The sequence below is a fragment of the Coturnix japonica genome, chromosome 3 (genome assembly GCF_001577835.2).
Source record: "Coturnix japonica isolate 7356 chromosome 3, Coturnix japonica 2.1, whole genome shotgun sequence".
Lineage (NCBI taxonomy): Eukaryota > Metazoa > Chordata > Aves > Galliformes > Phasianidae > Coturnix > Coturnix japonica.
Window position 1 is genome coordinate 78265075 of NC_029518.1, and position 144179 is coordinate 78409253.

General features: G+C 35.4%; 3 long non-coding RNA genes across 3 annotated transcripts; all 3 read left to right on the forward strand.

Moving 5' to 3' along the window:
- The first annotated feature begins 20400 nt into the window (after positions 1–20400).
- LOC116653202 lies at positions 20401–30498 on the forward strand. The gene is made up of 3 exons (XR_004306697.1): positions 20401–20590; positions 28509–28719; positions 30173–30498. It is a non-coding gene; the product is annotated as an uncharacterized LOC116653202 (long non-coding RNA).
- A 36419-nt stretch (positions 30499–66917) lies between these two features.
- Positions 66918–77859, forward strand: LOC116653264. The gene is made up of 3 exons (XR_004306830.1): positions 66918–67073; positions 75459–75641; positions 77072–77859. It is a non-coding gene; the product is annotated as an uncharacterized LOC116653264 (long non-coding RNA).
- Positions 77860–82104: 4245 nt separating this feature from the next.
- Positions 82105–121344, forward strand: LOC116653247. The gene is made up of 3 exons (XR_004306792.1): positions 82105–82239; positions 119054–119118; positions 121213–121344. It is a non-coding gene; the product is annotated as an uncharacterized LOC116653247 (long non-coding RNA).
- Positions 121345–144179: the final 22835 nt, after the last annotated feature.

The following is a 144179-nucleotide window of genomic DNA, read 5'->3' on the forward strand; positions in this document are numbered from 1 at the left end:
TAGATTTCATGTTCAGGAAATTTCTGGCTCCACTTCAGTTTATTCTGTAAATCAATGTAGTCTATTTTGATCCCCTCCATTTACAAGAGAAATGGTATTAAAACAAACAAACAAACAAACAAACAAAAACAAAAAACAAACCAAACCAAAACAAACAAACAAAAAACAACAACAACAAAAACATATAAAACAGACACATATCTGACACAAAATCTTCAGGACTATTAGTCACTTTCAAGTATTTGATCACCTGTCTTTGTGTAATAACAGTAATCTATGCTCTTAACAGCTCTCAATATTTTAGCAAGGAGAAAGAATGCACCATTCTGTTCACTGAATGCTAAGTCTATAAATTCCTTAGGTTTGAACTGCTATAAGCAAAGTAGTAACAAAACACTAAATTCTATTTGGACATTGCAGCAATTTAGATTAGAATTCTTCTGATAATATTTCACACACCCCACAGCCATCTATATGCTAATATTTCTAGCAAATTATCAGATGTTATTCTACACAAACTTTTTTTCCATGAATGACCTGTCGTATTCATAATGGCATCTGCATTTGGTGACAGTTTTTATTTTATCTAGCAAAAATTGTAGCTCCATAAAGAAACCAATTATATAGTTTCATGGTTGATAATGTGGTTTCTTGTTTTACAAATAGCTTTATGCAAACTGATTCAGTACCAAAAAATTATTCTTAAACTCAAGGGATTTTGAGAAAGCTGGACCAGTTTTACAAATGATAGGAAGGTTTTCAAAGGTTTTATTCTAAGGCATCACTTTTTAATCTTTTTCAGAGGTGGTCACCTCTGAATAATATTTGTACTTGTTTCCCATATATTTCTCTGGTATTTTTAATTCACAACGCATTTAGTTTCTAAGTTCTTACTGCAAAAACAAAAAATGACAAGACACAGAAGCCCTCTCTTCTCATTATATCCATAACAAAGATGTGCATTTCAAGGTTTCCAAAATGCATGCAAGAATTAAATCTAACAATAAATAAATAAATAAATAAATAAATAAATAAATAAATAAAAAGGACCATTCTGTTCTGGAAAGGAACAAGAAGCAATACCACCACTGTAAGACGAGCATGAGTTGAAAGGTTCCTCTGACCTTTCTAACTCTCAGTCACTCTCAGTTTCAATTCAAATATGGCAGCCCATGGCCAAGTAACTTATTTTCTCAAAGACACCGTGATACAATGATAAAATTCAAGATGTGCAGCTTGGGTCACAGTTTCTCTGCATTCTAAACAAATTAGCATGGTAAGCCTCTTTGAGAAATTCCTGTTACCAGACTCTAATCTTAACTCCTTCAAACTCATAATCCAATGCTGGCACATGTGATTGAAAGAGACAGTCAGCGTTTCCATTGGAGGAGGGACAGTGGTGAAATCCCCTCAGGATATACATAATAACCTGTCCTTTTGTGTTGTTAGAAAATAGGCTGGAAAACATTATTGATGGTGTGAAACTAGCCAGCATAATAAAAGTCAGCAGAGTCTTAGAAAAGTTGCAGAGGCTTAACATCAATTTAACATCAATAAACAAAGTATGAAGATGGGAAAAATAACCTGAATGTTGCACAAAAAGGATTCTGAATTAACTCTATCAACCAGGAATGAAATACTGGATTTAAATTAGTTTTTTGGAACTGTTACCTTAGCTTACAGGAATACTTAAAGATAATAAATAGAAGGGCTTAAATCCCAGACACTCTCAATCCCTTCCATTGGTTTAATGAGAATTCTGAAATACTTTGTTTAACTTCTAGAACTTCAAATCTCCACATGTTATCCAAGATTTATTGAAAGATAAGTGTCCCTATTTTGACATCAAGTGCCTCTTAGGAAGTCTTCATTTCTGTTGATCAATTTCTTAATATTGTCTGAAATTTTCTCCCAAAAGATTGAACAAGGGAATTTTCCCTTCCTGGTAGTCCTCCTGTACTTAAAAGGGATTAAGCTGGTTGTGTCAAGACCTAATAAGGTACGTAGCTCCTTGAAGACCTTCTAAGCCCAAATATTAAGACAAACAAGCATGGACTGTTGACTGTAATACAACAGCATCAGCATGCAACTGTTAGACAAGAATGTCAGTTCATGTGTCCAAAGAGGACTGCAATATGAACCATCAACATAAAGTTCAGAATAGACTTTCTGACTGTTGCAGGGTGAGAAGAAACCCTACACGGAAGCTGAGGGAGAGATTGTAATAGCTTGGTTCATCACTTTTACTAGGGTGATTAGAAGTTTTACTTATTCAGGAGAAATAGGATCTGGATTCCAAAAATGTCTTGCTGCACTTATGATTTCTATGTGTATGTATGTAACATTTACAATTTCTGTTCTATCTTTATCTCTGACATTAGTCTTAAATTCTTTTTCGTGCATTATATGCACATAGTGATTCTATTGTTATTGGCTCTCTGTGTCTATTGTATGACAACATCAAATAATGCATGTTTTAAGGTATTATTGATTTGATATGTGAGTCTTCAGACTCCCCGGAAGCCTTTCATATAAATCCTACCTGCTTCACCGAATTAACATGAATATTGTCTTGTAATATGACTTCTATGTGTTGCATGATAAAATACTCTTCAGAAATTACCTTTGTCTTGTCTTTTTATTCTTTGAAATGTACAAGGAGTAAAATTGAAGTTAGCCATTTAAGTTACTCCAAGTACTACCTTAACCCCCACTGTAGAACTCCTTTACAAGCTTTTTTAACTTTTTAAGTTAGAGAATATTCAGAATATCACATAAAGAGCCTCATTTTGCATTCTTACACAGGCAATAGTCCCACTGAAATCACTTGTCAGTTTGCATACATTCACTTGTCAGATACAGCTAACAGTCTGTGAAGGCTGTCAGTATGCATGCTATGCTCACTGCAAAGCAACTCATTTTGCTTAAATTCTACTTATATTGTTATAGATGAAGACTGAAATGTAATATAGGAATTAAAGATAAATTCAGTCTAATCAGTATTCACATTATGTTCACAAAATGATCTTTTCTGAAAAGCAGAATGTTTAAAATATCTTATATACTTTCCTATTCAAAGCCTGCAGAGTCTGTGCTGAACTGAAGCCAAAGAAAGCTTTTCAATAGCCAAAGATGCTACAAAAAGCAAATATATACACATATTCCCAAACAGATGCTTGAGACCTATTTTTTTCCTACCCTCTGGCTCAGAAGAAAATTATTTTAAAGTTCGTTTCTCAATACTAGCAGGTAAAAATTTTCTGTGGCTGGACATTCAATGACTGGGTTTATTCCTGAAAGAAAGAGAAGATCCACAAGTTTAAAGTATTTATAGGTTCAGACAAATTTTCTTTACAGAAATAAGTGAAAATACAATTTTCTTCTTACACATAATTTGAAGAAGTCTTCTGATCTTGGAGCAATCACCTGTCACGCTGAAGTCTAACAGCATATTCATAAAATTGTAAACTAATTCTGATGGAAAATTCTCTGTATATTATATGTAGAATAGGCTCCAGCTCACATAGGTGTTAATTCTTTTTTATATTAACAATAGAGTCCGGAAAAAGCAAACAACAAGAATTTGGCTGGAAAAAATCTCACATAAATAGGAACTTTGAAATTCTTCCATCATGCTTCAGATACCTTTCAAGCATTGGATTAATGTTTATTCTTGTGATAAAGAACTAAAGAAAACATATTCCTGTTGAAATGACTTCTTGCTGAAAAGCTTGACTAAAGTACCAAATCTATTCAGGGAAAATATGTGGAACAGAAAATATAACTAGCGAGGTTATAAAAGAAATCATGGCTTTCAAAGTAGACTCAACTGTCTCCTGTAGATGCCAGTAATTAAATTTCTTTTATCTGTTGGAAAAAGCACTGCCAGCTTCCCATAATGAACTCAACATCACCTCAAGGCTTTTAAATCTTAGCACTTTTACAGTCATGCATCAAAGCTGAAATTACAGATCTCACATAATTTATGATTGAAGAGAACATTGTGCATACAAGATTGGACATCAGAGGAGCCCTATTTGCAAGGCAGCTGCCAAGAAGAAAACATTCTTAAAAGAAAATTTACTTGATGTATTAGCTATTGTGAATTAAATCCTAGCAAAAGAAGTTGTACAAAAGTGTGTAATGAAGAAATAATTGAAGGTTTTTTCTTTTTCATTTTCTTTAAAGATGAGTCTCTCAACAAAACTTTATTTATTCATTCATGAGATTAAAATTTTAACATACTTGCTTCTCTAATCACCAACAAGTCACCCAGGCAAGGCATGATGGTAGAACTCTTGCCATATTCATAGTAAGAAGCCTGGAAATTATTTGTCCTGGTATCAAACTGGGATTCTCATGACTAGCATACTCTCATGCTTTCATCTGGATAGTGGACAGTCTCTAGTGTTTCAGGGGGGTAGGTTCAATCTTCAGCATTTTCATCAATGATTTGAATGCAAGACTAGAATTTATCCTCAGCAGCTTTGCTGACACTACTAAACTGAGAGGTGCTTCTGACTGGAAAGATGAAAGGCCTTGCAAAGGGGTCTAGATATATTGGGAACTGGGATGTCAGAAATGCCAGTAATGGTAGGAAGGTCAAGAAAGGCAAATACTGGTTTCTGCATCTGGGTTAGAGTAACACCGTACACAAGCACAGGCTCGGAGAAGAGTGGTTGGAGTGCAGCCCTGCTGACAGGGATCTGGGGTTGCTGATGGTTCAGCAGTGTGCCCTGGCAGCCAAGAGGGCAAATTGCATTTTGGGGTGCATTAAGCACAGCACAGCCAGCTGGTCTAAATAGGTGATTCTCCCACTATACTTGCCTTCAATGCCACCTCCAGCATACTCTGGAATTTCTTTCCCAGAATTCTATTACATGGATAAATAGAATCCTTGTCCACTGAATGAGAAGTAATAACATTTCTCACCTCACCTTAACAGATTCTCATTTTTCAAGCTAAAAGCCTCTTTGGAAAGCATCTGAAAGGCAGGAAGCCACACAGCTGTAGATACTGTCCTGGTGGAGGCGGGATAACAATAAAGAAGAATTTGTGCACCAGGGCAACCATAACACTACAATTGTTATGAACTCCAGTAAACTTGCTTGTGCTTCTGCTTAACCTCTCTTCTTGCTCTTCTAAATGCTGATGAGATTGTAACAAGAGTATTTACAATTATGGTCCATAATGAAACAGTGTGCTTGTTGAATAGCTTGATTCTTTTCCTCTATACCACATATTATCTTTCATTTGTACCATCTTTGTCAATTCTGTTCAGATCAATTATACTTTGTTGGTGGAACTGAGAGGCACATAGCCCAGCTACAGGAAATATATCCCTCAGAACCTTATCTGGAGTGGCCCACTGAAATACTCAACAACTTTGCTTAGTAACCTGTTTCTTTTGTCTAGGTATCCATTGCTGATCTTCTGACAGTTCGTATTGAACTCTTCTGTGTGTAATTATCTTGGACAAAAGTCACATATTGCAATTTGTAGTTCAGCATCATATATTTACTCTGCATCCCCACTGAGGAAATTCTCTTTTGCACACATTAAATCATTAACCCATTTCTTTGCCCAATTGGATCTCTGCATTTCTGTGTGCTGTCCTTGCCAGCTCATTGCTTCTTTTTAAAAATGTAGGTTTTTTGTTTGTTTGTTTGTTTGTTTGTTTTGTTTTTTGTTTTGTGTGTGTGTGTGTATCTAGTTCAACATGTCAGTTACACTGACTTTTAGACCAAGACCTGTTCAATCACATGGAGTATTTTGTTCTAGTGCTGTAATAAATGAAGCCAAATATAATCTGTTTCGGATGGGTTAGGCTGCTTATTGTTCAAAGCTTTGTGAGGTCTTCAGTTAGAAGAAGTGTTAGCAATTATATTCTGTGGTAGCAGTGGTAATGGGAGGACAGTTGGACTAGATGATCTTGTAGGTCCTTTCCAACCTTGAAAACAAACAGTTCTTATCAGTTGGTTGATCCTTCTGAGTTTAATTCCCACCTTGTTTGTGCTAACTATTGGGTTGTTTGTTTTGTATGGTTTTTCTTTGTTTGTTTTTGTTTTCTTGTGGGGGGGAGGGGTGCGAGGAGGGCAGGCCGTAGAGGGAGTGGATTTGGTTCTGTTTTGGCAATATTGTCCTTTAAATGACAGATCAACAGGTCAATTATTTTTAAGCGTCTGTCATTGGAATATCCAAATAAAAAGGATTTTTGTCTCCTTAACTGATTTCCTGAGAAATTCTGCTTTTGCAATGACTTCATTTATTACAGTATTTCTCAAACCTTTGTTTAATGTTGTCTTATTCTACCAACAATAATGAAGGTTGTGACTCAATTTTTGCATTTTTCTTTTACATATAAGCGTTTGTAAGAAAGAGAGAGAGAATACAGTATATGTCTGCCCCCTGAAGCAAAACATTCTTATGCATCAATAACATGGCATTACTTTGCTATTTATTTGGTTCTGAGTATAGCTGATCTTTGCAAGTAGGATTCCAAGCAATGAGATAATATAAATTAAAGAAGTGATTGTTATTTCCAAATAATTGAAGAACTCACCTAAATGCACATAAGAAGTTGAAGCCTGTATCATTATGATCACAGTGAGTGCTCAGTTTTTTACTTTTTGCTTTCACCTTTGCTTTGTGTCTTCAGGTTACACAATCATTCTTTGGACTCTGTTTAGCTAGAAAATACCTTAATATTCCATACTTTACTGCAGTCAGGTGGTCTGCTGGCCTAAGAGATCTGAGCACGGCTCAATAAGAAAGTCTCTGGCTGCTCTTTTCAGTTTAACTCTCGTAATGGGAATACATATTTTTTAAGGTGCTGCTCAAGCACCTAAAATTGCACAGAAGTTTTTGTTCCGCTGGTTAAAGCTGTTGAGACACAGATGCAGATTGAAGTTTCAACTAGGTTCTGGACCTTCAGCAATTTGACAGAGGAAGAAAAATGGTCTCAAAAATTAAATATTCCAGGCTGTATGCTGATTAGTGTGAAAAATCTGCAGACATATTAGAGACAAACATCTCTCAGTTTGCTTTAAACTATGCAGTATTTACAGTTCCCCTCTAAAACCGGATTTCTTTTCATTGACTTTCAAGTTTATAGATCTGAAAAATTTAGCAAACTGCATTTTTTGAACACTTTCATGCTCTGACACATATATACAATTTTGACAACGACAGGCGCTATGCACACCCTGTTGGCAAGTTCACAGTACTCTACCATTTGTAACAACTACCAGCATGTGGATTTAAAATAAGAATAAAAGTCACACTTTTAGTCTGACTGCTTCCCTGTCACATTAATTGCTTCGCTGTAGTTTTACCATTCTCCCTCTCATAGAGGGAGTGATGAGACTCTCTTGGATTTTTCATTTCTTCTTTTCTTTTGATTGCAATTTTCTATTGTTGCTACCAAAGGAAGTTCACAAAACTGGTATAATTACTGTTTCCAATTTGAGGTTGTTAACCCTAATGAGGTTTTAAATTTCCAAGTTAATATGGTGCATGAAACATTTCCTAGGTATGGGTTGCACTTCACAGATAGAAATAAAGTTTGCACTTTGTACAATAAGTCATTACAGCAAGGTAGAACATTCAGAACATTCAGTGCTCCTTTTGTTCTTTTTTTGTTTGTTTGTTTGTTCTCTTCCCCACCCTCCCCCCATTTTCTGCAGTGAGACATGCAGTGTTGGAAATTATTTTCTTTACCTTTGCAGAAATGAGTGATTCATACACACTTGAATATGTGCTTTCAAGGCTAGCCTGGATTTGTCCTCTTTGTCCTTAGGAAAGACCTCTACTTGTCTCTGAATTTCAGTTCTGCCAGCCAGGGAAAAATTTCCAGATGACAGATCTTTACAACTTTTAGAGACCTAGGGTAAAAGATTTTGTTTTAAATGTAGATGGCTTTCCACATTTAAGTGTGTGAACAAAAGGTTCATTCTGTTTCCTTTTAAGAGTACAAAAAACGTGCTCTCTGTTCTCCACCTTCCTCTAAATGCATCATATTGCGCAGAAGTTCTCCAGTGATTTGCTGGAGGCATCTGATACTTTTATTTGCTGAGATAAAAACAAACAAACAAAAAATTTCCATATTGTGAGCATCTTCTGTTAGATACATACTAATTTTGGGGTATTCAGGAGTAATGGAAGATATTTGGCAGTACTGCTGAGAAGTACATATAAAGGCAACATGTATCACTCTGCATCAAACCTAACTGGTATTAGTTAGATTTATTGGCAACCTAATGGTTAATTTTTTCCGTGGAACACATAAAACTCAGTTTGTATGGGAAGTGTCTGTTCTGCAAAACAAAGGGGAACTGGCAGGTTGGAAGAGAAATGTATAGAATTCTTGATGGTTTTATCCTTCCATCAAGCATATTGCCATACCAAGGAAATTGTCTGCAGTCTGCACATGTGAATCATGCTTTAGTAAAGGGAATAACTCTGTTTTCTATTAGCAGCAAGAAAAGGGAACATGGGTAACAAGCTAGATATCCCTTAGGATGAAGACTGATTGAATTCCTGTATGAAAGTCAAAAAGGACGTTTCATTTCCTCCTAAGCCTCATACTGAGACACAGCTACACTGCCAGCAGAATTCTTTTACTAGGGTGCACAAGATGAATGACAATGTATGCAAGCTGAGCCTGGCAGCAGGCACAAACACCATAATACTTCCTAACACATAAGGTGTTCTGGTGTCTCTACATATAAGATGTCGGCACATCTCTGGGAAATTTTTGTATTTTTTTTTTTTTTTTTAAATTTAATTTCAGCATTCTGTTGAGCCTGACCTTCTTCTTTTTTCTTCTGACTATATTTTCTGCATTTCCAAGAGAATTGCAGTTTTATCCTGTTTTCAAAGAGCTGATGTACAAAAGTAGTAAGTAAATACAATGCAAAGTCCAGCAGGTAGGGAAGTCTGTACAATACAATTAAAATTAGCAATAGACACTAACAGAGTGTGTAGTCTGAGGAAAGATTTATCAGGGTCATTCATATCTCTTAACTAGGTTGCATTTACTGTTTACAGAATAAAAGTAAATGAACTAAAAATAAGAGAGCTATGATAGTTACCTTGCTATCCCACAACTCTATTTCATTTCTTAGGGATCTGAAAGTTTAGGTTTGAATTGCTTTAACACATTCTCTTTGGGTTTCCTATCAGCGAGAACATGGATCAGCATATTATGCCAGCTGATACAGGTTGGATTAAAATTCATGTTCTGGAATGTCAGTTTTCCACATTTGTTGGATGAACATTCATAAAATGACATTGAGTAGCTATTCCTTTACAAATAGATAATCTCATTAGGAAAAATGCAAAAACATGCAAATGAACAGGACTAAGTTAAATTACAAAACATTAATTTTATATGGAAAGTTTATCAATGAAATTCAACAATTTAGTTCTTTACAAGTAGCCAGTAAAGAAGGAAATGTATTAAATTTGCAGAATAATTCATTGCCAGTGAAGTACATGCCTCATCTGGTTATTCACTACAGGCACGTTCAATTATGTCATATGCATACTTAGTTGAATACCTGCAGTTTGCTCATCATCTGGCATTAGTGCAGTAATGGGTGTTCATTTGTCTGTCTCAGCAGATTTATACCTTGGTTTTGACATCCCTATATCTTCTACTGACAGCTTTACAGGATACATAGGTAGGTGGGCAGGTGGAAGGAGTGGAATCTATGTGCATGGCTGGACATGAGTAAGTTTGTCTTCAATCTTCCTCTAAACAGGTGCTCGAGTATCCAGGAAAAACCTCCAATATTTCATTAATATACAAGCTATCACAAAAATATTTTAAAATATTACAGACACAGTTTGCTAGGGATATCTGGGAATATATCTTGCCACAACTCAGAGTCAGGTTTCAATGAGTTTCATAAAACCTGAATATTAGCACTTCAGATGTGAAATGCTATTTAGCATTGATTTTTTTATCTTATGTAATACTATAAGCGATGAGATCTCAACTGTGCTCTATTATTAAAGAAAACCTGCTTATTATAACTCTAAATGCAGAAGCTTAAAATATTGTGTGGGGTATACTGTTACGTTTCAGTGAAAACACCGTTATTATTATACTGACAGCTAAAAGTACACAGAAGGAGACTGTTGAGTTAGCTGAATCTGTACAGAGAACTCTATTGAGTGAATTGGATAAATATTCCAAAACCCTTTTAGTATACCTTTTTCAAGACTAGAATTTGAATACCTGATGACAAATAATTCTAAAAATAAATCAATTTCTCACTTTATCAGTGATGCAAGAGACAGTAACACATTGCTTTCATGTATTCATTACTGTCTTCTTTATTTCAGACACCTGCAGATGTTTCAGAATTATTAACTTAGCATTTTATCATTTGGTTTTGGAAGTCGACATTAAAGCAAATCCTGACTTGAAACAGTTTTCCATTTAATCAAAACTAAGTGAGCACCATTTCAGAATGTATATATCTTCTCATAAGAACTGTTTTCTATTCATTATTAATTCTTTTTATTTCATACATTAAAACATTTCTTTCAAGTGTCATTAGTGTTTTTCTAATTTTTCCTAGGGCTTCTAAGGGTTTCTTTTTAATGTACATTTACATTTGTTCTTTCCCTTTTAAAGCTGCTGTTCACTTGTCCCTAGTTTTACTGAGCCACAAAATTGTCATGCATATATCACCAAAACACAAAGACATCAGTGTTTATCACACTGGTTAATCTACAATCCTCAAGTTCAATATACAATAGTGTGACAAGAGGAAATGTTACAAGCTGAGATTATATCTGAAACACAGGCTTGGAAAATACTGAATACATACATGCCAGTCCAGTAAGTACCAGTCATGGGACAATGTTTGTAATTCAGATGGGTCCATATAAAATTAAAAAATACACATTAAAATCAGTTTGCAAGTGAAATATTGACTTTGTGTATGAACCTTTCCCATAGCATGGCTGAATTTCACATCATAAGTCAAATGGACATATCCGATATCTCTCTCATTATACTTGCTATATATCTATGATGCCAACCACCCCAAGGAATCCAGAATTTGGCTCAACAGCATAAAAATTATCAAGAATTTGAATGATTTTTTTCTGCGAATTTAATCTTCACCAAATTCTAGGAAGCTTTTGTGATTAGAAAATGAAGATTAAAAGGTTTAATGTTTGTTACTTCTTAACCATAGAATTTTGGAATAACCAAGGTTGGAAAAGACCTCCTCATCCAGTCCAACCATGCCCCTACCAGCAATATTGCCCACTAATTCATATCCCTCAGTATGACATTTAAATGTTTCTTGAGCACTTTCTGGGACAGTAACTCCATCACCCCCCTAGGCAGCCCATCCCAGTGCTTGATAACTCTGAGAACATTTTTTTCCTAATATCCAACCTGAAAGTAATGTTGAATAGTTAACAGTAAACATTTAAGAGGTTCTGAAGGCTTTATGATCGTTAATGGCTTTACGATCTCTCGCCTCCAACTGAAGCAGTAGTTAGACCAATTACCAAGTGACACCAAGGTGGTGGCGTGGTAAAATGGCGATTTATTGAAGCACACACGACCTTATATAACCTTTGTCCACTTCGTCTACGCCTACTGTATTACACGTAGCAAGATTCTTCCAGAATATGGGGAAGGGCCTGTCACGTCACAGCCCGATAACATCCCCGTATTTCGCCTAATACAACAAGGTTCATACAAATTTTTTTTAGAACTTGGGAAGTTTGATATAGTTTAATATTTCTCAGGTTTTTTCAGTGTTGTTTTTGACTCTCAAGTGCTGCTCAGATTGTTTTTAGAGGAAGAATAGCAAATCAGAATACTGATGAATTCAACAAAATGACAAGATAAAACAGCAATATAAATTTTTAAAGATCTTTCTAGCAAATTTCTTTACAAATGATTTTTAGCTAAGTGATAAAATAAAGGCAAAGTCTTGAATACATGCATAATTGTCACAACGATTTGCAAATGCTGTGTTGTCAGAAACTATTATTGCTACCTTAATGTTGGAATTATACTAGTTACATCTGAAAGATTTGACCGACTCAGAAAAGTATTTTATGACTTGGATTTACTGTTTTATGATAGGCCAAAATAGAAGTTCACCTTTTCTTCTTATTAAGTATATTTTACTTATATATACTTATATATATACTTATAAGTATATTTTACTACTGCTTTCTCACAGGAAATTAAAGGCTATATCTGAATTACATATATCTCCAATGGGCGAGATAAGATATTCTAAGCACATTTTAGAAATGCATGACTGCTAAACTAAACCATTCAACTTTGTTTGAACAGCTAGTTAAGGTTCTGCATTTTAATATGTTTCTGGAATTTACAAAAAATAGACAAATCACAGTTACATATAAGTATTTCTGAAGCTAATACAGACTGCACCTATCATAGAGAAAGGATTATATATTTTTAATTTATTGTATTTAAAGTATTGTATTTATTGTTTTTTGTTATTTATTGGAAAATTAATGAGTGCCTTCAAGCTGTAGGTCAGTGTTATCAAATATAACAATGCAGAATGATATTAATATAAAAGATTTACATACAGGAATTGTATACATTCTTATATTGACATAAGAGAATTTCAGAAGCAATGTAGTTTATGTTTCAATAATCACAGAGCTGGCATGGTCTGCAGATGCTGTCTGTCACTTTCTGAAAACATTATGAGATTACCTTAGATATTTCTAAACAAAACTGAGCAACACAGCATCCAAAAAACACAAAATTTGTGGTGATGGTGAAACGACAACTTTTCCTTGCAAGGCTTTTCAATTGACATAATACATGACCTGCAGTTTTATTATTAATTTATTTATTATTAAATATATTAATTAAATATTAATTAATAAAATTAAAAATTAATTAAATATTATTAATTATATTAATCTGAATGTCCCCTTTACTTTTCTTATTTCTTTCCTTTTGGTCTTGACTAGGAAAATAATTTGTCCTAGTTCACTTTTTAATATCACTTTATGTGTTTGTAGACAGTCCTGTCTTATTTCATCTCCCTCCTCCCACCCCCCACCCTCCCCAAGTAATCCTTTTCTGTTAACCTTACTTATTTTCTGAGCTTTAATGATTTTTATTGCTCACCTAAAATTAATTTCTCCTAATTGTCAATGTTTGATTTAAAATGTTGCTTTCATGCTAAATGTCATACTTCAAAAGAGAAATATGGCTGTATGCCAATGTGAATTTCTATATAAAACTATATAGGGAAAGACTTAGAAGCTAATGTATTCATTGATGTAAGCTTCTTTTTGATCTTACTGGCTGTGTACAGGCAAACTGAACATTATATAATCTTGTCTTGTTCTCAGGTTATTCTTTGTTTCTTGATGTACAGTAATGTGGAAGCCATGCACTGCTTTTTTGAGGTACATTCTATATATAGGAAAATGTACACTGGGACTGGTTCAGTTGTAGGAATGTAAATGCATAGAACTGTTTTTTCCAACTTAAATACTGTTTCTAGTCATTAATTTCTATATTAACATACATATTATAGATTTGCAATAATTTCTACCATTTGTAAGGAAAGGAATTTGTAACAACTCATTCAAATGGAATCTATGTTTTGACATAGGTTTAGTTAGATGTGCAGTAATGGAAATGGTAGATTGATAGCAAAAAATATTAAGCACAGAAATGTACCTGCAAAAATGATACTGAACTTATTATTTCTTCATCTAAATCCTATTCTGTACTTGCTATTTTCAGTGGAAAATAAAGTACATTATTATTAGAATTATCAAATAGAAGAAAAAAAATTCTTTTCTTGTAATTATCACTTTAACAATGACATGATTCTACTTGCTTTTATCTTTGAACTGCTCACATCCTATTGCTTTATACAAGTCAGTTGTTCATATGAGCAAGAGCTGAACAGCTTTCTGATATGCAAGCACAATAAGCAACCACCGTTCCTGAGTTTCTTTGCATTCTTAAATAATTCTTTAATTTTTTTTTACAGAATAATCTGTATGCTTATGAACAGCATCCTGACATTTTGTTGTCATATGATCAATTTAAACATCAAGTAACTGTTCAAGCTGCAAAGTGTATATATTATTGCAGAAGTGTCAGTTTGTTTACTCGGCTAGATGCTTTGAAGTGGTGTCTCTCTTCCCATCAAAGGTCAGGCTGAAATTTCTTTCATTTTCTGCAAAAAATCTATGGGCTTTTCATAAAGTTGTGATCTTCTTTCTATCTTCCCTTCTCAGATCAACAGAAAATGTCATACATAATATTGCCAGAGGAACATCAATCTATACTCACCCCAGATACATCACCTTTAAATCTAGTTCAAGAAAACTGTCAGGTCCCATTGGGAAAATTAAGATTTCTATTACAAGAATGAATCATATACGACAAATATTGAATGATAGCTTGGAAGAAGCTATTGTTCATGTACTGCATCACAAATTCTTGTTGCTTCTCAATTTACAATTATAGTAGGTAGTTCATGTTCCTCCTCTAATTTTTATATATATAACAAAATATATGTAATAAAATATATAATTTAAGGATAATAATATATATAAAAATATATATACACACACAAAAATCTACTGCATTATTCCACAGATTTAGGATATGTCACAGATTATTCAAGATAATAATGTTATTTAGATCAGAGGAAGAAAAGTTATAGTTTTCAACCATTCATTTGACAAAAAACAAAGAAGTTTAATAACTGACCATTTATTTGGTTGGGGTCTACTGTTTTTCTTGTGCTGTACCTGTTTGTGAAGACATTTCTTATGACAGAGATGTCTAACTTCTCACAAATTGAGATTGAGGAAATGGTAATGTGAAATCTTGGAAAAACCTGGAAAAAGTTTAAAGCTGAAAAAATTTAATATCCCATAGTTGTTTGGTTTTTTTTTGGTTTTTTTTTTTAAATTACTGTTCTTTAAATATTTAAAACATTTTTGTATAAATGTATTTCCTGTATAGTTTAATTTTCTTTTTATAAATAGGGGGAGTGAATATGTTTTATTAGAAAATAATAACAAATTTGAAAATTGTACCTGTAGTGTAGCTGATCTTAGCTTGGCTCTAAGAAACTTATTCTATTTCATGAGTTTATACAGACCTTTAAGGTTATAGCTAGATAATGTTTAATCCTTATACCTATGCATATTTTAGAGTTCGTATTCATCTTGACACACTGATTCTGGCACTCTGTCCTACAAAGAATGTACTAACCATTGCCTTGCATTATGATGCGCATGCACTCTGAGTTCCTCTAAATATCTCAGATATCTCCTATAGAAGCTGTAATGAACAGGTTGTTGTACCAATTACTAGAGAATTAAGCATTATGTGTTTCAAAAGTGTTCTTTTTATACTTGGCAACCAATAGACTCTGAATACTCCAAAAGTGCATTCATTTAAAATCTGACATTATAAAAGATGCTGTTGCCGTAAAAACAAGCTGTGAATTAGATTTTGATTTAGAGAAATGATTTCAACTGACAACTACCTTTTTTCATTTAATGTTTCCATAACTAAAGTAAAATACTTACTACAACATTGATGTGGTGGAAATGTGATAAACTGTATCTGTGCTCACAAATAGAAATTTTATTCTAAACAGTTTTAAAAGACATAAACTACAAAAGGAAATAGCCCAGACAGAATGTGAGAAAAAACAAACAAACTTGGAGCTAAATTACAGAACAGTGAAAGAGCTAATGTCATCTAGGTATAAGATAGCTAGTGAGGCTAAGACAAAAACAGCCCGAAGTAACAGTCACTTCAGAACTGATTGTCCAAAGTGTTAAAATTAATTACTACAGAAATGCTTCCTTTGCCATAAGGATGAGATTAGAGAACAACCTCTAAAGTGTTTTGCCTGAACTACAAACGTATTCTGCCTGCAAGTATTTTTAGATTTCTCCGAGTAACACTCAGCTGACTGGTTGCAAAAAAAAAATACAGATTAATTCTACCCCAGTATACAGACGTATCACTAAAGTCATGAAGCTATCTTTGGGAATCCAAGGCATGTTAAATTATATTTGACTATCTCATAAGCTCTCAGTAAGATATGTATTTATTTTCCAAATACCTGGAAATGTACAAAGTTCCTTAAAAACTAAGCTGCCAAAGCAGTGCCTGCTTCATTACAGATATTGAAAATTTACCACAAAAATCTTTTAATACATTTTTTCTGGTGTAGTAGGATATTAAGGATTTGAATAACATGTAAATATTTAAGAATGGCAGCATTATAAGCATTTGTCTTAGAAAATTGAGAAATAGAATTCTTTTCACATATGTGTACAAAAATATCTTAAACTTTAAAATAATCTTACAGACATAATTATGACTGTTCATTAACAATACTTTCCTGTTTAAGATTCTGATTTGATGAAAAAAAAATTCATGATTGTGTTTCAGTTTTTCCACCAATGACTCTTTTAGTTGATAGGGAATGATTAATAGTTGGTTTTTGGTTTGGTTTTTTTTTGGTTTTTTTTTTGTTGTTTGGTTTTTTCTTTTTCTCCTCTCAGCTGAGGTATATCTTTCAGCTGTTCCATGACAAAATGAACATCTCAATCTGCTCATTTGCACAAATTGGCAGATTACAACCAGAGAACTATGTACAGATCAGGATATGGGCTTATGTGAGTTGGAAACAATGATGGAGATATTAGAATAGAAAAAGATTTGTACCAGGTGGGTTCCATAAGTACTCACAAACAAACAGAAAGAATAGAACACACAAGTTTTTCAGGATCTATTGAACAGTATGAGGATGAAAGTAGCAATGTTTCCTGGATCATAACAGATAACAAGATGCATTGCTGATATGAGCTGGTATTAAAACAGCAATCCACAGAGCAGTGATATTTGAGTTTCCCATCAAAGAAAGATTTCAAGATGCAGACCCAATTGGGTAAAGTGAAGCATATGACCATTTGGGATAGTGGAGAATTGATCCTTCTGGATTTCCTGGAACCCAGACAGAGTGTAAACTCTGAATGCTACATCATGATGCTAACTAAGGTGAAGGCTCAAACCTCCACAGTAAGTCCAGAGAAGACAACCTTTCTCTTGAAACATGATAATGCAAGGCTCCATGGTGGACTGAAGACTGCGAAGCACATCGCCAGTCTTGCATGACCTGTCCTACTGCACCCACCATGTGGTCTAAATTTGACACCTTCTGGTTTCCATCTGTTTGGACTAATGAAAGAAGCATTGGTAACATTTTCCTAACAATGACACCATCATTGCAGCTGTGTAACAGCAAGTCACCTCCACAGGTGGTGATTTTTTTTATGAGCATGGCATGCAGGCTCTTGTTCACTACAGCAGTGGTAACAGTGACGGTGGTTCTCTTCTCTTAGTGCACATTTTTCATTGCTGGCAAAAATGCATAGATAATTGTGGTTACTGTTGAAAAATAGTGTTTTGTAGTAGAGAACTTTCACTATCAGATAGTATTATTGTCCTCTTTGTATCTGTTGGAGTTTCCATGGAAATAAGTAGGATTAATTGCTTTCAGATCCACTAATGTAAAATAGTTATACTGAGAAACACAGTTAATAGTTAACACCGTTAAGCTACATCTACCCATATCTCTTTTCTAGGCTTAATTTCACTTCTGCACTCCTGACTCCACCTCCTCCCTCACCATGACGTGGGGGACTGATGGTCATGGTCAGTTCTTTCTCTCTTTGCCACTCCTCTCCCCCCACATTTCTCCCTTGATTCAAAGTAATTTTTCTCCAAGAGCTGCAGTCCTTCAGGACAAACCTCTCCCATATTGTGTCATCCACTGGCTGCAGAAGAAACTGCTCCAGTGGCAGGATCACCTCCATTCTGCCTTCTTCTTCACTGATCTTGATGTCTGCAGGGCTGTTTACATACCCCAGCACGTGGGCAGCTGCACCCCATACTGCATAAAATATAGAGTTCTTAACTACTCAAATAATCTCTGTGGTGTTATAAGAATAATGCAACTTTCTGCCAAAGGAAATATACTTTTATAGATTCTTCCTTAATAACTGATAAATTTAAATAAAGTACAACATAGAGACCTTTGAGTGAAACATCAAAAATCTCATTTATTTAATCCAAAACAAAACAAACTAGCAGAAATCTTACATAAGGCCTCTAGGGAAGAATGTGGATGGCGACAGTTACCAACCATTAGTTTCAATGCAGCTTTGACTTAGCATATATATCATATGTTACAAAAAATAACTTGATAGATGGATGTCACTTTTATGTACAGCTAGATTTTTATTTTTATTTTTTCCCTGGGAGAAACAAAGTCTTCTATGACAGATAGATCTAAGTGATCATGTTGAAATTGTGCAGGAAACAGAATAGCTATAATAACCCTTAAGATTTTGCTGAGGTAACATTAGGATCAGATATAGAGAAGCATAGAAGGCTCAAAAACTTTTCAGCAGTCCTAAAAAAATATTTGGAAAGTGCAAGATGTTTTTTTTTAATACCCATATTAGTGAAAAAATAATAACAACAACAACAAAACAAGTGTTAAAGACTTAGATTTAGCTACCAGCTGTGTCAATGTAATCTTATCAGTAAAGGTTATGTTTTTGTGATGTCCAGAACAGGGAACAGGGAGAGATAATATTGCAAGCTACAAAGGTTAGAATAATTGATTAAAAATTCTCTTTCACTGATAATTTCTTTTGTTACAGACTCTGTCTGAAGACACAAAATTGTTTTTAGAAAAAAAAATATGTCAATGAGTTTTAGGATATTTTTACAGCTATGTACAGGGCACTTGTACTGACATCAGTATGGGTCTCTTAAGTTTATTGTAACTCAAAAAGAGATATAGTCGGGCTGTAATTTCTGTAAGTAACACAATTCAGTCCCAGGAAATCATTTTTATAGCAGTTCAAGAGATCACATTCACCGTTCTACACAACAGTCCAGTGGATAAAGCAGCCACGCATTTTGTAAAGAACCTCTGTTTCTTACCAAGAAAAACAAAGCTACTGCACGTCTTGCAGCCAGAACTCTGTGTGAAGGAAGAAATTGTGTTCCTCATGAGGAATTTCACTGCTGACCAAGACATTCCCATGGAATAAAAAAAAAAAGAAGTCTGATCTCCCCTCTTTGCCTCGGTCAGCATTTCTACCTAGTATTATGTCCTAACTTATTTATATCCAAAGCTTTTAGGCAGATAGTTTGAGACTGTGATGGAAAACTAACCACAAGAAAGCACTCAGAATGCTTCATTTAGCCCTTTCACTCTCTTCCTGGCCAAAATAATCTTTGAGCTTTTCACACAAAATTTGAGAAGGATGGAGAAATCTATGACAGTATAAAAGAAACTGGGATCATGATGCCAACCTTAAAGTTTTAGAGCTCCCTAGAAACATGTGATTGCTTTGAATGAAGGTAAGAACTTCCAGGCTCCAAAATAAGAATTTATACCAAAGCAAAGTTCTGAATCTTTTTGCAGTGGACTAGCTAGGCTTAAAAGCAAATATAGTTTTAAGATGTTTAAAATTAAATGTGTGTGAGGAAGTAAGCCATCTTGATAATAAAAAGGGTTTTAAAATGACTGACATGGGAAAGATGGGAATTTAATCCTCTTAGTACCACAAATAACTACCTTATTTAACTGATACTTTAAATGATGACAATTAATTGCTACTAGAAAAATGTAAGATGTACATTTAAAAAGGCTGTGTACACTTTTACTCAATACTTGTATTATTTCTTAGCAGTTTGGTGCAAACGATAATAATCAGAAGACTCCAATGAAGGATCTCATTTTAGTTTAAACCATAATATACATTCTTGGTCCTTTATCTTGGTGGTCTAAGAGCTAATATCAGTTTCACCTGTTTAAATGATCTGTATTAATCCACCCAACTGCTGAATTTAGCTTTACCCTTTTAGAAGTGAATTGATGCAATTTTAAGAGTATTTTCCAAACCTGACTGCTAGTTATCAATAACTTCTGCTTTTTAGGTTGATGGGAGAAATAAAAAAAAAAAAAAAAAGAAAGAAAGAATGAAAACCATAGGATACAACTACTAGATATTTTATACCCACATAAACAACTCTACTGAACACTGATATCAGCTTTCAAAAGATCTGGAACATTGCAAAATTTGCACAAAAGAAGAAGAATAAAGGCAACACTGTGTCAGCATTCAAAATGAAAAAGCAACACAATACAACTGGTTTACTGTTCCAGAAGGCATGTCACAAAATCTACATTGTTACATCTCCTAAAGAAATGGGCCCTTTGCTAGTCACAAATTACGATTTTTATTTTTATTTTTATTTTATTTATTTATTTATTTATTTTGTCAGCAGATTAGAAGAGACAACTTCCTTCAACTTGAAGCAAAATACTTTCAGATACAGAGGAAGACACATACTCAGGAAGTGTTAAATGAGTTTGTTTCATGTTTGGGAGTAGAATGATTGCTGCTGAAAGGCAGAGCTCAGTATCTACAGTTCAGAAAGAATGGTGAGAAACTGGAGAGGGTCCAGAGAAGAACCTTGAGAATAATAAAGGTATGAAAAACAGAGCTTTCCCTGAAATACATAGACCAAACATTTTGTCTTATACTTTTTAAGTTTATGGGGGTGACCCTAACTAAATCAATATGTAATTTCCAGGAAATATAAATCTATTAACAGAGCACTAGCAAAGAAGGAACATAATTGCCTATAGTAAGCATTTAGTTACTGGATACACCATTTCAAGGGAATATTTATAAATCTATACCATATTGTTAGGAAATATAGTTGAGATCAAGTAGGAACTAATTCAAAGGATTCTGAACTCTGTATTTTGTTGGAGGACAGGCTAGATAATCATGGACCGTAATGGAATCCAATAATCTGTATCTTATTAAATAATTGAAGTAAAAGAAAAAACAAGAATCAATAAATTTCTGTGTAAGCAGAAAGATCCTTCTACAATATTATTTCTTTGATTCTTTTCTTTTCTGATGATAAATACATTCTGTAAAACAATATTTCTAATGACTAAAGTAAATTTTATATTTCATATATTGTTGCTCTTGCCTTCTAGAAAGTCTACTGGGGAATAATTAATAAAATTTTGCTAGCAGCAATAACAGCAGAGAAGAAAGCCCAGATCAGAATCACAGTAAAGCTTTATTCTTTGTGAGGAGAGCCCTATTCTGGTTGATACAGAGCTACATGATGTTTTTGTTCTTAGCAGCTGTAGTTATCGGTTTTAAAGAGTTAGAGTACAAATTAACTGTATTTCAGAAAGCGTCCCTTACAAGAGTGCATCCTAAGGAATTATTAATAAAGGAAGAGAAAGAGTACTGAATCCTCACAATTTTATTTTATTTTATTTTAGTTGAGTAGTTATTTTTATCCACAGAACACTGAAGTATATAATACCAATATCTCTGAATACTAATACATAAAATTTCTCAAAATGAGGTAATGGAGCTAGAGGACACATACAGGGAAAAGTAGGTATTTTTCAATTTTTTATTCTATGTTAAGAAAGAAAGAGTAAAGGAAGAGATTTTTAAATACACGTTGTATGCCATAAAATGAAATCCCTGAATAGCATCGGAGAGGCTTTCTACCCTCATTATATCATTTGGAATAAACAACACTTCTAGCTGTTATATATTTCTTCTTATTTTGTTCTTTGGAGCTTTTCCTTTTATCATTGAAAGGCATCAATTTCCACGGACTGCAAAAGCGACTGTGAAGAATATGCTTTGCCACTGTGACAATAATATGCATGTCTATCCCCTTTTCTATTTAGGTAGGTTTCAGAATTAGAAATACACTTGTAGTTGTGGAGAAATCCACTGATATGAGTGAAGATGTGCGTAAGTGCAAAGAGTTATACAGATTTGATGGTAGATACATTAGATGAACCATTATTTCATATATATATCAAAATCACACATGCGGTCTCAAGATACAAAAAACAGATTCTCTTTCCTTGTATCTACTGAATACAGTTTTGGCAGATATTCACAGTTGTATTTTGTCGTAAAAAATATATCTTATCTTAAGGGTTTGTTGAACAAATGAGAACATCTTAAGCATTGCGGGCTATAAGTAAACACTGATTCTGGATTACATCCTGTAGTAGAGTTCTAAGGTCACAGCCTGAACCAATACACAAGCGTGAGAGTCTATTTTTGTGTGAGTTACTTTTCTTTCTGTGGACAGTCTAAAAAAAACAAAACCAAAAACAAACACACACAAAAAAAACCCGAAACTAAATAAAAAAACCAAAACAAACAAATTCTCTGAAATACTAAAGACACAAAATCATGACAACTGAAAGCTTCTCACATCATTTGGTAAAAAATTTGGAATGAGTTCTGTGTTACATCTCTAGGACACAATGCTTCCTAACATGGAGATTCAAAGAATGGAGAAAACAAAGGCCAATGACGGAGGACTGATGGAGGAAAAAGAGGAAAAATCTACAAAATGATCATTTGTTCACATACCTAAGGCTGTCATGAAGGTGCAGCAAGTAGTAGGAGAGGGGAACTAGGACTTTTGCATGGGGCTTACAGAAAATATCATTTATCTTCAGTTTCTTTCATGTTCATGGAATCATAGAATCAGAATGGCATGGGTTTTAAGGGACCCCAAGAATCACTAAGTTTTAACACCCCTGCCACAGGGGGTGGCACCAGCCTCCAGAAATGGTACAGATCCTATCCAGGACCCCATCCAATCTGATCTTGAATGCCTCTAGGAACGGAGCATCCACAACCTCTCTGGGCAGTCTGTTCCAGCACTCATCACTCTGTTTATAACTTGAGATCTGAATGACAGCCTTTTAGGGAAGAGAGTATGGGTTATCAAATATAAAATGTTGAACAATGCATCCTTTTGGAGGATTGTAATTTCCCCCACCCCCCATCATTTTATTATTTGATAATTTCACATTAGCTTTTTCAGGTCTGTCACTCAGGTTTCCATTAAGCACTGAAGGCATGTGCTAATGATATGCTGTAGTATAAATATTAAAATTGGAATGTCATGTTAGACTACTCATAGAAATCAAAATATCTACTTTTTTCTTAATCACGCTGAATAATGTTATTAAAACTGATTGAATCATTTTGTCTAGATATGCCTTCAATAAAATGGCAAATAAATGTGGTTTTGCATCTCATAAGTAACATTTGTAATTAGATTTCCACATTTTTTCCTATATTACTCCTGAAACTCTGACTAATAATTGCATATTTCATTTTTAAAATCCTCAGCTGTGAGAAAATTTATTCTGTTTGCCATCATAATTAGAAATTGTAACAAGATATTTAATCAAGTATTCAAGCAAGTGTTCAAGGGAACATGGCTTAAACTGATGAAGATTACACTGATGAAGAAACAGACAATTTATCTTTTCCTGGAAGGTACTGGTGAACCACTTCTACTGTTGTTCTCAGTTTATGGTTAGGTATGTTAAACCAAATATATGTTAATATATTAACATATATGTTAAAAACCAAAGAAAGAAAAGATCACAAGGTGCCAAAAAACAAACAAACAAAAAAAACAGCCCACAATAAACAACAATCAAAAACAAAACAACAAAACAAAGCAAAACAAACAACAACAAAAAAAAGATTCTTATACAGTGTTTTGATCTGATTAGTCTAGTACAAATTAGTTAGACCAATAAAAGAATGTGCAATTAGAAAGCAGAATAGACTAAAGAGTATAAAACAGATAAATGTAATGACTCATATGTAAGCATTGTTTCTAATAGGATCTGTGAAATTCTTTGAAGATTTTTCACTGCACATTTACACATTACAGTGGCATTTCATGTGCTTAAAACATTCATTTAAAGGTGGTATTCAGCCTGGGTATAGCAAATATCCTAGCGTAAAATGATATGCATTTTAAAATCAGAGCTGCTATAGTTTGCAGTTTTCTGCCTTCTGGTGATAAAAAACATCTCAGTAAGTTTCCCCCGTTTCTACTGTGGTAACACTAGTCTTTCCATCTCTAGTACAAGCCTAGAAAAGGATGAAAAACTCAGTACAGTTTCCCAGTATCACACACTGTCAGTTTCAATCAACCATGTTTGTACCTGGACGCACCTTAACATAGGGTGTAACTGACACTTATGTAATTTGTTGATTCTCACAGACCTCAGCAAACAAAAACTCAATTAGTCTCAGTAAACCTAAATATCTTAGGATTTCAGATCCTAAATAGCTTCGGAAATCTATGCCTTAGTTGTTTTTTTTTACTTACCTCTCAAGTCTGAAAGTTTGATATCAAACTGAGCAGTTCTCAGTACTGTGGTACAAAATTTGTCCGCATCAATGCAGCAATATGTAAATGTCTGAGGATATGACTTGACATAGAGTTTGGTCAAATAGGTTCTCTTTGTAGACTAGGCTCATCAAGACAGTTAAAGAAATTACATCAAAGTAAGAAAGATGCTTTCTTTCATAACTGACCTACAAGAATAACCAAAAAGTGTATGTTGATGCTTAGAGTAGTGTTCATGATTTCTGTATATTCTCTGACTACTTTGGACCTCTTGGGCTGTTTCCAAAGAGATGTTTATGCTGGAATCTGTTTGGGAAATGTGTACTGAATTCTTTTATTTTCCATTCTATAGGTTACTACAAAACTTTAAAACCTTCATAAGGATAATAAAAAGGATAACATTTTATATTTGCAACAGTATATGGCCAATAACAAAATAGCATGCCATTCTGGAGTCATGGAGGCAGGATAACAAAAGCCACAAATGCTACCTTTCTTCATTGAACCTATATTTTTGATAGCATAAGCAAAAAGGGGGGAAAGAGTGTCTTTTAAATAGATTGACTTTTTGCTTCCCTTGAGTTGGATTTGTTTTAATATCACTTCCCAAGTATTAGCTTACACAGTATAATAGCTGCTTCCAAGGTCAGAAAGATCTACACGTGTTACTAAGGAGTACTCACTGTGAATGTGCTCAGTGGAAGTGGCATACTTATTTATGTTTCCAGAAGTGTACAGTTATAACCATTTGTTTTCTAATATGCGTCTGAAGTAGCAGAGAGAGAAATTAAAAGCATCACTCATGTGGTATACAAAGTGGTCGTTTTGGTCACTGTGGGAAAGGCTTTCATTTAGAGTGTTGGAGCAAAATGCAGGGATCAGCAGAAGGCAGAACAGATTGGTTGAAGTGTGGATGAATCCTGTTGACACAAAAAGGAATTCTGAGTTATTGTTTGAACACCTTCACAGTTTCTAAGATAAAAAAAAAGAAAAAATTTCAAAAGTCCTCTTCTTACAGCACTTAAAATGTAATCTGAAACCATATGGACCACATAAAACTGTGATCTTTTTCTGACACAACGAAGAAAATGCAGATCTTTTCTATATACAAATTAGAAGATGTTGCATATATAAATTCTGAAGAAAAAAAAAACAACAAAAAAACAAAAAAACCCCAAAACAATATTTGAAGTATATGGGTATTCTTTTTGGATGGAAGAAGTTCTATACTGAAAACTTGTAAGAAAATATTTAGTAGAAAGTTCTGATGTTGTAGTACTACATTTTAAAAGAACTGAAAAACAAAAGCCTCATTCAACACTACTTCATGCTAATCTAAGGAGTAATTCTGCTACATGCATACATACATGATGAGGAAAACTATGAAGCAGACTTCTAAAGGCCACAAATTCAAAATTTTAGCAGATAGGAAATGACGGAATCATATTTGTCATTGCAAATATATGCTCTGATACATATATAATTCAGAAGAATATGATGTACTTTATTTTTCCTCAATCCTTACTTCATCGAATACAGAGGAAGTTCAGCACTTTAAAAATTAATAACAGTTTAAACTCTTGCTTTATTCTGCTGTGTTGGTGGATGACTTTAGACATTAGTTGCTGTATATTATTTAATGTTGTTTAATGTTGCAATTAAAAAGATTTGTTTGGTGTTCTGAATTTTATTTTCTTTATTTATTTATTTTCCTGCAGTGTCACTACAGAAATTTGTTGTTATGTAAAACAATGAATCCATTTTGTTAGATGTCTTCTCTAACTGGGGAGGCATTATTATCCTGGCATTATTATAAAATATCATAACAAAATATGATATTTTATACATCGGTAGGTGCAAAAAGAGCTCACAAGCACAAGCAAGTGCTGAATCTCAGGTGGGCCATTTGGGATGTTTTAAACCATGATTTTATATATTCAAGTAAAATTCCAGCTAACTTACAAAACATGCAATCACACAATCAGCTCTAGAAAATCTGGACTTGGCAATGTGTATATTTATACAGGTCTACAGGTATATACCAGATAATACTAATTTTTTTCCAGAGCTAGAGTTGAATGGGATGGTGCACAGATCACTTGTTAATCAGATAGAAATAAAAACAACATTCTACTATATCATTTCCCGTACACCGCTATGACAAATTCATATAGAGAACAATTCTATATCATTTATTTGTCCCTTTCCTGCCTCAGGGCTTTTGCACATCAGGGCTTTGGTATGCTTCACACTTGTATCTCAGTAATTTGTACCTGGGTGCCATATCTGCTGCAGGAACACTCCTGCTCCAGTGCTTGGGTAAAGATGTAAGTTTAAATGACTTGTCTTGTGCTACTGAAGTCACTGGGAGGTATACTGTACATATACATTATATGTTTATTATTATAAGTTATTGGAAATGATTTGGTGATGAAATGGTGTGTAAAAACTCAAGATATCATTTATATCTGTAGAACAGTGTATGAAGCTGTTCTTTTACCTCCTGTAAATCTTAAAGGCTAGCTACCCAGCCTGAGTTTTGCTGTGATTCTACCTGTGAGACTCAGATTTCCCCTGTGTTTCTCAGAGAGTTTCAGGCTGCAAGCCACGAGGTGACAACCTGCACTTTACATTTAGCAGTGTGGATAATTAACTACTAAAGGCAAAAATTTCAGCTTTCTCAGGGGTTTTGCCTGTGGTTCAGTCATATGATGAATACAGAATATGTCTGGGGAGGAAGTAATGAAGGGCAATTTCTAAATGAGAAGGTACAAATTCTGCACACAATAGAATTGAATTAAAATGAAGAGAACAATAGTATTTCCTGATTGAGTGTGATTTGAAAAGGAGATACTAAAATTGGATGTACAGACTTCTGTATGCCATTTTACAAATTTAAAAAACTGTATATTAACCACTCGATTTAGACTCTGTGCCCTATTATTGACAAGCATGGTCTCTGTGGGAAATATATTTGACTTATCACTAGATCTGCTCTTGGAACTGAGAGATGGAATAGGTGATTTTTCTCTCTCTGTGGACTGGGGGAAGGTGGGAGACTCACACATTTTCACAACAATCTGTCGAAGGAGAGTGAAGAGCTTCAAGGATCTTCATTTTGTTACTAGAAACTGGCAGGAGCCTGTTTTAAGTCATTCTACTGTACTTTTCTCCAAGGTCTGCCCTATTCAATGATTTTCTCCAAGCTGTCTCTGTTTAACACTTTCTTCACCGTACTGCTCTACTCATTCCCTGTAATAGATCTGTTTTAAACAGATCCAGATGTTTCTTTTCAGGTCAGTGAGGGTATGCTGCAGGAGTGACCTCTGTGAGCAGATCTAGCAGTGCCCCATGTCATGTCAGAACCAGCTCTAGCTGCTCCCACAGGGACCTGCTGCTGCCAGAGCTGGGCTGTGAGCAACACGGTGTGCTCTGGGAGAACAGATTTAAGGGAGGAAAAAACAGCTGCACAACAGCAGATGAGAGGAATAAGAAACGCAAGAGAAGCAGCCCTGCAGGCACCAAGATCAGTGCAGAATGAGGGCAGGAGGTGCTCCAGGCATGGAGCAGAAGCTCCCTGCAGCCCAGGAGAGGCCCATGGAGGAGCAGGCTGTCCCCCTGCAGCCCATGGGCAACCTGTGGAGGAGAGTTCTGTGTGAAGTCCGTGTCATTCTCTTCTCAGAGTTCATACTTTGAGTAAAAGATTTTGATTTAAGAGATGTGCATTTTTTAAAATTTATTTTTATTTATTTTTTTTTATTTTTTATTTTTATTTTTTTTTATTTTTTATTTTTATTTTTTTTCCCCAGAAGTATTTTATATATAAGTAATACCTGTCACTACTAGAATAAATCCCTGTGGTGCAAGTGGTAGAAGTGCCGCTCTGCTACACAGAGGCTCGAATCCCGGGGGGTTGGACTCGATGATCTCTAAGGTCCCTTCCAACCCGCACAAAACTATGAAACTATGAAACTATGAAACTATGAAACTATGAAATACTGAATCTTTTTAATCTGATTGGGCTTGAAACATCATGGATGCTGTAAATACATTTAGGAAAAAGAGAATATTATGCTTAAATACTCCAGACTGACACTAAGAAAAACTTCAGCGATTCATACGTATGATTTTCGATAAAAGTATGAATTATGCTAACACTTAGACATATGTTTCTTCTTAGGTCAACTTTTATTCTGCAAAATGCCACTTTTGAAGTTTATCCACTTTTGATATTGAATCTTCAATCAAAGAAAAACAGACCCAAAACAGGAGGCAAATTGTGTTTCAGTCTCCCAGGTATTTCAACAGCAGTATAGACTTGTTACAGCTCTTTCAAGGAGATCTACAAGTGACTCCAAAATGAGAAAGTGTCAGACCACGGGGGACAGCATGTAAGAAAAAAAATAAATTCATATTTCTTTTAATTTCTGATGTAGATCAGGATGTACTATGGAGTCTGTGAGCTACTTGACTGTCCATTGCATCACGTTGTCTGGAAAGATAGAACTTTCCTAATGATTACATTGATCACATTGCTGCCCTACCTCAATACATCTTACATTTCTCTTCCTCACTTCATATCAATGTTGCAAACTGATGTCAGAAGCTCAAAGATAAACAAAGTAGCAAAGTCTGATCAGTCAGCTATGAAAAAACTCACTTTTGACCTGATGAATAAAACACTTTGAAGTAATTTGGAGGATGATGCCCAAAGTAAGACAAGCCTAATCTGAAAATGATAATGTCTGTAAAAAAAGCACTCTAGAGAAAAACATGCAATGATTATCTCTGAAGCAACTACTTTTACTGCTTGCTTATACACAGTTCTTTTCCCTTTATTTTTTCTTACTTATGAATAATCATTCCTTAATAGAAACTTTGAGCCCAGCTTTAATTTTTTTCCTGGAAGAAGAGAGAGTACTTTCCCGTGAATCAGGCAGTAATTATTAGATTATTGGACTTATATTAAGAAAAAAACAATTAAAATGGCCAAGACTGATACAATTACTTCTTTCTAGAGACCTGAGATGTTTAATGATTTGAAAAATATAATTAGCTGGCAATCAACACCATAAAATAACCTTTATTAAAATTCTGGCCCAAGTTATGTTTTAGCTTGTGAAAATGTAAGTTCTCCACAGTCAGAAATTCTGTATACTATTCAAGAAGTCTTCTCAGATATCTTAAAAGAAGAAATGCTGGAAATTAGAGTAAAAGATACTTTTACAACTATCTTGTCAAACACTCATCATACAAACCTTTCCTATATGAAAAAATTATATGTTTAGTTTCTACCTTGTGTGCCCCGGTAGCACAGTGGTAGGAATGCTGTGTTGCAACACTGGAGGCACGGGTTCGAATCCCCCCTGTGGCGCAAATTGTAGAAGTGCCACTCTGCTACACAGGGGCTTGAATCCCGGGGGTTGGACTCGATGATGTCTAAGGTCCCTTCCATCCTGCATGAGACTTTAAGATTGTGATACCTTGACATTTTTATCACTGATACTAAATGTATGGACAAGACTAACAAAGTAAAAAGGTACTACTGCATTCAGTTAAATGGAGATTCTTCAGTCATTGTGAGGTTTAGTAATTCAGAATAAAATTACAGCTGCATCAAGAAAGTTTTTTTTTTCTCATGTCATATAGCAAATATTCCAGAGAGAACTAATGGCAGTTCAGCCCTGGGGGCTGGGGGAGAGGGGGGGGGGGGGGGGGGAAATCCCCTTTTTAAGTAATGAACCATTTTTAAAGCAAAACAATACATCAGAGGACCCAAATGTTTTCCCTAGAACTGCCTTGTTCATGAAATGGAAAATAAAATTAAAATTAAATATTTTCCAGGAGGGAATACATGTAACATATAAAAAGTCTCGTTTTGGAACACAGTCTGGATGCTCATTTCTGTGCTGTATGTTCACTATAACTGCTGAAGTAGGTTTTGCCCCAGGTAAGTTCTTGCAGCTGCATTACTTTCTGTAATTTTAGAAGATACTTATTTTTTGACTTGCAGCTCAGGTTTGTATCATCTTTTTCTGTACTAGTTGATGACAACTCTGGCATGCTTCCTTGGTACTGACATTACCTTCAGGTGCTTTAGAAATTGAATCTGTGTTCAGCATGATGTCTTGAAGCAGGTTACAATAGCAACAACTGAAAATAACTAGAACAATGCACAGAATGTCAAGATAATATTCATTTTCTGTAACTGGATGAATTGACTAAAAAGAACACTATTAGACAGTTTTTGCTCTCAGGAGGGTTGTTAGGACATATTTGCAGTGAAATTTGGAAAGTAAAAAGCCTCTGCAATGCCTTCTGTAAAGTCTATTTTTAGGACTTACCTGACATTAACAACATCAGTTTCACTTCTGATTGCCCAAGGGTTTTGCCCTTGTATAAAAATCTACAGACTTAGTTTTTACTGTGAAGGGTAAAAGGATGATCAAACTGCTATTTTTGTCACCAAAGCTGAGTACAGATAAATAAAACTTAGGAACTATGGCAAAAAAATATAGAAGTCATGAAAAAGCAGGAAAAAAAGTTGTCTTGCTTTATGAACTTTACTCCTTTCCCCAGATAGTATTTAAGGATTTATTGGCTTTTCTGGATCTCAACATAAATGGAAAAAAAAAAAAAAAAAAAGATGATTTGGGGAATATTCAAGCTATTTAACTTTAAAGACATCATTTTAGTGCTTAAAGTTTCTACATTTTAAAATTTGAAGTAGGTGTCTTCACTGGAAATTTTGCATTAAAGCTATAGAGTTTAATACTTAGCATTTCTAAATTCCCTCTTGAGGTTCATTCTGTTCTCTGGTAAGCATTGAAAAAGCAGAGAATCCCATCTTGGAATATTTACTTTGGTGCTAAAGTTAGGGACATGAAAATCTGCTTCCATCTCTATTATTGTTCCACGGGTTTTCCTGTCTTTGGTTTAAATGCATGTTAAGGGTTGCCACCGTTAGCAAGCCAGTAGGAGCTCACTCCAGAGCTGATCCTTATACAACAATTCTGATCTGCAAGTCAAACCTGCCTCCACTTTTTACATGTCCCTGGCATGCCCTCACAAAGAGCTGTTTTGCCAACAGTCTTCTGTCAAAATGATTGCCCGAGTTTGATCAACTGTCTAAAGGCAATTTTCAGAAACTTTATGTACAAGTGGCTGAAGTGAGAACCATGTCTGTGGGAAGCAGGTGGAAAAGTGAATCACATTGCAATTGTTTGTGCAGCATGCCATCTCAGTAATGACCTTTAAAAGAATGAATGGAATGACAAATCAATTTTTCTGACAGATTATTAAAAACACTGCTTGATTTTACATGCTACAAAACAAATAACAGCTAAAAATGCATATTCTTATTTCACACTAAAAAAGACACAATCAGCATTACACAGTTTTTTGAGACCAAGTGCCAGGAATTCACTCTCACATGCCAGTGTAGTGGGCCATGACCCTGTAAGAAAATCTGAAGATGATGTCATGGACATGAAAGCAAGCCTATTTTTAATCTACTACTTTGGTTGGTCTAACTGATAATATTACTTGTCATTTGGTTCCTCATCACTCAGATATAACATTATAAGAAATATAGCGTGGAGTCTATAAAAAACGGTACCAGGTGCACCTGTAGTGTATATCAGCAAGGCACAATTGTAGCACAGCACCATTTTATCCCAACTATGGTCATGGTCACAACATTTTTTAAACCGGATAACTAATTTTTCTTCTGCCTCCTGCAATATTCTTCACTTCCTGTGGTTACAAATTAATTTATATTCCTTTCTTTCTTTCATTACAAAGTCTGCATTACACATTGAAGTGTCCTGTGTTGTCTTATAACATCTTATTTTATTTAACTTTGGATTAATTTATCTTCATCGATGTTCATGTTTTACTTATTCACTTCTGTTCAATATTCTCAGTAAGGTGCTGGATCTTCAAAAGAAATCCTCATTCACCACAGAGTTCAATCAAAATGCAGTTCTGAAAGTTGTCTGCTTGGATTAAAATTGAAACATTACACTTACCAGCTGTGTTTGCAAAATGGAAAAAGGATGACAATGAAATTCCTTTTAAAAGTTGAAAACAGAATGTTGATAAATTTTCTACATATATTTTTGCTATGAAATCACGGCAACGCAAAACTATCTGCCAAATACCTATCTAAATTCATTTCTTAACATGATTCATGTCTGTATTTCATGTGCACCTGAGTGCAAACCCAGAAGAAAATGCAAGAGAGACCACACTATGAGGACGCTAAAAAAAACTACATTAATGTTTATTTCTGGCTGAGTTTTTTGTTGACATGTTCCTCTCTTGTCCTGAAATACGTCTTAAAAAAGATTACGATTGCCTTACTTCATTGTCTATGGATCTTCAGTATTGGATATGGTAGTAGTCTAAGCATTTTCATAATGCATAGCGGCTAAATTCTTCAGTGATTCCATGCCACAGTCTAACAGTGGGTGGATCACATGCTTATTTGTGAATTTACATGGAAACTGAGACCTACTTCTATGTTAGAAAGCCTAGTTTTGGTTTGGTTGAGTTCCAGTTTCAAGGGTCAGCAGAGTTAAGACAGGAAACTCTGGAAATCAATTAATTAGATCATGTTTTAGGGTACATGTGACATCAGGAAATCATTTGAGGGAGTATATTGGGTAGAAGTTGAATTTCTCACTATTTTACAGGTGGAATTTTTTTGTCTTGGAACTGTTGCTTCTGTACATTTTGGTAATATTCTTGAATGCAGACAACTTTTAATAACACAAAGGTAAGAATTTAGTCAACCATGTTTTCATTATAAATGCTCACAAAAAAAAACCCAAACCAAAACAAAACAAAAAAACAACACAAAACAAAGCAACAAAACAAAAGCTATTGACGTAAAAAATAGCTCACTATGAAAAAATCAAATTAAGTATGTGGAAGCTTAACATTTTTTTATGCTGGTACAATGCAGACATCTTCCCTGCAGTCTCCAGGTGTGTCATTTTTTTGTATATAAACCCTTCCATGAGGACAGTAACATTAGCTTCAGGAAGACATGAACTTAAGGGTAGGACTTTTCCAGGCAGCTGACCTTGACAGATTGTAGAAATGGGTTGATGAGAACTTCACGTAATTCAGCAGGGACAAATACAATGTTCTGCACCTGTGATGGAATAACACCATGCCACCATACAGGAAAATAGCATTAAAGAAAAGGACTATAAATCAGCAGTGTGCTTGTGGTTATGAACTAACTCTGAGCTGTGTTAGTTAAAGCAGTCATTTAGCTAATGGAAAATAATATTCAGCTCTGTGATAACACAGCTGGAGTCCCATGACCAGTTCTGAGATCCCTGGAACATAAAGGCACAGATAGCCTGGAAATTACCCACCATGATGATTATAGTGTTGTTACACCTAATGAAAGAAGAAAGTGAGAGTTTGGTTTGTTCAGCAAAAAGAAGAACCTGAGGGTGAAACTAATTTCTGTCTTTTACTACATAACAGTCTTATAGAAGACAAATGCTTCCTGGAATGGGATAGCAAACACCTACAAAAGAACAGTCACAAGATGCAGCAACAGAAATTCTGACAAGTAGTAAGAAAAATATTTTTCACAGTGAATTCGATCAAACACTGATAACACTGGAATAAGTTCCCTAGGGAGGCTGTAAAAAATTTACTCTTGAATAAATTCAGGACATAGCTGGAGAGGGCTCTGAACAATCCAATACAACTGAAGTTGGTTTTGAACAAAGGATTCTGCTCCAGAGGTCTCTTGTAACCTAAATTTTTCTGTGGCTCTATGAGTTTCTGGGTGTGCACAGGCAGCCGATAGATATCTGATATGTACTTCCAGTATTTTTGGGTCTGGGACAGATTATTATCTGGTCCAAGCCCTGCATGGACATAACCATGCTGTTATAAATTAAACACAGAAAAAAATATATATTAAAAAAAAAAAAAAAGAAAAAAAAAAGAAAAAAAAAAGTTGATTTTCTTTGATTTTATGGCATAGATATCAAATGATCAGTCTGAGTGGAATTTGTTGTTCTCTGATGGGTATTCTCCAGACAGTAAAAAAAAAAACAGCTTCTATTCTGAAATCAATATTCACAATTTTCTGCTTCTCTTCCAAGTACAAGGAACACATTCTTTTAATTCTCAAAGCCAATTACTAGATTTTCCTTCAATTTTGTTCTTTCTCTGGTGCTTGCAAATAGCACTTTATTAGTGTTTTGTTTGAAGACATTACATTAAGTAGTAGGTTATTTTTTGCAGAATAGTTAAATAGTTAAATCGTCATGTCAAGATCTTTTACATAAGCAGCTCTGCTGGTGAAAGGCCATCTGACACTAAGAGAATTACACTAGCTCTTGAATTCATTTGATGAGGCTCATCCTCAGGTAACACAAACTGGTTGCCTAAATGTATTTCTTCTAATTTACAATAGCTGAAAAACTCTAGTAACATTTTTTCCACATTTCAGCATTTTTTAAACCAATGAGAGACATTTATCAGTTCTTTAAAACTGTAAATATATTTTCCACTTGTCTATATCACATGACTCACATTATGCACTGTTTGAAAAGTTCACAGATCTGCACAAATATCTAAGGTAATATAGCTGAAATTCATAAGGATATCCAAAGCAGAAATAACTTAGGAGAACCAATCTCCTTCAGAGTTTTAAAAGGAGAATCAGAGGGATCTTTTTATGCCTTTCAATTTAGTTTCATGCTCCTCTTCAAATTCTCTCTGATTGTCTAACTATTTCACTCAATGTTTCCAATGACTTACTTTGTTTCTCCTGCCTCGAGAAATTGTCATTTATCCCCTGTGCATTGCTGAAATTTCCTATTCAATTTGAAGTACATTAAAGGGGAATAAAAACATGGATGCTTTCCTTTCAACAAAATCCCTTTGTATTTCTCATTTGCAGTGTGCTGATGTTCAGATGAAGTCTCCTTTCAAATTTCTGCAGTGATAGAAGAAAAAAGGATCAAATCTTCTGATAGTCTGACTAGATTAACAGATATAAAATTAGACATTATTGGTCTTTGGCAGAGAAAAATGCCTTTTTAAGGAAATAAATAAACTTGCTGGACAAAAAGGTGTGTGGAGTAGCTGAGAAAGTCTATGATGGTCATCAACACTAAGAATATTTTGATAAACCATTTAAGAGGGTATACACTTTTGATATCAAAGATTTTAATAACAGATTTCTAAAATCACGATGACAATAATAAAGTTTTCTTTAAGAGTGATGTAAATGAAGTGATTAATTATGGAGTATATGTTTGTATATATATATGTATACAGGACCAGAGGGAATGGTTTCAAACTACGGCAGGGGAGATTCAAGCTGGACATTAGGAAATATTATTTCTCAGAAAGGGTGGTCAGGCACCGGAATGGACTGCCCAGGGAGGTGGTGGAGTCACCGACCCTGGGGTGTACAAGGAAAGACTGGATGTTGTGTTGAGGGACATGGTTTAGTGGGAGCTATTGGTAACAGGTGAACAGTTGGACTGGATGATCTTTTAGGTCTTTTCCAGCCTTAGTGATTCTATGATTCTATTTATATATGTAGATATATATGTATAGCCTATGTATGTATATATAGCCTTAAATAAATAGGATAATGAAATAGTTTGGGTTTTAAAAATGAACGTGTGTTTCCTCAAAACTTTCCAGCAGATAAGACCTTCAACAATGTGATTTCTAAAGCTGTAGCTGTCTGGGGATCTGACCTGATCAGACTGTTTGCTATCCTGAAGGGAGATTTCATCCTGCCCTTCCTCCTCCTTGGAACTCTTCATTCCCATTCCACCTGAAAGAAAAAGGATATGAGAGTAGGATCTCTTGTTTCTGCTTATGAAAAGGTAGAAAATCTGCTGATGCTTTTTAGTATAATTATACATAAATATACACATTTATCTTTACCTTGTATTTTTATTTCTACTGAAGAATGCCCTGGGTTTTTTAAATTAATTTTTGTATAAATGATCACAAACAGATCTAGGAGAAATAGCTAGAATTAAGTTGGTCTTACTATCTTGATCCAGTGTTAGACTTACTACAATGTTATATTGTTGACTGACAAGGACTAGGTTAAATTCTCTCACTAAGCAGTTGTTGGACTCAGTGAGAAACTGATGGGTTTGATTTGAAATCCTGGGTTCATGAAATCAAGCAACAAAACTCACATTGATTCCAAATATTCACCCTGGCTGAGAGACTTCTAATTTTGCTTAGTTATACAGTAAAACATTCTGCTTTAGGATTCAGATTGAGGCAACAGCCAATACCAATACAAACTGGGGGATGAAAGGACTGAGCACAGCCCTGCTGAAAAAGACCCAGGGTTACTGGTGGATGGGAAGCTGCAGATGAGCCAACAATGTGCTCATTGTAGATGCTCAATATAGGGTAGATTTAGGTTAGATATAATGACAAAGACTTTTACAGTGAGGATGGTGAGGCACTGGAACAGGTTGCCCAGAGAGATGCTGGATACCACATCCCTGGACACTGTCAAGGTGAGTCTGGATCAGGCCCTGGGCAATCTGATCTAGCTGTGAATGTCCCCGATCATTGCAGGGAAGTTGGACTAGATGACCTTTAAAGGTCTCTTCCAACTCTAAGGATCCCATGATTCTGTCACTTGATATTCTGTTAACTTCAACACGTTGATGCAGACAGTGCCAGAAATAATCTCACCAACTTGTATTTCAGTGTAGATAAAATTTTCTAGGCTCAGAGGGAAAACTTCTAGGACCAGAGGTGAGATAAGGCTGGCATTTTTGAATTTCCGAGCACTTCATATCATCATGCAGCATAGTAACATAAATGTTGAGATCAATGAATTAAGTGTAACCTTTCGAAAACTCTGCAATTCTATCAGTATCACTATGATGAAATCAAGACTAACATCTAGCTCACAGTAAGCAAAGGAGTGGTTTTGTGACTTTTATAGCATAGGACAGTGGCAGTCTTTTGTCAGCTAGCTATAGTTTTGCACCTCCAGTGAAAAAATTTACATGTAAAAAAATAATTTGTTCAGCTTTCTCATACCACAATGTTTTATGAAACACTGGTATAATTCTAAGATTTATAGAATAAAAATCTTTGGAAATAAGACCAGTAAAATAGCTTTTCAAATTAAAAATTAAAAAAAAAAATCTCATACAGAGTAACATTTCTCTTGAACTCTTGTGACAGCCAGCATTTCCCTTTATCCCTTATCACTTGACTCACTGTAAAGCCACTTTGGATGTGGCTGTGTCAGGAGCTACACTAAATGACTTGACTTATGTCAAGAGAGAGGTTGTTTCATTTCCTGCTTGTCATGGACAAATGATTTTTTTAATGGTCTTTCCACCTCATGCTTTTTGAGATACTGCTTGGAACACTGCATAGAGGAAATACAACCAAGAGCAAGACCTTGGCATACTTTAATATAACTTCTGATCTGGAGCCTGGAAGATGTGGTTTTAAGCCACAAGTTTTCTCCTAAAGCTTATAAAGTGTAGCAAGGACTTTCTACCTTGGGAAAGTAAGAAGTTTTATATTTTTACACATTTCTGTTTAAAATTGAAAAGATTTAAGGTTTTTTTTCAAAGGTAACTTAATTATTCAAAATTGTAGATACTTTAAAATTCTAACTGTGCCATAGTTAATGTGAACTCAGAGCTTCTAGGATTATAAAACTTACTGTTGTGTTTACAGTCATTATTCCTGATAATGATATCAGCTTGATTTCCCTTGTTGTTGCTGTTGTTGTTTTTCCCTGAAAATTGGAATCCTGCAACAGTCAACAGCAGACACGGAGGCTGCTCTTTCTTTTTGAAGAATAAAACAAATTCACTAGGGGTCTTTCTTTTGTAATCAATATCTTAAAAACTTAAAAGTGCAACAGAAAGCTGACTTTTATTTCAGCATAGGAAAAGTTAATAGATGTGCTCCACTAAGGATAAGCTAGCAAAAGATGTTACTTCTCTTTTTTTTTTTTCTTTTTGCCTTCTTTCCTTCTTGTTCTAGGTTGACAAGACTATAAACAAAAGTTGTAATAAATACAAATCACCTCTTCTTCAGTGCTGGCTCATCTTGCCAGCCAAGGCCGTGCTCTTTCCCATTGCAGGGAATCTGTTATTTCTCATCCCTGCAGAATAATCACTTTGGGAGGCAACGCAAGCACACTACAGACATGCTATTTGGGGACTTGCAGTCCTCTTGCCACGGGCAGATTTATAAGACATTACAGACATGCCTGTAAGGTCTTAAGAGCTGTAAATCCAGTGTAAATTCATCAGTCACTTAAGTGGAGACAGAATTTAGCTATTGCTGTGTATAGGCTGTGCTGTCTCTTCGAAGAGCAGCACAAAACTGCCTGGGAAGTATCTTTGCACCCTTTCAGTTCAGCAGCATTTCACTGTTTGCTGCACTGAAAGATCGAAGGAGTCTGCTGAATCTACAACAGGCTCACAGTCCTGCCTTGTGCCTTGCTTATAATCTACCGTGTTATGTGCAGCAACTGACCTTGGGCTATGCTCACATCTACGTTTTGCACTGAGATCTTCTTCACCACATCAGAGCACTACCCCATGCCACTGCTATGGCTTATATAGCTCCTTTCAGCCATTCAGCACTTTATCTCAGTATGTAACTATTAGGATATAGCTGAGGAACCAAATGCCTCCATAGCAGTAGAGAGAGGTGTACTTCTGTTGTATTTCTTTGTGTCAGTAAGAGAAAACTCTTAAAATACTTGGCAGTCATTGCAATCATAGGGATCAATCTAGAAAAAAGTTGGTTCGTTACCATAAATATTTATTTTTTATCTGTTATACTAGAAACAATTGCCAGCAAATATAATAGAAGCTGAAACACGTACAATATAATGAGATGGAGGGAAAAAATGGGAGTGATGCACAGACAGAAACCTTCTAAAACCGTGTCTTATCTTCCTGAATAGAAATGTGCACTTTATGCACTTGTTTACCTGGTTCCTAACTAGTAACCATAGTAAGGCAAAGGCATTTCAGAACACCAATGGAGCACTGAGAGACTTTGTTCATACTTCAGGGATGTGCATTTAGCAATAAGCATTCTGATCAGTATCTATAACCAGACAGAGTCTCTGGACTTACTGGAGGTATGAATTGTTATTCTGACATGAAGAAAAGATAAAGCTTTAAAGAAAGGGTATATTCTCACAATTTGTGAGACTGTATTCTCTCTAGTATCGATTAGAACATGCATGTATACTTTTAGTTGGTACAAATTCTAAAGTTCAGGATTTTAGAAAAGTTTTGATAGTTTGTCCTTTGCTTCCCCAAAATTAGAAACAAACTTAAGTATATCAGTTCATTTACTCTGCTCTCCAGAATCTGCAGAATATGAATGTTGTTATTTTTTGTTTGGGCTATCAAAAACTGACAAGAAAAATCCATTAGTTGAATTATATCAAACAAATTCTACATTTAATATTTGATAAGAGGTGCAAAAATTTTATTTTATGTCCAAATAAGTTCCTTTAGTCCCACTCTGCATCTTATATTTCCTTCAATATAATGTTAATTTCTTTTTTTTTCTTTTAAACATGTCTTATTTTTCAGTATCAAAAGATTTGATCTTCAGAGAGTCATAGAATCAAAGATGTCCCTGAGGTTAGTTACGTCTTCTGGACTTGTACCTTCTACTATAAAGCAAAGACAGTCAGGGGCATCCCTATTTTACATAATGCATTTCCAAAAGCAGTCTGAAAATGAGATGTTTGTTTTGTGCATTAATCTCCTAATCACAGAACAATGAAATGCATTTGATAAAAAGGCTCAGAGCACAAACACAAATTTGCCCAGGAAAAAAATGTGCAAACATATCTGCAAAGAGAAAGCATGTGATGTGTACACTGAAATCACCTTCGGTCATCTTAGTTCTTTGACTGACACTAGAATTAGGACGCTACTATGAATCATTCAGAGATCAACAGTGACAAAGTGAGAAACTACATCACAAACATACAGTCTAGCAGTTTAAATAATAGAGAGCAAGGAAGAAGATTAAGATCATAATAATAATAATATCATGTAATAAGCTCCAGAAACTGGAAGGAAACACTTACAAACACTGCCATTCTATTGTTAAAGATGACTATGAATGTTAGTGGGTACAGTTTTTTTCCTCAGGGAGGAATTCAGTGACACTCCTTTGCTTCATACACTTCCATTTCAGACGCCATTCTGTCAAACTGCCCCTCTGCTGCCACCTGTCGGACAAAAAGAAGATGTAATGGTTGGAAACGTATATTAAAAATAAATGGAAAATAATCAACATCAAAACAACACCAGATTTGTTAACTGAAAAGGAGAAGTGAAACTGAAGAAGAAGAAACTGAAAAGTGGTCCCATACTACCACCAATAAACTATTGTGAGCTTAAGTGCTAAAACACAATGGTTGTTTAATTTGGTCAAATGAGACCCAGAGTAGTGAATGCCAGACAAGAGTGAATTTCTAGTTTCTCTCTCTTTTTTTTTTTTTTTTCCTTCTGAGCAAAATGCATGATATATCTGTCATAAGAAATAAGGTAGATATTAAAAAAAAAAATCAGCCCTTCCCTGAATTTCTAAAATTTTTATCATAGGCATACAGGCTTGTTACTGAAATAAACATTTAATTCCCTCTCTATTAGAAAGTAATGAGAAATAATCTGATAATCTGATGAGAGATGAAAAAAGACACAAAGTAAATTAATATTTTTGTGTTAACATTACCAAGTGCATTTCATTAGACAAATCAATTCATGTAGATGAATATTGTTGTAAAACAGGTCAGCTACTATTAAACATCTAGATTATTTGCTTCCTTTTTTTTTTTTTTTTTTAACTGCATTTTAATGCCATGCAAAGTGATATACAATATTCTTATAAATAAAATACAATAACATGCTAATATGAAAACTATGCTCATTCTTTGTATTCTAGATTCTGTTGCATCTGGTTCTTCAAGCCTGTGTGTTAACCCTTGCGTGTCTGACCAACTGCTTGGTCAGGGCCAATAACTGCAGGCGTACACCAATCTGGTGAGCAGCAAAGGCGTTTATTGTAGCAACACGTCTATTCTTATAGTCCCCTAGTACATTTGTCAATCCCTGATTGGTCTGAAATACAATCTCCTATATACTGATTGGGGGGCTCAAGCAACACGCCACATCAGCAATCTCCTTAACGATCCATTGTTCTATTTCTTGATCAACTCCCCAAAACTTGTTTACTACTTCTTCAAGGTCATACTGACCTTGTTCTAAGCATAGCTCCATATTCAAGCAAGCATATGCATATAGGGGCAATAGGGAGAACTATCCCGTACAACCGGGTCCCCGCAATTGCCTACTGCAACAAGACTCTTCTGGATCTTCTCTCTGCTCCCTTCAATAGAAACTCATCAGACTCACACAGGATTAGCCTCTTTATGAAAAAGAATTTTTAACCTATATGCCATGGGACTGAACAAGAAGAGAGCTGGGAACTTAGTTCAATTAATGTTTTCCTGCTTTTATTCCTGGCATGGTTCACAGTAGAATAATACCTTTTCCTCTCTTCAGCCTCAGGTTTCCAATAAACTTTGTAAAAGCATTATATCTTATCAACACTGTTTTGTCCTCTGGTCTGTGTGATGTTTCATTCTTGCCAATCTCTATGTCCTTGGACACTAAGTTTTGCTATGTCCAAGAGCAGATCACAGTACACTGGATCCAGTGATCCAAGAATAGTAAGGACACAATATATGTGAGGCCTTCAACCACATTTGCAATGTGGTAACATTTCCTATACTGGAGAGAGTGGGGTTCCAACCATAGCATTACAAATTTTCAACCTTTTCTCAGTATTATGCTCTGTCCCACACTAAAGGCAAGCAGCATACATAACAATATTTGGCCATATCACCTCAAATACAAAGCATGTGTTAGAACAGAAGGGCTCAACTGATGCATGTTCCATGTCAGAAAGGAGTGAGGTCACCAAGTACAAATCAGTGAGACTACCACTGTCACATAATATCAACATAGATACTACACTTCTCTTGCCTTTTCCTGGTCCCAGTGGAAAAGACACAAGCAGAAGGGAGGATTTGAACAGTAAGGATATGGTCAAATATCCTATTCAGGATTAAATATGAAAAAGGAGAATATCTGCAGTGCATAGGTCTATCACACAATGACAGTTCTTGTCAAAAGTTCTCAGGGCAGTGCTGCTAAATGTACAGTAGCATCTTGAGTGCATTTTAATGCTACATAATCTTTCACTTGACAGAAAAAATTAAAAGAATATTTTTATTTTTTTTAATGCAGTTTACAAAAGTTTTGTGTTGCTCTAAATTCAAACAATTTATTACAGACACCTCAGCCGGGAAACAGGCCTTCAAAATGCTGCTGTATCCTGTGTTGATATTCACACTGAAAATTTTTCATATTTGATGATCAGTTTTAAATCTTACAACAAAACTATTTTACTTATTTCTGGGATTTGGGAGTCTGGGATTTGATCTAGCCCTTGCTCACACTAAGTTGCTTCCATTGCCTTCAGATCTATAGACTGAAATGCCAAGGACCTGCCTTACTTCATGGTTTAAGTTAACTATTGACTAAAGCAAATATTTGATCCAATTAAGCAGAGAATACAGGGTGTTTTATTGAAATCTTAAATGAAATTGATATATTAAATGTAATGAATTTTGAAAAGGTATTTGTTGGTCCTGGAAAATTGTTTTAGTTCAAGAAATTGAACTGTAGCCTCTTTTCCAATAGAGCTGTCATCTCAGTGGTATTGAATTATATTTCTTACAGATAAAGTAAGAGTGCCAAAATCAAGTCTCATAGAATTTTCAAGTCCCATTAGAAATCAGTGACAAACAATTTTAAAGTAAAATCCACAGCAAATAAATATATTGAATATTTTATTTTGATCTTGAAATAAAAGGAATTCCACTTAATCACGAACAGTTTAAATCAACACTCTCTCCTTGCTAAAAGAAAACCCCGTAGTCCCTAGATGATGAATCTCATAAGATAATGCTGAATGAAAAAGAAATTATATAGTTTTTCTTCTTTTCCCCCTTTCTGGTCTTCTTAACAGGTGTTACTGTAAAGCTGTATTTTCACACACATTCAAATTTCACTCAACAATTAATGCATGACAATATCATATTTCTGACAATATGAATGAAAAGTAGTGAACAATATGCAAAAGTAAAAACAGTTAGTTTTTTATGCCTCCTATTTTTATTCCCCTTTTTTGCATCCATCCTGCAGAAGTTTTATTCTTTACTACAGATAAACATGTAACAGTGAAAACAAATATTCAATTGACTGTATGAAAGTGACTTTTAGTTTCTTGTGCAGTTGTCTAAGAGCATAAATTGGAAACAGAATTGCATTATGTTTTTTAAGGGAAATCAGCAGATTTTTTATTTTTTCTAAAGAAAAAAAGAAAGAAAAGATAGAAGTGGTTGTATTGATTTTCTTGATTTTTTTCTGTTCTTTAGCTTATAACACACATACTGGTATTCAGTGAAACCAAAGATGTGAAATAAACAAGCAAAATACTCTCTTAAGGACTTTTCACTAATCGTAAAGGTCAATATAGGCAAATTAAATTTCTTGCTCAATACAAAAAAAATTGAAATAGTATTTTATTTTTACTGTATCCTAGGGGTATAGAGATATTACATTTTTTCTTCCAGAAATCCATAGGCAGAAATTAACAGTCACTGTTGATAATTTTCTCAATATATATTATGTGTACAGTATGAGAAAGAATTTTTTTGGGGGGAGGAAATATTTCACCTTCAGAATCCTTAATTTTTCCCTTTTTATTTATTAGAAGATCTTTAAATTAATACAATTGAAGAAATTGTGAATAAAAAGGACTCTGAACACATTTTGCAGTTGCTTATTCTTTCAGTGGTATTCTCAAAGTGTAGTACTCTTGTATTGGAGTCAGTCCCTAGAGTACAATGCATTACTTTGGATTAGTCAGTGCAGTTTTGTAATGGCTGGAGTGAGTCACACATTGACATACTCACACATCCACACTTTTTTTTTTTTTTTTTTTTTTTAACGCACCATCTGAGGAAGAACTGAAGTTTGTGCACTGAGGGAAGAAAATGTCTTTGGAATTCTGCTGGAATAATTGTGACTGCAAGCCAATATTCTCATTACAGGTCCTCATTTCACCTAACTCAGAAGAGCAAAGTGGGAACAGTATGCTTTGGGTCAGATGAGCACTGATGAGGAACAGCCACAATGTCCATATGTCCATAACTGGAGTCAGGATCAAGCCTAATAAAGAGAGCCAAGGATCATCATCAGAAATTTCTCATGTATCCATGCCCTTGCCTTCCTTCATCCTGAGGACTGCTAAGCAGACAATAAATTTTTGATTTTCTGAACAAAGAGGACATTAATTTTTCGAAGTTGTATCACATGAAAGTGTTGTGTAGTCACTGACTGCATGGATGGGCTCTTGCTTAATGCCAGGATACTGTTTCAAGGGCAGTATGCCTCAAGGATTTTCAACCTGGGGAAAAAAACAATGCCCAAATGGGACCATTAAAAATTGCTACATTATTTCTCACTGAAGTGTTAAGTTATTGAGGCAGGCATTCATCGCTTGACAAAATTCATCAGAAATGTTATAGTTTGGAAAGCACGCATTTCACATCCTACACTTACTTTTCAAACATAAAATGAGGCACAGAACCATTATTTCTCCTAGGTAAAGGAAGGGCAGAGGGCTGCTTTCATGAGATTGCAATTATGCTCTTACATTAAAACTAAAGCTTTCTCCTGCTTACAGCTCTGTGAACCAGAAAGTTGGGGCATAGAAGCGTGAAATCATTGAACTACACTTGTCTATTTGCAATTAGTTTAGATCACTGGAAGAACAAAAGAGATTCATTTTCTTAACTGCAACACTGTGAATCTGTAGGAACCAATGTTTTATCAATTTCCCATAACCCTTCTTAATGAAAGTTGAGAGGATCAAGGCTTTTTCCTGCACAGCTAGTATGAAGATTAAGGTAAGCAAATTTTGAATTCCTAGTGGAGTTTGAGCTGGTTAATATTTTCACATAATTATCCTTCCTGTTATTAAAGGTGGAAGATTTTTTTCTATTAGTATAATAGTATGCTCTGAGATTTGTGACTCAGCTGAAAGCTTAAGAAATTAGTTGCCATATGACAGACTTAATTTAATGCTGCCTGTAGTTTTGTTGTTTAAAGTTATCAAGTTAAAATATTCTTTTATTCTTTTATACATTCCTTTAAACTAATGTCTTTGGAGGTTCTGAGTTTAAGCTGTTCTATATTCATTTTTACTATATTTTTCTATGAAGAACTGACAGATGCCTTAATAAAGAAGAGCCAGCTGGTTTATAGACAAAGACACATGATCAGTTTAGTTTGCAGTTTAAAAGTACATAAAACATCTGTACCCTACTAATGAGTTTTAACAGTTTTGCATCTTGTACATCATACCATTTGAAATATCCATAATAAAATGTACATTTTGTTAATGAAATGTACATTTTGTTAATGAAATCTTCCTACTGAATCATAAAAAAAAGCAATTTGTACTTTTCCATTTGGATAACTCTTTTTTTCATGGCTTTATTTTATTTTATTTTTAAATGTTAATTCAGCTTTCAAAATACAATCATTCTGTATTGATTTGCGTGATATACAAAATGAATGATTTCTTTTCAATTCTATCACCACAGTAGCAGTTGTCATCTGTCTTCCATACTACTGTTGCCTCTGATTTTCAGAGAAGCAGTGATTTTGCAAATCATAAATAAATAAATGTAATTGTAAAAATACAAGGAAAACATAGAGGGAAGCAGGGATGTTTCAAAACTCCATTTTGTGTTTACACTTATAAAAATGTTATTATATGAAATGAATATACATAACAATATCTGCTAATCAAACACAGGGAAATTTGATTGAATACTTAACTAAAGAGAATATTTATAAATGCACACTGAAAACTCTTTTGTAGTGAACACATGCTCAAAAATTTCATATTACAGATAGCACGACTGAATTTGATACTGACAGAAAGCAACACAACTACACTACATCTGGATTGTATGTAATAATCAGTATGATTTCAGCAAGAGGTGTATTAATTGGTATCAGACAGCAATAAAAGTTGTGATCTAGAAGCAATGACCCTTTAGCAGTGTTAGTTCAGGCTGTCAAAATACTTCAGTTATTTGCTTGAAGGCTGAAAGCCGTTCATCAAAATTAATGTCTCTATCATGGGTGTCACAGCTAAAAATACTTGCTACTCAGCAGAAATAAACTCAGAAGCAATTATCGTTTCACCACAATGTATAGATGGTTCAAAAAATGGAGCACAACAGTTATTACTACTTGCACTTCCTAACTGTAGGCATTCCAGCCTGTAGGGGAAAGTTGAGTACCTGCTGATCTGAATGCCCACTCCTTTTGTAGTTCCATTTGGAAAATGTGTAGCTTTTAGTCATCCCTTTTCCACTTTTCCCCCAGACTTGCTCTTCATATTGTCCATATCTTTTCCTCATGCATATATGTTAGTCCCCTTCTGGAATGATTTAAGACGCACACCTCTGCTCTGTTCTCTTTAGACCCTTCTGGAGAGACCTTTTTCTGGTAGATATTGATTTTTCTCTGCAGATAACTACATGATGTGTTTCAAAGTTATAGGATTGATTTAATTTAATATGAAAAGCTTTGTTCATACATGCAATTTGCTATCAAAATCCCTCAAGGATATTTCATACAAGTTATGATATGAACTTGTCAAGATGTGATTACAAAAGTAACATTAATTCTTAGTTTCCTATTGCATATTAACATACATATTATTCGATAAAATTTTAGCAGTGCTGAAATCATTGGTTAAATTGTTACTGATTTTGTTAGCATACTACATTTTCTTTATATTTAATATTTCATTCAGCTATCAGGAATAAAATGCACTATATCATATGTGATATTTAATAAGAAAAAATTTGAAATTCAACATCGGTTGAAAACTAAATGAAATAATTATTATAATTGAAACTCATGAAATAATGAAGTTCAAATAGTCTTAGATCAAATGTGAAAAACTCAACTACTGGTTAAACAAGAACATAAATATTCAATTTTTACATTTTCTAGTTTACTACTCTTAATTCAAACCGTTTTCAACATTTTTTTTCCCTTGTACATGTAAATTATCATTTATTCAGTTTTTCTTATTATTTTGTGTTCAAAAATAATTTTTGTTAGTATTTAAATAATTTTGTTTCAGTTCTTCAATATAAGATAAGCAGAAATGGGTTATCTTTGTACTAGATGGTTTTCCCATACAGATTTTCAGGAACATACAGAAGATGTTTAGAGATATTCACATAAGAAGCTGTGCTGGAAGACCAAGTCTGCATTATCTACCAAATTCTGAAGTTCCATTTTCAAGAAAATGAGAGAGGTTCAGTGACATTTTTGACATCCTAACATCAGGCTAATATTAGAAACAGAAATGTATTTGTCAAGTGTATTTCAACCTGCATTTCTCTGCCTTCTCCTCTCTTAGGAGGCATTTTTACAACAGTAAGACTGTTTTCTTCCTTCAATAAGCCATTCTGAGAAGCAGAAAAAGAGTGCAGAAAGAGCTTATAACAAGGAAAAAGAGATGAAAACTCAAGTGTATTTTCCCAAAAGTTTTTTTTTGGTCCGATTTTATGTACCACAGGAAACAGTAAAACATATGAGAATCTCTCTGTTTCCTTGAAGTAAGAAAAGTGTTAATTGATGGGTCCATGGGCCAGTACATCTCAGAATGAAAATATTCGTCCGAAATATAACTTCCATTTTCTCTTTTACAAGTTTCATCCTTTCTGGTTTAGTCATGCCATGTTATGGCTATCTAAAATACCTCATAGGAACAATATCCCTGAGAGATTTTAAAACTTTCTGTTCCTTCCACTTAAGAATAGATAGTATGTCGCCTTAAGAGCAGTACAACAAAGAACATATGATAAGGCCTAATAGTGAATGTGCAAGTCAGTCCATCTTAATGCACATTTGCATTTTTAAAGCTATTAATCTAATCCTTAACCATTTTGCCATAGTTAACATAATTATTGTTACTTAAAATGTTTTCAAACTATATCTTTTAGGTAGTGTTGCACTCAGAAGTGGTCATACCAGGTGTAGTGAAAACAGAGTTATATGCACATATTACTTCCCCAAGTACACTTTTCAGTCATCTTTAAATACGTTCCAACACTACTATAAAGGATTTTCATTTTGATATACTATTTCTTGATTGCTTTTTTTGGAAATTCTTTGTGTTTTCAACTAATGGTCTACCTAACTAGCAGTTTGTAGGGAATTTTGATTGTTCTGTCTATGAAAATGCTCTTAATCAGTAATTTTCAGCACTCAGTTTCCTGTCTAGATATCCCACAGGAAAATTAAATCAGTCATTTGTGCATCAAATGCAAGTGTTATTTGTCATCAGGACATTCAAAAGTTGTAAGATATTAAAAAGTAGCCTACAGTTTAACTAAAAGAAAAGCCATATCATTTCTGAGAAGTCTAAAAAATTAAGATTTTCAACTCCATCTACTTCGAAGAAGGCACATTTAAATCCTTAATTTGTTCCAAGAAAACTCTCCTGACCTAGTATATAATCCTAAATTTATGAAGTTTTACTTCAAGATATTGGTGAAACTTTTGAGCTTTGTGACACTGTGGTTAACTGGTGTATTTCTGAATTTCTACTTGAGAAACTTGGTTTCTGTTTTTGAAAGAGAGTGATAAAATATTCAAAGAAAGACTATAAGATCTATGGTCTTTTGTTTTCAAAGTGAGAAAGCTTAGATGTTTTGGATATATTTTCAGACTCCTGGGTTTTTCTCTTCATAGAACAGTATTAAGCTTCTGAACACTTTGAAATCTGCCCATCAATAGTTTATCTTCTCTAAAAACCTCAACTTTTGACTTGTTTTCTATAATTCAGTTGAACTGGAGCCCATCATGGCTCAACAATCAGTGAGCTGTAAATCTGATGAAGAATAATTTAGTTGCTATTCTCAGAAAGCTTGTGGAAGGTCAAAGGGGAACACATAGCTTTGTCTCAGAATTATACAATAAGCATTCAGATGAATATTTGTGTCTCTGTTTAAAAACATTTGCAAAAATGATTAATGTTTCATTCCCAGCCCAAATCCATTAATTTTCTGAGAAGCACTTCCTAGGTTCTCCTCAGAACCACCCTGGTAACCATCACTGGACCCATTTTGCTCCTGTTGCTCGGGCACTCAGTGACTATGACCTTACTGAAAACACTGCTCTGCTTGCCCATGTAAGAATGGCACACCCTTGCTGCTCCCTGACATACGCCTTTCAAACTCTCATTTTGCTTGCCAAATTATGCCCACCCTGTCAAAAGGGTATCTATGTTGTTTTTTTTCTGAAGACTGTCTTGCCCATCTTTAGTTTGCTGACAATTTCATCTGTTCCCACCACTGAGGTATTCTGGGGGGATAATTTCTTTACAGATGGAAGCACGACTTAAATTAGTTGTAAATTATGGCTGGGGGTTTACTAGGAAAAGTGATGCTTTTGAGGTTATTAATCATTCCAAGGGGTGGACATGCAGAGGAAATTCAATTCATTGTTATTTCCTTAGGTTCCTGGGAATGAGCAAGCAGGAGGTCCTCAGCAGATACAGGAACAGGCATCCTTATTGCTTGACACAATGACATTTAACACCTTTCCATCAAGCTCTGAATCTAATCTAGATACCTGGAGAGTGTCTTAGGAATCATCTGGGAGCAGTGTGACAAACAGTGTGTTAAGCAATGTTGTTGAGATGACATGAGCTTCTGTTGCTGGAGGAAATGAACAGAAAGCATTTAAGTGTTCATCAGTCAAAGCACGTGCACCATCCTAAAGGAAAGATCTTGCTGGTGATATCAAAAGTCAAAGTCAATTGTTTTTGGTTTTTTTTTTCTACCTGTTATCTAACAAGGGTTAAGTTTGTTGTTTATTTCATTGTCAGTAAGAATGTTTTCTGCCAGGTAAAGGTCTTCATTAAGTAAGATAGTTAAATGCAGACCTTGTAATAATGCTAAGATTTCTTTTAGTAGGGGAATTCTTCAGTGAGTGGAGTGTATAAAATGACTATCCTTTTCTTATACAGATGGACAAAGACAGAAAGTATGTAGTCTTCTGGGATCACTACTTTATCTCAAAGAAACAGAAAGCTTTCTAAGGATTAAGAAGCCTTAATGTCTGTGAGAGTCTCAACTGACATGAAAGTAAGTACTTTGTCTCCTAAATTTCTGAGACAGTAAGTGATAGCTCTAGTGAACTAACAGTCCGTGAAGACAGGTATTCAGTAGCCTTGCACCTAACTGTAGTTTGTTTACTGTATAAAAATGTGAACGCTAACATTTTGTTTCAAGGGCAATCTATCCAAAATTCACAACAAAGATGGAGCTGTCATAGGATACCATGCTGTATTTTAAGAACACCATTAGACTTTACACCATTTTGATTGAATTGTTATTGCAGCTCATCTGTTTTCTTGCAATAGTGGGCACTATGCATAGCACCAGTTACACTGCTGAAGTTTATAAAACTTTTTTTCTTGGATGCTGATACTTTATAAGCTATTTAAGATTAATATAAACAATATTTTCCATCAATCAATTTTGGGTAAACTAGCTCATACCACAGGACTTGAGATTTCCAGACTATCACATCAAATATTGAAATTTTTTTGGTTTGAAATACTTTTCTAATGATTAAGCATTGCCAGAAGTTGTATTAATGATATTCAGCTTGCATTAAAATGCTTTTCTATTTAGAAAATTAGTTATTTAACTTCAAAGGCTTTTTCCTATGAGTTCATGCAGAGAGAAGTTGATATGTAGAAAGGCTGAATTTTGAACACATGAAAGGATAATACGCCCAACATTAAGTTTCTCTTCAAACGTGGTGTTGTTGATGTTTCTATGTTACAGTGGCTAGTTAAATATCAGTATCTGGTGCAGATGTGAAAGCAAGAATTATTATTTTTTTTTTTTCTTACTTAAAATCTGAAAAATATTCTGTACAATATAATTGTGCACAACAATATCGGTATTGCTGTTTCTTCGTTTATACTAATTCTCCTAAGTAATATTCCATATGACAGTCTGGTTAAGATGAACATAAAAGTCATCCACCAAACACGTGTGTCTTGCTCCAATCCCTAAAATATTGTGTATTTCAACTGTGCATGTAGCATGTTTAAATCCCATGAGACTTTCTCACCACAATGGAGAGTTAATAAATACAGCAAGATTTCCAGAGAAGTAAGTCTATCAACAAGAATAGACTGAAGAGCAAAAATGTAATGACAGTGATAACATAGGTGTAGATGATTCATCGTTGCTTCAGTTTACCCTAATGCAAATTTTGCAGTTATATTCCTTGCATGCCTTCAGTGTCTGCTTTCCTGTATATCTGTTGTCAGAGAGTTATGGGAAATAATGATGGAGGTATGAGATGCTATGAAGTCTGACAATACATAATTTACTTTCTCGGGAAGATTTTTTCATGAATAGATATATCAGGGGAAACTTGGCTGCAGCATGTAGGTGTATTTCTGTCATAGCAGATACAGTGACTTATGCTGCCCACTGGACTATGTCTAAGTACCTTCCTCTCTGACAAAATTAACATATTTACAGTTCATAATAGCAAAATACCAGACACTGGCTACACTGCAATCTGAGAGGTCAGGAGTACTTTGCCTTGGGAACCAATTCAAAACATTAATGCCTTGTCATCCATTACAACATTTCAGACAATCAAGGAAGGCTAGTGCTGCACAAACACACTATTTCTGCTGTATATAAATCGCTAAATTAATAAGCTTTGATTAGAAATTGAACAATTATGAAAGAAAATGATTTGCAGCTTAAGGGAGGACAGTTTACATTCAAGGCACTGTTCATTGTCTGTAGCCTTTTAAACCCTCATAGTATATTGAAGACTGAGGAAAAATTAAAGTTGAAAGACTGAATTAGAATAAATAATTAAAAAATAAATAAATCAGCAGAATTGCAGAATTGTAGGGGCTGGAAGGGACCTCTAGAGATCATTGAGTCCAGCCCTTCTGCAAAGCAGGCTTCCTACAGCAGGCAGTATTAGATACATTATAACTAACTGCAACTGCTTCAATCCTGAATACCTCAAATTTGTATTTCCAAATAACTTCAGACTTTGAGAAAAAAATATGCATATAATTTGAAGAATGTTATCATAAGTGAAAAATCTTGAATAGAGAAGTTTTCTATTCAAGATGCACTGGACACAAGTTTAAGAATTTGTGGTGGCAATTGTGGACTCTTTGTTGTATAATTTTGCTCTACAAAGCTGTATTAAACTAAGATAATATTATGGTATTCTATACTTTCTTTTTTTTTTTTTTCAAACAAAAAAAATATCGTTTTACCCAAATTGAAAGTAGAAATGTACCTGCAAACAGCTTCTGAAGTACTACGAGGTAAACTCTCCCTAAATCTCACTTTATTACAGCAATTATATTTCAACAGGATGAAATCTTTTATTGGTCATATGTCTGCTCCTTTCCCCAGTGGGATAACAAAGAAAAAGCTGGAAGATGAAACTAAGACTGTGTTTGGAAATTAAACATGAGTCAGAGAAGAATGTCTCTGCAGCCAAGATCTGTAGGGCTAACAGTGGAATTTAATAGCCTACTGTTCACACTGCTAGAACAAGTAACCACAACTTGTGGTTACTGTAATACATTTTAATTTTAAAGCGTAGGTAAAGTTTTAAAATGACAAACACAGGAAAATATATTTTTTTTCCTACCTCATTAACCTTTAATTTTTTGTTTCATTTTGATTCTCAGTACAGGTGCTAAACATGCTCTCAAATCTAATACACAAGTCTTATGCAGAAAAATAATATTATTTTTGGAAAAATGGGATACAGTTTCAGTTTGGTTAAACTGATAGGATAAAAGAATATCTGATGGATGTGTAAGGGATAAGCTACAAATACTTCATTTTACATAAGTGTAGATAGGAGGGTAGATGACTGACTTGCAAATATTCAGAAATATACAGAAGTAGAAGAGAAATAGTGAAAATACGATAGCTGAAGCATATGTACATGTTAAGTACAGTCAAAGTATCAAAGTAGTATAGCATAGATAAGTCACAGAATCACAGAACTGTAGATATTGGAAGGGACCTCTGGAGATCATCTGCGAAAGCAGGTTCCACACAGGAGTTCACACAAGTGGATGTCCAGGCTGGTCATGAATATATCTAGAAAAGGAGATTCTACTCTATTCTTCATCATGTTATTATGGAACTTCCTGTGTTCACTTTTGTCTGTTGACCCTTGTTGTATAGCTTTACACCACCAGTAGATTCTGCCCCCATAGTCTTGGCTCTTGCACTTTGGACATTTATAAACAGTGGTAGGTCTTTCTAAAGCTTTTTCCATATACCAAAATATTTACCTGAAAACATTTAAAGTAACAAACAAGTTACACTGTAAGTACATTTGTGGGATATGAAATACAGACCACTTACAGTTTAAATATTGCATGGATTGTAATTGAGAGTGAAAATTATTAAACAGATTGTTTGTGAATTTATGTGCTCTCCATAAGAGAGCTACTTCCAACGATTTTATTTCTTCCTTTGCACTTAAAGCCAGCCAAGTAGGAGTAGAAAGCATAGAGTTCTGATGGCAAAATATATGCATCAGGAAGCTTGAAAATATAGCGTTCTCTCAAATTGCTCATAACCCAAGGCCGAGACGCATATGATGCCAAAATGCACTCATGATAAAATCTCGTTATCATAATGTGCTATATCTTTTTCTTCTCTTTAATCAGTAGCTAAATAGCTAAGAATGTTCACATTTTAATTAGGTTTTAATATCTGCTTCCCATTAAGATGAATCAACGAACCATTTCTTTCAAAGTCTGATAAATTGTTTTGGAAAAAAAATGAATCATTCTATGGTTAATTCACATTACAGAGATTTTTTATTTATTTTTTTTTAATTTTAATTTTTATTTTTTTACATTTATAAAGGTCAGATGCTTAAATTATTTCAAACAGAAATTAAACATTCAGGAATGATTCTCCTGACCAGATGAATCAGACTTTGCTCATCCAGTCTTGTGAGAAGACATCATGCATTTGTACATAGAAGAAGTTAATCCTTAAATCTCACTTAAGGACAACCTGGATTCACCTTGATATGAAATAGCATCTAGAGTTGTTGCATTTTAATAGAATTCACTAAACCAGACCAAATGAGTCTATTAGTGCTGCAATTTGACATTAAGCTGTTTGAGTGCAGATGACAGAGATTGCATTTCCTGCTGTAAAGATTAACGTAATATTTAGCCTACCTTTATTTAATTTCTTTTCTGATATGAATTAATTGAGTTTGTAGCACAATATCTGTATTGATTTTCAGTGTCAGATATTCTTTAATTTACCAAGCAAAGTGAAACAACTTTTCACTTCTTCGTTTACAGTAAACAGCTTATCCCACAGCTTCTGGCAGATAGACTTGGACCAAGTATAATGAAACATAAACCATATCTGACAGATTCTATTAAAAAAGCTCAGCTACTGAGCTTTTGAATTAAATGTATATATAAATATATATGTGCATAATATATGTATATACATATACATGTATATGAGCTTATACTATATTATACCTGTATATACGTAAAGAAACAGTTATCACTCTGGTTTTATTTTTGGGAAGGGCTGGTGGAGGTTTAAGAGTATATATGAATTCCCAGGTAGGACAACATATATTACTAGGGCTGAGAAAGAACAGTAAACATAAGTATAAACATTTCACAAAAATAATGATGTTCTTTATTAGGCCTTAAGGGAACCAGATCAACACCAGACAACTGTCATGTCAGTTTACCCATTTGCTAATTCAGGCTCAGCTTTGAGTTTCCATGGCCGTAACCCTAAAAAGAATTTCTTTCCCCAAATTTTCATTATCTGAACTCCATTTTCTATTACATTTTCCCACCCACACAATCCTTGTATCTTCTGAAAAGTGTTGTATGACAAAAGTATAAGGAGATCTACACTAATTTGGTTGTGGTCTCATTGAATTTTGCAAGTTTGCCTCAGTTTGTGGCTAAGAATGGAAAAAAGTATGTATCTGATATAACTGAGTATGGAACATATGTTAGCTTCACAGTACCTCATATGACTTTTGTGGGAAATCAGAAGTTTATGGTATAAGGCCTGTCAGAAAAGAGGAGTCAGCCAAAAAGCAAGGCTTCTCTTGGGAGCATCACATTGTACACAAGAAGGAAAATTGGTATAATGTTCTCTGGATTGATGGAATTAAAATTTTTATCAATTTCAATAATTTTTCCTTATTTTCCAGAATTACCAGATGAAGTTTTGGCTTCTTGTTCTCTATATTTTAGTGGCTCCTGAATTTGTACAAAACAAGGAGGCCCTCAGATCAACATATATTAATACCCCCAAGAAAAGCAATTTCAGTCATTTAAATTCAAGACTCACTTAACTTTCCTCTGTATGATGAATAGCTCAGTTACACTTATCAAGCATATTTTGCTAGGATTTATTTTCTTGATTGCATTTGTGTTCTAGTTTGCTAAAATACTGCAGAAGTCTATTTTCATATGAATTTAAGTCCCTTGAAGTTGAAATTTACCTGTATTGAACTCTGGTGGGCTTTGAAACTTAAGTTGACAGCCCCAGGGACTGTTCTTTTACAGTAATTCACTGGTAGCCAAGGCCAGGGCAGTGCTAGACGGCCTAGTAGATCATGTTCAGTGAAAACCAGTGATTGGGTTGGGCAGAGTGATCAGTGTAGGATATACATCTGTTTGTACTATGTTGTGAAGATACATGCAATTTTTAATATGGATGAAAGCACAACTTTAGCAATAGCAAAATATAGAGCTTGTGCATGCTAAGAGCCTGTCAAATTAGGCAGCAAAAGAAAATAGGGCTTAAAGATCCTGTTTGTAGATACTTACATCAAAACTAGGATTTAGCCTTACTTCATGGCTTTTTGTTTGTATAAATAAATCTCTTCTCCAGTCTCTAAAGAATGACAAAAGCTCCCCAAAACCCCATCCAAATAAACTTCTGTTTACCACTGACCAAGATAATATCTTCTGATGTGGCAGATTGGGAAAAAAAAAATAAATATAAACTTTTGGAACAACAGCAACAACAACAAAAAACACTACAAAAAGATATCAGATCGCTAATTCAACTTTAGGCACCGATAGGTATTTTTTATTGTAGCTGTCAGGAAAACATCTGTGGACAGATGAACCACAGGCAGTAAGCTATAGAAACTTCTCAGTGTACAGTTCAAAAGACCAGAGAAGAAACTTTTAAATGCCCTATAACTTTTCTGTTTCCCAAAGTATTGAACGTTTTATAAAAGGGTGACTGCTCTTGAGGAAAAAGGATTACAAAACCAATGAAGTGCTGTTACAGAAATCTATACAATATATTTGCGAAAGTGCACCTAATTATGGAGTATGACAGATAATTCTTCAGTGAAAAAGGCATTGCTGTGGAGACCATGAAGATGTATGAATTGCATAGGCCAAAAGGAAATTTTATGTCAGATGAATCCCTTCCAAAAATACAGTGATCTTTGCTCTTTCTTCCATGAGAGGCTCTAATACAAGAAGGTATTTATGCAAGTTATTTGTGCAAGGATGGCTTTAAATGCCAAAATTTGTATGTTACATGAAACATTTAAATCCTGTTCTGATTGTTTGAAGACAACAGAGGCCTATTTTCTCAGCAAACATTTCATTTGGGAAGTTTACTTTAAAGTTCAGTATGTATCTCCATATCTAGGAAGAATTTATAAAAGAACAACAAAAGCCACTGAAGTGAATAGTCCAAACTGCCAAAAATGGACACCAACAATTGCACGGTTTTATTTACAAAACATAGCAATAATTTCACTGCTATCTGTGTATTTTTTTCTTCGTTTGTTCTTTTTAAATTTTTTTTTTTTTTTTTTTTTTTTTATTCTTGAGAGTAAGTATGCAAGACAGAAGGCCTGAGCAATAAACTACAGTTTCCATAAATTATAAACAAGGCTAAAGTGCAAATGCACAATTCTACTGAAGTTCATCGATGAAATATTTTTAAATGAATGCTATTCAGCACAGTACCTTTGGGAGCAAAAGAAAGATTTGTACAGGATTAATGAACTCCATTAACTATAACTAAATTAGCTACAGCTATTGCACTGGTAAATATAATATCAGACAATTTTTGTTTGCTAGTGAAAAGAAGATATTGAGTTTCTTGTGAAATAGAACTCATAAAAAAATAGTTCAATAGAGCATTTGGCCAGGTTCTCACATAAAAACCAGAAGTCTCTAATGAAATTATGTTTTATGAATCTTCTGGAATAAGCTGAAATTAGGTGAATGGAAGTTAATCAGTCTACATATGTCCTAAGTAGATTTCTCCTGCTTAGAGGCCCAAGGCTTTTCTCAGACTTCAGTTACAGGAAAACAGTGACTCTCCTCCAAGTCTAATGCATTATATAGAAGACTATGTATCAATTTAATCAGTCATTGTATAACACAAAGCATTTAGAAAACAAAAATCTTCATTCTTCAAAATCTTTTTACTTGGAAACTGAATCAGTTTCTTGAACTATTTCTCCTGGATTCAAGACCTTATATTAATGAGACATTTACCCCTGCTGTCTGCCTGTTTTGAATCACAGCTAGTTCCCTGGTTTTTGGCAATTACAAATCATTTTATAGTGAAAAAATACAGTTTTTCTCTCTGGAGTGATTCTGAATGTTAGCAGAACATTGCTATGAATACACAAAAAGCTGAAGTCTAAAATACAGATAAAACAATACAAGGAGTCTAAAATAAAAACTACACCAAAATATAGGAAAATTGATGTTTCTTAGTTTTCATTTTACCTGCAATGATAAAAGCTACACTTTGAAGAACCTGCATGAAAATATAGAAAAGAAATAGAACAGCATAATTTAATCAATTTTCCTGAAATACATCTTTCAAAGTATTCATTTATCAATCTCCCTGTAACAATTCAAAAGTATAAAAATAACATTTAGAACTCAGCTTATATGAAAAAAATAAAATAAAAATGTTCAATGTGAATTATATGTCTAAGTTTTTGTTTGGTTTTCCCATTTAAAATTGTAATCCGTATCCTATTCCTCTCTTTTCAACACATTGAATAAGTACATTTAAATGCAACTCTTTCTCTATATGGGAAGCGTTGTATTAGTACTGTATGCACTGGATGTTAATAGCAGGGTTTGAAAGTAGCAAATAGAATCTAAGACAGGACAAGGGGAAATGGCCAGAAACTGGAGCATAGGAAGTTCCACATAAATGTGCGCAAGATCTTTACAGTGAGGGTGACGGAGCACTGGAACAGGCTGCCCAGGGAGGTGGTGGAGTCTCCTTCTCTGGAGATATTCAAGACTCGCCTGGACACCTGCCTGTGACCTGGTGTAGGGAACCTGCTTAGGCAGGGGGGTTGGACTTGATGATCTCTGGAGGTCCCTTCCAATCCTTACGATTCTGTGATTCTGTGATAAATTTGGAAAATTCTGAATATGCAAAATATTTGAAACAAGTTTGCTGCAGGGTGCCATAGGTTCTTGCCTGGAAATGTTTCTAATAGCCTAAACTCAAGATAGCTTTTGTTGTTGTTGTTGTTGTTTTGGTTTGGTTTTTTTTTTTTTACCTTTCAAAAATCTCACTAAACTTTGACAATAGTATGTAATTTACTCCTAAGTCTTGCATTCAAAGTAAAGAACAATGCTATCATCTCTATCATAACAACCTGTGGCTACATATGTATTCTCCCTTGTCCCACCTAGGTGTGGAACTCAGCTGGAAAAAGGTCACATTTTACAGGCATTTTTTGTTGTTGTTGTTGTTGTTTTCGGGTGTTGTTTTTTTTTTTTGGCAGCCAGTGAAAGACCCATCCTTGCATCTGAGCCTTATTTATAAGCAGTTCTCAGTGGTCTGAAAATGGATCTTTTCAGTTGCAGATAGCTGCAAAGGGCTTGGCAGGAGCAGAGGAAAAGTGTGGGGAGAAAGGAGCAGCAGAAATGAACTGTTAGGAAGCGACCACAAACCCTATTCCCTATCTATCTTATGCCGCTCATGGCCAGGGAGAAGGAAGAGAAGGTGAGAATGAAGGGATGAGGCTGATCTTTGTAAGGTGAGAAGGAGAAAGATGCTAAAGTTTTTGTCATTTCTAACTCTATTTTTAATTGATAATAAATTAAAATATTTTTTCTCAAAGTCAAGTCAGTTTTGTCTGTGAAAGTACTGGTAAATGATTTCACTTTCTACATCTTTGTAAACTTTGCCAACTCATTTTATCCTCCCAGCAACTACCATAAAAACAACAGAACTCTCAGATGCAGAGAACCCAGAATGTGAAAGGGTGGGCAGTGACAACCTGCAAAGAGGTAGCAGGCTTCTAGGTTCTCAAAGCAAGATTTCAAGTCAAAATGCCTGCATCCTTAATTATACAGCCATTACGAAGTGCAGTGGGAGACAGAGACATCTGGATCATTGTTCGGAGGTTGAAGCAGGCTGGAAGAACCCAGCAAAGAATGAACAAAATTGAGCATGTTAATAGCTGCTGCTGAGGGAAATTATGCTAAGTCATATAGCCCTTCTTTATCGCTACCAGCATGCTCCAGTTTCTCCATCAGATACATCTTGGGAACTTGTGTGACACTCAAAGCTTCACAGTATCCACACAATCAATTTTTTAATTTCTACTAACACGTCGCCCACATCTTCTTGAATGAACTGTTCTCATATTGCAAATTCATGTGTTATCTGCTTTGGAGATAATGTATTCCAGCAATAACTATTTTGATCTTACCCCTTGAAAGAGAGTTAATTCAGTTTTACCTACACTGAACTCTTGCTGCAAACCCTTAATTTTTCAACCATGAAGAATATATGGCTGATTCTAATATTCATTAAAACAGTAGCACATATGTTTGAAACATATTGAACTTCCATAAAATATTAGTCAACTATAATAACAGCTCCCTTATATTTAAATGCTGAACATACTGCAGCTATTCCCACCTTCTCTTATAAAATGTGATTATATTACAGCAAAAAAACAAAGAAACAAACAAAAAACCACAACAAAGCACCCCAAAAAATGAAAAACAAAAACAAAAAATGAAAAACAAAAACAAAAAAACCCTACCAAACCATCATTGCTGGAACTGTACGGATTAAATCAGTGAATCATAAGAGTAAATCCCCACATTATTCTATAGGTATATTCCTAAGCCTTTTGAATTTGTAATGTACAATTTCATTGTAAGTTATCAATCCTGTGAAGGATTTATGCCTTTCTGCAGAACAGAAGAAAAGATCATGAGTCTCTTGTCTCCCTTCTCTGCTAGTGGGAAACATCCTGTATGTATCAATAGTTATAATGCAGCTTGCAAACTTTTACCGTATGTAAAACTGATACAGTTTGGAATTCACAGAGCTATTAATTGAGAATCATCTTGGTGATGGTGTCATCTTGAATTTTAGATGATGCAGAACTACTTCAGCGTACTTTTTATAGCCTTCTGTTCTTGGTATTGTATTTCAAAACAGCAGCCAAATACTCCCATTAATTTGCCCTAAAGGAGATATATATCAAAGAAAATGTGAAATGAAAAGGTGAGCTTTCGTGTTTGAATTGAAAAGTTGTATGTGACTAGTAAGTAATCTTTGAAGGCACATGAAATGTTGGTCTCTTATGTAAGAAAGTCATATGCCCTTGCTAATGGCCCAGTTATGCCCCATTTTTCTAAGATGCTCATTCTGTTACCCTATGAGAAAAGTCCACGTATGTATATATAAACATGGATAAATTGTGTAGCATGCACAATGAATGAATGAAGATGCTACTAAGATGTAGTGGCTACATCTAAGTTAATGTATTTGTCTCTATTGAGCTTCAGAAATGTTCTTACTTATTATGTACCACTACATAGAATTCAAACCACAGCTTCTGTTTCAGGTGATTCAAATACAACAAAAGAGTTTTTCAGTGCATAATGGGGAAGTCCTTCCCTTACGGTCATATGAAAGTGTTAAAAGAGGAAACGTTTTCCAAGGTCATCATTTTGATTTATCAGATTTTGGTTTAAAAAAAAAAAAAATTAAAATCCTTATGGATATATATGACTATGGATAAGGTCACAGGAGGAAGATTCATGTCTAGAGCTTTTTGCATGCATCTCATATCAGACTGTATCTGTCATGCAGTTTCTCACAAATTGTACCTTTTGGGATTGGAAATAATAAAGGATGTAAAACACAGCATATATGCTAATATAAATGTTAATGTTAATAGAAAACAAGATTCTGTTTGATTTACATTTTTGTTTCACAATCTGTCTTTTGACTTACAAGTATCCTTTTCTTCTGCAGTGAACTTAAACTTTCCAAAGCTCTTGTACAAGTTAGTGTCCTGACAGAGAGGTAAGAGAATTAAGTTCACCTTTAAAACTTTCCTGCCTTATTTTTTTTTTTTTAACTTTTGAAGAGCATTCTGCCTCTGTCAGATTGTTCTAGCTCCTCTTCACTGAGCTCAGCCCAAAAATTCAGGCTCAATTATTTACTTCTCATCCCATCTCTTTTCCCCCAGAATTGTGGAACTCTGCTGAGCTGACCTTAGCAGGCTTTGGCAGTCTGAGTTTTATACCCAGCACTTTCTTCTCTGTCTCTCTGATATTCAGCTTTGCTCTTGCAGTCTCAGCTGCAGAAATCCCTGAGGAAAGGAGATTAGGGGGAGGAACCTCTAGCTTGGGCAAGCATGGAGTTTTTGCACAAGGAGAGAGCTCTATATTTCAGCTGATCTTTTGCAGGCAGACCCAGATGTAAGTGAAGTTGGCTTCAGCTGCAGGCTTTCAGTGACCAGATTAACTGCCACCAGTGTCTCAAATGTGTGCGGGGCATTAGTTCTTATTCAAATGCAAACACATACCTTGCAAAGTTTGAATGTAAAATGTGCTACGGGAATGCATATATACTGAGACTTATTCTTTGAGAGAGGATGCTGCCTTCATCTTCTGTACCAGCTGATGGAACAAGTATGTTCACATGGCCCTTTCAGGTTGAGGAATAATCTTACTCCCTTATTATTGATAACATTTTTTTTTTTTTTAAATTATTCTTTAGAAAATAAGTTATGAGAAAATCTTCCATTACCTTAGGGAAAGGGTTATATAAAAATATTGATACAACCATCCCTTTAACATTTTCTACATCATGTTATCTGTTTATATATATATATATATATATATATATATATATATATATTCGCATAAATTCTAATGGAACTAAGCAAACTGTATGATTTCTGTTTTTAAAAGCCTTGAATTTTGCCACAGCAAATAATTTAAGCTTTTTTTGTTGTTTTTATTTTTTGGGACTTATTCAAATGAGAGATTTAATGTGAAGAGCTTGCTTCAGGCAAAGTGAATTAATATCAGTCCTTTAAGAGGCTCTTGCAAGGAAAACTATCAGTTTTACAAGAATAAAAGGTTTTGTCATTGTCATATTAAATTAACAGTGCATTTTAAATTTGCGACAGTCCTTGTTAAAAATCAGTCCTCAGTAGGATTCCTAAACTTATCTCTTAAGGAAAACACCATCATTTATTTTTGTAGATTGGGACTGTCAATCAAAAGTCCTATTGGAATTGGAATAACTCTAGAAGGAATTCCAGTATAGCACTTAGCTACACAGTTGATATTAACTCCTGCTTTCTACTGAAAAAGGGAAGTTAAGAAAGTCAGGAAATAACCCCTTTTGAGTTGAAGTTCCATTAACAGTACCATTAAGAATAATGTAAATTATATAGGCTCAATATAGCCACTAAATCAAGCAACTCTGTCCCAAGGAAAGACTGACTGTTTTGCCCAAAAAAGTACCTTAAAATAAACACAAAAACAAATGAATGAAAAATAATAATAAAAAAACTTGGCTATGTCCCTAGCACGGGTGAAGAAAATGAGTAGTACAGGCAAGCCAGGCATGGGCTTGTCACTTGCAGGGCTCTGGTTGAAGACAACCTGTTGGCTTTTGGGCTATGTTAAAGTCATACAGTTAGGTTGTGGGTTTTGCCCTTGTGTCCACACAAATCATATTCTACTGGGTAGTTAGCAAAGACTAGGGAGACCTAGTTACTTCCCAGTGTTTCTCCATGGGTTTTGTCTACCAGTGTAGCAATGTGAAACAGACAGACACATGAATTGGGTTCAGTGTGTCTTTGGCTAAGTAGCTTGCCTAAGTTTGATTATAGCAACCTACTAGCAGCTAGAAGCAATAAATGTAGAGAAAAAAAGGAGGAGGAATGTATTACACCCCCAGAAAAACCAAAAAGAGAATAATCCATAAAAGCCAGAATCCTGAAAACATCATAAGAAAAGCATCCTTTGTTATCCTTTGAATAGGGACAGAAAAATAGGGAATTAAGGGTGTGAGATTCAGTTTTTAGTTTTCCTTGTGCCCAGCCTGAGAAACATCCAACAAAGCTGAATCTCTCCAAATATGGAAAAAAAATGTGGAAACTGTTATGTGCTATCAAGCAATAATTGCATCTGTTTATATTGGGTTTTGATAAAATAAAACACATTTGTGGAGGAAATAAAAAATAGGAAAGTCTTATACTGTAATAGAAAGTCCTGCCTTATCCCATGCTGCCTGGTTTGACATATCACAATCATTTATGTCGTATAATCTGACATTCTGACATAATGAAAGCTGATATGTCACCCTAATGATAGAATGATTCTGAGAAATGAAAGAAGACACGGTTCATAATATCAGAGATAAGATTACTGTGGCTTTCAGTAATATGCTCTTTCCAATTAAGATCACAGTCAAGCTGTTCTAATCATACATGCGTGTGACTATGGTCATTCACATGATATCAAGCTTATACAATTTCAACTTCATTTTGAAGAATTTTAACAGATTTTAGTAGTGATGTAGCCAAAAGACACATACAGGAACGTAGAAAGGCATTAGACATTTCTTAAAGTACTTAAGAGCCAATAAAATATTTCTTGTAGCTTCTTTATGCCATTTAATAGAATTTATAGCAAGAATTCAGTACCAGACTAAATTCAAAAAAGACTGTTAAAACGTTGGAAATAATATATTAAAATCTATTAAGATTAACTATTCACTCCCAAAGATGTCAAGGTTACATACAGTCTTAGATTTGTTTAATCACATAGAACAGTAGTGGCATTCCCCACAGACAGCACAGACAGGGCGAAATGAGGGTGATTTCTAGGGTGTATCTGTCAGTGTTCCTCTGTGTTATGCAGCTACTGAAATGGTAGAAATACTGCATATGATTGCAATTACTGTTATGTCTCAGCTCTGACAACTGAACACAAATTTTGAAAAGCATTTTATTCAAACCCCTTTCACAAAGGCTTTTAAAAATCTTGAATTGCAGGCCTGTGACCTTGCAGAACTTGATTGGCTCTCTGAGAAATAAAAGGTGCACATTTTCCCTGTCATACTGCTGAGTCCTTTTTGCTCCCATTATTGTCAGGGAAATGCAAGGGATTTTGTCATCTTGTATGCGTAGACCTTACATGAAGATCTTTGTGATCACCAGAAGTTGTGCAGTGGAAACACTCTTTATCTGCTATGGGATGTGAGATCAGTTTTCTGACTATTTATCTTTGCCATGTTCAATTTGTCATAAATAATATTGAACATAACTAAACTTTGTTTTACTCCAATTGGCAATATTTGTAATAGCTCTGCACATGTTTCTTCTATTTTTTAAACCAAAAGCTAGACTAGATAGCATAATTTAATGGTGTATCCTTTAGTTACTACAGAATATAAATGAATGTTTTTTGCTGAACACTTTATAGAAAAAGAGTTTTCACTCTAGGACTTGACATTATATGGAAGGAAATATATATATAAACCTTTAAATGCATTAAATCATGAAGTTTAAATGTAAGCTCATATTTCTTCAGGGAAAACAAAAACATATTCAGGAGAAACTCCTTCCATAAAAATACTTTTGTTTGAAATGAAGTAAAATCCATGCAAGAGTTAAAATTCTGTTTTCAGCCTCTAGAAATTCTGGCCTGGAATCTACAAGAAAAGAAGTAGAGCAAATACAACACTGACTCACATCACTTTCTCTTTGTGTACAACTCACCCTATAGAGCTGTAGGTGCATACATGATTGCCAGGAAGATTCATTTGCAGTGTCAACACATTGTGGATTTGGTCCTAGGACTTTCCTGTTTCTCAACAGTTTTTTTGTTTTTTTTTTTTAGAGTCTTAATTTTAAATTTCTTTGAAGTTTCACTGTACCATTTAAAGTAATAATGAGAAATAATAACTAAGAGATGTATCTTGCACTGATGTATTTAATAATGTCATGTGATCTTCTAAAATATAAATGAGGTACCATTAAAAATGGAATGGAGCAATGTAATTTCCCAGCTCAATGTTTGCCTGTTGTTTCTGCTTTCAATTACTTGAACGTTGTCATCAATGTGTGTATAGTATTTTACTGGGAAGAAATAATAAAATGTATTTGGATTAAGAAAGCACTCATTGATTCTGTTTTCTTTTACTGAACTTAATTTCCCAGATTTCCAGCAACTCTGAAAGTGATTGATCAGTACAAAAACAGGCAAATTTAATTAATGATTTCAATTTCAGAGCACCTTTGATTAACTGAAACCAGTATGTAGGGAGGCAAACTACTTTTCATTAATGACTTTTTTTATCGTTTCTATTATAAAGTGCCTCTAATTGACAGCACATATTTTCCAAACAGTCTGTATTATTAGATTAGAACTCTTGACGTTTTTCACATCTGGGTACATGAGCAAAAATAATTAAATTTAATAATAATGGAAAAAACGCAGTAATCTATCATACTACTACTGTAGCATGAGTAATGAAGGCTGAGTGGGTGCCAAATTAAGAAATGAATCCATAAAAATATGGCAATTACTGTAACCATAATAAAATTTCAAACACTTTTCTAATAAATTCGAACCATAATCTTCTCTCTCAATCTCGGTAAAGTCTTCTGGGGCTTTTCAAATTGCACCTAAACACATATAAGGTGAGTATCATTGCTCTAGTAATCATATATAATACTAAGACTTGACTGAAACAAACATCAAGGATTCTCCAATTTACAGTTCCTGTGCAATTGGCTAAGTTTTATCAAAGCATTCACTATGATGTGTTTGGTTATTTCAAAACCATTATTCATATAATGGCAGCTCCTTACGGTAAATGTAGTATGTTGCTGTGTTTTCAGCTGGGACAATCTTAATAGCACAGTGCTTTGGTTGTTGCTGAGCAATAGAAGCCCACCTGGAACTAGGACACCATTGTTGCGTAATATTGAAGGAGGAGGTGGGGAGAGGAGCAGAGCCAGAGCAGGTGCCTGAATTAGGCGAAGCATTATTCTATATCACCTAACATCATGTGGGAGGTTGTAAAGCCAAGGGGAGTTGGCCACAGGGTCGGCTGGCAGGTAGTTAGAGGCTGCTTTGCTAGAAGGCTGTTGATTCAGTGGTAAGTGCTGTGGATGTATATATATTTTTATGCATAATATAAATTATGTATTTTTTTTTCTCATCTGTCTTACCTTTTATCTCAGCCCAGAAGTTCTGTTCTGTTTCCAGTTTTCTCCCTCATCCTTCTGGTGAGGAAGAGGGTGTGAGCAAGTGGCAGCATGGTATTTAGCTGACTACTGGTCTAAAACACAACAGATATGTGGCGTGGTTATATTTCTTTAGACAGTTCTTCCTGCATTCTTTTCATTTCTCTGTACAAAATGTTTCCTCTGTTCAGGCTTTAAACACCTGTCTAAAAAGTAAATAGGGAGTTCTGAATATTCTAAATTTTGCCAGTGCCCTTTGGATGGCATTCAACAAACAAGTACTCCTTTTTATTTTTATTTTATTTTATTTTATTTTATTTTATTTTATTTTATTTTATTTTATTTTATTTTATTTTATTTTATTAAAATGGATTATTTGTAACAACCAAAAANTTTTATTTTATTTTATTTTATTAAAATGGATTATTTGTAACAACCAAAAATATATTGTATGATTTTTATTTTATTTTATTTTATTTTATTTTATTTTATTTTATTTTATTTTATTTATTTTATTTTATTTTTTTCCATTAGTGTCATATTTGTTTCACCTTTTCCCATATGGAAGAAAATAGCATACCTTAGTAGATGTGCTCTCATTGGTGACTCAATATAGCCAGTTCATAAGGTCATAGATTATTCATGCAGCAAAAGAACAGGGGAGGTTTTCTTTCCCGCTGAAAGCAGGGCCGGCTGTTGGGTCAGGCTAGTTCACACAGGGCTTTTTCCATTTGGGCCTAGAAAACATCCAAGTCAGGACTGCATAACCTGTCTACACAGACAGCTCCACTGCTGGGTTTTATGCACGGGCAACAGTTTTTTCCTTACAGCCAGCCTATTTTATATTTATGCTTGCAGAGTCTCATTGTCTCACTGTGTGCTGCTGAGAGCAGTTTGGTTCTGTCTTTTTGACAACTTCATAGTATTGGCAGGCTGCTGGCAGGTCTCTCAGTCTTCTCCAAACTGGAGTAGCCCACTTCCTTCAGCCTCCCCTCACTGATCAACTGCTCCAGCCACTGACTTCTCGGTGTCACCTCTATGTTTATTAGTATCCCACCTATGCTGGTAGGACTCAATACTGATTGCTGTACTCTAGATGTGCTAGACAGTAGTAGTCTAGTTAAAGCCTGTTCAACACTGAGGGGGACTCTTTCATGCTACTGGTCATATTCTCCTTAATATAGCAATTCCAAGGCACACTACTGGCTCACGGTTAGCTTGCTGCCTACCAGGACCCTTCTCATAGAGCTCTTCCTTGCTAGTCCATCAAACCTTGAATTGCTACAAGCAGTGTTTCTTGTTCTCCTTCATCTGCACAGAAACACGTGCCAAGAAGAGACTCCATGAATTTACGTGGAGTCATTAGTTCCCCATATTTTCCATTGCTACAGAACTGTAGAAATATCACAACGTTTGTGGTAGACTTAGGCTTTTGAACCTGTTTACAAAAAACAGATGGTTTACCTCTGTACATGCGCTGTTTGACCATGTTTCTTAGACATCTATCTCCATTGAATACGCTTTACCACTCTCTCTCCAATAAGGACTGTACTCACACAAGCCAGAGTGTTGTTGATCATTTCAGAATACGTTCTGCATGGTAGAATGTTGACACTGGTAACTGAAATGCAGAGAGTACACTAGCTCAGTTACACATTTTTTTAAAGTTATTAATGACTTTAGTCATTGTAGGTATTTGATTTGTTCATAACTCATGGGACCAATCCTGTGTATGTGATAGGAAAAATGTTTTCAATCAAATGGGAATTAAAAAAAAAAAAAAAGTTTTGAAGTTTTATCCATTTTTCTTAAAAGGAGTTTCCTAGTATTTGATCCAGATTATTTGCAGATAGATTTGCTCATTACTAAAGTAATAGATTCTGCTGCCACTAATTGTTAGACTTGTAATACAATTAGTTACTATGAAAGCAACAGAAAATAGTGAGCAAAATGTGATGTTTACATAAGGGTGGAAGTTATCTCATGTAATTTAGCAATCTAAAAGTTGTAGCTAGACTAAACAATTAGTTAAGACTCCCTCTATAGCTAGTGGAGAGATACAGATGCTTTTTAAGGATGACTCATTCCTCACAGCCTATTTCTAGTGGATTTTCATTCCACCCAGCTCTCTGTGTTTCACAACAGCATGCCCAACTTAGCTGGTTTATCTAGATTATTAGATGGCCTGAGTGAGAAGGAATTCACATCACATAAATTTTGTCAGGTTGTCTCAAGATTTCTAGGATGGCAGGAGGAAGAATGGCTTTCTGGACCATAAACTGTAGGTGGCACCGTGTTTGCACAGTAACAGACCTATAGCTTGCTCTTGGTAAATAACTTAGTCAGCAGAAACCAGAACATTCCCTGGCTGTAGAACTTGGCAGAGACAACAGGCTTAAGATAAATTTTCGATGCAGAGGTCACGAGAATATGATGAGATCCAGAAAACAAAGCATCAATCATCGCAGTGAAGATGGTGATCTGGATCAGATCCAATCATTTGTAGTGGGTAAGAGGGCTGCAAGCTGTGAGAATCTTGGAGAACCTTTGTTACTTTTGAGTTTTAGGATAAACAAACATGCTTCCTGTCCAGTTGAAAATGAATGGACAGACAAGGGACAGATGTATCCCTGGTGTATTACAAGATGGATAACTTGCTGCAGAGTGAGAGATGTATGGTGCAGTCATACACTGGCCAAAAAATAGACAAAAACAGCAATACATTTTATAAGTGTCAGACAAGCATCCACAAAAATACTGTACAGTTTTTATAGCTACAGGACAAATCAAAACTCAATTACTTGACAGAAAATGAATCACAGAATGTGTTTGCTGCTATAAATGACATTGCTCTTTAAATATAATGGTGAAACACATTTATTTTTTTTCAAGTAAAGTAAACTGATATTTGTTGCTTTCTGTTACCGCTGATATATTTTGCCTGAGTGAGATCTGACTTAATTCAAATACTATCTGTTAGCAAAATCTTCATGATCCATAATAAGAGACTTTACTTGTAGAATTGTCCAAAAAAAAGACAAGAAATAAAACTATCTCTTATTAGTGCTGAACATTATGTTAACTCTGGTAACAGGGAAGTTACACTGTGGGAAAAAAATCACTGTCATTTCAGAACAATTTATTCTCAGCTAAAAGGAAACAAATAGCTTTGTTTAGGCATGACATTAATTATAGCTGTCTTTTGTATTTATACTGCAGTAACTTCATGGAGTTCTTCTTGTAAATTAGAGCAGTTGAGTGCTGAGGAAGAACAGAGTTAGCAGCCTAAGTGGGAAGCCTCTCGTTTTCAAGATTAGTGGAAGACCACAGATACATGTCTTTTTTGTAACACAGAGATTAAATGTGCTGAAAACACACAACAATGATATTTTATATTGTCTCAAGTACACACTGTCCACAGACTTTCAGAGTACCCTCAAAAGAAAGGTATTTCTTTCTAAGTCTATAAGGACTTTATGTATAAAAGTTTCTATATCCCTACCTGAAGTCTGTTAGTTAAGACAAATGGAAAACTATTACTGTGTAGGCCATTTTATGATTCTATTACATTTGTACTATATTGACAATCTCACCCAGATCTGCATAAGTTATTTTCACCAATAATGCAATGCTGACAGCTTACTGAAAAAAAAGTATGTATTAGATAATACATATATAGGAAAGTATGTATTAGATAATACATATATAGGAAGATCCTAAATTTTTAAATTTTTTTTTCACTTTATGAAGTACAGAAGCAAAGAAAATCATGAAGATGTAACCAAACCTGGCCAACTTTTCGGAAAGCATAAGAGGAATTCATCCAATCTGAATTTTCACATGTTATGGGCTAATGAGAATGACTTGCGCTGTTACGGGAGGAGGAAAGCCAAATCATATTATTCACTTTGGAATAGCTAAGTGGGAATTTTATTGCTTGATTGATACAGTAGCAAGAAGGTGAGATTCCACGCTGAAAAGTTCAGTTTATCTAACATGACAAAAATCAGAATGGGTGATAACAGACAAAGGGGAAGAAAAGAATACTTCTGAGACTTCACTGGGAATGAAATTTGTTTTCAGTCTCACACGTACAACTAACCACTACCCTGTGAGACACAGAACACAAGTCCATGTTTACATCTGTAATATATATGAGAGTTTAACCAGGGTCTAAGATGTCTCCCTCTCAAAAACATTAAACAAATGAGTTGGACAATTACACAGAGATTTTACTCCAATATGGAAAAAAAAAAAGAAAAGATTCTTTATCTTCCCTATTGTAAGTATTTAGGAAAACAGATTATAGGAAATCAGATTCCAAAAAAGTTCTTAAGAAAAAAGTCATACTGTACAAATGCCCAGTTTCCTGTGAGTCTGACACCTGTGAAGAATAGTAACTTCATTTATGTAAACTACTGTAAATCTCAGAAAGTGTGATGGTCAAAAAACAACCAGACCATTAATTTCACAATTGTATTCCAAAATGGAGTAGCATACCAAAATCATACTCCACTGGTGTTTTCATACTTCACTCCTCTGGCTCAAAAGTCCGTTAAGAGTTTGGTAGCTCAAAAGGCTACCAGTAACACTACTGGACTATGTGGTCTATGGTGTAAAGCACCAAAGAATCAAAAATGCCTCTTTTAAAAGATCTAGCAAAACAACAAGACAGTGCAATTCCATTTCTCATACATATTATTACCTACAGCAAACAGGAGGGGGAAGAGATGTTGCTTTATCTTTGTTCTCTGCCTATGTTTATGTGATATTTATGGCCTTGTTGTTGACAAAGACTTGCAACCTTAATGAGCCATGCTGGGTTCAGAAAGCAATCATTTATTCAGATAAATCATTTTGGAAGTAGTCAGCAGAGCAACTCAGATTATAGTTTGACATCTGTTCAATTCCTGCTGTCAGTACAGTGACACTAGAAAGTTCTTGATGATAAACTAAAATAAAAAAATGCTGATTCTCGCAAAAAAACTGAGAGAGAAACAGAGAAATGGAGGATTGCAAGTTCTCAGTCTGTGGAAGCTTGAGGATAAATTAAGACCTCCCTGGACCAGAAAAATGAAAACACTGAGAATTTCAGTACTGCAGAGAAATTTGGATTTGCTTCTTAAATTTCTACAAACTGGGGCTTTGGATGAAGTAATCCTGAAGCTATCTTTTTTCATTTGTGTCATAAGAGGTAACTCAAGCACCATCATATCCGTTAGGTCAAATGGAATGAAAATTGATCTATTGATGCTATGTCATGATGCTACTCTATAACTAAAACATCTCTATTTACTTTTATGTTCTGTTTATTCTCTCCATGTCAGAAGCCTTTCATTTCTGTCAGCTCTGTCCTCACAATGTCTTCCTTCTAAACTGAATATATGGAGCACTTAACTGCAGATGATAAACATTGTTTGCCAGCATGTGAATTTTCAGCCTTTGATCTTATTTGAACTCTGTTAGACCCTGAGAAGTAGTACTAGAAATAATCTCCTTGGAGTTACTGGTGAGCTAAGGAATCTGGATACATATTCAATATCACGTATCTCTTCCTGATAGTTCCACTGTACGGACCCAAAGATAAACTAATCTTTAAGTGAGAATAATAAACAAAGGGTTCATAATAAAACCATTTTCTGCAAAAATTCTTAATCTGTCTTGGACTTGCTAATTACCAAAAATTTCCTATCCTGATATTAAAGAGAATTTTCATGATTTGGTCCTAAATACATTAGCTGGCTGCATGAAACTGCCAAATGGCACCATTAAACAGCCCATATGCTTCTTCAACAGCAGGTAGAAGTAAATATTTTTTTCTCCTGTCAGAGTTAGGTATAGAGTCTTGTAATGTTTGTGCAAAGTTGTACTTGTCTATGATTACCAATTAAATGTCAGTGGTAAACAATTCCAGGCAAGCTTCATTCCTTCGCTGCAGCTTTATGAGTGCCATAAAGCAGCAGGAGTCCACATTCAATTTCTGTACATGTATAGTTTTCTTCTTAAGCCTTAAAAAATAAAAACATTTTATTGTCTGGTCTGTTTACAATTTTTATGGATTTTTTTTTTAAATGTATGTATACAAGTATACATATATTGTATATGTATACATACATAAAACATGCATACATAGAACTATATATATATATATTTTTTCATTCAGAATGTGTATTTATTTTCCCCCTTAAAATGCTGTAAATTGCTAATTCTGACTGTGGCCTCAGTATTTGTTTTATTCTTTACTCTTCATATGTGTTTTAAAAACAAAATTGTTCATTTTTTGCAGTCTTGTATTTTTAACTGGAGGTTTAGTTAGATTTTTAAGTTAGTGTACTTTTAAGACTGGTCTTGGTATTGGCAACTTACCATGCTTAAGCAGTATCTAAAGATTAGTGGGATCTCCCATGTAACTGACCACCTAAGTTTACTGATTCGTAGTCTTTGGAAAAGAGTTTGAGATTTACACATTTACTTCCAGATATCTACAAGTGCAATACAAGTTTTAACTCTTGTTATAATCAGTGAAAATCTAGTTGGTGTAGTCAGGGAATTCCAAAGATCAATCACCCAGGAGCTGGTTAACCAATTCCCTTTGCAGTTTCTGTATTGACCAAGATGCCACTGATTTTAATAACGTCCACACGTAAAGGCACCTAAATTCACATTTTCATTAAGAACTGAATAACAGCCATAATCAATAAACAAAATCCCAGTGTGACACTGAAAACTGCACTTCTGGGGCAGGGGCTGAAACAATATATGTTGACCATGCATTCAGTACAAGCTAATATTTAGCAGAGACTCTAACACTTATCATAGCATTTTCTCTGGGGTGTTATTCAGTAAATATTTTGTGTTCTATTCCATCTAAAAAAGGAAAAGTACAGCCTGAAACCAGACTTTTTTTTTTTCTTTTTTTTTTTTTCCCCCCCCTCTGTAGCTGCTCTGTATGCAGAACAAGACAAAAAGGAGAGCACAAATCCTGGTGTTGCATTTTCAGCCATGCCCAAACAGCTGATTGCACTGTAACCATAGAACAAAAGTACATGAGAATGAGTTAAAATGGCATCACAGTTTTAATCACAGTTGCATTCTCTCCAGATACTCTGATCATTTTTTGATGAGAGCATGTCATCAGTATTTGGCTTTCTGTATTTTTATGAAGTTTAAGGTTATCTAAGTTAATCTTATCTCTAGAACAGCAATGGCCACATGTGCCTGCTGCTTTCATCCCCTACAGAGACAGCACTGTGGATGCTGTAAGATCTCAAATGGGAGGGAAGGAGTGGTTTTGTAACCCAAAAAAATGAACATCTGTGTTGCCACAGCACTGCCATTTAGTAAGCATTTAACATATCTTTCTTCATGAAAGTAGTACTTAGTACTAAGCAAAGCTCTCCATCTTCAAAGACAGGAACAAACATTAACTAATTATTCCACACAGCATCCTACAAAAGAGATAAGTAACATCTCAATTTTTTTTATTTTTTTTTTCAAATTCAGTCTAAAACAGGTCTTCCTAAACTAGATAAGGAGTTAAACGTAGGAGCTAGTGAAGTCTTTCTTGTGTTCTTAGTATTAGATCACAGGCAACTGTAATAGCTGTATTTATCAATAGCTGTACTTTGTTACATGCCTTTTAAACAGAGTTTTTTATTTTAGATGTTATTTCAAGAAATATTTTTGCAAAGAATTATCTAAATGTATAATTATGAAATGCAATAGACCTTAAAATTACCAATATTGTTGTAGGCGTTAGCGGGGATTTGGTCTGTGATGTGGCAGGACCTCCCTGCTCCGTTCCCTGCTCTGTGATGTAAATTAGGTGCACACTTCACACGTATACTCAAGGGGCGTAGACGAAGTAATTAGAGTACTTAAGGTGCTAATTGCGCTGCAATAAATGCCATTTGCTGCATCCCCATATTGGTGTCAGTGTTGCAATGGTCCTAGCAAGGGGAGATTGCTAGCCCCTGGCGGAACGCGCCTCAGACATGGTATTGTCTGCCGTAACACAATATAAAAATTAAGAACATATACTCAAATATCATAACTTTCAAGACAAAGTTCTATGATTTTTAACAGCATTTAACAATATTTTTCCTCTAATGTGCTTCATGCTCCCAGAAATCTCTAATTTAGATTCTTGAGAAACACAGATGTTAACTCAATGGGAAGAGTATAAAATGATACTTGACCTGCTGCACTACTTCTGCACTATGTTAAGGTCTTTCTCAAAGAATTATATACCTTATTCAGTGACATATGTGTATATATATATTTTTTTTTTTTCCTAGAAAGATTGATATTTATGGATTTTGAAGAAACTATTTGGAAAGTCAAATATCTAACAGCTGTAAGGAAGAAGGGAAGAATTAGAGATGAGGGTTAACTTTCAGCAAAAAACTGCATGTCTCACAGTAGAAAAGCACAAATATTATCATTTCCTGAATATTTTCATTGGATATTGCACACTAAAGGTGAGCTACTACTTGAAAAACAAATGTTTTAGGACATATGGTATTAAGTGACTTTTGGCAAACCTATGGAGAAAGACATATGGCATATCATAACCTTGAAGGAAGAAATGTCTCCTTGTATGCTGTAAAAAGATAAGACAAACTGATTTCTAAATCTATTTCTTGCCATCAACTTGATAAATTGCTTTCCTTACCTAGTATAAATTAAAGATGCTTATTTTTCTACCCAACTGTGATTGCTAACTATCTCTAACTGGCACACTGATTTTTTTTTTTAATTTTTTTTTTTTTTTTTTTTTTTTGAGTAAGCCTAACATATGGACATAAATGCAAGCAGACAGATTGTCACTCATTGTTATTTTCTTGCTTTATGTTTTCCTATCAGGTGATGCTGTTAGAGCAACACATGCACCTTAACTAAATCTCACTGAGATATTACATATAACAAGACATACTTTAACTACATCCAAGGAGACTGTCTTAGGAAAAGTACAAATGATAGTCTTTTTGTTTATACTTTTATTTAGAAAAGCCATCAATACCAAGACTGTGAGTAAGTTATAGAATAGAATATGAATAGGATTTAGAGTAGAATCATAGAATGACTTAGACACACTAAGAAAATGCTAAAGAATATTACTGATGGCTGTATCCAAATGCCTTTTGAACACTGATACAGGAAATCAACCATCTCTCTAGGAATCTTTTTCTTGTGTTTGACCATTGTCATGGTAAAGAAATTTTTCCTGATATCTAGTTTGAACCTCCTTTGGCACAGCTTTGTGCCATTCCTACATGATCTGTCATTGGTTAGCAGGAAGCAGAGCTGGGCACCACCCACTGTGCTACCCTTCCTCAGGGAGCTGCAGACAGTAATGAAGTTGCTTCTCAGCTTTTTGACAGCGTTATTTCCCCCGTCTGGATGCTTTCAAGTCACTTAACCTTCTTTTTATATTGTGGATTGTCTTCAATATGCTCAGACCCTTTTCTACTGATCTGGTCTTCAGCTACCTATCTCACAGTATGTGCCTGTCCAACAATTCTCCATCCCAGGTTCAGAACCCAACAAATTCCATTGTTGAATGGAACACTCTGTTGATGATTACCCAGTGCTCCAGGGCTAGATTTTTTCTGCAAGGACTCTTGTCTCTCCTGAGAATTAACAGCACCTTGGTAAGCTTGCTAAGGATGCATTCCCCTCCAGTACCCAGACTATTGATAGAAATGCTGAATAGGATTGGCCCTTGAATTGAGCTCTGTGGAACACTCCTACAGATCATCTGCCAATTGGATGTAGCCTCACTAAACACAACTTGTCGAACTCTACCTTCTAGCCAGTTCCTGACGGTGTGGTTAGAACAGTTAATGTGAAGGAATTCACAAACAGTTTCTATCTAGTTCAACATCCTGAATGTTCCTTGTATTTCCAGATACCACAATCCTGCTCACTGGTAACTCTGGCTGAATGGCACATCTCAGTGTCTGCAGAGTAGTCTTAACAGCGGCCCACAAAACTTTGGATATATGAAGCAGATCTTAGGAAATCTCAACACCGGGCAACTCCAGTTTTTTATTATTGTGTAAAAAAATGTAATAGTTGAAGTTAAAATTTATGAAAACTCAGATTAAATGTTCAACTTTTGGATGGATAAAGCTGGGTCTGACAAATATCTTAAAGCATTTTCCGGTCATCATCAAAGAATGACTTCCAATAGCTTCAAAGGCTGAGTCTTTGGCCTTAAGTTTGAGAAAACAAATGGGATTCCATGTCCACAGAGCCAGCAAGAACCTAATATGTACCTTTAATACAATCTTAGTTTCAGGCTGTGCTGTAGTATTAGTAAGCTGCAGAGAAAGTACTGAAAACCCCTCAGACTATATGGAAGTTAAGAGCTAAGGGTAATCATTATATTTCAGGTTGGAGCTGAAGGACATGAAAACAAGATTTCTTGTCAAAGATATTCCTGGTTGATTATGCTATGCACTTCCATAGGTGAAATACTGACCTCTTGACATCACTAGAAATTTTGTCTTCAGTTTAATAGAGACTCAATTTCACTGTAGGCATCCAACCGGCCAAATACATAATCTAGGAGATAACTGAAATATACAGTCATATTTTTTTTGTTTCTGCTTGGGCTATTTTATGACAAGTTCAAAGTGTGGTACATGTACAGGTATTCTTGTGATGAGCATTTTATAAATGGATTTTTTTTAAGAAGGGAAAAAGTAATAAATTCAAATTTATTTTTATTAATATAATTTCAATTATTCATTAATGGTAATTAAAAAATAAACTATACTCTTCAAACTCCAATTGTATCTTGTTACACTGATGATTCTATAATTACAAATGAAAATGGTTCTAACAGGAAGGAATTTGTTTGCAGAAAGGTGTTAAAATTGATTTTTGTTAGAGAAGCACACCAAATACATTTTAATAATGCAGTCAGACTGGGATTGGACACAAGATCTGTAACAAGCACATTTAAAGATTAGCTTCCATCCTCCAAAAATAAACCCCTTGTGTTGATTTTAATTATGAACTGACATCATTAAAAATAAATGACCTTACATGCTCTTGATTCAGATCACGCATGCTTTATATGAAATTTCATATTACTGCTAATGCATGGCAAATAATTACCTTATTCAACTGATCAGAGGTTAAACAGACTTTTTTTATACTTCATAAAGAAAAATAAACACCAACATATAGACCTAAGTTTTTGCTTTCTCTTCCTAATTTGCCTTACTAACTCATACTATTTAATGGAAATTACTTGCAGATCTAATGTGGAGAAGCAATTTATAAAAATAAAATTTGTATACTAAAGTGATTCTTTTTTCTCCCTTCAGTTGTAAATCTGCCAATCTATCAACTTACCTACCACTCACATCCATCATCCATCACACTCCAATTCATGTACCTGTAACTAATGCTCTTGATTGTTGCTTGCAGCTGAAAAAGCAGAGCACCTTGAAGGGCTAAGAAACAAAAGATGGCTCCATCTTTATACTGTACAGTGTTTGTCACACAATCCCCAGAACAGAAAACTAAATTATACTGCTGGGTGAGCCTCAGTGGAGCGCTTGGTGTGCCAGCAACATTCTCCTTCTCCCAGGCCCCACAGCATTGGATTGAGCAGGCAGCAGAGCAAGAAAGAATGCAGATGCAATGATCACTTTATCTCTGCACTCCAGAAATCTCCCTCAGCTCCATCACAGCAAGCTGCAGAGCTAAACTGAGTTGCCCTGACAGAAGGAAGTCAGGCTACCTTCTTTGCTCTTTGTTGAGCAGGATGTTTGTTCACACACTGTTCATTTTTATTAATTTATTTGTCTGTCTGACTGTTTGTTTGTTTGTTTATTTAGTGATGCACACAGAATAACTAATAACTAGTAACACAGAATACAGAAACTGCGTACTCAATTATATGTAACTGAATATAACCTTATAGTGTAAAATATTTATAATGCCATCTATATCCCTGACCTTATCATTGAAGACATCCGATAATATACACAATACCACCATATATCTGATGCCTGATACGTCAAATTACAGTAAGATCTTATTGATAAAACCAACTTCTGTGTATAAGGCTGTGAATGGACTGTAAAGCAAGGAGGACAGTGACATTTTAAATAGAACTGGAAGCATCAAGGCTACTCATGTAGAGTTCCCGTGACACAAACTGAAGATGAAATTTTTATCATACTTTAATAAAGCTTTCAAATATGTATACTTTATAAAATTAAATCATCACATTGTATAAAATTTGTATGTATTGAAATAAAATGAGCACTCAATCAAATTATGCTTGTTGTCTGTTCTCTACCTTTCTTTACAATTGCTCCATATTAACTCGCTTTCTTAAAAGCACAGAAAGAAGATAAGTATGGTTCATAGTGTGAATGTCATTCTTTTATGGTACATTTATAGCCATTAGAACTGGTGTTTCATGAAAACTGCATTTATTAGTCTCTTAAGTTAGCTTTAGCAGAGAAATAACTTTTAGCAGCTGATAAAGCATTTGACATTTTGAAAAGTAAGAGCTACGTTCCGTCATAAATAACTTCTTTAGGTCAGGACAATACTATTCAAATCAAGTCAAAGTAAAGGGGTTGAACAGCAACAACGAAAAATCACCTCAATTCAAGGGCAAAATAAAAAACAGTTGACAAAAAATCTTTTCACAGCTTGTGTTAGCAATAACGTCTTCTGGGGAAGATTTGTCTGAGCTGGTGGGGATCAAATCACCTGTCAGGTTTCTGAAGGGACACATCAATCAGATTTGACACATTGCTGATTGCTCCATTAAATCACCACTGTGGTCCTGATTTGTCTCATCAGGTCAGACAAATTTTTTTTTGAGGAGGTTTGAGATGGTAAACAGTTTTCAAATTTCCTGATTGAAGGCTTTTCAAATAGATATGTGTTTTGCTATGAAAAAGCCTAATGGACCATAAAGCTCTATCCTAGTAAGCTATTTTAGAATGCACATTTTTTGTCCTGGTAATTATATTGAACAAGTACATACACTTGTTTCTTTTCTTGTTTTTGATTTTGTTCTTTAATTTTTTCCCTCTTTTTTTTTTCTTTCTTTTTCTCTTTGTTTTTCTACTCTTTTTTTTCTTGCTTTTTCTTTTTTTTTTTCTTTTTGCTCTTTATCTCTTTTTCTTCTCCTTTTCCTTTTTGTCATTTCTTTTGTTGTTTCCATTTATTTTGCTATTTTCAGTTTCTCTTTCTTCCATCCCCTTTCTTTTCTCTGCTCCCTTATCTCCTTTTCCTCTCTGCTGTACTCTCTCCCAGTCCTTCTATTTCTTCCTCTCTCTCCTGCTCCCTCTCCCTCTTCTTTATCTCTTTTTATTTCTCCATTTTATGTTACAAACAGTATTTGAATAATCAAAGTTCTATTCCAAAAATTTTCCAGTAATATCTGGGTCAAAGAAAAAGAAGGAAAAAATCAAACAACTCTGGAGAGCAATACAGCTTTTAGATTGCAGCAGTTTCCCTCTGACAAAGTAGCTCTGAGACATATATCACATGACTTCATTATGTTCCTGGATTTTCTATTAATATTTTGTATGTGCACCCAGAGCTTTGGGTGTATGAATATTTAAGCAATCTAAAGAAATGAATACATTAAATTATCACTACTTTAAATATTTCTCTCTTGCTTTGCATATAGAAATAGCATAGTATCAAATTCATATTTGAACAGATTAGATTCACACTTGATATGACACTAGGAAGATGATTTACAGTAGGAATGACTTTGGCATCCTTCAGAGCAAAGCAACTTCCTGACCTGAAGTTCTCTGAAAGTAGACCAGCTGGTGATATTTTGGCATTATTTCTTCCATCCCGAGCCAGCATAAAGAGATATATAGCACACAGTAATTCTGGTGTCCTACAAATAGCCTATGTAATTTATATTTAATCTCCAACAGATATTTAACTTAAAATCTCAGTCTCAATTAATAACCACTAAGACTTCTTCATGCCTTGATTCACTTTGACTGAGTTTAATTAAAATAAATTAAGAGTATAAATTAAAAATAATAATAATAATAAAAGAATGAAAAGAAAAAAAGTTACAGAAGCTCTATAGGTTTTTCTTTTTTCTTCTTTTTCTTTTTTCTTTCTTTTAATTATTATTATTTTTTTAATCATCTGCTGTACTAATGTCCATCCATCTTAAATATTTTTTGTTGCATCAGGGGCCAGTGCCTAGAGTGGTTATGGATTTTGGGAATACTGACATTGGTCTGCTTTAAAGTGTGGGTAAAAAATGTTAATTATGCTTCTAAGTAGCCTGTCAGAGTCAGTAGATTCTTTGCTTTGCTATGACCCAAGAAGATAAAAATCTGCACTGTTCCTTACCTGCATCCCTCTCTTCACTACAAGATACCATACATACATTCCCCAGAAGTATGTGCAAGAAGAGGATCACAGAGTCACAGAATCACAGAACTGCGGGGGTTGGAAGGGGCCTCAAGAGGTTATCAAGTCCAAAACACTTGCTTCAACAGGCTCCTCACACAGGAAGGCATCTAGACAGGTCCTGAATACCTCCTCAGACACAGACTCTGTAACCTCCCTGGGCAGCCTGCTCCAGTGCTCCACACCCTTCCTGTGTTCAAGTGTTAGGCCTATTAGTGTGTACCAGCAAAAAGAGCCTTGCCTCCTTCATTTGCCGCCCAACTCCCTTTAGATATTTATAACCATTAATCAGGTTCCCTCTCAAGTCTTTTTTTCCCCAGACTGAACAGACCCAAGTTACTCAACCTTTCTTCATAAGAGTGATGCTTCCAAGCCCTTAATCATCTCTGTGGCCCTCTGCGCGACTCATTCTAGGGACATCCCTGTCTTTTTTGTGCTATGGGCCCCAAAACTGGACAGAGTATTCTAAATGTGACCTCACAAGGGAAGAGTAGAGGGGCAGAATCACCTCCCTAGACCTGCTGGCCACTCTCTTTTTAAAGCACCCCAGGATGCCATTGGCCTTCTTAGCCACCAGGGCACACTGATGGCCAACTTGTTACCCTCCAGAACACCCAGGTTATTCTCTGCAGAGCTCCACTCCAGCAGGTAATCTCCTAGCCTGTTTTGATATATGTGATTAATCTTCACCAGTTACAATACTCCACACTTGCTCTTGTTAAACCTCATCAGGTTCTTTCCTGCCCAACTCTCCCGGCTGTCCAGGTCTTGTTGAATGGTAGCACAGACTTCTAGTGTGTCAGCCACTCCTCCTATCTTTGTATCATCAGCAAACTTGCTGATGTTGGGCTCTATCCCTTCATCCAGGTTGCTGATGAAAATGTTAGACAAGAGAGGATCCATTATCAGCTCCCATCACTAGTTACAGGTCTTCAACCAGACTCCGTAGCTTTGATGACAACCTTTGAGTTCAACCAGTCAGTCAGTTGTCAACCCACCTCACCATCCACTCACCTACCCCACACTTTTCTAACTTTCAAAACAAGGATGTCATAGGAGACTGTCAAAAGGATGAAGAAACTATGCAGGCTTCCTTGAGCAAGCTAATTATACTCAGTGTTCTTTGTACTATCTTCCTACCTGTCTGTGAGAGTAGGATGCCTACCACAGGTTGTCTGGATATACTTGTTGGTGTCCAAACTTTCAATACTTAGATGAATCAGAGGTTTCTTGATCCTATCCTGGAGTTTAAATGAGGAAGGATATATACTTAGATTCTAAAGACCTCTTAATTAAAAGACTAATCCATGTAGTAGCAAGAGCTGCTTAGTTTGTTTCTCCCCAGGAGGGCTACGTTTCAACAAATTTGCATAAAGGCAAGCATTACTGCAACTTTACTTAGTAAGGTAGACTTACATTGGGATAATGTTTATGTTCCATTATGATTATCATGAGGAATAAAACAGAAAGCTAAAAATGATGCAGGTTGTTACTGGTAACGGCACAGTAACTGTCATCTAAGTGCTCTGGTTAAAATTTTGCTCTTTCTTAAATAGGTTGCCACTGAGGTGCTATCATATAGGCTGCTGGGCCCAGTTGTGCCCTCCAGTGGGGTGGATTGGAGCTGGCAATACCTGATGTCAGCACCTTGACATAAAGACTAAATGTGGGAAGGAAGAAAAAAGTGTATATATTCTTGTATATAAAAGTGTATATATTCTACTAAATATCAGTGGAAGTGTTGTATTGTACCCTGGTTCAAAACCTCCAAAGCATAGGGAATGCCAATAAATGCCTAACAGTTTTTGTATCAACTCAATCAGCTCTGTTTCCTATGTGCCTTACACATATGCCTACAAGAAAATCCCTTTACAAAATTGACTGAGCACTTCTGAAGTCTTAATTCTGGATTTTAGATGGAATAGCCTTGAGGTTTAATTCAGTATAATGCTTCTGAAAGTCCCTGAAAGACAGAAATCTGACTTCTGCTTCATCAAATAAATAGCCTGAGGTGAGAAAACAGAGAATTACATGTGGTGTTTTGTAAGCATTTTTGTTTCCTTATATTAGGCAATACTTCATGGTTCTTGTCATAGTTTTCTTGTCATTAACTGCAAAATTAACAGTTCCTTTTTGCACTGTCTTTAGTAAAGACAGTGATTAGTACAGTGACCACAAAAGCATCTCTGTATTCATTAGGAAAACAAAACAAAACAAAACAAACAAATAAAAAAAAACATAAATCCAACACATCCAGATCTGTAAAGAAAATACCTGTGCACTGCCTTGCCCTAATTTATTTAAAACACCTTGAGAAGGAGCAAATTTATATATCTGTTTTAAATAAATGAGTTCATGAACTTTAAAAGGAGCATTTAAATGGAATATTACAGCAAAGATGGTCAAGGACTTACACCAGACATTAGGAGTATGTTAGTTATAAAAACTTTGGTTGGTATTTCAGCCTCTTATGACAAAAATCACTGAATAATGGACATGCTACGTTATCCTTGCAACATAGGGATTCTTTGAGCTTTATTCTAAGGATGTGCAGGTTTGTGTGCTTACATTGCTTTTATCTTCAGCTTTTATAGTTATAAAATATATTTTATAAAGATATTGCATTTGAAACAACCTGATTTTCACCAGATGTTTATTTGTTATTCACTTTGATGTCAACATTTTCACTATATCCCTTGACATATTCACTCTGAAGAATTAAGTTATCAGTTTGTTTTTTAAAATTTTTAAATGACATGAAATAGCTCCTTGAAGAAACATCAGCAATGTTTCAATTTGACTTTACAGCTCTGGCTACCACATATATGTCTCCAAAAGAGTACCAAATCTGTGCAGATGCAAAATGTATGAAAAGTACTCTGCTAGGAACTCAATTAAAAGGCAAAGAAAAAAAAATAATCAAATGCTTTAAATATTATTTATTAAGCAAGAAAAAAATGGGAGAAGCATTTTTAACACTTTAAATTGAAATTTTGTATTTTGACAGATAGGAATTTTGTACCTTTCATCTTCACAAGGACAGTATTTTATTACTTTTTTTTATATTCATCCTTCATTACTTAGACATAAAATATAATAATTACACTGTATTCCTACACAGAATACTTAGTGTTCTACTTCTTGTTAAAGATATATCATTAAATGGATGCTTCAATATTATGCTATTTAAGAAATGTCCATAGTATGTCACAAATTCTTGTTTCCTTTATGTGACATATTTGCCCTCGTCCTTACACGTGTCTGCTGTTCCCTCATTCCACCTTTCTTTTTTGCACCACCAGTAACTCTCAGTTGCTTGCAGCAGAGGGACACTGACAAAATGGCAACTGCCACGGCAGTGCACATGAAGCAAAGGTCTGTCACTGAATTCCTTCATGAGAAAATACGGCACTTTTTCACATTCACCAATGCTTGCTGAACATATGTGGAGACCAAAGAGGGGATACAAGCACAGTGAGGCGATGCGTGGTGCATTTAAATACTGGTGACATCTGTGTGAAAGACAAGCCATGTTCTGGATGGCTGTGCAGATTTTTATGAGCACAGCATGCAGACTCTTGTTCATTGCTGACTAAAATGCATTGCTAATGGTGGTGACTATGTTGAAAAATAGTTTTTTGTAGCAGAGAATTTACTCTGTGTGATAATTTTATTTTCTTTTTTGTATCGATTGCTGTGGAAAAAAATAGGAGGCATTACTTTTGGAGTGACTTTTGTAATTTGTCAGCTCTGTCCTCACTAACAAGCTTGATCCACACCCTTGACAGTAGCTGAGTATTGCATGGCTTACTTGTCATCTTCTATGGTAAGCCTTTGAAAAAATTGTTTCACCAGTCTGTAAAATATTTGTATAAACAAAGAAGTCAAATCTAACTGCTTTCTGAAACTTGATTTTACGTTTCTCCATTGTTCTCTTTTTTCTTGTGGAGATGATACAAGATCAAGTTATAAATAAAAAGGTCTTAGTGGACATGTTATGACTGACTCCAAAGTGGTCCATCTTTAGTACTTTCATTTTAATGGTGATAATTACAGCTCAGCATCACACTGTTTGGCTCTCCTTCCCGTAGCTATTGGTTATTCTATATGCTGTACTTAAATTTGGCAACATCCAGGTAGCACAGCAACATTTGTCTTGCAAATAGCTAATACGGGCAATTATTTTAACTCACTGGTGGTCTGCAGATGTGATTTAACCTACCACACTACAGCTTCTGCTAACTTATACTAACGTAAGCTAATATACATAAGCTAACATGTTGCCAGAAAATACATCGTGGTAATGCTAGCATGTCTTCTAGTATATTCAAACTGAGTGAAGGATGCATATTTTCAATAAGACTATTTATATGAAGACTCCAGGCAGAGTTAGTTGCTATGAAGCTCCATTTGCACATAAAAACTAGCCCTATTTACATGCAGAGGTGACAGAATTTTCCCACAGAGAGCAGATTTTTTTATTTTAAGCTGATACAAAATGGTTTATTTTTTTCTAAGTGTTTTTGACCAAGCAGATTGAAAAACTGAAAGCCCTTTTACATGTAAATCCCCTTATTTGTTTCCATTTATTTATTGTGTATTTGTTTACTTCTTTATTTATAAGATGCCTGCTTCAGCATTAAGTATCATCATTTTTGTAATTTCCACAGTTGAAAGGAATTAAATGGAACTGCTTCCCTTTCATTCCAACAGCAGGTGGATTTAATTAGACTTTTTTCCTTATTCTGTTTATGCCGACAATCAGTCAACCAGAAAATTTCTGTATATGATAGAATTTTTTTTTCCATCTTCTTTCCTTCCTTCTTCAAGGTAAACATGTTTTTCATTTGGTTATGTTTCATTTTCCCAAATATTATGTTTTTATGTGAAATTTCCTCATTTTACTTTCATAAACCTCCGAACACCCTGCAGTTTCATTTTCTTTTATTTGTACTCCTCATGTTTTTGTTCCACAGTACAGTTATCTCTATTAATTGGATATTGTGTTTTTTTTAATTGTGGTTTTTTTTTTGTTGTTGTTTTTTCTTTCAAGTTTTGCTACTGCAGCTAAGTGCTGCTTCATTCACTGAGCTGGGAGCAATTAACAGGACTTGCATATTGTCCAGGCTTTTAATACTGAGTACAGATTAGGCAGGCTGGCATTTCCCTTCAGTTTTCGCAAGTAGAAATCCAAACCTGATTTATTTTCCTCAGCTATTGCTTAAAGAGGAAGGATAGTTCTAAAAACCAAATCACATGTAAAGAAAAAAAATACAGGAGCACATGAGAAAGAAACTATATTTACAGTTTTAAGAAGAAAGAGTTCTTCCTGACTAGCCTGAAAACTTGTCTCTCTGGCTGACTTAAGCAGATGAGCAGAAGGAGTTTATGAATATAAGACAGGGAAATGAACTACTCTGTGCTTCACATTTTGTTCATGAAACAAAAGAATAAATGTTTAAAATACATAAAATAAAATACTTTTTTAAAAAAGTGTATATTTTCCCACTCGTGTTTTTGAGATCATGTTAATTTTTACGGTTTTTAGTATTTTACCAAATACTTGACAAATATTTACAAAGAGCTTACGAATAATTATACAAAAATTTCCTTGAGAGTACTGATTTCAGAAACAGAAAACTGATTCAAATTAAAGAACTTGAAGCAAACCTAGATGCTGAAGCTAAAGCAGAACAGTGCATTAAACATTATTTGAACAACAATGACATATAACTCAATTCTGCTAAGTATATAATAACAGTCAAACAAATCTAGCAAAAATGCCCCAATCAGATTACACCATGACTTGAAAGACATTTTGTCTTTGTAAGTTCTCATACTTACAAGTATTATTTTTAAATGTAATTTATTTATTATAATTTTCCATCTTCCCTGTAAATAAGATAAACTAGTGGCTGTTCAGCTAATTAAGTAATGTCTGTTATTTTCACCATATATCCTATTGGAGTATTCAATGCCAGCATCCTTTCAGTGGGATAAAGCTGATATGATGCACAATTTTTGTTCAAAAGATTTTTTTCAGCAGATGCCATGACAACTTTTCCCACTAACTTGAACTTTTCATTCTTTCTTTGCTTGAATTCTCCTGAAGCCATATTCTACGCTAGTACCAGTCTAATTGTGGTTATCCTTTAACCATCATAATCTTTCTCTGGCTTTCTTATTTTTTATTTATTTATTTATTTTTCACTTTTCTTTCTAAACTTACACTCTGACACAGCCTTAAAGAAAGACTGTTTCTACTTGCAGCAGAAATGCTAAATCACAGCTTGAGCCAGTGACCAAGTACCTGGTGGGAACCCAGGGGAGCTCAGGTACATGCAATGCACCTGAATGATCAGAAGGGGTAGAGCCTTCCCAGATCTCGTTTAAGAGTTGGCAGTGGAGGTGAGAATATCTTGTCTGGGAATCTTTGCTTATGTAAGGACTGTATGGGTCTTCTTGAGGTGAGCAAACTCTTTTCTCTCTTTCTGAACCTACTGCTATTATATTTGAGCAGACTGTCCCTCACCTAAGTCCAGGACCTTCCTGTTCTACCTTGTAATCACCTTTGGATCATCTCCATTTCCCTATCAGGTATCTTGTAATGCTTTAATTAGTTACATCTACAAGAGTTCAGTTCTTAACTTCAGTTCTTCCGGAAAGCAAATGGGATCCTGGGCTCCATCAGGAGAGGGGTGGTCAGCAGGGATAGGGAGGTGATCGTCCCTCTCTACTCTGCTCTTGTGAGGCCCCATCTGGAGTACTGTGTCCAGGTGTGGAGCCCTCAGTACAAAAAAGATATGGAGATTTTGGAAAGGGTCCAGAGGAGGGCCACAAAGATGATCAGGGGGCTGGAGCACCTCCCCTATGAGGACAGGCTGAGGGAGTTGGGTTTGTTCAGCCTGGAGAAGAGAAGGTTGCGGGGTGACCTCATTGCAGCCTTTCAGTACCTGAAGGGAACTTACTCCCAGGAGGGGAGTAAACTCTTCGAAAGGGCTGATAATAGCAGGACTAGGGGAAATGGTTTTAAGTTGAAGGAGGGAAGATTTAGGTTGGATGTTAGGGGAAAGTTCTTTACTAGAAGAGTGGTTAGGTCCTGGAACAGGCTGCCCAGTGAGGTTGTGGATGCCCCGTCCTTGGAGGTGTTCAAGGCCAGGTTGGACGGGGCCCTGGGCAACCTGATCTAGTAAAGGTGTATGTTTGGTGGCCCTGCTAGGCAGGGGGGTTGGAACTACATGATCCTTGAGGTCCCTTCCAACCCGGGTCATTCTGTGATTCTGTGATTAACATGAAAAACATAGAGAACTTACTGGGTGTAAATCAGCTATTATTAATGACCACATCTAAAATCTTCCTAAGCTTCTGTGTAATTTGAACCAAATAATAATTCATAGTCCTGTGTGGTATGCTGGAGAAAACTAGTTTAAAATAAAATAAACTGTGAAAGCCTGCAGATATTATGTATGAAAGAGGCATGTATATGACTGACAGCGTGAAAACATCAATTGTCTCATGGCTCATAAATAAATTACAAGCACAGACATTATATCAGCTATTATTTATGTAAGAATTACTTCTTCAAAGAAAGTTGAATCCCTATTGCCTACTCTAGGTAGTTTTTAGAATAATACAGGACGAAATACAGTTACTTTTGTATTGTGTTATTTATGATTATTAGGCTAAATGTTTTCCTAATTCATGAAGATGAAATGACTATTTTCTGACCTCTCATACATCTCACTCTATCAGCTTCATGATATGATCCCATTAAAAAGTTTACACTTTCCTTTGAACTCTGAAGAGTTCTTAAGCATTTCATGCTTAATGCTTCAGTACACGGGGAAATGGATTTAAGTTAAAAGAGGGAAGATTTAGGTTGGATTTTAGGGGGAAGTTCTTCACTAGGAGAGTGGTTAGGCCCTGGAACAGGCTGCCCAGGGAGGTTGTGGATGCCCCGTCCTTGGAGGTGTTCAAGACCAGGTTGGACAGGGCCCTGGGCAACCTGATCTAGTAAATGTGTATGTTTGGTGGCCCTGCCAGGCAGGGGGGGTGGAACTACATGATCCTTGAGGTCCCTTCCAACCCGGGTCATTCTGTGAATCTGTGATCTCCTGAGGCACACTCACTAGTGTTCAGCTTCTGTCAGTGTCTCATCTAGAAGAGAACTTTTTCACATGATTTAGCATCTCAAGCTATTAAAGCCCAAAAATTCATCATCATCATCATAAAACAACAACAACAAAAAAAAAAACAACAAAAAAAAAACCAAACCAAAACAAAAAACAAACAAACAAACAAACAAAAAAAAAACAGGAATAAAACATGCTAACTAAAAAGTTGCAATATAAGTTCAATGACAATCCTACATCTGCAGATACATATACCAGGAGTTTAGTGCTGGAATCCTAAAGTTTCATGTGTGAATCTTTACAGAACTTAGTGAAGTTAGTGAGAATTCAGAAGTTAGCATCTTTATCTGTTTTCTGTTGACACTAACACCATGCAAGAACCACTTATAACTAGATTTCTATTAATGCAGTACCATATGGATTGTTATTATTGATCCATTCTGAATGAACTCCATTTTGGACAATCAGAGAAACCTCCCAGAGAGATTTTGACTGTATTTTAACATTGGACTACAAATCTCAGATGTTGAGTCAGTTCAAAACCTAGGTCAATTATTTGTATAAGCTGTCTAGCTTTTGTCAAAATATTTAATAGAAATTCATTAAATAAATAAATACATAAATAATCAGTATGCTTCTCTATTATTGCTTCTCAGGACTCTGGCTCCTTGCCCACAAAATCATGCAATCACAGGATTTCAGCAATAGCAGTCATGAAGCTGAGTTGAAAATGACTTATTCTCTGACAAGTAGGTTATCTGCAGCTTCACAAAATTGTGTTTGATCTGCTACTGGAAAATTATTTGAGATTTAAGTGCCCTAGTATTAGCTGAGATGCAGTCACTTTTTGTTTGTAGAGGTTCATATGTTTTAGATCTGTGATGAAAACAGCAGTGAAATCATTTACAAGTGATTTAGCTATTGCTGAGCAGATCTTGAAGCCAGGGGCTTTTCTGCAGTTCACACCACCCTGCCAGTGTGGGGCTGGGGGTGCATAAGAGTCTGAGAAGGGAAGTGTCAGGACAGATGACACCAAATGACCAAAGGTATGTCCCATGTTCCATACCATATGATGTCATATTCAGCAACAAAACTTGGGGAAAGTAAGGAGGAAGTGAGGGACGTCTAGAATGATATTGCTTGTCTTCCCAATAAATAATTACGCATGATGAGTCCTGCTTTCCTGCAAGTGGCTGAATCTCTTAGTGCCCGTGGGAAGCAGCAAATGAATTCTTTGCTTTGCTTGTAAACAGAGCTTCTGCTGTATCTCTCTAGTGAACTGCTTTTGTCTCAACCTACGAGTTTTCTCACTTTGAAACTTTGGATTCTATTTCCCGTCTGTCTGTGGGGCACAAGAGAATGGCTGTGATACTGAGCTGTTTACTAAAGTTTTCCAGAACTGAAGGTAGAATTTAGCATAATAAACTAAAAAGAGTTATGGAAAGGACAACTTTATATGATCTTTGAGACAATATGGAGGGTTATAGGAGACTACTTGAAAAAGGTTTTTTTTTGTTTTTTTTTTTTGTTTTTCATTGCCTACAATATCTACTTTTGTTGTACAAGGACCCTATGCATTTAAATGTATGTATGGTTACATATACCATATGTAATGTGCTGCTTTACAATTTCTTTTTTTTTTTTTCCTTAATAGTGTATTAGTTGTCTTCCACTGACACAACAAACATCATATTGCTACTAGTATAAGTAACCGGGCAGAGGCACTGGCCAACTATATTATGTCAGTTCCATGGGATTGATTGTCAGTTCAGAGCACAGACAGATCTACGTACCTCTTTGGAATGTAACAGAATTAATATTTTTCTGGCAAAGGAAAGTTTGGAACTATACTAAAAATACACATATCTAAGAAGAGCATAATTCTCAGCAGATCTTTTCTGAATAAGCATGAGAGAATTCATGGACCTCTTTTAGAAACTGTAAGAATCTATATGTTCTCTATCCCCTCCTAAAAGTTCAGCAACAGATATCAATTGATTTTGTTAGCTGCTCTGGCAAAGAGCTGAGATTGATTCTAGCAAGATCCTGCCATGCAAAGACCATCTGTTCCATCTTGCCTGCAGGCAGACTGTTAGACAGGAATTTGGAGGCAGTCATTGCAGTCTGAATTCACTGTGTTGAATCAAAGTTATGACTGGACATCTGATGCCAAAGGGAATCGGGGGAGTCAGGGCAGACAGAGAGTGGCTAGAATATCAACATCCAAAACTATACAAAAACTTAAATCTTCAATTGCATCCCTTCCTGCCAAATCAGTGAATGCACATGAATTATGAAGCAAATGAAGTGCACAGATGTGCAAACTGTAAACCTGTATCAGTTACCAAAGGCAGGATGGAGTAAAAGATGATTCCAAAGAAAACATAGGGGAAAAGAAAGCTGATACAGATATGCAGCTCTATTATTTTCTCTAAGTACAATTCTGAGATATTTTTCTATAAAACTAAGGTGGGATTCACCTACCTAATTTTACATCTTTGGTGCTGTTAACAGCACTGCTAAGGTACAATTATTCTGACCTAATATAGGTCTTCTGACTTAACCACCTTAGGATCCATTAAGAGCTTGTTCCTCTTCACTGATTATAATGGAAGTTCATTCAAGTACTGTTAACATTTGAATTTAAATGAGATGAATCCCACTCCTGCATTTTTACAAATGCCATATATTATATCTAATATTTTTTCAGCTAGGAGAAATACTTGGGTTTTTAATAATGTATTCAAATATAGTTGTAATATCTTATATGTATCAGGGCTGCATACAAGCTTAGATTGCTTTTCATTATAAATGAGAAAAAAATCGGTAGTAGATTTATTATTTTTTTTTTCTATGCAAAAATTGATGGTGTTTTCCTATGCCTATAATACAAATTCTGTCCCTGTCATCTGTCAGAAATGATTGTCTGCTTAGTCTTGGCAACATAGACTACATTTATGCTCAGAAGTCCTGGGGAGGGAGTCTAAATAGCAAGTGCAGATATGTCAGTCATCTCATTCTTTCACAGTTATTTTACTTCCAAAACATTCATATTCTCTGTGCGAAGTGTAAACACTGAGGTGAATGTGGTTTGTTTTGCTTTTTGTTTTGAGTTTGGGGCAACTGAATTGAGGCAGTTCTGTTTTAAGTGAGGTCCTGCCCAGTACACACTTTGTGTCACACCCTCCCTGAAGATCCTTGGGCCTCCAGGATGATATCCATTACCTTGCCATAATTCAGGAAGCTTTCTTGATTATTGGTGGCTGCTGTAAAGACTTCTACCTTACAGACATCCAAATTGTTAATTGTAAACTGAAGATGATCATGAAGCCTAAAAAAGTTCAAAATATATAAACCATCAAAAATATCCAGAAAATCTTTTATAATATTCTGAGAAAGCTTACCAAGAAACTGATTTATTATTTCAACTAATAATAGTTTTACATGAACATCCTCTCATTTCACCCACTTATATTAGCAGAGGATGCAGCCCAATTAATCAAAACAAGTAGTGACAGCGAAAAAAGGCAAACTGCAGATTTTTATTTATTTATTTTTATTTATTTATTTATTTATTTGTACGTATTCATTCGACCATATATAACACATTAAGCATACAGGTAAGAGATTTTTAATGATAAATTAATACCCACAGAGGATAAGGTCATAGTTTATTGTGATATATTCAAAGGAACTGGAGAGTCTCATCATCTTTACACTGAAATTAATGTTGAATCGGGTCTGTGGCTGCAGTAAGATAACTTCTGCTGCACTAAGAATACCTATAAATCCAATTGGTAAGCCACTTAAGTAGTCTCACTATGATCAACAGAAAGGCTAAGGCAACTAGTTACGCATTAAAGTTTGGTTTGAGCAACTAAAGGCAGCAAGATATTGTCCTTATCCTTCTTATGTAAAGAACTAAGATGATATCGTTAGCGAATGCATCAACTGTTTGAATGGAGCAGAAAAAAAAAGTGAAGAACAGGAATGACTCACAGTGTATGTTTCTTAATGGAAGATTAAATAGTGCTATGTCTGTCATCATTGCAGAGTACTTACATCAGAACATTTTCAACAGCAATTAGCAGCCAAGCAACTTTTTATAGTTTCAGATAAGAAAAATGGAGCCTAGAAGGTGAAATTAAATAGGTATGTCTCTTTTTAGGTACCTCTAATGCTCCAGGAGGACAATTTCAGTTTTCTAGATTAACATTGGAGATTAAATGTGTCCATGAAATATTGTAGGGAGACTTATGAGGCACTTGGTGACACTTCCAGGGAAGACATAATTGCTGATGATATGATTATTGCTTCAGCTGATGAGTCTGGGCATGACAGTGTGCTGAGAATGGTAATGCTGAAAGAGATCAAAATATTGAATGTTACGAAGATGAAGAATAAAGACATAGAGATAAAATAGATTCTGGACCTTGTATTAGTTTAAAGTGACTAAAAAAAGGAAAAGCTATTACAATATACAAATGAATCCCCATAAGAAAAAGTGGTCTTGAGAGAATTTTGTGTGAAATACTTCCTAATAACTTAAGATATACTGAGTTATACTTCTTTCTTGTCATATGGGATAATTTTTGTCACATCGACATCTTTTCAACAGTTCTTTGTTACAGAAAATATGGTATTCTTCTACGTTTCTTCTAGAATAGTTCATCTTGTGAATTATTAGTAGTTTTGAACATATATAGATATCCCTGTGAGGTTAATCTCACATTTTCTGGGGGTCTGTGGGATAAGTTCTTCCAGAAAATTCAGAAGGCACCTCACGTCTTAAAATTTGAGTCAACAAACATTAATCACATTCAGGCAACTCATGCTTCAGTTTACTAATTATACAAGAAACCTAGGATGACTAGCTTAAATGATAATCATTTAGGTACTTAGGGGAGTTGTGAAGATTTATTAGCCTTTCTTTATAGTATAACAGAGACAGGAAGGAATGTTATGGCACATGCAAGACAGGATATGATCCAAGATTGACAGCATGGCTTCATCAAGGGTAGATCGTGCTTGACCAATCTGGTGGCCTTCTACAATGGAATGACTACACTAGTCAATAAAAAAAGACTTACTAATGTCATCTACCTGGCCTTCTGTAAGGCTTTTGACATGGTCCCACAAAACATTTTTTATCTTGGCAAGAGATGAAATCAAAGGGTGGACTATTCCATGAATAAAGAATTGGCTGGATGGTTCCAGACAGAGGGTAATGGTCAATGGCTTTATGTCAAGGTGCAGGGTGGTGAGGTGTGGTGTCCCGCAGGGGCCCATCTTGAGATCAGTGCTCTTTGACATCTATATTGGTTACCTAGACAGCGGGATAAAGCTCACTCTCAGCAAGTTTTCAAGTGCCAAGCTGAGTGCTGCAGTTTATAAGGAAGAAGGAAGGAGCACCATCCAAGGGGAACAGCATAAGCTTGAGAAAGTGGGCCCATGAGAACCTAATGAGGTTCTAAAAGGCGAAGAACAAAGCGCCACATCTGTGTTAGGACAGTCCTAAGCACAAGAACAGACTGGGAGAAGAGATCAATGAAAGTAACCCTTCTCTCAATGTTCTCTAGTGTTCTGGTGGACAAAAAGCTGGACATGAGCCAGCAGTGTGCACTTGCTGCCTGGAAGGCCAATTGTACCCTGAGCTTCCACAAAAGAAGAGTGGCCAGCAAGGAGAGGGAGGTGATTGTCTCCTCTGATCTCTGCTTGTGAGCCCAAACCTGGTGTACTGCCTCCAGGTCTGGAGGCCCCCAGAACAAGAAGGACATAGAACTGTTGGAACAGGCCCAGAGGAGGGCTGTGAAGATGGTCAAAGGGCTGGAGCACCTTCCATACAGAGGAAGGTTGAGAAAGTTGAGCTTATTTAGCTTGGAGAAGAGAAGGCTCTAGAGAGATCTTATTGTTGCCTTCCAGTACTTGAAGAAGACTAATAAAAGATTATTACTTTTACGTGGACAGATAGTGATAGTATATGGAGGAACATTTTTAAATCAAGAGAGGGGAGATTACATTAGGTTATAAGGAAACTATTTGGTGGTGGTGAGGTGGTGGCACAGACTGTTCAGAGCAGCTGCGGATGCCTCGTCTATGGAGGCATTCATGCCCAAGTTGGATGAGGCCCTGGGCATCCTGATGCAGTGGATAGCAACCCTGATCATGGCAGGAGTTTGTTATAGATGCTCTTCTATGTCCCTTCCAATCCAAGACATTTTATGATATGTTCATAAGATAATATGCATTTCCCTTTTACTATAGAGAAGTACTATGAAGTTTCAACGTGATATTGCTGTTCTTCTTCTACATAAATTATTACTTTATTCTCTTTATTTTTATAAGCACACCTCTGAAATCACTTTAAATTATATAAATTGTCTGCATAGTTTAAGTTATTTTTCCAATTAATCTATGACAAAGCATGAAATTTAATATTTTCACCATGACAAACCCATGAAATTTATCAGCCTAGCCTATGCTCTGTATAGTGAACTATTTATAATGTATGGCTGTTAAAAGTAAATGAAGCTAAAATGAATAAACATGCAGAACTTTTTTCCCTATGGAAGTTTTATTAATTACTTTTGTGGAATGTAGGCTTTACATTATTCACAAAGCCATCACAAGCTTTTACCACAGCCTTTGTTATGGTACTGTATGTTATTAATATTCAACTTGATACTAAGCAAGCAACTAATTCTGAATGAAAATACAAGAATAAAAAGAAAATATCCTCTTTGATCATTTTAAGTAGTGCACATATAGGATTGGAATTCTTCTACAATTTCCAGACTGCCCTCAGTTGTCATAGGAACTCAAGGCGTTCCCAGAGAGCACTGCTTCTTATTACACCCTTTTCTTTCATGCTGTAAAATATTACTTGTTGTGCAGTCAATTTCAACTACTGAAAAAGACAATATCTCCCAAATTGTGTGATTGGCTTAAAGGATGTAGAAGTGAACAATGAGAGAGACGTATTGCTTACAAATATGACTCTCACTTTTTATTTTTTTTTCAAAGGTTCCAAGAGCACATTTTGCATATATACATAGTTAGCATGTGTAGCATTCATTTCAGCTGAGGCATCTGATAATCCTTAAGTTCTGCCTTAACTTAATTTTCTAGCTGGGCTAAGGCATCAAATGTCAAGTTTCTTATCTAAGTCCGAAGACTGTACCAGTAGCTTAGGTAGTGACTAGGAAAGAAACCTCATTTCATTTCTCAGATCTTTCTAGAATGCAGAATTTGATACACAGTAAAGTGAGAACAGAAAGCTCAGATTTCAAAGGAAAATATGCCCAGAATTTCAAAATGCCTTTAAGAATTCCTACATTATCTTATTTTTATTTTTTCCTTCAAAAAATAGTGTAAAAACAATGTTTTATGAAATGTAATAAAATGTTTCTAACTCATTCTGACCATGCTAATGAATATTTCCCTGGACATATGCATAATAGACTGTTGATGATGTGCCTGAAACTCCTTAGTAAAAAATAGCTAGGACAAGAATGTTGCTTTTAGGATTAAAAAATATATATGGACTTCCAGAAATACACAAAAACCCCTATGAAATGTGCATCCAAATGTAGCAAATAATTAATTGGAAATTCCTAATGATTAAATTGATCCATATTGTCAACTAACATAAAAGACAGCATTGCTTCTTATTTCAGGGCTGATAGTGTGATTTAACCCAGCTGATGCTTTCTCATGAAAGGAAATTTTAACAGGAAAAGAACGTGTTTGCTTGCAGCATGGAACATTCTTAACTCCTCAAATCATTCAATTTTTAAGAAACGCTTTGCTATCACTGTCTTTGTGCTTGATGCTATATTTTGTGAATTTCAAGGAAAAATTTTTTGGTACCAAGTTTTTGAATCCAAAGATATTTGAGAGTGAAGTCCTGTTGCAAGAAGACCAAAGCTAGGCGTTATCAGAGTGCTATATTTCCAGAGGAATGAACTTGCTGAGATGAAGGGAGGGCAGAAGCTTGCAGCAAAGTCGGTACCCTGATGAGTTCTCATTCTCATGCCTCTTGCAAACAGACACACGCACACACACTGCTGCTCAGCACTACCACTTCTTTCTACCTGGCAGTAGCTGTAAAGTTACTCAGCAGCTAGCCTAGTGCCTATTCCCATCCTTAGCAACCCTGCATGGTAAGACTGGACTCCAATTATGTGATTTGTATTGGGAACATGTCCCTAGCTAAGGGGCAAACCTGACACAGGTTTGAAGAAAGCTTTGCATCTCCACAGTGACTTAAGATTACCTTCAATCCTATGTTTTATTTTAGTATGCAGCCTGTATGAATTAAAGCAGTTCTGACTAGTGTCTTCCAAAGATGTTTTTGTCCCACTTAAACTCAATGCATAGGGTAAAAGCTATATTGGTACACAGAGTTGCTAACAACATGCAAACATTAAGCATATCAAACAACCAAATTGTGTAATACAGCCCCAGGTTCCTCACAGCTTGCCAAAGCCTGTTTGGCAGAACTCAGATCAGAAGTTAACACAAAGAGAAATTAAAATCAAATGCTAAAGTCCACATTAAGGATGTAGCCTTCAATTTCCGGTGCTGAACTGACTAAAAGTTATTGAAAAGTAGTGTTTCTAGTTTTTCTAGGTAATAAATGTATACATCATATGAAGGTGAGAAAGATTTTACATAATGATCAGAAATATTCAAAAGTGCTGTTTCTGTAGAATATATAACTTAAGCAAGAAAATATGACACTGCAAAGTATTTCTAGAGGCCTTCCACTCCCCAAATAAAATCACTCCTCATAAGAATTTTAGTTGTCACTCTAAAAATAAAAAAACAAAACAAAACAAAAAGACAAAAAAGTCCCCCCCAAAAAGCCAAACAACAAACAAACAAACCCTAACAAAACCAAATGTAAAAAAGTGAAGACATGGAAAAGTTGATTTGTAATTAAATGATTAGGAACTGCCCTGAGAAGGAGCTGGAACTCTCAAAGAAGAGCAGGCTATATGTGAGCCAGTGATGTGCCCAGAAAGCCATGAAACTAACCTGGGCTATGTCTATGGCATCACAGCCAGCTGAGTAAGAAGTACAGCTATTCTCCTGTCCTGAGTCCTAGCTCAGGTTCAGATATACAATTCAGGTTGAGACCTGTGGAGGAGATTATGATAAATTTGCAATGGTCCAATAGACTTGTTTCATTCAACAGTCAGTGGCTGGAGTGCTTCCCCTCTGAGAAGAGGCTGAGGGAGCTGGGCTTGTTCATCTTGGAAAAGAGGCAGCTTCACAGTCACCTAGGCAGCCCCCCAGTGCCTGTGGGAAAGATGACAAGTAGACGAGATAGACCTTCCACAGCTGTGCATACCATTTCTTAAATTGTTAACTGAGATTCTGACATCTGGGTAAAGTTTTGCATTAGGACCATGATTAAATATGGGTGATGGCTCCCTGAGTCAATGTGCAGTAAATGCTCTTGGAAATTTTCAGGATCTGACTGGATAAATCCCTGAACAATGTGGTCTGAGTACTTTCCTGATTCTTTTGTGAATGAAGGGTTTGGATAAAAGACCACCTGAGATCCCTTTCAAGCTTACTTATTCCATGATTCCATGATTCTGTAGCATTCAGAATGTCACTGCAATGAATAAATACTTTTTAATTCATTCATTCTTTTTATGAAATCAAACTTTTTTTAGCTGGCAAAATGATACAGTATTCCTTACACAAAAAACTGTAGTTTTACATAGCATGCCAACATGGTATAATATAAGTACCTGGAAGAACTTTTAAATTTGTTAGTTAATTTGTCTATATGTCAAAACCATCTATTTTCCCATGTATTTCTGTATTCATCTCTTTATATACATATATATATATATATATGCATAAATTTTGATTCAGTAATTTGTTTTCTTCTTAAGACACTTTTCTGTACTCTTTCCACACAAAGTAGATCTTAAACTGTGTATTCATTTCCAAAAAATCTTCATCACATTAAAGAAAAATAATTAATTATAAATAACACTATACTTGCAAAGTACATGAATTTCTTTGGGCTTTAGAGCTAGCTGCTTTTTTTTTTTTTTTTTAATTTATTAATGAAATAAGCATGGAATATATAATGATGCTTGGGCTGAGGAATGAGAAGGAATAAGACATTACCATTAAATTAGAAATGATTTTAAGGTCTAATGTGAAAAAAAGTGAAAGGAGTCAAGATCTGTATGGGCTTAGATGTAGATCTGTTGGTAAAAGCTGATGCAAAGTGATGCAAATTAAAGAAAAACACTATCCACAAGCTGCATAACCCCTGGCTAGTGTAAAATAAGAGATGGAAACAAAACTGTAAATTGCATACTGGAAAAGAAAATCCAGTTAACCAGCATGTGAAGTTAAATGGAGAATTTTAAATGGAACTCTTCAGTGAGTATCATGCTAAAATAGAAAAACTATTTTATTTCTTAGCAAAGAGAAAAAACTATAAAATCCAAGATTTGAATTTTAGAGGTCATATAGAATATGTCTTAAATGTAAAACAAACTACCAATGGGAATGATTTGCATAATTATTCATTTGTATGATGTGATAATGTAAATTAGATTTTTTTTTTTTTTTCCAGATTGTATAGAGAATTAAGATCAATATTCAACCCAAAGTATCTTGAGATATAGATGAAAGTAAGAAGGGTGACACTTGTGATGTGAGTTGTTAAAGGTTAAGAAAGAAATTAGTCATGCTAAGCTTTGAACATATATTTCCCAGGACAATGCCCTAGTCACCAGCTCACACTGGTGTTATAACAGACCAAAGCATTTAACCTTCCATCAGTCAAGAGGAATTCTGCCTGCATATTAAACGACACATGATCATATCCCATAATCCTTCTTAAGGCGGTCTAGCTATACAGAGGATAGCACATTTCATTTGACCAAAACTAATTACAACACTCAATTTCCCTGGAGACTAGATGTCCATCACTGCCTTCCACAAATAATTAACAGTGAATTATCAAAGCAAATCTTCTGTAAATATCTCACCAGCTGTAGAATATTTGCATGCTCATATGTAGACTTCAGTAGAAAACTAATTAAGCCAATCTACATAAGCTAGTGTAGATGGAAAATTTCTAAAATCCAACTCCTGTATGATCAGAAATATTGTTCACTGAAAATGATATTCTCATCCAAGCTCCAATACAGCTCATTTTGGTAGAAGGTTTGGCTGTTAAAGTGGCAGAAGTATTACTGTTGACTAGGCCTGGAGGAAACCTGAACCTACGTTTTTTCGCACCTAAGCTATATATCTGTTAGTGTTTTACTCTAAAAAATTAGAAAATGGTGGAAACTCTACGTGGTGCGTTTGAATAGCACTGAATGGACGTGCAGTATGTCTTAGAATGGGGCTTGCCAAATCCATTAAGATGCTTGCCAAATCCCCTAAGGAAGGCTAAAACACAAATGTATTTTCTACTTGCCTTTCCTACTGTATGTTTATTTAATCTATTTTTAATTATTTGGGATATTTAATATTTTGTATTGGTCTTAAATTTGTTGATCTTGACATTTAAGTAGCCATGTCCTGGAAAGGTTACTTTACCTGTAAGCAAAGATATCAGTTCAGTAAAAGATTACACTGTACTGCTTACAGATATGTTCAATAAAAGCAGTATAAAAACAAAAGTTTTAAGGGATGGCAGCACAGGTGAAAATTTTTTGCTTGAGATCCTTGCCTACCTGAGGCCTTCCAAAAGTAAGCAGTTTTCCTTCCTTTGTTTCTGTGTCTGTGGTTGTTGCATTTGGGCTTGTTCTCATTTTCTGTGGTCCAGGATTGTACCACTCTGCTATTACTGTGGTATTTTCCATCCCATTACAGAATTGTACTTCTCTGTGCGTAAGACATAAGTGTTCCGAAGATGAAGTGGATGTGAATGCCAAAGAGAGGAAATAATGAATAGAAGAGACGACAGTTTTGGCTTTTGTGTCCTCCTCCTGAGCAGGGTAGGAAGCAGCAGTTAGTTCAGGGGTGTAGGTAACACTTTAAGGCACTGTGAGGTTCCTCACAAAAGAGAGGATTGATGTCCACTGAAGTATGCTCTTAAGTGGTAGAAAAAAAGAAAAAGACAAAGCTGTTTCATTAACAAATACTGATAGAAAATGAGAACAGTCAAGGTGGATAAGAGGGTTATAAGAACAAATTTAATCATTAGTATACTACATTCAATTTATTTGTTTACTTACTAGGTGAACTGAACAGTGTGCACGTTATTTTTCTATTGCCGCTGAGATTTGTCAAGTTTTCATAGTAATTGCAAATAGAAGAGCCCTGGGTGGAATTAACAGTAATTAAAAAAAAAAACCAAACAAACAACAACAAAAAAAACCAACCCTTTTACATTGTGGATACCTACATCTTTTTGGCTAAGTTACATGCTTTCAGAAATAAACAGAAAAATCTGTAGCTTAATTAGTCACCTATCCTCTATAAGAATTTTGCATTATACAGGTACATGATGTACACCCAAAAAACAGTATTTTGCAAATACTTTATATTTTTTCCGTATAGATGTTGCATGTATGTTTCATGTACAATAACAGCACTCACTGAAGTTCAAAGCCACTTTTATAATTTGTCACTATTTAGAATATGCGATTGGGTATTTAAATGGTAGACCATGTCATACAGAGAATAATGTGGAAAGAGATTAAAGGAGCAAAGAAATCACATGAAGCATTCAGACTCAGATAAAACCTATTTTTGCTTTGACAGGGTGAAATAAAACATGGAGATTTAACATAATTATGACAAATTCTATATAAATCCCTTTGTGTATTTTTTATTATTTCACTCCACACAAAATACTGGGACTTGTAAAAGACCTCAGCTGTCCCACTTGTGATGGCTTTTTGTTTGAACTGAAAGATAGTAAAGTCCGTTTGATTGAATAACTTAATGGTAAGGAAGTTCATCAAGGTGCTAGTGTATCAAAGATAATTATATTAAATGCTTAAACATAAACATCTGCTTAATGTTTTGTTTTTTTTTTTTTCTTCCATGTGACTTAAAATTGATGGTGCTATTTTGATACCTTGTGAGGATGTTACGCAAGAGTTAGCTATATAGAATCACATTGGGGGAAGTTATTTATATACAAGCTAATTTTATTCAAAGTACAATGAAGGACAGACAAAAACTGCTGAATTACAAAATTGCAGACTTTGATAGACTAAGAAGGATAGTATCAGATGCATTCAGAGACTGATAATTTTTATTTGCCTTCCTTGCAGCTTTTCCATTTTCATTTACTCATTTTGAAAATGGGGGCTGAACATGCGTTCAATCTATAGCTGCAAAATAGTATTTTCTTGGATTTGTCCTATATTCCTTCAAATGTAAATATATATGTGCACACACACATATAAATAATTTGTATTTACTATAGTTATGTATTTATTGAGAGCTTCTAAGCACTTGGCTGGTGTTTTCATGGAAATACCTGGTATAACATTAACAAAATAGAAGGGAATTCTTAACATGTAATTTCAATTTCCTTGTGTTTGGGCAACTAGCTGGAAAAAATGTGGGCATGTCATTGCTTCTCCCAGAATTTTAAATGTCAAACTTAATTTGTTCTTTTTCAATCTAGAATAAAAAACTGTTAGGACTGAAAAATAATAAATATAACTATCAAAGAGGACTGCAGAATTCAAGAAAGTGTGAATTTGCTTGAGGATCTAAACTAAGACCTCAAGTTATAGATTAAAAAAAGCAGAGAGGGTGTGTTATAGAATTCCTTCTGTAATAGGGAAGGTGCTGCTCAGAGATGTCACATGAATTCGAATGATAACTGCCCAACAGATAATTCATTTAAGATTCCATATTATCTCAAGGTCTGTGTTTTGAGACAAGAGCTTGCTGTAAGATTTTCTGTCTAGTTAAACTTGTTATGGTTTTAGTCAATCTGAATTCCATTTTAACTAGTCTTAAATCCATGTCACACGTTTAAGTGGAAAATATTCCTCATAAGATTTTTAGCCTGCACAAGTATTTATTCTTATTTTTGAATGAATCATGGGGTTGGGAAGGGGTGGGCTAGGTGATCTCCAGAGGTCTTGCTGCTAAAACAGGTTCCCTACAGTAGTTTGAGTAGGAAAGTATCCAAGCAAGTCTTCAATATTTCTAGAGAAAAGAGACTCTGCAGCCTCTTCCAGTGCTCTGTCACCCTCGCGATGAATAAATTCTTTTGCATGTTTGTATGGAACTTCTTGTGTTCCAGTTTGTGCCCATTGCTCTTTGTCCTGTCACTGCACACCAACGAGAAGAGCCTGGCCCCATCCACTTGGCTCCTGCCTGTTAGGTATTTTATAAGTATTAATAAGATTTCCCCTTCAGTCTTCTTTCCTCCAGGCTGAACATTCCCAGGCCTCTCAGCTTTTCCTTATTAGGGAGATGTTCCAGGCCCTAGTCATCTTTGTGGCCCGCCACTGAACTTTCTCTAGATGATTCCTGTCTTTTTTGAACTGAGGAACCCAAAACTGGACACAGTGCTCCAGATGTGACCTCACCAGGGCAGAGTAGAGAAAATAACCTCCCACAGCTTACTGGCTGCTCTCTTTTTAATGCACCTCATGATACCTTGGGTCTGCGCAGCCACAATGGCTCTTTGCAAGTTTTTCTCCATCTATCATACCTACTAATCACCCTTCTTATGTGCCTACAATGAAGGCAAATGCAAGTTTATATTTTCAGTTACACATGCTCTACTTTGTCTTCAAGGGTAGATACGATAACATGAAAGCCTTAAGATTGTGAATGCTCTCAGTCAAACAGTTTGTTGTCTTTTTTTTTTTTTTTTTAAATGTCATGGCAAAGTGTAAAATGTTTATATAATACATAAACAACCTGAATAATAACAATATACATTAAACATATAGTTAGAAGAATATTTACAGCCCATTTCAATTTCTTTTCCCAGTGTTATATTTTCTTAGTGGTTGACTTGCCCTATAAATATTTGCATTTGGCATTCCTTGAGTGTTCAGTGTTTGGAAATGCAGAATTATCTTCTCTGAAGCAGAGCAAGAAATAAAAATATAATTCCTTATTTCTTTATTTGTATATGTGAATATCTATGTGTTGTTTGTTGGTTTTTTTTTTTTTAATAATGTGAATGCCAATTCAAGTTCCATTAGCCATTTAGTCATAATGAAGGGTAGGAGAAAAAAAGATCATCACGCAGCTAGTCTGTTTAGTTCAATCAGATGCAATAACAAAGAATTGGTTACGCTTGAAATCTTAGCACAAGAAAATAAAAGACTGATTACCTTAGCATTCTCTTATATATATATATATATATATGATATTTTTCATTTAAAAGAAGTGGTGTCTTTGGATAATGCACAACTAAAATTTGTCACACATGAATGTGGAATTTAAACAGTTAAAAAACAAAACTGCTGAGCATATTTTTCAGCATGTGAACATCCATAGCAAAGCACCACCCCTAAGTGATATGAAACAAAACAAAACAAAACAGGACCATTGCATTGTGGAAGGCCACTGGCTAATCAACCCGCACTAACACAGAATGTAATTGAACACCCGAAATTCAGAGACAGGTCCTTGCATTCGTCACAACACATTCCTCACAAAGACGTCAATAATGAAATCTGGACAGAGGATGAAAGCCTCCAAATTAGCAGAGTGTCAATTTGGATTTTAAGCCTACTATTTTTACAGCCTTCCTCCAGGATCTCTTCTTCCGTTCTGTAATCAGCACAAGAACTATCCACTTGCTCCCTGCTAAGCTTTTATCTCCACAAAGTGAAGGTGACAATGAAACACTCCTGCAAGGTCCCCCTGGCAACATTCCCACAATGCCTGCTGGACTGTTTTGATCCCATTCCATATGTCCACAATTTAAGCAGGACTACAACTGCCTGTCTCTGTATTGTATTGTATCACACTGCAGGGCATGCTCCTGCAGCACCTGAGTTTCGAAGTAATCTTCTCAGCCTATTTCAATTTTCACATTAAAGAGCATGCTGCCTGGAACTTGATGATTACAGGTCTGTAAGGACAGGATCAAACAGAGGAAGATGCTAGTGGGGAGTCAAGAGTGAGAAAATTATTCTGCAGACATCGTTGCTTTTTTCTTTTCCTTTAAATAAGATCAGACATTACAGCAATACCGATCTAAGCATGGCCTTGTAGTTATATATTACCACAGCTACATTATGATACTTTTGTGTGAGTACAGCAAGGAAAACAATTTATGAGAGAGCAGATTTTATCATTATCTAATTTTAGGTTTGGATTATTAAGTGCATGGAAGTGAAGTGTTAAGAATATCTTTTCAATATATAAGGAGGTACATATAGGATACTTTCCTTGGTCAGTAAAGCTATTAATTTTTTTGTCTGCTGATTAAACACTGTGAACACTGAAAAATCAATTTATTCTTCAGTATAATTCATTTTTCTAAACAGGCAGTAACTGCTCTTTTTTCTGGCCTGAAATCTGTAAAATGTTCTCAGATCACATTTCATCATTATTTTAGTAAAATTACTGATCACTAACATCATAAATGATAGTTCTTTGTCAGTAAAACACTTTGTCATATCATAATACTAAGCAGTAAAAGTCTATGCAGTTTTATATGCTAGTTTTCTATTCAGTAGGAAAAAACAAACAAACAAACATAACCTGGGTATACCACAGTCACCACTCAAATATTTAAATAGAAAATCTTAGGATGCAGACAGAATGCATTTAAAAGTCACATTTCATCTGACAACAGCTGCAATATAAAGATTTATTAACAAAAAATAACAACAACAACAACAAACAGAATAATAATATCATAAACGTTCCTATCAATGAGACAAGAAAATAGGTTTCACACAGGTTTTAAAATTTGTTTTATGGACTGTTAGAGGGGATACACCAGGAAGTGTGAGAGTCTCAGTGGGTGCTTTGTGTTTTTTCCTGGTCTTTGGTATTATGTGTGCAGGTGCAAATTAGAAATGGTTTTATCCTGTTTTTTTTCCTACACTAACTGTTTAGTAAAAAGCATACAGAGCAGGCTTAGTCAGATACAGGGTGGGGATGGTTACAGCCCCTGTGCTGTCAGTGATAAAGGTTGAAACATTCCATCTCCCTTCTTTCCATTCCGTGAAGAAAGAGTGAAGCACAGAAGGAATTCTGTCTGGACAAATGCTTGGAAAAAATTGTGTACAATTAAGGACCAGTTTCTGGAATCATGCTATTCAACTCTGCCATACTTTGTACATCTTCAATAACACCATAGTACCTAAGAATCTGTCACCAAGAGAGAAAATAAAGCACTTAACCACACTTAACTAATCTTCAAGATCACAGATGGATAGAGGTTGATGTATTATATTTTGATTTTATGTATATCTGTCTTTATCTGTGTATCCAGAAGTAGATTTACCCAGGGACATACAGAAGCACTACTCTGATTTAAAGAAAGTAAAGTGAAGCAGAATGAAATATAATTTCTTCTGTGTTGATGGTTAGTCTCCGGATGAGTACTTTCTTGAGCAAAGAAAAGAGTACTTCTCAGAAAACAGTTTTTCTGTGCAAAGTATGTCTAACATTACTGGCTGACTTTTAAGTATTTAGACAAAGTAGAATTAGACGGTCACATGCCCTGACTTACATCCTTTACTATCGATGAAAATATCCAAGCTTTATACCTAGGTGGGCCAATCATAGAATTTTTGAATGGCTTGGGTTAGAAGGTACCATAAAGCACATGCAGTTTCAACTCCATGGCATGGGGAGGGCTGCCAACCAGCAGATCAGGCTGCCCAGGGTGCACCCAACCTGACCTTGAATAGGGTTGAGGAATCCACAGCTTCTCTAGGCAGCCAGCTCTAGTGCCTTCCTCTGAGTGAAGAATTGCTTCCTAACATCTCTTTGAAACCTACCCTACTTTAGTTTAAAGCTGTTCCCCTTAGCTCCCCCACCCCCCATATTTAGATACTTTAACAGAGTAAGGACTATCATGTTACTTGTCAACTTCTTTACTCTGGTATCATATCCTTTTTGTTTTTAAGGCATTTGTATTTTTTTCTGTTTAATTCCATTTACAAGTGGTATGAATTAAGGAAAAAGAGTGCTATTTGTAGAGACTATTTCAAAATTCAAAGTTTTAAAATTATAATGTTAGCCTGAGAACTTGAACGTTGGAAAGAAAGCGTGAAGTGCTGAGAGCTGAGGCTTTGATATGTTAAATATTAGCAAAGGTAAAATTTGCATCAAAGGAGGAAATTGTCAAAGTAATCAAATAATGGTTATTAACACTTTTTATGGATAAAACCACTACTACTTAAAGTTAGCCTTTATACACTAATAGTTAAAATGTCTGATTATGCATGTATGTATGCATCCACATCCATTCCGAATTAAACATACTAAAATGTATTAAGAAGTTTAATTATTTTACTTTTATGAATATTTCACTTTTTTAATGCATTCTTGTTTCTCTTTCTCCTTAAACCTTTGCAGTATTGAAGTCTCAATGATTTTTCAGTTGTGTAACACTGTGTTATACAAGAGAGATAACATTTATCGAATGATTATCAAATGGTACAAAACATGAAAGCGTGAATTGTAGTCTAAACTGAAGGACAAACTGATTGAAAGATAAAAGTGGCAAGCTTTGGCTGATAATGTCTGCCAATATAGACATTTTACAAGCTTACTGCTCATAAGAGATATGAAAATCTGTTTTTCAGTGGCAAAGACATGCAATCTGTTTCTCAGAGTACAACTGCTTGTTTTCCTATTGAGAAGTTTGACTGGAACTGGTATCATTTGAAAATTGACAGCCACGTGTTGTGTGGATCATTTGCATCTTACAAAATAATTACTAAAGTAATCTTGAAAGCTTCAAAATAAATGTCCTCTCCAAGCCTTATAAGTGTTTAGATACAAATAACTCTTCAGGCAAAAGTCCTGTATAGTTTGCTTTGGTATGGAGCCATTACACCTTTTCGCACCTGGTCTTTGGGAATCTTCAGAAATTCAGTTTCTTCATCAGGGTCTAGAAAATGTCTGATTCTGAACAGCAATGGAGAGAAGATGACCTTGAATGAGGTACCCATTTACAGACAAATGAGAGATGTTATAGACAGAAGAGTTGCTAATCCTACAATGTGCCTGATATTTCCAGACAAGATAGCAACAAGAAAAGAAGTCTCAGATTGAGTCCTGTGCTCTTCAGTGGGGACAGAAATAAAAGGAAGAAAAACAAACAAACAAAAACAAAACAAAATCAAAACAGAAATAGCTGTTGTGATTTGTTGAAGAAATAGCTGTTCAGATCTCTTGGGATGAGACTAGATGAGAGTCCTTCTGTATTTTCTTTATTATTATTTTAGTGAATACAGAATGTCATGATGAATAAAGCAGATATCATCCAATTTTTATGTGGAATATTGATTAAAGATTAAATGAATGTAAACCTAAGCATGGCTGATAACCTTACTGGTATACTTGTCAGCATTTTATCTATTGAAAGTGACACTGTAATTCTATGGATGATAGAAATAGTGAAGTATCTTATTTTTACTTTACCCCTGTTAGCAACACTATTTTTTCTGACTAAAAATTATTGATGAATGTTTTGGTATCTGTGAAGAAAAGCTTTGACTTTGAGTACTGACTTTGAATACTTGTTCAGATTGGAATGCTCAAGAAATAGGCAAACTTCAGCTTATTATACTAATGTAGTTAACTTGTGTTAGCACTATACTTCTCTGCAGAGAGGTGACAATTTTTTAGGTTCAAGCTGAGAATGTACTACAGAGCCCAGAAAAGCTTCATAATGAAGGCCACTATTGTCCTCTAGCAACAAACAATAAACCTGAACTATAAAGACAGAAAAAAGGGCAGTCATATTGACTAAATATTGAATGATGTTTTCCATCTCACTCTTCCATCTCATATTAGAACTTTCAATTGCTTTCAGTTGCTTTTCATTAGTAGCTTGTTTTTTCTCTTCCATCATTTTTGTTTTGATGCAGATGATTTATCTGTTTGATCCATTTCTGATGTGTTTTATCAGTTTAATAATTCTTTTTCTTGAGTTATAACTTTACTTTAATCTGCTACAGCTATATGGCTGTTCTTAAGAAACACAGTTGATTGAAAAATATCAAAATTCTCTGATTATAGTAACTGGAAAAATGTTTTATCTGCAGTTATCAGTTAAGCACTTATACAGAATATAACAGATAGGCCTTGCTTTTCTGTTTTCTACTACAAGAAATTAAAAGTCTGTGATAATATTGACTAGCTCATTAGATGAACACAATAAGAACAAAAAAGACGGAATATAATAGAGGTTCAGATAGAGTGATGATGGTTGAACAAGGCTCACTGGCCCATTCTTACAATTCGACTCAGAATTTTTATTTTCTATGGCCTGTAGTTTTACTGAATCACAGAATTGTAGGGGTTGGGAGGGACCTCCAGAGATCACTGACTCCACTGAGCAGGAACAAAATATCTCATACCCATTGCCTGCTGCAGCTGATATGCGTCTGACATGGTGCTGAATGTATTGATATACAGGTAATAGATTTTGTAAGCAGACCTTGAAATCTTTTATATATAACTGCCAAATTTCTTCCAAACAAAAAATCAAGTGTAAGCAAATATAGTAAAGACTCCTGTCAGAGGGGGACAAAAAACAGACAGTTGAACTGTTTGAATTTTGTACAGTTTTGGAAACCTCAGGATATCTGAGGTATCCATGTGAGTCTGACAGATAAAACTTGAAAAAAAGTTGTATTTGGATTTGTTGAACCTCAAGAAGTTCACCTGGGCCCACTGCTCAGTCTTGTCTAGGGACCTCTGAATGGTGTTCCCTCTCTTTGGTGTGCTGTAAACAATCCACAGCTTGGTGACATCAACAAAGTTGCTGACAGTGCACTTGACCCTACCGTCAATGTCACTGATGAAGATATGAAAGAATACTGGCCCCAGCACCAAGCCCTGGCAGACACCACTCATCACTGATCTAAATCCAGACTTTGAGCCATTGACCACACTCTCTGATCTCAATTCTGCAGCCAGTTCTTCATTCACTGAATAATCCACCTATCAAATCCATATCTTTCCACTTTGGAGAGAAGAATGCTGTGGGATACCATGCCAAAGGTGTTACTGAAATAGAGATAGATGACATCAGTAGCTCTTCCCTTGTCCACTGTTGCAAGGCCACTAGGTTGGTCAAGCAGGATTTGCCCTTGGTGAAGCCATGCTGGTTTTCCCATATCAGCTCCCTGACTTCCATGTGCCTTAGCACAGCTTTCAGGAGGTTCTGTTCCACGATCTTCCTGTCAGAGAGGTAAGACCGACAGGGTGGTTGCTCCTGGGATCACATTTTTACTCTTCTTAAAAAAGGCTATGTCATCATTACCTTTTTTCCAGTTACCAGAGAATTCACCTGATTGCCACGACATTCGAGGTCAGAAAGACATCCTGTATTGTATTTATTTCAGAATTAGTGATTCTGCTGGAGAGTAGCTTCTTACTGACAAGTCTAGAGTACTTACTAGGTGCTACTTACTAGGTTACAACTGAAATGCCTCCTTCCGGTTTGCCATTCAAGCCACATCCTTCAATCAGAAACACTACATCTCTGCTTAGTTCTTTCCCCTGCTCCTCCTTCCCTTATTGCCTCAGTTTATTCAATACTTGTGGGCCAGCCATAACCTTTTCCAGAGTTTAAAAAAAAAAAAAAAAAAAAAAAAAGGTTAAAAGATTAGGAGAGAGATACATAAATATGATGAAGTGTTTTTATTCACAAAAGACTTTTGTAGCCAGTAGTTACAATGATATAAAAGGACCCTCTTCTCTCTTCTTATTGTAACTGCTCCTGTTCAGTGATCAAATTCTAATGGCTTAATGCCGTAATAGTGTGAGTAATGTACAGTCATTACAAATATGGATTGTACTATAGAATGGCTATCCTATTCATAGGAATTGCATGCTTGCCCTTGATCCTTAGATGAATATATCCTCAGTGTAGCTCTATGGAATTTCAGCAGGTAGCAGCTATCATAACAAGAGAGAGACACACACAGATGCTCTTCCACAGGGTTTTCTGACTTGCTTTGGTGTAACTGCAGTAACAGTAATGAGACTGACATCAGCAAGAGTAATAAAACTTAGAACCACAGAATCATAAGATCACATAATCATTAAGATTGAAAAAGACCACTAAGACTGTCTACTTAGGCACACTGCTGGCTCATGTTTAGCTGTCAATAGCCTGCAAACTTTAGATTAGCACCCAGTCAACTGCATAGACTCCTGTTTCTCCTTTGAACACTTCCAGTGTAACAAAATTGTGCTGTAGTTTCCAAATGATCAAAAGTGGGAAAACTAGAGGTGGGAATATTACACCTCTGGAAATGCATTTTATTACTATAAGTCAGCTAATAACAACAGCCATTTCTACTCTTTTCCTAAAAAGCTCACCTGCAGCAGTCACAGCTTCCCATTGTATCCAGTGCAGGAGCTCAATGAATTCCACCAGAGCACTCAGAATGAAAATAAAAAATAGATTCCTGGTTGCTGGAGACTGTGGATTCACCCTCAGACATGGTAGGAGAGGAAACAAGCAGTCTGAGGCAGCAGGGAGAAAGAATGCATTCTTTGGCTGAAGTTACTGCTGTGTTTTTTTAGAGTTTATAGTAGATGAAGGTAATAGACCAGTAATCATGCTGTTTCACTGATAAGGATGGAAAAAATCACATATTCTGGGGTTTTACCAATGTCCTCCAGTGCCATCTGCATATCTGACTTTCCCTTTGACAGCCTCTGCTGAAAAGGATCCTTGTCAGCGTGAGTGCTTAGCTGAAGCACACTCCCAGTCTTGCAGAATGTTTCTAGCTCGGAACATTGTGTAAGTAACATAAAAAATACAGAACTACCTTTGTGTGTCATGTTTCTGTGGATATAGAGCTGGTTTCATCCCAGGACCTTCTTTGGTCCATGGGACAAAATTAATGCTACCCATAAGACAAAATTAATGATATCCTGAAGCTGTTTCTCTCTTTCACTGGAAAATGAGACTAACTTAAGAATCAGATGTATAACTGATCTATGTGTTAGGTGAGATAAACACCATAATTAGCACCACCAAAATATTGAAGATCACAATCTAACAGTAAGGAGACAATAGCGTTTGCTACATGCATCAGCAGGATCAGAAACATTTTACTTTGTGCACATTAACGGCCTATGAAAAACTTCTGTGATTTATGCTCAGCAGCCTGCTCCTTACTTCAGATCAAACTTCACTGATCTCTTTTTCTGATCTCAGTGAAGCTTTTAATTGTGCCAAGCATGATTAAAAGCCTTTCAGAGAATGTTCATGTTCATTCTCCTTCTTTCAAATGCTATGTCTACCTATCTCATATTTTGTAGAGTTGAGGAATTGTGCAATTCTCTGCTCTGCAACTGATCAACCATGGGAGACTTCTCTGTAGTTATCAGTGTTTTTCACATCTCCTCTTTAATTAATGCCTCCAAGGTCTGAATCTTCAGCGACAGCTCTTTTTATTCTGTCACCTTTCTTGTATCAACTTCTATGCCTGGTGAACCACCATAATAGAGCTTAAATTTTATCATTATTCTACATAACGGGAAAGAATGTAAAACAAAACAAAAACAGAATGGAAAAAAAAAAGTGAGAGCGACTAGCATTATCTTTGTTTCAACAACACAGAAACATTAAAAATTCAAAAGAATAGAGACTGCCAAGGTAATATGCTCTCTCTTAAATATGATTTATTAATATATGTTATATATATTTGTGTATATATTTTTAAAGCACTGCCTGTATGTCCACAAATTTCTTCTCTGACAGACTGCATATGCTACTTATCTGAGCTATACAATATCAATATTGTGAGACAAGACTTGCACATAGTGAGAAAATACACCAAAAACAGAACTGAAAATGTGGGTAAGTTTTCTGACTCCACATGCATCACTGTTTGACATCTTTTGCTATTTTTTGATCACCCAAAAAGCTTTCTATAGAATCACAGAATCATTTGAGTTGGAAGGGACTCCTAAAGGCCATCTAGCACAACTCCCCTTGACTAGCACTCTCTAGGTACAATCTTTTGACCAGTTCTTCATCCATCGAACATTTCCCCCATCAATTCCATAACATTCAAATCTGAAGAGAAGCATGTTGTGAGTAACTGTGTAAAAGGCCTTACTGAACTTCAAATACATTATATCAGTATCTCTTTATTTATTTACTGATGCAATTATGCCACCGCAGAAAGACATTAAGTTGGTCAGTCAGTCAGGGCTTGCTCTTTTTAAAGCCATGCTCGATTCCTCATATCACCTCCCTGATTCTATGTGCCTTAGCATAGCTTTCAGGAAGATCTGCTCCATGATTTTCCCTGGAACTGGTGAGGCTAACAGGTCAGCAGTCCATGGGTCATCCTGTCTACCCTTCTTAAAAGTGAATGCTACATTGCATTTTTGCAAGTCACTAACAATCTAATGGTGTCTGAGCCTTAGGAGGAACTTGTTGACTCAAACGACTAGCCTTAATGACTGTCTGAGAATGAGTGAATGGAGCCTTAATGACTTAAGTTGGAAAGTCTGAGATCTATGCAGCTTCACTCTGTGGAGTTAAGAGTGATGGACTGTTCATCCCCACTTGCACTCATGGCTTCTCAGGGCTGATGAACATCAGAAAAAGGGGGAGGGAGTGAATGACTACCAAAGATCCTAGTCTTCCCTAATCTTCTATACACAGGTGGAGCATCACCCCAAGAGTCGTCTTGGACCAGCTAGACTATATAACAGTGAACACATGCACTCACCCTTGTTTACCCATGGGTTAAAACCCTGTACTCAAGACACAGCTGGATTCAGAACTGGTGAAATATATCTACTTCTGAATCTCTCTTTCTATATCTCTTTTCTTCTTCCCTTTCCTCTCAATTATCTTCTTTTACTTGCTTTTCTTCAGTGCCCTTTACCTAAATGTGTCTTAAAGTAATTGATATGGAAATAGCACATACCCAGGTACCCTTACCCATGATGCTTACTAATTGTTGTTAGAAAATTGCCTAATTTTGCCTCAAAGTAGTTGACTAGTTGTTGTTAGAAAGCTCTGTAAATTGTCTTGTCTTATTGTTTCTCAGAGTCATAGTCTGATTCCTTAGCTCTGTCAATCACTGGAGAGCAGGAGTGTCCTATTCAGTGGGATTCCAAAGATTCACCTTCCTCAAAACAAACTGAGTAGCACAAGACACATGGCTTTCCAAATATTCTATATAACTCCATACAGTACACAAAATTTTATATGTCTTACAATAAATTTATTTTTATTAGTTACCTTCGTGCACATAGAGGAGTAATCCTTAATCCATTGTACAAAAAACTGTTCAATACACGTTCCAGTCCTGTCTGTTGGTTTAAAGCCATCTGACATCCAGAAGAACATTACTCCCACCTTACTCTCATTTAGAGTGTCTATATCCCATCTGTCTGGCAAAATGGAATGGTTGCTAATTCTCACACCATACCTACGTCTCTGCTTACAGTTTAAGAGGAAGAACAAGTGTAGGCCAGTGTTTAGATCCATTGTGATATTCAATTTAATACTATGCTATATTTTTAGGATTCATAAAGTACTTCTTGAAAAACATTGCTTTAGACAGCTGTGTTTCTAACGGCTCAAGACAGGGAAGCCCTCCACTGGAAAAAGCACATGCATTACCCCCATGAATGTCCATGGTTTTGGACATTCACTGTTCTCCTAAATTTGGAAATTCACATGTCAGAAACTGACAGACAGAAACCAGTGAGCTGCATGATTCCTCTCTGGAGGGAAAGAAGTGAAAGTTACCGAGTGTGTATGAAACATAAGATTAAGTCAAGAATTACTGTAGGTACTTGTTTTATTCTGATTTTTCAGGTCTTCTCATGTTTTCTTTACTAATTTACCTGGTCTTGCAATCCTTTAAAGGACTGGAAAGCTGTATTTACCTTTGCGCTAGTCTAATAGACCAGAATAGCACTCTATTTTAGGATCTAAGGAAACAATTTCAAGTCATGCCCAGGGAGGTTTTTATTAGATATCAGGAAGTATTTATTCACTGAAAGAATGGTTCTGTATTGGAGCCAGCTGCCCAAGCTGTTGGTGGAGTTCCCATACATGGAGATATGTCAAAGATGTGTCGTTTAGGGACATGGCTTAATGGTTGACTTAGTGGTGCTATGTTGATAGCTTGATTTGATGAAGAGTCCTTTCCATCTAAATGATTCAATGATTTTGCTTTCCTCTTGAAGAAAGAAGAAAAATTCTTCCTATAAATCCAAGTATTTAGAGATATTTTTACGTTCTGAATCCTTCTATAAAACACATTTGACAATCAGTGTAAAGGATGTGAAAGCTACAGGGGATGCTTCTGTAGAGCACAACATGAGCTTCACAGTACACAGGTTCCCTAGAATCAACAGCTTTCATACAATACAGATTTGCTGTGAGACAAACAGAACAGCCTTTGGAGAAGGCCAGGTAACCTTGTCTGTGTTGCTGAAGGCATTGAATATCTTACCGTAGTCTGTGTAAAAGTTAGGACTACTCTTGTACCAGTAACCTCATTCTCTCTGGTACTTTTAGACATGAAGCACCACGTTAAAAAAGCTTTTCCTAAAGCTTTCAATAACAACAGTTTGAATCTATAATGCCTATATCCACTAAGCTAGTATTTCCATACTGACACAAATTCTTTAAAAGAAAAAAAAATGATACACACAGAAGAGATTTTCATCTGATGTTCTTTTTTCTCCCCTTATTGGAGTGCTATTAAGAAACCAGTAGTTATGTCAGTCTGTAAGCTGAAAGCAGCTCTCTTCGTCTTTTTGTTGAAAGATCTTAAATGTCTCGCTCTGAGAAACAGTTGCTCCTCAGCTATGATCAAGCATGTTAGAAGGCCTGAAACATTTCTCCTGTGTTTATAATTTACAGAAATACACTTCTCATCCTAATTTCTACCTTTCTGATTTATCCATAATTCATGGTAAAATCTACATTCCTCCTCATAAAAATAATCTATTGACGCTATAGGCTAAGGGAGGCAAAGTAAAGAAACATAAAAAACAAGATTTTTTTTTTTGCTTTTCTCATGTCTGTACTTACAGGAATGAACTCTATAGATACGTCTTTACCCTGGATGCTAAAGAATGCACATCATTACACAACCTGTATTGTTTCCTGTGTTTTTTGAACAGTGCCTCTACGCTTTGAGTGCAAGTATCTATGATATGATATTTGCCTCTGTTTGTCTGAACAACATTGATAATATCAAGAGAATTTCTCAGAATTTCTCCTAACAGCATAATACATAAATAATGAATATTAATCTACAATATCAGAGTAGTTTCAAGACATTTATAGATTTGTGCAGCTCAGAAGAAAGATACCCATCAGTGCTACCAAGCTAACTAAAAAAAATAAAATTAAATTAAATTAAAAAAAAAATGTACTATAGCCCTAGGAAATAATAAAAACAGAAGTAGCAGAAATCTGTAGACTATCACCATGGTGGATGACATTTTTCAAGAAATCCCCTACACTTGCTGCACTCTTTAGTCAAGAAATAGGGCATAATTGTCCTCAATCTTTTTTCTGTCTCAGTCCCTTGCAAAAATAAATGGTGACTATCTAAAAACGTGTGACAGTGATGTCTTGTCAACATTCCTAAATTTAGAAATACCCTACAAAGTCTACTAAGTTGCTTTAATATTTCACATACTTCCAGAAGGGAAAGATACAACATTCTATTAAGCAAAGGCTCATCTTTTATTAGGGTCACAACAAAGAGTTACTTACTCAGTGATTACATGTAATTGTAGTTAATAACCTAGATTCATTTATATTCATGAATTCCTAAGACATTTGAATTTAGATCTTAACATCCCCTGGAAGATGGAATTTAGTGTTTACACAGAAAGTAAAATTCTTAACAAACAAACAACAGCAGCAACAACAAAACCACAATTATCAAAAGAAAGGAACCCCTTCGCAAAAGTGTTTTCTATCTCTACATTCTAAACACTAAAGCTAAATCCTTAGATCTTCCAAGAAAATGCATGTGTAAAATTATCACTGTGCTTTCGCATAGTTTCAGTAACATCTCTTTCAATATGTGCATGTGTGGGGTATATTTTCAGCAAAGTGCACAGACCAGCTAGCCCAGCAAACACAGTAGTGATAAAAGGGCATTTTCTTGTAGCAGTCTCAAACTGATTTTCAATCCTGGATTTCTGCAAAGCATCATGAGGTATGAATACAAAGCAATCACTTTTCTTGAGTCATACTCAGTACAAATACGTAGGCTCTTCTAGAGACCAGACAAATATAGTTGGGTTCATTCACAAGTACATGCTGTAGGGTGGCCTAAATTGGTCTTGGTTCCCTGGCTATGCTGACAGGGGGCCAACTAGTACCCTGCAGCTTGCTGCTAGTCCTCATGCATGGAACCACTTTACATTGTAAACCCAGCAACAGAATAGGGGACCTGGAGACTGATCATGCATGCTTCGGTTTTATTCTGAAATGGAGGTAGTCTGCACCTGAAAATATTCCTAGGTTCCAAAGTTTAGATACAGACTAAATATGTGCTGTCTCTAATGGTTTGTAGTTCACAGGAAATCAAAGCTGAAGAATCCCATTAGGAAGATTTATGGGATGTGCTGCTCTGTGTCCAGAGAAGGGCAATGAAACTGGTGAGGGGTCTGGAGCGTAAGTCTTATGAGGAGCAGCTGAGGGAGTTGAGATTTAGTCTGAAGAAGAGGAGGCTCATGGGAGACCTGATTTCACTCTACAACAGCCTGAAGGGAGGTTGTGATGAGGAGGGACTTGGCCTCTTCCTTGGGTCCTGTTTGTTGCCCAGGGAGAAATGGCCATAAGTTGTACCGGAGGAGATTCAGATTACACATAAGGAAAAACTTTTTCTCTCAGAGAGTAGTCAGGCACTGGAAAGGCTGCCCAGGGAGGTGGTGGAGTTGCCATCCCTGGCAGTGTTCAAGAGGCATCTGGATGATCATCACGACAGTCTTGTTCATTTTTAGGTCAGTGACATCACCATAATAGGAGAATGAGGATATTTATTCTGAGAGTATTTAATCAAGACAGACCCAAGAGGTGAGCACTACAACCCTCCACATGTCGTATGAGAGTTTTATGGGGTATATTCTGAGTCTTAAAAAATTCCTCTCTGATGATGATCAATATTTTTCCTCTCTTTCTCATTTGACAGTGGAATCAGAGACTGTAGCAGCAAGGAGGTATGAATCCAACCCCAGAAGAAATCCAAAGAGTCTGGTACGTAGAGTAACCTTGATTTGTAGCCAAGAAAGCCATGCTAATATGTAGTATGCGTAAATTTCAGTCCCAACTTGTTACATACTATTTTCAAAATACCTAAATGTTAATGTACCTTTCACCTGAGTTATGCAAGCCCAATATTTCTGACTCATCTAGGTCTCATCTTTCAGAAAGACATCTAATTTTTATTTAAACCCTCCTCAAGCATCTACATCACTTATTATGTTGCTTAGCAGAGAATCCCTGTAAAAGAAAAGAAATATCATGTTTTACTTCTAGTCTGAATTGACATTCTCCAAATTGAGGCTTTAGATCTCTGATATCTCTGGTAGATTAAACCTCTCCCCAGTGTTGGAAGTATCTGCTCTGTGAAAACGTCTCTCAACTGTGATCAGGTCACTTCTTAAACTTCATCTTAAGCTAAATTGATTCAGTTGGTTTAAGTATCTCTCTGTAAACAGTTTTTTTTTCTTCCAAAACTGCTGCAATTCCTGCAGCACTCTTTCAAGCCCTCCCCAGTATGTTGCTTTTAAACCAGTTCATAAAACTGAACACAGTACAGATCTCACTAATATCACAGTGAATCAAAAATAGTTCCATACTTCCATTTCTTATTTCTCTATATATCACACACATATTCTTTCTCAGGCACTGCATCATACTGTATGCCCAGTAAAATCTAGTGCCCCATATCAATTTCTACTGCCTATCGGATGATGTGAGTCAGAATCCATGTTGGATATAGCTACTTTTCATAACTGCAGAGTACTTCAAAAATCTTCAGCAGTCAGCCATAGTACAACACCTTACAATATGAGCTTTTTAATATATCACTTCCATGGCAAATACAAGGAATGTTTACCTTACGGCTACAGTAGTAATAATTTAAAATGATAGATTGAGTAGAAAACTGGTTTAACACTTTTTTGTTTTAAAAAATGAATAATTTTGGCTTTTCAAATTATGACTGCATTATCTGACTTTTTTATATTGTATTTGGACATATTAATCACATAGTGATATTGAACACTCAGTTAACTCATCTGTTTGTATGACTTAATGGACAGATTTAAATCACAGCAAAATTTAATTAAAATATGACTAATGACCATTTCCATGCTATCACAAAGATAGCATCTCATAAACTCAGCTCTTTAAAATTTAAGGTTTTTTTTGTTTTTTTTTTTTTAATTCCTCACTATATGTCACATGGTTTTCTTCATAAGCATTCATTGACAAAGCAAAACATGTCTTAATATCGTGAAAAAAAATGTGGATTGGTGCTACCATTGCATTTGTAATCAGAAAAATATTCTCATTTTCCTTATTTCATTTGATGCTAAGGAGTGGGTACTGTATGCTGGTACAATTTAGTTACTTAAGTTTTCAAGCTGGAGTACTGCTTATCCTAGTAGTTTGTCTGACAAAACTGGACTGGGGCAGAGTTGACCTCTCCTCTGTAAGCAAGGAGATCACTGTCCTCATAAGGTTGTTGCTAAGGAGTCAGTGCTTCAGGTAGGCGGTGTTGTGCAGGGATACTTAGCTTCAAGTGAGATTGCTCAAGAACTAAATATCTATGCTAGTCCTGCACACATCTGGAAGGTGTAATTTGCCACAGGATTGCAGTGAAACTTGCATTTGTAGTAATTTAAAGCTAGAATGGGACTACTTACAGTAGTAGGTATTGTAGGCATAGTCCAGAGACTAATTTTATTTTTTATCTAAGGAAGTAAACTAAGATTTCAGGGTAAAGCAGGAGCTAGAACCTACTAGCTATGTGCCATGACAATACAATCCTATAATTTCTTACGGTACCTTCTTGCTAATCAAGTCAATTCTACCCATGGTAAAAAATATAAACAAAAGTATGTTTGCTTTTCCATCAGTGACATTCTCTATCTGGGTCAGAACAAAATTAAAGTCTCAATTTTTCTGCTGATCGCTCCAGTACCAGGGGAAAATAGGTGGCTGCACACCTGCTCTTTTCTGTGAAATGCATATTTAACTGTTTTCTGCAGTCAAACCCATATCAGTTAATGGTTTATTAGGATATTTCACTTCTCTCTCTCTCTCTATTTTTTTTTTTTTCAGACTTCTCTGTACTTCTTGTGAGAGACCGATTGATTTGTTTGTGTTCATGAGCAAAGGCATATTCAGACTGTGCTTCTGGATAAAGAAACATCATCTGTGCAAAAGACAATATTTTGACAGATTAATTAAAAGCCGCTAACAGTAGGACAACAAAAACCATTGTTTCTGATTCTCAACAGTATGTGGTAGTAACACATGCCCGAAAGGCAATAAAAATGTTTGACACAATGTTCATTTTCTTAATACTCACAGCAAATTATAAGACATTGAGGTGACATCAGAGAGAGTGACAAGGAGCAGAGAGAACTCTCCTGTTGATGCTGGCTAGAGAGGGGTACATGCTCCTAGCCACCCCAAAGCAGGCAGCTCCACTACCTCTCCATGCAGAGTTTGACTGAATCTATCATTGGCATGCACACAAATGCTATTTTGCCACTTTCAAGGACAAAGTCATAAATTGTTGCCATGTATATTTATCATAGATACTCCACACCTGCATGAGGAGGGAAAGAATCTTAAAGGCAAATACCTGCTCCACACAATAGCCAGGAAAATCACAAATAAAATGGAACAGTGATTTAATGCAAATTCCACTTGCGATGTCAGATCTGAACCCATGCATTCCCTGCTTTAATTTCATTGGGAACAGCCTTACATAAAGAAAGCATGAAGGGTATTTGACACAGAGAATGATTGAAATGGTACTGCAGAAGTACGGAGCTGCAAATTATATATTCCTACAGTATCACACTGCCAGCTAGCATTACTTTAAAAAAAATAAAAATCTTTCATGATATTTGCAATGGAAAAAGCAGATCTGTAACTGTACTAATCATGCATGAAGCTGATTGAAAAGAGGGCAATTTATTGCAGGCTATTTCAGATTGCTGCCCTTAGGATTTATTTTGTCAAGGGCACTTAAAGCTTCTGATGAGCTCAATTTTTAGCTTTCATATAAATCTAAATAAATCAGAGAGTTCCTGGAGTCAGTACTAGTTTTTCCATGCCAAATCCTCATCATTTTGGATTGTACAGCAACCCTATAAAAGGTGGCATAGCTTGTCCAGGCCACAGGTGTTACAGAATTCATCTAATTAAAAGTCCATTTGCCAGCAGTACTGAATGAAAACTGTTCTAGAGCTTTATGTCTAAACTACATCATGAAAATCTCCTCCCATTCAAGATGTCTGCTATGAGAGTATGGTTGTGTAGATATTAAGTTATTCTAACAAGCACTGCAATACCTAAATACATATATATTTATATATGTGGCTTATAAAATAGTAACACACTTTGTAGGTACAACATTTTTTTCTAGAAAATAAACACATTCACTCCAGCTTCAGCAGATGTATCTTATTTGACTTCAAAAACTCAGAAGTAGAAAAGTCAGTACTGAAAATACTGTGTTATAGATTGAACCCAAAGATCCATGTTAGGAATAACAACCCAGTCACACTCTGTAAGCTGCACCAAAGCATGTGAGAAATGCTGGTGCCCAATAGTCCAGACTCAAGTGGAATTTGTTATCAATCACATTTTACTCTACGCTATTGCAAGAGCAGATAACCAACAGGGCAGGCACACCACACTGGAAAGATTCAGCAGGTTTTATTCCTAATTACCTGACGGCAAGTGAGCTCTTTCCCATTGACTAAGGTACTTAGGGTTCACATTCTTCTCAGTTTGCCTGTCATGCTTTCATCCACCCCACCCCCCAGCAGGCATCCACTTTTTTTCTCCTTTGTTTATAAGTACTTTGTAATCTGGATTCAGAGTTTGTTGTTTTGCTCAGCTAAAGCTATCTTTATATGCTGTTTGACAGTGTCCATTGCTCTGTCAAGCAAACAAGATTTACTTGCAGGTGCTAAGCTAGCATCTCCTGCCATATATTTACAAGATAAGATTGCTTAACCAGATCCTTCTTTCCAGATCTTATTTCTGAAGGGCATCTGATGCATTATTTTCCCCTCCCCATATCAATTTCCCCTTTTTCTTTTATCATCTAATTGACTTTTTTTTTTTTTTAAACAAACAAACAAACAAAAACAAAAAAAAAATGTACCCCCCAATTTGCCCTGTGTAGTTCATGAATTAGGACTGAAGTAGTACAATTGAGCCTCAGGAGGGCAGGGAGGAGGTGCTGTGGTGGTAATGTAATTGCTATAAAAGTGTCATAATACTATCAGCAGCTGCTACAGTCTTGTTTTTGAGTTTCCACATCACTATGTACTCATCATTCACATTCTGATGAAATTACAGTTTTGCAATGTCCCTTAAAACCTATCACTGTGCTGCCATTAGTTCTACCAGTATACTTGATATGGAAATTTACTGTATGATAGCCAGCATTTTGCCAAAAGCTGGGAGGTTTTTCTTCCTAGATTGTACCTGAAATAGATCTGTGATTCTTGACCAAATATTGCTCTGCAATCCCTCTTCTCCCCCCTTCCCCCCCCCCCCCCAGACACACACACTTTGTGTTATAACTCTCCTTCAACTTCATCAGACTTTCTGATGCTTCCAACACCTGGATTTGTTGGATTTCTTCTGTTTTCATCTAGCTTCCATCACACCTTTCCTATTTTGTTGGCTTTAATACTTGAACATACTTTGATGTTCACAGTTCTCTATAGTCCAACAGAGACAAAAGTCATCATTCATATACTCAGGCTTTTATACTTTGCTGTGTCACAAAGTTCTTTCAGTGGTTTACTGTTAGTATTACAGTGCTGGAAATGCTTGTGCTCTGCTTCTTGTTTTGCTTTTTATGGTGATTAATTCTGGGTTCAAGGCACGTAATGTCAGTTACATCTATCTTTGCATGCTTCTCCTCCTCTGCCTGCGATACTCACCTCATACAATAACTCCACATTTTGCATATCTACCTTTTCTGCACATATTTCTTCTTATTGATATGGCACCTTTCAGATTTCACATGGCATTTTTGTACAATCGGTGGCTCTGAATTTAATCTGTGTGACATTATATAATGATAAGAATTATCTGCAGTCCCACTTTTCATGCTTCCTAAAATCACTACCCTCTTCAATTGAAGAATACACTATAAAGCTTTTTAAAAAATAAGCTGAAGTAGTAAAAGCAATACCAATACTCTTCACATATGTATATATGTATGATGAGAAAAGTCACTTGTAATGTATTCTTAAATTTAGTATTATGTCAGTAACTCAAGATAGCATTACTTTGGTAATACACTAAATCACTAGTTAAAATTCTTATTGATCTAATTACATGTAGTATAATTATCAGTGAAGAAAAAAACAACACAATACTAACACGAGAGGAGCAAAGTTCATGAATAAAAAAATAATTGTAATATGTCAATGCAGTAAGTAGAGCTTCTGGGAAATGTTGGGATTTCTTTATAGGTTTGCTTGAATATTTCAGGATCTATTTGGATTATTCTTGTGGGATAAAAATGGGATAGAAGTGAGATGAGTTGTAAATGTTCTGGAAACTCCAGCTCCAGCAAAGATAATTCACTTTGTACCAAAGGTCAGTGATGGCTTGAGGCCTTTGAGGCCTTCTGCAGCATGGCTGCACACCTGCTCTTTTCTGTGAAATGCATATTTAACTGTTTTCTGCAGTCAAAATTTTGTTTTCCTTCAAAGTATGCAGGTAGCTGTGTAAAACATTAAATTTAGGCAACAAGTTAGCAATGTAGTTGGACACTGATTATACTAATTCCCCCATTAAGTAATGTGCAATGTAGTGTGTGATTCTTGCACACTCTTTCCATTTCACACTATAGAACCATGAAACTTTCATAATTTCTGGTCTTGTCATATTAAACATTTTGCTCTGTTGAAACTGTTTTCCTGCAAAACGTGCTTTGCAAAGGGCATGTCTCATAAGCACAGCTGAGGTCTGTGATTCTTCAACTATAAGATTCTAATAAATATGTTAAAAACAATATTAATAGAGCTATAGAGATACATCATGAAAAATACCAGGATGAGCAAAAACCAGAGTAGAATGGGAGCTGGTCAATTAGTTTAGCTGCCTCTCAATATGGACTAGTTTAGACTATCACACCACACTTAGATTCTCATATCAGGTCAGTTCTCAGTAATGCACAACTATAAATTAATTTTCACTGAAAAACTAGTGTTTTTTAAAAAACACGTGCATCAATGGAAAAAAAATAAGTAAGAACAATTAAGAAGTATGGGGAAAAAAAGAAAAAAAATAATCTTATTTTCTGCTTACACAGGAAAAAAAAAAAAACAACACAGAATTTCTCCCCTCTTTCTTGCTCTCCTTTACTTACATTTTTGCCACTTACTATTGGACTTGAAGAGCCTCCTTCACAGAAACTGAGAAAGCAATACAGAGTTTCATATCCTTTCTTAAAAAAGATAGCTATTGTGTAGTCTTACACAACTTCAGAAATAGAAGGGTGTTCACTTAAAGAGACACGTATGTACTCTTCATTTTAAAGATAGTCTCCCTAGGATAAGCCCTAACTACTCAACTGTTGTTAATTTCTATCTCTCCTGTTCAAATTGCACCACAGATCAGCAGCACAGTATATCCATGACTTAAAGGTCTGAGAAAGGTTCGGTCAGAAGAGTATTACCTCCATCCCTATTACTGAGGCAACCAGACTGGAGATGGGGATTCTTTATCCCTATGTTTGTTCCAGGAATTATTTCTATTTCTTATTTTGTGATTAATATACAAAAACTTAAGAATGGCTAGAAGAATTTTCAAATTCCTTTTGTAGGTGATAGAAAATCCACTTTTATTTATTTAATTAATTATTTTTGGCACCAGTCTTGGGGCAAAACATTTTTAGCCATTGCCTCTAACTGTGTTTCTCATAACAGCTGAGAGAACATTTTAAGACGTCTTGATGTTCTCTATGCATACCATTATTACTTGCACTTTGGGATTTAGGTGAAAGTATCATTTTCCTGACTTAAAAATAAGTTTAGGCAGAAAGCCAGTTAGGATGTTTGGCTAAAATAGTTACTTTAATTCAGCAATACAACAGGCATCAGTAGTTTCATGGCATACACAAAGGAGCTTCTGTGGCATATGCATCAGTTGGAAACTGGACAAAATGTTTTTCAGAGTTAGATCTTTTTCTCCTGCTCTATTCCTAAACTCCAGTCAGACATATGGCATTTTTTTATTGCATAATTACATCCAACTAAAGTAAGTCAAAGTCCTGTGACAAAGGCAGCAGCAGAAGATGGTACCTCAATCTCTGAGATTTATCAGCTCCTTATTCATCCAAATCCCTTTGTAAATATATATACGTCAAACAAAGGACAGGGCATAGAGAGCAATGTTTTCAGTGGGAAGCTTCCAGCAGTGCTGCAGTCATTTGTAGAGTGTTTAGACAGGGAGGAGTATGGTAATCTGAGGACTGTTCATTGCTGATGACCTTTAAATGGATCAGACTTGACTGACATTTAACAACCACAAATGATAAATCCTTGGATCAGCCAAAATTTACTACATACAGCAGAGCCCTCCTTCCACTTATTGTTGTAAACACCTCTTCATACATGCTTAACAGTATCCTGGCACTGTAAAGAGATAATGTGATTATGTTACATATTCTTAGGTATGTTATGATCTGGAACTCTTGGTTACTTCAGCAGCAAGACAGCTCTCTCCATTGTCACCTTTCCTTTGGTGGAGAAATATTCATCTCACCATGTTATTAAACACCAATAAAGTCATCTGTAAGATCACAAGTTTATTTGCATAGCCCCCATGGATTCAGGTCAATCATATATAGACACAAAGATTTATAGTTCACTGTACTTCACTCTTGTACAATGAATTCAAACTTTTTTTTCTTTTTCTTTTTTTTTTTTTTTTTCCCTCTGGAAGGGAAAATCATTTCAAGACAAGAAGATAAAGAAAATTCTCTATTTAACCCGGTATTTTGTATTAAAAACCTTACATCTTCATTATTCTAAACATGTTCCTTGATTTCAATTATCCATTTATTTATTTGTTTTTCTGTCTTCTCCTACTAGAATTTGGTTATTATGCTTTCCCCTGCCCCCTCCCCCCTTCAGAGGATGGTGTGATTTCAGAACCTGGCTTTTTCTGCTATGTAAAGATAATACACTATAATCTAATTATATTCTGCATTTCTTCTCAGACATAGACAAAGTGAATTTGTAAAGTATCAAGACTTGAAAGCTTTTAGCCATTTCTAAAGTATTGCTGTGTCTTCCTCCCTATCTTTTTTAAATTAAGGCTTCTGAATTGTAGCTTTATTTTATTTCTTTTTTTTTTTTAAAGCATGGAAGCAATCTGACATGTATGGCTTTATTGTTAACAGCAATGATATTGCGCATAGCAGTAGAGTTACATTTTATTTTCAGACTTAATTACTCTTATTATTTAAAATAATTTATACTGTCCTTGTATTTTCAAAAAAGTTTTACACTAAGATCATACGCAGAACTATTTAGTCACAGACTCTATGTTCCATGAACTGTTTAGTAGCAACGTATCTAGGAACAATTTCTATCACTCTGCATCAACACTTCCTCCTCCATACCAGTTATAATTCCTCCAGTTTTGTATTCCACACTGTCATGGTTTTGTAATTTTGTAATTTTATCACACACTTTTATCACGTTATTCCCTGTCCTCCCAATACTATTTCAGATGACTTCTGGAATTACTGGGCAGCAATAGGTCTTCAATCGGTTCTATTAGAGCTTAAACATAAGCAGACTAATTTGAGGGAAAATCTATTAACAACACCTCCTCCCCCACAAATCTGTCAGGTAAATATCAGCTCCTACAGTACTAAATTGATACAGCATGGGTTAGTTTTCTTAAAACATAAGTTTATGCAGTACTAACATGAAAAGTGAAGTAGAATACTGCCAGATCACATCAACTACATAGATGGTTTGACCAAAGAAGATCTATATTGTTGCAAGTGAACAGAATGGCTATCAGTTTAACTGCAATTCAAAGGAAGAACTAGAGTATTACACTGTGTGAAGATAATTATTCCTGCACAAGCTTAAATGCTATTGTCATGTTCCATTAAACTGTGCAACACAGATTTCCTGTGTCTATTATGAAAATAACATTCAGGTGAAAATGGTGAGCATACACTTAGTAGTAAACGCAAGCTCCTGTGATGTTTTACAGTTAAGTCACAGAACATATCAATATAGGATTTGTGTTCCTTTGCAGAGGAAGTACCAGCAAGGCAGGAAAGTTTATGCCACATTCTGGAAGATATTCTGTAGTAATGCTTTCTCAGTCTTCCATATATTTTGTATTTGCCTCTGTGTAAGAAATGATTATCGATTCATTGCAAGATCTAAGCATTTGAAGGTCAGACAGCAAAATGTGCAAAGATGATGACAGATAAATAGAAGAAGGACATATCCAACCATGCCATCCAGAATTCAGCAACAGAAGCAAAATAAACCAGAATATAAAGCTTTATGATTGAGAGGATTACAATCACAATACACCCTTAAGTGTAAAAAGATTCTGATAGCTCGTGGTTATATACCACAGCCAGGTGCAGAATTGCATCAGATCAGTAATTTAATAAAGCACTAAAAATTCAATGATGGAGTAGTTACCTTCTGACCGTTACTCTCAATTACAGCTCAAACTATCAATTTAAATGACAGCTACTAATGTGTCATTTAAAACTAACAATTTAGCCAGTGTTTCTCAATTATTCTGGAGATTAATGTTCCCCAAAGGTTCTACTAATAAAAGGATATATATATATATATATATATATATATATATATTTGGGTACATTGCCAGTACTGCTGAAAGCATAACGATATTGAAGAGTTCCATGAACAAAAATTTGGTGGATTTATTATGCATGAGGATGGTTAATATTTCTTAGCTTAATGTATTTGTACACTTAAATCATCTATAGGGAAAGAAGATACACAAGATAGCTATAAACAAGAAATAGTTCTCCTTGTGTACAGAAGAAAATGTATACATAGACACACTGTATGAATTTAAAGAATATATTCAAGAATCAAAATTCGGAATTACATGTTCTAATCCTTCAGCTGGCTTTCTGGTCTCTACATTCTTCCTACTCTTTGTGAACTGCAGCTTATGAAACTGGATAGAAACAAAACAAGCAAACAAAAAAGTGTCAAAAGAAAATGTTACAAAGTTGGGCTTTTATTTTATTTTATTTTATTTTATTTATTTATTTATTTATTTATTTATTTATTTATTTATTTAAGATTGCTTCAGTAAGATAAATACAGTTAAAATTATTTCAAAATATGTACTTTTGAAGTGATTAACTAAAAACCATAATCATCTTTCATTTCACTAGATAACAAATTGGAAAGAAGTTAAATTGATAAAGCAAAATTCTCTTAGTTTATACCAAAGCTTATCAGTTAATAAGTTTTAGCAATATACTGACAATTATATACACAAGATTTCACAGCACTGTATAGCTAAAGAGGTATCAGTAAACCTTTTCTTCATGTTTAGTAAAAAAAGACTTCTTTAAGATGTGGAAACGATGAATTATCTGGTAATCCATAAGCAACTGCTGCTCTGTGGACAGCTATAGATTAGAAAAATATTACTTGTTTTATTTTTTATTTTTTTTCCTTTTTGTAATAAATTTGTACCCATTTATCATGAATTAAATTAAGGTACATTATTTTAACTTTCTGAACCTTAAAGTGACATGAAGTTAGTTCTTGTCATCTACTGGCTAAGTTCTACAATGCCTTTTTTCTTTCTGCTGAGATTCACACATTCAAAAGCAGATAATTAACTGCAGCAGGATTTGAGATCATGGCTCAAGACACTTCTCATCGGTCATACTGCTTGTAAAGATACAGTTTCACTTCTGTTCGTACCTTGAACAAACAGAATTTTTGAAGATAAGCAACATTTATCATGTTTTAACATATTTAGGATTCATCCATGAAATATGAGGTCTAGGACACAGTTTCTCTAGCAGCTGAACAAGGGTCTTCCTATCTCTCATAGTCTTCATAGGAACATTTAAAAAGGCGTAATTTACTATTAAACCTATGTCTCTAACAGCTGTTTTTCTTGCTAATTGATTTTCTTTGATATATGTTAAAAGGTGAGGATACGGTAAGTAAAGGCTGTTTATTGTCTACCAAGAGTTTAGTAAAGCACAGAGACATACTGGAGAGAGCCCAGGGAAGGGCCATGAGGATGGTTAAGGATCTGAAATACATCACATGTCAGGAAAAGCTGAGGGACTCACCCAAGTTGGATCATACAACTATGCATAAACCCCTGATGGAAGGACGCCAGGAGGATAGAGCCAGGGTCTTTTCAGTGGTGCCCATTGACAAGAGAGGAGGCAATGGTCAGGCTGGTGCAAAGAAGGTGACATCTGAACATCAGGAAACACTTCTGTATGGTGTAAATGATTGAACAGTGTCACAGGTTGCTCAGAGAGACTGTGGAGTCTCCTCCTTGGAGATCTCCAAAACCTGCCCCGGTGTGTTTCCAGACAACCTGCACTAGACATCCCTGCTTGAGCAGGAACATGAGACCCTACCAACATAAACCATGACCAACAAAACCCTACCAACATAGGCCACACTGTGATTCTGTGGTTCTATGACAAAAGTTTTTTAACTTTCAAAATTCATCATCAAAAATGAAACAAAGGAAAGATTACAATAATTCCTAAACTCCAGCAACATACTTATAAGTGAAGTATATGTATTCTCTTTACTCTGAGAGAAGAAAAGAATAGAATCCATATACTGTCCATTACATATTCCACCTAATTTGAATGGTACTATAGGAATGCATGCTTTTCTAAGGCACTGGAGAGAGAAGAGTTATGTATCCACAGGGACTAGTGCCAAGGCTTTTTAAAACATATCTGAAAGTCCTGTAAGCAACATTTAAATCTTGATCTGAAAATAGAATGGCAATTAAATGGCTTTTTTTTTTTTTTTTTTTTGCCTGGTTGATGTCTGACTTCAGTGAAGATATTTTTTCACCTGCTCATGTGGGAGAAAATCTGCTGAAGCAGCTTATGGCTTTGAAGGGTATTCTTTGTCTGTTTTTCCAATCAGGATGAAAACTTCACTGAGAGAAAGGGATAAGGTGAGTAAATTGAAGAGTAAATAGAGAGTTATTCCCTATTTATCTTTCCTTCTTTCTTTCACTCTTTCACTTTCCTTTTTAAAGGCATTTTCTTTCTAGTGAATACAAATTCACAAGGGACAGAGAGATCACTTTGACATTGCTTACCATACAATTCTCTCTCATTATTTGGCACAAAGAGTAAGTGTATTTTATGATAGGCAGAAACACAACTTCTTTGTTGGTTCATTTGCATTTGTTCTTCTTCATCTGACAAAATGAAAGTCATATGTGTGAGAGTGATTGCAGTTGCATAAGAATAGAAAGATACCAAATACTGGTATGAAAATTTTCATGGTTCTGGGATTACTTTGATTATTTAGTTTGCACAGGAAATCTGAACAGTTCCACACATATCAAAAGAACCATAGGCCTGAAAGCTCAGGCTTGGTAGCAAGCTGAAAAACAATTTGTCATTAGAGCATCTCCAAATAGATACAGATAAGGGGATACTGTAGAATTACTAAGTCAAGAGAATTGTATTGCTTCTGTTCTGGATCATTCTTGCATAGTAAGTGACATCATGTAAGGATGACATTCTTTGAAGTACAATATCAGAACTTAAGTATTACATCACCACATTCTGGAAGTAATTAATTCCTGCAGATGACAGTGATCGTGGGTAGACTTCTTAAGTTTAGACAAATTTCAGATGTTCAATGAATCCCACTGCAAATGTCCAATAGCATGTGGAGAATATATCTTTTTTCATGTAATGGTGCTTCTTCTTCTTCTTTTTATTTTTTCTTTTTTCTTTCTTTTTTTTTTTTTTTTGTTTTTTTCCCCAAGCCCTGTATGTTTTTTTCACACTTTTCAACAGTAAGCATTTGCACGTCACTTGCATTTACTTAAGAAACTGCAAATTGCTTTACAGAGAGCTCTGAGCACACACACACAAAACTTTTAAATTACTTCATTGTGGGTTTGTACTTTTAATGAGGAATGTATAAAGAGCTTCTCTTCAATAAAAAATAACTGTATCATTAAAATTTCTGCATTTGGATATATATATAATTGAAAATCTAAAAAGAGAAGGCACTAAAATGTTTGGGTTTGATACTCTGACACGGGAAAATAATTATATATTGAATATACAAAAAATGAATACAGAACATCTTGGTCATTTGTAATCAAACTACTCATGAGAATGGCAACTTCTATCTGCAGGAATGTTCTATTTATTTATTTATTTATTTTCTGAATGATGCCAGATATACTGGAAAAACGCTGATGTTTCCCAGCATTTTCTTCAGCGTCTGACCAACCTATTTACTTAAGTAATTTGCTGTTGCATACAATTAACAAAGAAGGCACTCTTCCATTGCAACATCACCTGACTGATGGAAAGAACTAAAACAAAGAAACAAACAGCAACAAAAATCCATAAATAAATAAATAAATAAATAAAACTGAGCAGGTTACTCCAAAAGTAATGCTTCCTATTTGTTTCTACAGAAACTAGAACAGTTCCATATCTAAGGCAAAAGGTGGGATAGGAATCTAAGGAGAAGATCCACACATTAAAAGTAGCAGCTATTAACAATCCACTCCAGTTTACACAGCTTGCTACAAATGCAGCAAGACATTTTGCCACATGATGCTATTGAACCTTACTGAAAATGTGCACAGATCTCAAGTGACTTGAGAGCAAATGGCCACCATTCCTACAACAGGATCTAAAAGAATCAGGTAAAGAGGAAATCTAGCAGTGTAGGATCAAAAGAAATAACAAAATCTTTTTTTTTTTTTCCTTCTAGTTTTACTCAGCTTTGCTGACATTGCAGTTAAAACCATCTCTTCATAATGTTCTGAGAGACAGTAGCAAATCTTTGTAGATTGCCTGCATCCTCTTGAGTAATACCAAATGAAATATTTAAATGCTTATCTTAGAAAGAGCAGCAGTGAAACTAAAAAGAATTTCCCAGTGTTTACATATAATTTGCAAAGTAAAATCCAAGGCCAACATGTCACTGCAAGCAGCACCTTATTTTTCAAATGGCATTTGGGAATGAGAATCAGACAACAAATGAAAGAAAAAGATCTGAAATAAAAAATGAGTGACTGTAGAACTGTTTCAAGAAAAAACGCTTCAAAGCTATCCAAATCATTTCTGCCTAATATTCCCGATTCTCTTCTGGGGAGTTTATCTAGTGTTTTCAAATAATATGGAAGGAGAAGTCTGTACATAGAAATTTAGAAAATTATTCCATTACTTTTGATCTTAAAAATGTATGTCCTTCATTTACTGTAAAGTCAACATGCTCTGAAAAGCATTCTTAGCTATAAACTTCAAATAAGTAAACTTGAGTTATATAGCTATAATAATTTGAATTACTATACATTACTGTAATGTTTGAATTACGTGCAAGAAAATATATATAATATATAATAGCAGCAGACGCTGCACAGGAAGTTACAATCTGTCTTTCAAAATTGCTTTTTAAGTTGATGGCGTATATTTAGAATAAATATTTTAGAAGTGTCTGCAATTCTTCCTACAAGCCAATCTAAAACAGACAAATATTTAAAAAAATAAATGAATGTCAAGTGGCTTATTAATGTTATTTTTTCTTTTTGAGGCAGCCTTTCTGTAGATTGTTGGTAGAAAGCAGTGATGAAGTCTGATGGGATAACTGATCATATCTGATGTTTTTTATTTATCTATCTATTTACTTAAAGTAGATAAACTTCTCTGTCAAGACATTAATAGGCTAAAGTTTCTCCATGCATACTACGTAAATCATGTTAAATTTTTCAGATCTGAGGTGCCCAGAGTAAATGCAGCCATAGAGGTTGCCATCTGTTCCAGTCTTTTCTTTAAATCTTGGTACAGAAGGCAATCTACTTTAATTTCTTGGCAAATATTTCACAATTAGAATTTTAGGCTACAGAATTACTAGTGTATTGTAACTCAAGAAAAATTTTTAGGAATGGAAAAACAATATTTGGATTAGGATTCATTCTGCTAGTAGTAAACATAATAAAAGATCACCCACCAAAATGGATATTTTAATATCATGAATAGATCTCTAACATGTATAAAATACACATTGCATATTACTTATTACTTCTAATTTAAACAAGCAGTGGAAACATAAAACTTGCTCATTTAAATTTGCAAGGTAACACCTTTACCAGAGGAAAATTATTTTAAAAACAAACAAACAAAAAAAACCCCAAAACACCCCAAAACAATAAAAACAATCATAAACTTTGGTCTTACTCTGACATACTAATTCTAATTGGTTCTACAATTATTCTTCATTATGTTATTCTTCCTTGATGATCTGTTGCATGAGATTAAGAAAATCAGTTTGTTGAAAATTAGATGTAAAATTTTCAGTTCAATTCAGATATTTCACTTCTCAATTATTCTTTTGAAATGTGGTTTGCGAATGCCTGCTCTTGCTCAACGTCTTTCTATTAAATGTAGTTCCACAAAGTCGTATTATGTGAATCAGACAGTACCTTTCTATTTTATTCAGTTTCCTCACTGAATGCCCAAATAGTCTGCGGGAGTTCTTAATAGCCCTCTTTCAAAGCGTGAATGCTGCATGCTCTCCCACAGTTTCCATACATTGCTCCTTCTTCTCCACAGTCCCTACCTATTTGCAGACTTCCTGTCATTCCACTTATTCATTTCTAACTAGATGTGGGATCTTTATAATTTTCTACCTCACTTCTAGTGGTAGTATTCTAAAATGATCAAGGTTAAGTCAAGTCTTAGCAAAGCATACAGATTTGTCAAGGGTTTTTCCAATTTTCCAACAATTTCCCTGTTTCTCAGGGAAGGCTACTATTTCAAAAGATATAATCTACCTCTCAGTTCCCTCTGTGTCCAAGGCAGAAGCAAATTTGTGCCAGAGAGAGAACAGTGACCTTTTCTAATGGTTCTATGTCTTCTTAGTCTCCTGTGCAAAAAAAAAAAAAAAAAAAAAAAAGAGCATTGGAAAGACAGTACTCCCTCCCATGCTGTTATCTGTTCCAGATGGGTGGTCATCAGCCCCAGTCACGATACAATTTGATGTACAGCAGGTAGGATATCTACAGCAGATACCTTCAATTATGTTCGAGAGTTTTGTCAGTTTTTTATCATTGCCTACCATTTTTGCGAAATAAAAGATGGGCTATTAGTAGACTCAAAGTGTTAATTTAGAAATACCTGTGCCAAGAGCTGTCAAATTTTAATCTTAAGGGTATGTCCAGGAAGGAGAGGACAATGAATTAATATTTTCAGTTAGAGAAAGAATTTAGCTTGATCTTCTCTCTTCTGACTATACATTTATTTTACATCAACATGTGTCTTCCCTTATTAAGGAAGGAGATTGGAACTGGCTGACCTTTAAGGCTCCTTCAAACCTATGCCATTCTATGATTCTATGATTCTATGTAGGGATTTCTGTGAAAATGCAGATATCTGGCCATCAGATATTGAACATCACCAGTTATTAACAAAAATACAGGCTCAATACAATTGCAGATGAGTATCTACCAAAAAACTTAGTTTAGATATAGAGACCAGGATGCCTGGAAGAGTTAGCAGTCATTGCCAATACCACAGAGGGAAATTTCTCATAACAGAGAGTAGCTTTAATTGCTTTTTGGAACAGTGAGACACCTTAGAGTAGACTGCCTGATTCATAGCCCACAGCCCTTTCAGTGTTACATATCTACCTCATGCTGTTTTGACATGATTAATTAGTGTCCACGAAAAACAGAAATTATGCTTCTTTTTATATAGTAAAATCCTTTTTAGGTTACTTGCCTAAGAACTAGGAGAGCTGCAAGAGATGTTTCATCTCTGCAGATTAAGACTTGCAGCCCTTGGTTTGCAAATTCCTGCTATTCCTAAAGACTGGACTAGCAGCTAAAACATGACAAAGGCACTTTTCAGAAATTCTGTTAAATTTTTGTCATGTCCAGCCAAAGCATGGGATTAGAGGGACAGAAAGAAAGAAGATATCCTCCTAGTTCTGTATCCTCCTGTTCATGTGGATATCATGTGGATAGCAGAGAGGAAAGACCTAGTGTCCACACCTCAGTCCAAGCTCTCCAGAAAAAGAAATGCAGAATATTTTTCAAGGAGGAAAATATTCAATCTGTTGAGAAAGGAAATGCAAAGATCTCAGTTTTTCTTGTGCAGATTGTTCCTACTGAGCATGCTATGCATAAACTAAGAAAGGTACTAAATGAAAATTATGAAAACCTCTTAATTAAATAGTAACCGCTATTGTAACTACAATTATGTTTTTCTACCAATCTACTTTTATAATAAGTATAAAGACACTAGAACTCCAGCCAGGTGTTTTAGCTCCAAACTTGAACAGCAAACAGACCATTCATCCTTTCTTTGGACAGTTATCAGTTTCATTTAGTAGCTGTAACAGCCTTGTTTCTAAGGAATAGATGGAGATTGTTTCTGATCGTTAAACGTGGAAAAAATATTTTTCATAAGCACCTATTCTAACTATCCCACTTGAGAGGAATGCTGTGAAGGCTACCAGATAGCTCTGTTTTATTGTTTACTGCCATAGCTCATGCATAAGTTGTAACTTACAGGCACACTCAGAACATAAAGTGGAAAACAGTGCTGACACTAATTAAAACAACAGTGAACAATTTTGATTATAATTGCAACATTTGTCTGGGAAGTTATACTATGTATTGAACTGAAATTAAACTGAAGTATGCAATTTTTTGGAGTATGTTTTCATTTAAGTGAAAACTTCTTTCTCTAGACATCTTGTTATATGTTTTTCCAAATACAAAATACTGTAGAAAGAATGTGTATAAACAAATATCTGTTTTACTGTTGTTATTTGAAAGCTAGATCTAACCTCTACAGATCCTTAACTTGGAAAACAAAATCATATTAATTCACAGGCTAGGTTCTCTGAAATCCACATGCATTGCATTTGCAAGAATCAATACAATAAGAGATTAAGTATGTCTTCCAATTTATTTTTCATTTGCAAAGAATACTTCAATGATATTCCAGGTTATCATTTGCCAGGGATAAAGATGCCTTGGGAAACAAGTGCTTTAATTTTTGAGTGAAGCAACCAAGAAAAGATAAGAAATGCCAGCCTTGAGATTCTGATCCCATAAACTATGATAAATAAGATTTTAATTTATTCTCTATTTTTCTTCTTATTTTTCTTTTGAGTGAAATACACTTCTCTGATTTTTTTATAGTAACTTACTTTTTCAACCATTACAGTTTCTAAGAATGTATTTTTCAGACTGTCAACAGAACATAAGTATGTTCTTCATTTTTGATAGAATTATAATTTTATACGTATTCAGTGCCATTTAGTTATAGTTGTGTTGACTTCTGAGCCTCTTTATTGTAGTCCTAAAGAACCAGATTAAGATTACAGTTAAGCCAAAGATACAGGCTCTGTGACACGTCATCAAATGGAGTATTGGTGCTCACCAATGTAACACCTGATGAGAGAATTTCAAAACATAAATATAAATGCACATTCTTAGACCAAGCATATCTTAAAAATTGTCAGACTTCATGAATGATGCCACTTTAGTTCTCCAAATAACAAATGGAGAGCGTTAAGAACCTAATTCTTATACAGCACGCAGGAAATTAAGTAAAGCAAAAATGAGTGACACTGAGCCTCATTAAAGTGAGGCAAATCTTAAGTAGACAACTTCAAGCTGAGTGGTGCAGTCGATACGGTGGAGGGAACGGATGCCATTCAGAGGGACCTTGACAGGCTGGAAAGCTGGGCTCAGGTGAACCTAATGAGGTTCAACACGGCAAAGTGCAAGGTTTTGCACTTGGGCCGGAAGAACCCCAGGCACCTGTACAGGCTGGGAGGAGTTATCCTTGAGAGCAGTCTCGGCCAGAAAAAGACCTAGGGTCTGATAGATGAGAACTTAACATGAGCCAGCAGTGCACTCTGGCAGCCTGGAAAGCAATGGGATCCTGGCTCCATCGGAGAGGGGTGGTCAGCAGGGAGGTGATCGTCCCTCTCTACTCTGTCCTGTGAGGCCCCATCTGGAGTACTGTGGCCAGGTGTGGAGCCTCAGTACAAAAAAGATATGGAGATTTTGGAAGGGTCCAGAGGAGGCCATAAGATGATCAGGGGGCTGGAGCACCTCCCCTATGAGGACAGGCTGAGGGAGTTGGGTTTGTTCAGTCCTGGAGAAGAGAAGGTTGCAGGGTGACCTCATTGCAGCCTTTCAGTACCTGAAGGGAACTTATCCCAGGAGGGCGGAGTAAACTCTTCGAAAGGGCTGATAATAGCAGGACTAGGGGAAATGGTTTTAAGTTGAAGGAGGGAAGATTTGGTTGGATGTTAGGGGAAAGTTCTTTACTAGAAGAGTGGTTAGGTCCTGGAACAGGCTGCCCAGTGAGGTTGTGGATGCCCCGTCTTGGAGGTGTTCAAGACCAGGTTGGACGGGGCCCTGGGCAACCTGATATGTAATGTGTATGTTTGGTGGCCCTGCTAGGCAGGGGGGTTGGAACTAATGATTTGGGTCCCTTCCAACCCGGGTAATTCTGTGATTCTGTGATTCTGTGATCTATATCGTCTTGATTCCCAGGTGTAAGTATACAGATTGAATAAGGTACAAACTGCACTAGGTAAGCATACACCAGACAAAAAGACCACATCCACACTGCTTGACTGGTGAAATAGTCTTTTTTCTTTTTCTTTTTTTTTTTTTCTTTTTTTTTTTTTTCTTTAGTCTGTGTAGCCTGGGGCCACTCTAGCACACATCATGTTCATCATTCAAACTTCAGCCCTGGGGTTCAGCTCTACTTGATTTAAACTTAGTGCAGCCGGAATCTGGGACCTTAGCTTAGTTTTGCTAACAAAGCTGGTTTGAAGGAATAAGTAGGTAAGCTAAAACCATATAAGATTAGAAAAGCAGGATACAAAGTGTAACAGTTGATGAAAAAAGTGCTAATAAGAGAAGTTACAACAGAAAAACAAACAAACAAAAAAAAAAACTTCAAAAGTCAGTAAGGTACAAGGCAGGCCAATGCTTCCCCATCTGACTTTATTTTGCATGACTTCCTCTTTGAGCTTCTTGATAAGCATTAGTCTTGATAGCACATGAGGTCCATTGTTGTGTTACTCTCATCTTCAAGATGAGTCAGATGAATCTAACAATCCTGGAGAAGGTATAAATCTACAAAATATGGGAGATATTGATATACATGAGGTTGACCAAAGTACCTAAAACTGCCAAGAATGTTGTCATTACCTTCTTCAGCATTCCAACACATTACTAACAGTAATTAGTAACTGTAAATTTCTTTGACTGTAAAAGTCAGGGCTTTCTTAATGATCCTTGAATGGTGTTCAGCAGCAGTCAGACTGTATGAACAGCCAGTCCATTTTTATTTCTCCATGGGAGGGGACTAGTGGTGATTATACCTATTGCTCAACATGATTTCTTAACTTTTGAGCAGGTTACAACAAAAGCAGATCTTAAGAAAGTGAAACCTGTGAATTCAGCAAATTAGTTATCTACATTTTGGTCACATGGAAAGGAAGTAGTATGCAAACAAGAATTACTAGTGAAGCAAAGTGCATCAACTAGCTATAGCTAACTGCAAAGTCAAGGGTTATTCTGCTGAGATTAATACTAAAAATCCCCACTGTTCTCAATGAGAGTAATATTCAGCCTTCAGCTTATATGATATTCATTAAAATATTAATAAGTTGTAATACATGGTTTAATAGAAAAATCTTTCTTATTTCATTAATATGTCAAGGTGATGACTAATATACTACAGATATGAGAAGTGTGAGAGTAGGTTTTTTGTTCTGTTTGACATCTTTCTCCTTGACCCTCTAAGCATTCTGGGCCATGTTGAACAATCACATTACTTAATTTGCCCCCATTAGAAAACTTTGGAAATTCAACTGAATGGATTTTTTTCTGAGTCTCAAACAAGCAAATGTCACTAGCTTAGAAATTCTCCTTATGCAGCAACTGTGCTGTGCCAGCAGCAAGAGTTTTACCATTCATAATGATTGCATCAAGTTGTACATAACCAGAAGCACTCAGTACAGCACTGTGACCTGCAGGAAACCATTCCATTTTTAAAAGGTCAAACATTCTTAGCCTTAAGCTTTTGAAATGAAGCAGAGAAAACAATTTCAGATCTATTTACTACCCAGTTCTCTGACAGCTTTTGTCCTAGCTTCCTGTAAGGGATATTTACTTTTATAGTCACAATCCCTTAAGTAAATACGGTGCTTGTGGCTAAAACAACAAAAACCAACCAAACAAACAAACAAAAATACCCAGAACAAACAAGCAAAAAACAAACAAGCAAAAACAAAACAAAACAACCACCATTTGTTTTCTTTTAGTCATAAAGCTTTTACCTTGTTTCTGAAATCATAAAGTCTGCCTGGCAATGCATTTTATACAGGGATAATGACTGATGTACTTTTATACATTTTAGGTAATCAGATAAGAGTACAGATGATCACACAATAATGCTAGCAAAGTAGAAAAACATTCATAATGTTTTTGCTACTGATTTAGGTATGAACATTCCAGAAATCAAATAAAAAATGTAATTGCAAAGATACAATTTTATGTTGCAGTTCTGATCCTTTTCTATGTAACTCACTTTGGGTAAATTGTTGAGAATGGGATGTAATACTACTTCAGTATTGTTTATGTTCAAAGTTACATTAAAAAAAATCAATATTGTTTTAAAATAGACAATAAGTCCATGAAGAATTATAGATTATCAGACAAAACAGGAATACAAACTCTACAAAGAAAGCTCCACGTACCTAAATGAAAATATATAATGCCTGATTCACTTTTCTGTAGTTATTACAAGACAAAATGAGTTGGAAAAGATATTGTTTTCAAACCTTCCATTATTTGTCGGAGCCCTAGACATAAGCAAGCCTTTTTAGTGTTTCAGCAAGCCGTAGTAAAATCATTAGCTTTTGCCAACAGTAAGAGGAATTGTGCTGTGGAGGTGGCAGTATAGATCACAACAGTAGTGTATTAGCAAGAAACACCGGAAAAGTTTGTATAATAGTGCATAGAACAGCCATATCCCAAAATTAGACACTACCATAAGCTTCTTGATTTTCCCCTCAAAAAATAATTCTAGAGTAGCTAGCAATGTTTTGCTTTCTAGCATTGCTTTTGTTGTTCTTGCTGCTCTCTTTTAAATGCATCCCTAAAGCACCAGGAAGTTTCTGAGTCCATAAATCTTCAAGAAAAACTTACAGAGGAATAATGGTCATCTGCTTCTAAATTAAAACCATATTATAACACTGCAAGCTGTTATCTATAAACTTGTTAATGCAGATTGTTAAAAAATTAAAAGAAGAAAAAAAATGCAGCTTGATGTGTACAACATGATTACGGTGTTAGTAAAGGACTTCAATGTAACAATGAGAAAAGTAAAGAATAAAGTTTGAATGAAGAAGTTCATCTGCATTTAGTTTGTAGCTACATTCATTATAGTTAAGAACATCACAGAAATTAAGATCAACAACTCTTTCTAACAGTTAGTGCATCACAATCACCTAGTTTATTGATGAGATACCTTCTGGCTAAGGTCTCAAATTGGAAAGGAAGAAGAACAAAGTAATATCTTCAGATATAGTCATGAAAAATGCCAACCAGTAAACCTGAATTTGGGAAGAATCAGAGGAGAGCAGATTTCAAGGCACTAAGAATTACCCCTCCAGGCTGATGCCCAGACACACTGGTACTGTATAATATTTTTTACATAAAATACGTAAAATTATGTAAAACTAAAGCTTTGGTACCTCTCTGATCTTTTTAAAATGATTAAGCATCTGAATGTGGGAAGTGATGGAGTAAATAGAGGTATTTAAGAGATATGCGCACAGAGTATAGTGGTAGCGCCCCATGCCAGTGCTTTTACTCCACGAAGAAGTCTTTTCTGATGTTCAGATGGCACGTACTGTGTTCCAATCTGTATCCAATTGCCTCCTGTCCCATCAGTCCCACCACTGAAAAGAGCTTGGCTCCACCCAATTTGCATCTTCCTTTCAAGTATCTATGTAGAATGATATAATCCCCCCACGGGCCTCTTTTTCTTTAGGTTGAACAGCCCCAGATCTATCAGCCTTTCCTGACATGAGAGAAGCTCCAGTCCCTTAATCATCATCCTTCTCTAAACTCTCTCCAGTATGCCCTTGTGCCTCATTTTCAGGAGCCCAGAACTGTCCCCAGCATGGCCTCGCCAGTGCTGAGTATAAAGGAAGGATCACCTCCATTGGTCTGCTGAGCAAAACAAAAATTACTCTCTGAAATTTGGAATGCTCAAATGCTACTTTCAAAACCTGCCAACTTTTACTGCTGTCTTCATTGCATTTTTCTTTCATACACCACATTCACATATAAAGCAGTATGTTAGATCTCCGGGTGGTACCAGCTAGAGATATCTCTTTTTCCCTAATCAGAACTCATTCAAAATTTCCAGTAAAGAAAATGAAATATTAAATTGCCTTACATCACTTGGTAATGCAAATGAAGAACACTACATTCAGAGTAGAAAACTGCCATTTATCTCTAGGGTCCCTTCCAACCCGCACGAGACTATGATGATACTATGACTATGATACTATGATTTATCAAGATGACCTAGTAGAAAGAAACACAATCTAGAATTATTTAGAATATTTCTTTTCCAGAAATAGACTTCCAGCAAACTTTCTTAATAGCCTTTTGCAGTGGAATTGCCAGGTTGCAGTCTGAACAAATGGTTGAGCACTGGGTGAGAAGGCATGGCTAGCCCTTAGGTTGGATGTTAGGTAGAAGTTCTTTACTAGGAGAGCGGTGAGGTACTGGAACAGGCTGCACAGGGATGTTGTCTATGCCCTGCCCCTGGAGGTGTTCAAGGCCAGGGGTGGTGGCCCTGCCAGGCAGGGGGGTTGGAGCTTTGTGATCCTTGAGGTCCCTTCCAACCCAGGTCATTCTATGATTCTTTGAACCAAGGAAGCTCAGGTGCAAGCAATGCACCTAGTGATGGAAGGGAGGAGCCTGAGTCCACCCCTTCTTGACCCTCCCCCTCATTTATGGGTTATCAGCCAAGGGAGAATTATTTCTCTGGATAGGGATTATACTCTTCTTGAGTCGGTAGTGGTTGTTGGAAGGGGTAAGTTAATTTTAATTCCTTATTACCTGCTATTGCTCTGTAGCACCTGCCTGTCATTCAAAGGAACTGACATCTCCTTTTGCCATACATTTTTATATAATGATACTGAAATATCTGGAAATAAGCAGAACTGTTCTTTTGTTGTCTGGATTTTAGAGTACAGTACTCTGTTGTATCTTGCACTCTGGGTAAATCATCATGTGTAGAAAAATCTATATAATTTCTTTAACTTGCATAATTTTTCAATTGATCTGGCTGAAATGGATTTATATTTACCTACAGCAGTCCTCTGTAGTTATAGCTGGAACAGCAGGCAAATTGAGTCCATGTATTAGCTGCTGCTGAGTAGTACTGGCAAAGCATCAATGCTGTTTATCTCCCCTGCCCCTAAAAAGGCCAGGATATTAGACATTACTAGAACAGCTGACTTCAATTTACCCAAGGAGCTGCTTTAGTATCTTCCATGTCATAGAATCACAAGGGGTTGGTGGGGAGATTAACTAATCTAGTCCCCCTCCCAAAGCAAGTTCACTACAATAGGTCATTTATACATGAAAGCATCCAGGCAGGTTTTGAGTATCTCTCTGACCACACCATTTTTAACCATTGCTGAGCTTCTGGTATTATCAAATGTCAGATCTGTCTTGGTGCACTTGCTAAATAATTAAGA